Source organism: Megalobrama amblycephala, linkage group LG17 (genome assembly GCF_018812025.1).
Source record: "Megalobrama amblycephala isolate DHTTF-2021 linkage group LG17, ASM1881202v1, whole genome shotgun sequence".
Taxonomy (NCBI): domain Eukaryota; kingdom Metazoa; phylum Chordata; class Actinopteri; order Cypriniformes; family Xenocyprididae; genus Megalobrama; species Megalobrama amblycephala.
The window spans coordinates 10,430,461-10,566,881 of NC_063060.1; the positions used below are offsets into that span (position 1 = coordinate 10,430,461).

Genomic DNA, 136,421 nt, shown 5'->3' on the forward strand with positions numbered 1-136,421 from the left:
ATCAACATCTTCGACGCTACCATCTACACCATTCTCAGAACAATTTTCGACAGTCCCACTGTCATCATCATCATCACCATCTTTATCACCAAAATTAACATCACTGTTATCATCTTCACCATTCTCAGCACCATCTTCACCTGTCCCACTATCTTCCACATCATCGCCATCAATACTATCATCTCCACCACCTTCATCATCTTCATCATCCATAACACCATCTGCATTAGTGCCACTATCGTCATCATTATTATCATCAACCCAAGCACAGCCTTCAGTATCAGCAACTTCTATATCATCTTCCTCATCCTTACCATCATCAGCAAACTCACAGCCTCCATCATCATCCCCACCATCTTCAGCACCAACATCACCATCTTCTTTAATGCTACCATCTACACCATCCACATCATCTTCACCATCCTCAGAACCATTTTCAACAGTCCTACTATCGTCATCATCATCATCTTCAACACTATCATTCACACAATCTTCATCATCTTCACCATTTTCATCACCAAAATTAACATCATCGTTATCATCTTCACCATCTTCAACACCATCTTCACCAGTCCCACTATCTTCATCAACAACTTTACCATCATCAGCAGCACCATCTTCATCAGTCGCACTATTGTCATCATCGTCTTCTTCAACACTATCATCTACACCATCTTCATCATCTTTACCATCTTCATCACCAACATTAACATTGTTATCAACAACATCTTCTACACTATCATCTCCACCATCCTCATCATTCATAGCACCATATTCATCAGTCCCACTAACATCAACAGCAACCCCAGTAGCACAGTCCTCACTATCAGCAACCTCTTCATCATCTTCCTTATCCTTACCATCATTCAGCAAACTCACAGCCTCCATCATCATCCCCATCTTCATCACCAACATTAACATCGTTATCATCATCAACATCGTCTTCAATACAATCTTCCACACCCTCCTCATCATATTCACCATCCTCAGGACCATCTTCATCAGTCCCACTATTGTCATCATTATCTTCTTCTTCAACACCAACATCAACATTGTTATCATCAACAACATCTTCAATACTATCAACAACACCATCTTCATCATCTTCAACATCATCAGCAGCAGCACCATCTTCATCAGTCACACTATTGTCATCATCATCTTCTTCAACACTATCATCTACACCACCATCATTTTTACCATCTTCATCACCAACATTAACATCAATACCATCTTCACAATCCTCAGCATCATCTTCATCAGTCCCACTATCTTCGTCATCTTCTTCTTCTACAACATCATCTTCACCATCTTCATCACCAAAATTACTGTCATCATTATCATCAACACTATTTTCAGTACCATCATCTACACCATCTTCACCATCCTCAGCACCATCTTCATCGGTCCCAGCAACCTCATTATCATCAACCCCAGCAGCACAGCCCTCACTGTCAGCAACTTCTACATCATCTTCCTCATCCTTACCATCATCAACAAACTTGCAGCCTTCCTCATCATTCCTGCCATCTTCATCAGCAACATTAACATCATCTTTATCATCAACATCTTCAGAACTATCATATCTACTATCTCCATCTTCATCATCTCTATCATCATCACCATTCTCAATACCATCATTTACACTGTCCTACTCATCTCTATTATCATCAACACCAACTTCATCACCATCATTAACATCATTATCAACACCATCTTCAATAAGATCATCTACACCATCCTCATCATCATCATCATCACCTTTAATACTATCATCATCTTCACCATCCTCACTGCCATCTTTATCTGTCCCACAATCATCAACACCACCAGCACAGGCCTCAGTATCCTCAACCTCTACATCATCACCATCATTACCATCATCAGCAAACTCACAGCCTTTATCACCATTCCCACCTTCTTCTTCATCAATATTAAAATCATCATCATCATCTTCATATATCTAAACCATCTTCATCATCTTCACCATCCTCAGCACAATCCCCATCAGTCCCACTATTGTCTTCATTGTCTTCTTCAGTATTATCATCCACACTATCTTCATCATCTTCAGCACCATCTTCATCAGTCCCACTATTGTCATCACCATCATCATCACCATCTTCAATACTATTAACACCATCTTTATCATTTTCACAATTTACATCATCTCTATCATCAACCCCAGTAGCACAGCCCTCAGTATCAGCAACCTCTCCATCATCTTCCACATTCTTACCATCAACAGCAAACTCAAAATCTTCATCACCATCCCCACCATCTTCATCACCAACATTAACATTGCTATCATCAACAGCATTGTCAATACTATCAACAACACCATCTTCATCATCTTCACCATCATCAGCAGCACCATCTTCATCAGTCACAATACAGTCATCATCATCTTCTTCTTCAACACTATTATCTGCACCATCATCTTTACCATCTTCATCACCAACATTAACATCATCAACAACATCTTCAATACTATCATCTCCAGCATCTTCATCATCTTCAGCATTCATAGCACCATCTTCATCAGTCCCAATAACATCATCATCAATCCCACCAGCACAGCCCTCACTATCAGCAACCTTCACATCTTCTTCCTCATCCTTACCATCATCAGCAAACTCACAGCCTTCACCGCCATCCACACCATCTTCATCACGAACATCATTGTTATCATCATCAACAATGTCTTCGATACTATCTTCCACGCCATCCTCATCATATTCACCATCCTCAGGACCATCTTCATCAGTCCCACTATTGTCATCTTCATCAACTTCTTTTTTAACACCGTCATCTGCACCATCATCTTCATATTCATCACCAAAGTTAACGACATCATCATCAACATCTTCAATACTATCATCTCCACCATCTTCATCATCTTCATCATCCATAGCACCATCTTCATTAGTCCCACTATCGTCATCATCATCATCATCATCATCAACACTATCATTTTCATCATTCCCAGTATCATCAACCCCAGCAGCACAGCCCGTACTATCAGTAACCTCTACATCATCTTCCTTGTCCTTACCATCATCAACAAACTCACAGCCTTCTTCACCAACATCATCATTATCAACATCTTCAACGCTACCATCTACACCATTCTCAGAACAATTTTCGACAGTCCCACTGTCATCATCATCACCATCTTTATCACCAAAAATAACATCACTGTTATTATCTTCACCATTCTCAGCACCATCTTCACCTGTCAAACTATCTTCCACATCATCGCCATCAATATCGCCTCTATCATCAAAACCATCTACAATACCATCATTTACACTTCCCTCATCATCTCTATCAACACCATCTTCGTCACCATCATTAACAACATCATCATCAACACTATCTTCTATGCCATCATTTACACTGTCCTCATCATCTCTATCATCATCAACACCATCCTCATCTTCACCATCATCACCATCTTTAGCACTATCAACACTATCATCATCTTTACCATCCTCAGCAATATCTTCATCTGTCCCACAATCATTATTGTCAACCACAGCAACACAGCACTCAGTATCAGCAACCTCTACATCACCATCCTTACCATCATCAGCAAACTCTCAGTCTTTATCACCATTCCCACCTTCTTCATCACCAATATTAAAATCATCATCAACAACATCTTCAATAATATCATCTACACTATCCTCAGCATCTTCATCAGTCTCACTAACATCATCAACCCCAGCAGCACAGTCCTCAGTATCAGCAACCTCTACATCATCCTTACCATCATCATCATCAGTAATATCACCACCAATAACAACAACATCATTCCCTATTTCTCCACAACTCTCATTAACTTCACCAGCTACACCACCATCTATATCATCCTCACTTTTGGCAACACCAATAATACCATCATCATCATCATCACTAACCTCAGCATCAATTTCACCATCCCCACCCTTGTCTTCATCAGTAACTTTCCCATCATTATCACCAGCAGCAACACCATCATCCCATTTCTCTCCACAACCCTCATTGACTTCACTAACTACATCACTATCTTCACCATCCTCATCATCCACACTTTCAACAACACCAATAATGCCACCAACACTAACCTCAGCACCATCTTCATCACCTCATTCACCATCCCCACCATTGTCTTCATCAATAACCTCACCACCAGCAGCAACAACACCATCACCCCCTTTTTCACCACCATCCTTATTGACTTCACCATCTACTCCACCATCTTCATCATCACCAAACTCTCAATCATTCTCTACATCCTCATCATCACATTCATCAACACTAACCTCAGTATCATCATCCTCACCACCACCATCATCATCATTATCATTACAGCCATCATCACCGACCTCCCCCTCATTTAGATCATCCTCACCATCAACATCATTCTCATATAAGAAGCGAGTGACCACAGGCCTGCGTGTGTTTGTGCGTTCGAGGGCTAATAAGGAAGCAACGCTAAAGGCTGTACAGGGTGTAAGTCATTCCTAAAATAACTTTCAATAGTGCATCACAGCCTGCAGGAATATGCTTAATCACCAACTAAGAACTGCTCCTCAATGAGAATTTTACAGAACCAAAATGCAGGGGTTTCTTCAGTAATAAAACTCAAAAAAGAACTAGCATTAACAAATTTACATTAACAATGACTATCATTAAAAAAATAACAACATTGGCAACAGTACACTTAGATTAAAGAATACTGTAAGTAATATTCTTCTTCTCTGGGTTTAGTTTGTTCTTCACATGAAGGCCGTCATGAGGAGACAGCAGGCTGAAGACTGCAGGATACGAGTTTTGAATGGCACATCTATGAAAATATCAACGTGAATCAACACATCGCTGACCGTGACATCATCCACATCATATATCTGCTATGTTAAAGTATCAATACCTTTGTGAATATTCACTGTTCTCATTTCCTGAGCTACAGTTATGACTATTCTTATGTTACTGCAAGGTCAAGTGGTTTGTTACTAGGTGTCTCTAGAGCATAAAACACCAGTAAACAGAACATCACTGGAACAGATGTAGGCTTACTTCTACTGTATTTTTGGCATCAAATAGAGTTTGATGTTAGTATACATACTCTCATATATAGCCAACACAAATACTGAGTGAAGTAGTCTATTTTTAATTAGAAATAATTATATTAATTAAAATAATGTTTATAATGATGTAAAATTACGTAATTATGTTATATTAATTGAAATGTAATTATATTTAAAATCTACACTTCTCTTGCCTTCCATCTTAAATGGATTTCTTTCACTGAGCTCATTGCAGTGTATTCTGAAGTACAAAGTCCAGTGTTTTACTGTGTTGTTTACAAATGCTTTTGAATGTGGTGGGTCCCATGTTTTGTGCGAAGAAGAAAAAAAGATTGTTTTGCACATTTGTTTTAATTTAATTTTATAAAACTTTGTCACTCAGAATGTCATCTGAGTTTTATTTTTTCCTCTACTTTGTTCATAGAAAATATTTGGAATTATTCACATAACACAAAACATTTGTATGGGTGCATTCTTTGGAACAGAACTGATTCCAGCATTCCACTCTAATCATTTTCTGATGCCAAGTGTCATAGTGCCAAGTGACACATGCGTGTCAGGCTGTAGGTAAAAGGAAACTATCTAAAAAAAAAAAAAAAAAAAAAAAGAGAGAGAGAGTGTGGTGTGTGTGTGTGTGGGGAAAGATTACAAAATGCTTTGGGTGAGTATATAGAAATACACTTGTTATGTTCCATGTGTTCTCAAGTCATGCAATAGCTTTGAGTGAGGAACCTATGAAATTCATCATTTGGGTATCAAGTTTTCCTGCACTCTTTTCCTATTTGGAAGATTCGTATTCTGCTTCAGACACACAGGGAAAACCCTGTTAAATGTTAAATTCCCCATTAACCATAGCTGAACCTGAATGACAAGATAAATGTAAAACATGAGTACAAGGAAATTATGCTTCTGCTGGTGTCTGGGCGTGTATTTCACTAATACTTTACTTAAAAAAAAACACCCAAACCACCATGGACACACTCAGCTGGACTAAGATGAAGGTCTCGGGTGCTCAAGCCTGGCTTCTCTTATTGTTTCTGGTCCAAACTGACAGGGACCAGGTTTCAGGTAAGACAGATGGCATGCTTCAGATGAAGTTATATGAGAAACTACAGCAAACAAAAAACTTGCAGGAACTTAAAACAAGTGGTCCATCATTTTTTGTTATTCTTGTGACCAGTGTTGGGGAAAGTTACTTTTAAAAGTAATGCATTACAATATTGCGTTACTCCCTAAAAAAGTAACTAATTGCGTTACTTCGTTACTTTTTATGAAAAGTAATGCGTTACTTTACTTTTGCGTTACTTTTTCTCACCGGGGCTGGGCTTGCTTGTTTGTTTTTTTGTTTTTTAATAACAACAAAAAAGTTCTATTTTTGGCAAAAAAAGCCCTTTCACACCAAAAATGAAATCAATAAGCCTCAGGCTGAAGGAAAAGCATATTTACACCTGTACAGTAGAGGGCGCAGCTCAAACAAATCTTTCAGATGTGCTGCCGTTCTGGATTTAAGAAGAATAGGATACAGGAGAAGGAAGTTCTAGTTCTTATTTCTAAATCTAATCTAAAATATTTCTGATAATTAGTATGGCTGAATTAGATATATTGAAGGTCAGCAGCAAAGACATTGGTTAATAATTGAGATTAAATACATAAAGTATATTTGTGTAATTTAATATAGTGAATTATTACAGGTTTGCAAAAATTCTGAGATTGCATTTCACTGATTTTTTATTCATTTTGAGAAATACTGAATGATTTCGTGCAAGTGAGATGAGTAAATGCATGTTCACATTTAGTCTAGAACTACAATAACCATCATGCTTACACAGCGCACACAATATCTCTGCACTTTATTTCTCTAAACATGGGGACAACATGTCAGTCAATAAATGTGAAAAAGTAACTTGCGTTACTTATTTGAAAAAGTAACTTAGATATTTTGTTGTAAATTGGAAAAGTAATGCGTTACTTTACTAGTTACTTGAAAAAGTAATCTGATTACGTAACTCAAGTTACTTGTAATGTGTTACCCCCAACACTGCTTGTGACTATGGTTGTCTGTATAAGTATGTTTAGAAGGGTTTATAAATATCCTATTCAGAAAAACTCATAGAAAGAAGAAAGTTTTTTTTTTTTTTTTTTTTTAATTCTGACAAAACTATTATCTTCCCTGTTTAGATTATAAACTCAATTTTTGGATATAGTATAGTATATCCAATTGTCAATCGGCACAATACTACTGTACATATTTTTGGCTAACATTGGCATTGGCAAATGGCAACTATAAGAACCTTGTCGGCGTTTGATGCAAAGAGTAGGAGGAATATTGTGACATTGAGCAGTTTTTCAAGACAAACAGAACAGTTGATGAAGACAGAGAGAGCCATTCTGATTAGTATAGTTGGTCTGCCAACATACAGTTTGTTGCACAACCATTTAAGTCCTGAAAAAACATAAGACAAAACATATCAAGTTGCATTCATATTGAAGAATCACTTTAACCCACATCTAGCAAAACTGTGCAAAGGTAAAAAATTTATTTGCGCACTCGTAAGCAGAAAGACTCTGTAACAGAATATGTCACTGAGCTACAAAGATTGGCACAAAATTACAATTATGGAGCCACACTAGAGCAGATGTTGAGAGATCAGATTGTGTGCTTCAAACATGGGAAGAATCACAGAGCCTTGAATTGAAACCCATGAAGATTAAGCTGGAGACCTATACTAGTGAGACTTTTCATGTGATAAGTGGACGTCATGTACAACAAGCAGAAAAAGAGACCTCCTCTCATTGTTGTAGAAGGAGAGGGACGTTTGTTGGTCTGAGGCTGGTTGAAGCAGATAAAGCTGTGTTGCAGGGAAATCCAATATGTGAGAACAAAGGAAAAATGAGGAAACCCTTAAAGAAAAATTGTAGAATCTGTCAGGGCCGGACTGGGACTCATTTTCAGCCCTGGAGTTTCATGCCTTAGACCGGCCTACTTTAATTTACGACTGACAATATTAAAATAATGTAATTAAAACCTCAGTATATAAGTCTGCAATAGTGCACTGTTCTCTACAGCCTTGTAATTAATTGTATTTTTCAAAAATATTTAAAATTATAGTACAAAAAATACTAAAATTTGATCATTGATTTCAAAAGTCATTTTTATTGTTATAATAATGATTTTATAATGTGAACCATTGAATAATTCTCTAACCATCTAGTGGCTGTAGTTAAAAATACATGTTATTTTAATTTTAATTTAATTAAGTGTTTGCTTTCCATTAATGGCAGCAATCGTCCACTAAACCCAGGCACATTTTTCATGTCTATCACTATGAATGAAATTGAGAAATGTAGATCTTTATTAAAGTGGATTTAACATAAAATTTTGCTATTTTATATAAATTATATACTTAAATTATTACAAATTGAGGCAAATAAATAACACAAAATACCATAAATCCCCAACTTTACAGTAAGATAAAAGTTACAGTATGCTACTGTTACAGTTCATGCCCGTCCCGGACTCCGTTTCCCATGATCCTCCCTGTTCCACACCTGCACTCACTTCCTCATCTCTCCCGCTCTCCCTGGATTCCCTACACCTGGATTTCGTCGTTAGCACACCCTTTATATTGGACTCACTTCCCTGCACTCCTTGTCCGTTCTTGTTGTTTGTATGATTGTTTACCATACATGTGTTTGCTGTTCTGTTCCTTGATTAAATAAATCCCCACGTTTGTAGAAGTCTGTTTCTGCAGCCACACATTGTAACAGCTACAAAATCACATTTTACTGTCTGGTTATGTAAGCTAGTTGGACAGAAAAATGAATATCGTTGGCCAATGTGTAATAGCTAGCAACATAACATACATGATAGGCCCTATATTTTATTATTTGCCTACTATTATTACGATATGAGTGATAGCTGCTTTATCTTTTGCATGTTTCTCCTCTTCCTTTTTATTTATTTACGTTACTTAAATTGGCCTCTGGTGGCTTAGACCTTTTGCCTTACCATAATTTAGTGTTGATTTAGAACTTGTCCTGCTCCCCTACAGATGTCACCTCATCCCTTCTTCTTGTATACTTTTGAGTGAGTTGTCTTCTCCGAGTCCTTCCCGACCAGGTTAATTTATCCATAGAGTGACATGATATCATTGACGTTACGTACAAATGAGTGGTAAAAACCCGATCTCGCATTCGTTTGTTTGTTTTTTTCTTGCATGGGTGCCCCATGCCGCCCCCGGCAAGATGCCGCACTGGGCCGTTGCCCATGTCGTCCTGGCCTAAATCCGTCAATGACTGATTTTAAGGAAAAAGTTAGGCTACTCAGCTTAGTACATATGGCCGCGTCGACAGTTTCTAGAGCGTCCATATTTCAAACCAGTGCCATGACAACACATGGGTTTTCCACAGATGGGTTGGATAAATAAATATGTACTCCCATCTCAAGTACGCAATTATGTGTTAAGGCAGGACCACACCAAGTTTTTCTTCATCGGCTGACTAAGTTTTCTCAGTGTGTTCCACACCGTCGGCTGAAGTTGGTCCTCGTCGGCTTTTTTTCGGCCGATTCAAAATGTTGAATCGCCGTCGGGCCATCTGATCATTCTGATTGGCTGTTCAAATACTGCCACCTGCTGGTACGGAAAGGCATTTCATCTCACGCAAGCGCAGAACTGACGTGCTACTTGGCTGTTGGCTGTTTAGCGTTGGTTTGGTGTGTCAGGTCAACTTTGGACACAGACGCTGCCAACGTGAGCCAACCCCATAGTCTGCTTTCGTCGCCACTAGTTCGTCGCGTCGGCTTGGTGTTTTATGGCCTTTAAAGGGTTGGCCAGCAGAGGTGGGTCCCCTAACACAGGAGGAAACTGGAATTGAGTGTGCTTGATGGATGTGTTCTCTGGGGAGCCAGAGTAATAGTGATGAGTAGGTGTCAGGAAATGCTTCTGAAGTTTTTATCACACTCAGGGATGTCAAAAATGAAAGGATTGGCTAGATTTTTGGTGCCCCGGGATGGATAAGGAGGTTGAGATGGAGTCCCAACTCTGTTATGAATGTCTGAAGCACATCAAAATGCCTCTGGTAGCGCTACTACATCAGTGGGAATGGCCTGAGTATTTATGTGGTTTATGTGGGCCCTTTTTTGGGAAAGAGGTTTTTGATGATTGTACAGGTAGATGCACAATCTAAATGGATAAACATTTACTCCATGAACTCATCAACAGCTCAAGCTACCATTGAGAAACTATGCAAAAGTTTCAGCATTTTTAGATTACCTCAGTTCTTCTTAGCGGCCAAATCCTGAAGCGACACATTGATCAAAGCCAAGTTTGACATACTGACTCCACCCAGTTAACAGCGCCCTCTGACCACATGTTCCTGCTACCTGAAGTTCCCTGTCCCACAGAAACCTACCAGAAGTAGTCACTTCAAGTCAGGACACAAAAAAATGGAACAGGAGGAAGATCTGAACATACCTGGAAAGTTGAATACACCTGCTGCACTACTATACCATCGCTCTACAAGAAAGAGATGCTCCCCTGTTCACTCTCAGGATATGTTAAATAGCAGATTTTTTCTTTTCTTTTCTTTGGATTAATGCCAAGTTATCAGAATTACTCTGAAAATAATTTATTGCTAGCTTTAAATTGAATTGTATTACTAGCTTTACAGGTGAAGGGAGGGATGTGGTATCTTTACTGCTAAAGATACCATTGCTTTGAGAACTCAATTATTGGATATAGGTCTTGTTACATGTGCCCTGGGTCTGTGTTCATCAACTTGGTTATATGGACTCCATTTCCCACAATTCCCCATCTAGGAACTAATCACACACTCACACCTGTTTCCCATCAGTGACACTTTATAAGCCGCACTCTAACACACAGATTGCTGAGTATTGTCAAATAATACACACTAACAAGAAGCGACACTCAATAGAACGTTCCACTTCCGATGGTTATAGCGTGATCCATTAAAACGTACAATATAGCCTATTTCAATTCAGACCTAGATACTATTATTACTATTACTCCACTAGGTCTAAAATATAAAACATGATGATCTTAAATGTATTAATTATTAATTTACTATTAATAAATGTGTAAATTTGCATAAAATGGAAATACTCAATAAAGTAGGCTAACTACGTTAACTCAGATGGATGAATGGTTGGATTCCACAACTGGTAAAATAAAACATATATAAGACAATACAACATTTACTGTAGGAGCCATACAATTTACTGGTGACCTGTTCTATTGCGCTTCTGATTTGGCAGTGAAATTCGCCGATTTTGGGTGCGTAAGATGTGAAGGATTCTACGGTCCAGTTAGTATTTTCACCCCATAATGGCGGCCACGCTACTGGACCACGCTAGTGGCCATTACCCAAAAAGTATCAAAGTGTCGCCTCTTGGGTTCTATACTCTTTGGTATTGTTTAGCCCTTTCTTTGCATTCTGTCTGTTCCTTGTCCTGCCTAGCCTTGCCTGTGTTTTTGACCCTGGACTGATTCCTTGTTTATGATTGTTTGCTGCCTGCCTTGACTTTTACCTGTGTATTTGACTACTCTTTGCCTTGCCTTCCTGTTTCTGTTTGCTGGTGTTTGACCTACTGCCTGTATGACTATGCTCTCCTGTAAATAAAGCCTGCACGTGGATCTCCAACTCCATTGTCCTTTTCCCATCCATTACAGGTCTCCTGTAGTCAATTTGCACAATGCTACAATTATTTAATAATCTGATTTATCTAAATAATCTGATCTTTTTAATTAGTTTGATTGGTCAAATTTAATTAAATTTAATTAATACACTTTTGTCACACATATCAATAGGTCTACTTATTGTTTCCAGGTTATCAAACAATAAACATAGCCACGGGTATTTGCACTATAATTAGTTTTTCATGACATGTTTACCTCATTCTTAAGTCGCATCCATTTAACAATGTAATAAGCATTAGCTCTATTTCTTCAGCTGAGAAATACTGACTCTGAAAACTGATATTCTGATGTCATCGTAAAAAACGCAAATAAATTCCTTCTTAACACAATCAAACTGTCAGCTGCACATCTATCCAGGTGTGTTTAGAGCCATACAACACAGTACCGCATCTAAAGTAACATCAGACAAAGGAAAAACATGAATATTTGACACCCTGCACTGCATGACTAGATGGAGGAATGTAGCTTTATAGCGTCAGAAGTGTAATTTAAAAAAAAAAAAAAAACAGCCCCAGATTAGCCCAGGATGCATATCTCTGTTATATGAGCTTTCTGTGTTCATGTCTTGTATCTTCCAGCCCAATGTTCAGTACCCACAGTGCTCTGCTGTGCTGGACAGAATAACCAATGCAACCGTGGCTGTTATTGTGATGAGATCTGCGTCACAAACAGAGACTGCTGTGCTGACTACATTCAAACATGCAAGACTCGTAAGACTACTCTAAACATAAAATATGCATCCACTATAATCAGCTCAACAGTGCCTGAAATAACATTTCTATGTGAGACACATTTTCAAACAATTACATATCGTAAATATAAAACATATTGTAAAGAAATTCAACTTCAATGTAAGTTTCCTCAAGTGTTTGCAAGTTAGAGAGCATACTAGTATCTTAACATTAATCGGTAACAGGTTCCATTTGTTAGCATTAATTATCTACATAACAATGAACAGATGTATTATTATTAACTAACGTTGATTAATAAATGCTGCAAGAAAGATTATGCATATTGCTAGTTAATGTTAATGCATTATTATTGTAAAATTATATAGACCTTATTGTATAGTGTTACACATTAATCAGTAGTTAGATTGCATAATTAGAAGTGATAAAATGTATTAAGACTCTCAGTTTAGTATGAAACAGATGCTAGCTAAATAATTAGCTAAATGAACGAATGAATGATATACTACAACCATATTTGTTTGTTCTTTTATGATAAACCAGAATGATAGCATTCCTAAATAAAAATCTTTTTTTTTTTTCATATTTCATATTCTCCATCAACTTTCTTCATCTCCAACTTCTCTACCTTCTTCATCATCACCTTCATCAACCATATCATCTTCACCATCAACATTTTCATCACCATCATCAGAATCAACAACCTCACCACCTTTATCTTCCCTATCATCAACCACACAATCATCTTCATCCTCCCCACCACCATTTCCAACCTCAACGTCACCATCCTCAGCACCACCTTCAACCTCTGCATCCTCATCAACACCCCAGCAGAGAGGTACATTATACCATTGTTACGTTTATACCAACTGTTAAAAATGCTAAAATGCAAATATTATTTATGTTAGTATTTATTTATTTTATTTAGTAATTAGTATTTATTACGCAAATATAGATTACATAGATATTGCATACATTTTAATGCTTAGCTGTAATTTCAGGAGAATAGAATAGAATAGAATAGAATAGAATAGAATAGAATAGAATAGAATAGAATAGAATAGACAAAGTAATGCATAAATTACTTGAAATAAATATATTGGTTAATGTTCCATATTTTCAGAAAATATCAGATCAATTGTAGTCTTCCATATGCGCGTTCGCTCCACAGCCAGTGAGGAGGCAATGCTGAAATCTGTGCAGGCTGTAAGTAATTCTTAAAAATAATATTCATTAGAGCATCACTATTTGCATTCATCTGTGTAATTTGTCATTGGTGCTAGGTAAATTTCTTCTGAAAACTAAGCAGGTACAGATTATTAATATTTGTGATTCATTGCATGATAAAAATAGAATTTGTAACTCAGTTTGTTAGATTATATAGAATGACATCTGATCTAACTGATAGTCAAGACTTGTACTATTGTAGCCCTTTAAACCTCTATGTTCATTGTCTTATTGCTTTTTTGCAGTTGTGTACACTATTTTGTATGTATGTATGTATTTATTTTGACTGAGGGAAAATAATTAATTTGGCAAGTTACAATTTACTGTAGTAACTGTTTTGGCTGTTACCATTGTACATTTTGGTAATTGACTTAAAAAGGAGGGCTTATTTTGGGAAATGATTAATATTAATATAGCACACTTGTATTACATAATAACACTGTGAGTGTTATCTATTTTTTCCTTTCTGGCTTTAGTTCATTCTCCACCTCAAGGGTTTGATGAAGATACAGCAATGTGAAGACTGCAGCATACGAGTGAAATATCACTGACCATAACAGCAAATCATTTTTACTAAATAAGCAATAGCCAATAGCAAAACCTCTGTGATAATTTACTGTTTTTCAGTAGTTAATCATTACCTGACCTTCAGCATCTGATCTTAATTCTCCATGGTGTGTAAATGGTGTCACTAGATGGCACTAGAGTTCAAAACCTGTGTTGCATTGTCTAATCACAAATAATTTAGTCTTCAAATTTTTCTAGAGTATTTATAAATCTTTGCAACAAATATCAATCAATTTATTTTATTATTATATATATATTAGATTTATATTATATATATTTGAATGTGGCCAAATGAGGAATCTTAAGATATTGGTTTACAATTAGGTTAACATGAACTAACAATGAGCATTAAGCAATATATTTTTACAGCATTTATTAACCTTTGTTAATGTTAGTTGATGCAAATATTAATATTCATGTTAGTTCCCAGTGCATTAACTAATGTTAACAGATACAACTTTTGATCTTAATGTATTAGTAAATGTTGAAATTAACATGTTTTAGAAGTGTTGTTCATTGTTAATGTTATAAAATAATGCAGTTACTAATGTTAACAAATGAAACATTATTGTAAAGTGTTACCAGATAATTATATAATAAATGCTGTTTCAAAAGTAGCATAATGCAATTACCAGCAAATGCTATTACTGCCTGTTTCTTAGATATACTCATGGAAATGTTTATTAGGAATCTTTTTTTATTTCTATAGTTATTTCCATTTTTATTCCAACTACTGTCATAAAGCTTTTTTGAAATCAAAGTCGAGTGTTGTATACTTTGTTGTTGTCCAGTGGATCTCAAGTATAAAGAGGCAGAAATCTTCTATGTGAAGAAAAAAAACAACTTATGTTTAATAAACATTTGTTTAATAAAATTGTGAATGTCCTCTTATTTTTATCATGATAAGATGTTTATAATTATGATTCAAATGATTTTTATGGCAGTGTTCAGTTTTCCTGTGCTATACTCATATTTGGGAGATTAATAATCAGCTTCAGACAAACAGGAAGTAAATGTTACATGTTAAATGCCTCACTGTCCACAGATGGGGTATAGGGAATTTAAAATAAAAAAAAATGCTTCTGAAAAATGAGTGTGTGCTTAACTAATGATCTATTTGGAAAAAAAACACCCAAACCACACAGAAGCTCATACCTTTCTTCTCTAATTATTCCTGGTCGAAACTGACAGGAAAATGGTAAGACAGAAAGACAAACAAAAATATTATAAAAAAAAAAAAGAAAGAAAAAACTTATTTTGTACATTATTTTGTGTTATTTTTGTGACAGTGTGTATGAGAATGCTATTAATTTCATATTCAATTCATATATTTTATAGTTTACAACAAAATATGTAAAGTGCAGAAAGAACAAAGGAAAAGCAAAAAAAAAAAAAAAGCCATTTCCCTTTTTTAGAAAGAGATTTTATTTTAGTAACAAAACTTAAAGGAAATCAGAAAATTTTGCCAAAGCAGTGCAGCTGACTTGAAAGTTGTAAACTGATGTTTTCTGATTGTATATTAAATATATTTAGACCAAAAATTATTGGAAGCATCACATGACATCAGTCACATGATTAAATGTTAAATTATTTCTTTTCTTTTTTTTTTATCTATTATAATCTTTCAAAATAATACAGAAATACTGAAGAAATTCGTTTTGATTATATTTTGTGATTGATCAAAACTTACAAACCTGAGAACTTGAGAGATTGGGATGATGTCAATTCTACATGTTGTGCTCAAATGATATATTGTGTGTATAACAGGCATACAGAAATGTTTCAACTCCAATAAATAAACTCCCTCTTAAAGACAATCATCATGTGCGAATCTGTGTACAAGGTTGCTGTTATTACCACATCCAAAGTAACATCAGACAAAAAATTTGAACATTTGACACCCTGTGCTGCATGTCTAGACAGAGGAATGTAGCTGTAGTGTCAGATATGTATTTTACAAAAGGAAAGCCCCAGATACACATAATGTGAGCTTTCTGTGCATTCATGTACAAACCTGATTCCAAAAAAGTTGGGACACTGTACAAATTGTGAATAAAAACAGAATGCAATGATGTGGAATTTTTAAATTTCAATATTTTATTCAGAATACAACATAGATGACATATAAAATGTTTAAACTGAGAAAATGTATAATTTTAAGGGAAAATAAGTTGATTTTAAATTTCATGGCATCAACACATCTCATAAAAGTTGGGACAAGGCCATGTTTACCACTGTGTGGCATCCCCTCTTCTTTTTATAACAGTCTGCAAATGTCTGGGGACTGAGGAGACAAGTTGCTCAAGTTTCGGAATAGGAATGTTGTCCCATTCTTGTCTAATACAGGCTTCTAGTTGCTCAACTGTCTTAGGTCTTCTTTGTCACATCTTCCTTTTGCGCCAAATGTTTTCTATGGGTGAAAGATCTGGACTGCAGGCTGGCCATTTCAGTACCCGGATCCTTCTTCTACGCAGCCATGATGTTGTAATTGATGCAGTATGTGGTCTGGCATTGTCATGTTGGAAAATGCAAGGTCTTCCCTGAAAGAGACGACGTCTGGATGGGAGCATATGTTGTTCTAGAACTTGGATATACCTTTCAGCATTGACGGTGCCTTTCCAGATGTCTAAGCTGCCCATGCCACACGCACTCATGCAACCCCATACCATCAGAGATGCAGGCTTCTGAACTGAGCGCTGATAACAACTTGGGTTGTCCTTGTCCTCTTTAGTCCGGTTGTCATGGCGTCCCAGTTTTCCAAAAAAGAACTTCAAATTTTGATTCATCTGACCACAGAACAGTTTTCCACTTTGCCACAGTCCATTTTAAATGAGCCCTGGCCCAGAGAAAACACCTGCGCTTCTGGATCATGTTTAGATATGGCTTCTTTTTTGACCTATAGAGTTTTAGCCGGCAACGGTGAATGGCACGGTGGATTGTGTTCACCGACAATGTTTTCTGGAAGTATTCCTGAGCCCATGTTGTGATTTCCATTACATTAGCATTCCTGTATGTGATGCAGTGCCGTCTAAGGGCCCAAAGATCACAGGCATCCAGTATTGTTTTCCGGCCTTGACCCTTACGCACACAGATTATTCCTTATTCTCTGAATCTTTGGATGATATTATGCACTGTAGATGATGATAACTTCAAACTCTTTGCAATTTTTCTCTTAAAGGAAACTCCTTTCTGATATTGCTCCTCTATATTTCACTGCAGCATTGGAGGAATTGGTGATCCTTTGCCTATCTTGACTTCTGAGAGACACCGCCACTCTGAGAGGCTCTTTTTATACCCAATCATGTTGCCAATTTATCTAATAAGTTGCAAATTGGTCCTCCAGCTGTTCCTTATGTGTACATTTAACTTTTCCGGCCTCTTATTGCTACCTGCCCCAACTTTTTTGGAATGTGTAGCTCTCATGAAATCCAAAATGAGCCAATATTTGGCATGACATTTCAAAATGTCTCACTTTCAACATTTGATATGTTATCTCTATTCTATTGTGAATAAAATATAAGTTTATGAGATTTGTAAATTATTGCATTCCTTTTTTATTCACAATTTGTACAGTGTCCCAACTTTTTTGGAATCGGGTTTGTATCTGTTAACATTGTTTCCAGTAGAGTTTAAACATGTTTAAGAGTTTAAGACAATGTATACTCCCACTATAATCAACAGGCACATTCCATAAAAGACACTTTCCAGACAAAAATTGTAATTGTAAACTTACATTACTAACAATGACAAAATATAAGTCCTAAGCAACACATACCAATACATAATTATTTGAGTAGTTCAGTAGTTTATCAAAACCTGCATGGATTTGTTAGTTCTTTGATATAATGTGCAATTTCATATGTTAGTATTATGAATCAGAATTCAAAATTTTTAAATCTGAATAAATGCCTTATTCTTTTTTATATATATTTTTGCTGAATCTTCATCATCAACCACAGCACATTCTTCACTATCTTCATCTCCCAACTTTTCAGTTATCCTCATCTTCACCATCATCAACCACACCAACATTTTCCACATTATCACCATTCTCAGTATCATCAACCTCATCACTCTTATCTTCATCATCATCAACCTCACAGCCATCTTTATTATCCCCACCATCACTGTCAACCTCACAATCCTCAGCACTGTTTTCATCAACCTCACCTACAACCAACATCATCTTCACCATCCTTAACACCACCTTCCTCCTCATCACCATCACCAACCTCAGCATTTTCATCACCAGCAACTTCTTTTAGCACTGAATGATCTGATCTGATTTTGAATCTAGATTCATTACATGACTAAAAATATAATTTTTGAAAGGTGTACTGTTTTAAATAGGCCTACATTTGACTGACCTCTGATCTATCTGAAACACTGAACTCTTGAAATATTTATGCTCCATTTGCAATATAAGTTGTCTTTTTTACACCTTCAAGATGCTATTGACAGTGGTAGCAAATAATTAATTATTTGGAAAGTTACAATGATAAACTGTAGTAGGCCTAGTCTAGTTGTTTTGGGCTGTTACCATTGATATTTGAGGAAGAGCTTCTTTGGAGTGTCAATTAACATTAATATGTTCATAACACGCAGATTATATAATAATACTGTGGGAGATATTTATATTTCTTTCCTGGCTTTAGTTAATTCTCCACCTGGAGGGTTTTATGAGGAGACAGCGATGTGAAGACAGTAGCATATGAGTGCGAAACATTAGCAGGAAATAACACTGACCATAAGATCAGATCATTTTTAATATAGGCTGTTAGAGCAGCAAAACCTTTGTGATAATTCATTGTTTTTCAGTAGTTAATAATCATTGCATGACCTTCAGCATCTGGTCTTCCTCCACGTGTTTGGTTAATTCTCCGCAGTGTGTAAATGATGTCACTAGATGGCGCTAGAGTACGAAACATGTAATGGAACATCGCTTGATGTGCGTCACTAAGTAACTCATTTACTAAGTAAAGTTTGTGTTATACATAATTTGTATATATAACTACTAATATTATTTGTCTTATTATAATTACATAAAATCATGATAAAAAATGAATTTGTTGAAATAGGTGATATTGTCACACTGTTTAATAGACTGTATTGTTTTGTAGAGTTGATAAAAAATTAGTATCAAGTCCAAATGTGATATTTAAATTAACAAGAAAACTAAACCCTTATTGTCTATTTATAATTACACAAACTACAAATGCACAAAACAGGCACTAAATGCATGTTTCTGTGAAAAATAAAATGTGTTGCTACTTCAACATTATGCAACCATTATTTACAGAATATTCTTGGGAAAGTTGTAAACCAATTCAAAGTCAAATGCACTGGAAAATACAGTGAAATGTACATTTAAAACTTTTCCATTTTTCATAATGGGAAGAAAAAAAAACATGGTCACATTTATTCAATGTATTTATTGTGTTTTTAAAATTTGATATTTCTCTGTTTCTTTTTACACTTTAATAATTGTTTTTCTGTTTACATTTTGCTGTGAAGTCTGTATTATTAATTCATTTGTTAACATTAGTTAATGCATTAACTAACATGAACTAACTATGAGCAATATACAGTAGTCCACATTTGAAGTGGATCCTTTCATTAAAGTTGTCCTAAAACCTTCTTCTTAGGACAACTTAGTTCTTACACTCTTAGCCCGGATTTTATATTTACTTAAACATATAATTACAATATACTTAAAATATTTAAGTTTGATTGCATTACTTATAAAATATAAGTATGTTCTACTAATTTGTGGATGTAATTTGAATGTGTTAATAAATTTATGTTAAATGCACTTAAATTATGTTTCCTTGAATTTTTCAAGTAAATTCAACTTATCCGGGCTAACAGTGTATAGGATAACTTTGATTAACTTTTTTGTTGACTACTATATTTTGACAGCATTTAATAACCTTTGTTAATGTTTGTTAATAAAAATATTCATGTTAGTTCTAGTTTTTATTCTTAAAATGTATTGGTACGTGTAGAAATGAACATTAACTATAGCCTAAGATTAAGAAATGCTGTAGAAGTTCTTTTTTAGTTCATGTAATGTAGTTAACTAATGTCAACTAATGAAACCTTATTGTAAAGTGTTGAATGTATTATTATAATCAAGCAAACACACAATAACATGACCTTAAAAATGTCATTATTATTTTTAATCTTGAGGATGTTAAATAAAAATGGTCACTCTGTGTAAAATAATCAGTTTAGTCAAACAGTTTTTTGCCTACTGAAAACATTTCTTGTTTTGTTAACTTCTCTGAAGTTGGAGGTATGATGAGGTCACAGAAGTGAGATGGTCAGCTCAGCTCTGCCCCCAGGCTTCAACATGTCTTCAAAGAACAGCGGGCGGATAGATTAAATTAAGACAGGTCAGCCTTTCCTCGGGTCAGGATGCTCCTCTCTTGATCCAGGATATGCAGCTGCCCTCAGAGAAACAGTTTCTAGGTTCTATAGTCAAATATCCAGCCACTGATGTCCACTCAAGTCAGTGGATGTGTTTGCACACGTCATGCTTAGATGAAATTAGTGCTATAAAACAGTAAAATGGTGATTTTATTTGTTACATTTAATTTCTATAAAAATAAGGATCAATATGTGTGTATTTGTGTATGTGTGTGTGCATGTATTACATATATTGAAGAATAATTATATTTTATTTAATTTATTGCATGTTCAATGGGGATTTGTGAATTGTTAGGCAGAATTTTTTTGTAAAGCTACTTTGAAAAAATATGTCTATAATGTATTACAAAAAAATGAAACTTGCAATGTCTTCAATTATATTGTTGTTGCAGCCGTTTTACAATAACAAACTTAAAGTCACTCCTTGCAGTGATTTTACCATCTTCTTTGCTGGAAAAAAATCAGGTTAAAATATCAGAAAAATGCCCAAAACTCCTCTAAAACCAGCAAACAGACCAGCCTGACCAGGTTGAGAGATCAGCAAACCATCTTGAGCTGAAATTTTTCAGCAAGATTTTAGGCTATGTTTTTGTTATTATTTATTTCACAGATTGTTACATAATTTATTAATTTTCTCATTTTCATTTGGTAACTTTTTGCAGACAGTGTGTGATGTAATTCTAATCAGTGATGAGATAAACCCACTCAATAATTCATTTATTCTTAATTTTCTTGCAAATTAAACTCAAGTTTATTTTCTAAGCAAATTAGACCTGCTGGGAGTTAACATTCAAACACACTGGAGATGGGATAGTTAACACAAAAAATTCAAATTTTGTCATCATTTACTCATTTGCTCATTGTTAATTCATGTTAGTTTAAAAATGAATTAATGTTAACAAATGAATCTTATTGTAAAGTGTTACCTTTAAAAAACAAACAAAAAAAAATAAAAATAAAACTGCACTCTCCCTTCTGCCAACAAAGATTTTTGCATAGGAACTGCAGTAAGGGATAGTTCACCCAACAAATGAAAATTAACCAGATAGTTGACAGTAGCCACTGATTTCCATAGTATTTTTCCCCCCTTTTATAGAAGTAAATGGCTAACATTAACTGTCTGTTTACCAACATTCTTTAAAACATCTTCTTTTGTGTTTGGAACAACTTGAGGGTGTGTAAATGATGACAATATTTTCATTTTTGGGTGAACTATCCCTTTAATTGCTGCGGTTACAGTGCAAAAACCTTTGTTGGCAGAAGGGAGAGTGCAGTTTTCATGTGTTAACATTAGTTAATTTATTAACAAACATTAACTAACAATGGGCAATACATTTGTTACTGTATTTATTAATCTGTGTTAATGTTAGTTAATAAAAATACAGCATTAACTGTTAATAAATACAACATTTGATTTTAATAATGTATTAGTAAATGTTGAAATTAACATTAACTAAGATTAATAAATGCTATAGAAGTATTGTTCATTGTTAAGTAGTTAACTAATGTTAACTAATGAAACCTTTTTGTAAAGTGTTGCCAAAAAATGTTTTCATCATTAAATTAAACTTGTCACACTCTGAGTTTTCAGAGTTTCAATTTCATTTTCCTAATTGGAAAAGTCATGGCTGCAAAGAACTTATGAAAAGGGTTCAGAACCACTTTAAAATTTAAGGCCGCAATTAATCTAAACTTTTCAGTTTTAGTGGGTTAGATTTATAGTGTACAGAAACACATTAATATGATGATGCTGGATTATGATGGATTATAAACCAGGCCAAATGAGCCTTTGGCCTCAAACTGAGAGGCCCTGTGACCCAACAGCTGGAAACAAGCCACTGCAGATGTACAACTGATATAGACAGACAAACAGCACTTCTATTTACAGCTCAGATCGGCCCTCAGAGCATACGGTGTTCCTTGGCAACAACCTTTGCCTGCACACCCGATGTATGAATTAATTACTGTGCAAAGGAATAAAGAGGCTTGGTCCATATTATATCATTTTATTCTGGAGGCCTCCTATGATAAACTGCCATAGGCTGTGCAGATGTCATTACCCACATTTGGTAAAGGAGGACTCTCGTAATCCTGACCATCAACAAATACATTTTAATTTTGTACACAGAACATATTTAACCCCTCACAAGCTTTATTTGGTGTGCTTTGAAGGTTCCAGGTTCTACACATGATATTGGAGTGTCCACCTGTTGCTCAGGTTTGGACTCAGGAAGCCTCCAGATTGTCTGATTTGGTTTCTGCAACAGTGCCTGTAACTGTGCCCGTCTTGTTATTGAACAAGATAACAAGCTTGAATATTAATAATTTGCATAGGTGCATTGTACTAGCAGGTCTCACAGCTGCTAAAAAAACCTCTTGGATTTCATCAAAAATATCTTGATTTGTTCTGAAGTTGAATGAATGTCTTATGGGGTTTGGAATGACATGAAACTCAGTGCTTAATGACAGAAATTTTATTTTTGGGTGAACTAACCCTTTAAGATGAAAACCCGATCATTCACTTTTTGTTAAACGTTGGATCCTTACATTTCTGGATGTGATTCTTCTAGATCTATCTATTGCTTGTGTTAATGGTGCAAATGGGAAAACCCTTTGTTGTCACTGAAAGACTGGTTGAGGTGATCTGATTTAATTTGATTTGATTTAATTCTGTTCACTCATTAATTTGAGCTCTTGAACTTAATTTCCCCTTGTTTTTTGTTTGTTTGTTTTTTGTTTGTTTTTTTGTGTGTGTTTTTTTTTTTTTTTTTTTAAATATATATATTGTTGTTTGTATTTTTTTAATAAAATTTTGGGGAAAAAAAAGAAAAAAAAAGAAAAAGAAAAAAAGCACTTGAATGTGTGCCAGTGACATTAGCCACAATATTACTCCTCAAAACACCTTCTACAGGGCTTTTAAACGGGGTCCAGGTTCCAGGGACCCCCAGGGGGCCGCAAGGAAGTGACAGGGGGTCCATGGAAAAGATTGTTTAAAAAAAATAAAAATAATTAATAATTAATAATAAATAAATAATATTAAAATAAATAAACACATTATATTAAAATAAATAAATAAATAAATACAAATTATTAGTTAGTTATCAGTAGATTAAACAGATTAAACGAGATTAGAATAAATACATAAATAAATACACATTTTGATTAATATAAATAAATAAAAATTTGATTAAAATGAAATGAATATGCAAATAAATAAATAATTCATTAAACAGTAGCCTACATTGCTATAATGAGTAGAAAATATATAGTATAACTTAACAGAGACTCATTTTAGATTTATAATAGGCCTATTAATTTGTCTGTAATTGAAAAGATTGAAAACCCCCTAATCTGTCTTTGTACATTATCTCTTTTGCAATTTGTTCATTCCGTTATTTTCAACTTTATTTCTTGCTTTTTTATCTCACAATCGCGATCTTCTAATATTTGAGATGTAATTTCTCGTTATTTTTTAAATAGGCTACAACATCAGACCCCAGGGCCTCACAGACTCTAATCCATCCATGAACCCCTTCCAGGAGCAGTTTGACGCTCAGGTCCCTTCGACATCTCCAGCTCCATTCGCTTCTCTGGGCCACCATCATCCGATGCGCCCTTGTTTTGCTTTTGGAAACTCGAGGAAACTCAAAACTGCAAATAGCAAGTTGTTGGTGCGTTACTGAAGATTGCACCGCTTGCTCGCGCGAGCGCGCATGCACGCGCTCTCTCTCTCTCTCTCTCTCTCTCTCTCTCTCTCTCTCTCTCAATCTGGCTTTCATGATCTCGCCGGCAGAATGTCGTCAAAATGAAAAGCGTATGTTCTCATTAAAGGCATCCCCCGCCATCCTTGCAAGATGCAATTGACGTTAATTCACAGAACCGATAAAGTCTAAGGTTCCATGGCGTCCTCGCCGCTCTGGGTCGAAGATGTAAGATCACTCGAGGTCAGCGGGAGGTTGAAATTAGACGAGCGCTCTCCGCGCGCATTTTTTCGCCGCTTTCTGCACGGATCAAATCCCGTACACGGCCGTCCCCCGCTCCGCATCCCTGCCTTCTGCCTTCTGCTTGATTAAATCTAACCTCTCCACATCAAAAAACCTTCGAGCACACATCGTATAACCTTACTTCCTAATACTGATTTTGTCAAAACAAATGTAATTATAGGGCTGCGTTTGTTAATTTGTAAATTTACCTTGCAATTGCTGGTAACTTTGCGCACAGGGGTCACTGAGAGAGAAACTGCTGGTCTTGCTATTAAAAATGGTCGCCAACACAACATACTTGCAATGCAATGGGCTATTGTCATAATTGTGAGTTCAACTTAAAAAGTTTTAATATGCTTTTAAATAAACTTTTTTACACCGTTAAATAATGTGAGTTAGTTGCCAAATAACCACCAAAAAACATAAGCCTATACATTAGTTTTATTTGATTCAAATAGGGTAGATCACATAAAAATTGTCTTAGGGACTTGTATTATTTGACATATTAAAATGTCAATATCATCATATCACCTATTGAGTAAACAAGTGAACACAACCAGACTGGCACACATTCACACAAGAGGCATCTATACTATAAAACATTGACCACATTCAAAGTTCAGTTTTTAAACATCCTATTTTTTGCATTGACACATTTATGGTACAGTATGTTCATATTTGGATAAAGTAAAACATAATTTCATGAAATTAAAATATGCTTTACTTCATCTAAATATGAACATACTGTACCATAAATGTGTCAATGCAAAAATAGGATGTTTAAAAACTGGGTTCATTTTCCATGAATTTTACAGCCAGTAAAAGGTAATGTTGTTGTTGTCAAAACCTATTCAATTTTAACAGTGAAATCTTTGTTACAGTTCAGTTTATATAATATATATTAAGCTTATATATAATATGGTAAAATATTATTACAATTTAAAAGAAGTGTTTTCTATTTTGACATATTTTAAAATTGAATTTTCAGCATCATTACTCCAGTCTTCAGTGTCACATGATCCTTCAGAAATCATTCTAATATGCTGATTTGCTGCTCAAGAAACATTATTATCAATGTTGAAAATGGTTGTGCTGGTTAATATTTTTATGGAAACTGTGATCCTTTTTTTTTCAGGATCCCTTTATGTTTCAAGTTCAAACAGCGTGCATTTAGAATAAAACTTAATTTCTGTGGACAAAAAAAAATAAAAAATCTTTCTGACCCCAAACTTTTAAACGATAGCATTCTTGTTAGAATCTCATTGGATGCATGAGAAATCTCTGTTGAATACTCAGATGCTGATCTCCTCCTCAAAATCGATTTTGTCAGTGACTGGGCCTGTGTTGTATTTCTGCTTTGAGGAGTCAGTGGAGGTCATAAACTCTTCGTACGAACCTTTATCATACTGAACAAAACCTTTAAACAGAGTCAGAGCCAGGAAAGAGTAGAAGAACATCACAAACAGGATGTAGAAGTAGGCGTTGTCGTAGGAGCGTCTGCTCGTTGTGGATGTCGAGACTGTTGTGGTCGCATTATCTTGGGAAACCTGATGATTGGCCTCGATTTCCTTCAGAATGGCCTGTCGGCACCTGGCCAGCAGAGCGAGGAGCAATGTTTGGTTCGTTGTAGCGCCACCTAGAGGCATTTTGATACTAATAATGAGGTCAGATTCAAGGTTTCAATCTCTAAAGAAGAAACAGATGCCGTAACTTCACCGAATTTCAAGAAATCATCTGTTTGTAGTTCTCTACAAGGTCAAAAAGACGATTCATTCACCTTGAGCTGTGGTAAAAACAAGAGTTCAGAGCACACGCTTTTTGTCCATGAACATCGCTGATATGTTCACAAAGACTTGCTGATATTGATGTGAAGAGTAGACGTGGAACTGCTGGAGCAGTATGGGATTATCCGTGCCGTTCAGAAGTTGCGTTCTGATGGAGGCGTTTACTTCAGAATGTCAATGTGTGATTGAAGTTCTTTTCTTCAGTAAGATGTTTTAAAAAAGGCTTTTGTCACTCAAATAAATTCAGTCCTGGACATGCTGGAGTCACTCAATTATCGAATGCAGCTTGTTTTGCTCGTTAAACTTCATGCCAAAGAGACTTCAATAGGATTCTGCTGAAGTTCATCCACTGGACCTGCTCTGATGATTGTGAGGGTTTCTGTCTGTTACATGAACACCATGTAGCCTGTCCAAAGAAAGAGAGAGAGGGAGAAATGATAGCGAGACACTTTTGGAAAGGAATGCTGTCTGACATTCAATTGTTCTCTCACTGCCATGATAAACACTCTTTATCATTCATGTTGTGATAAAGGCCTCCACCACTACTACTGAACATACAGTACATGATCCTATATGCTCTTCTAAAGCTGACAACAGCAGTGCAGATGAAAATAAATTACTTTAATGTTTGAACATGTCACTATTTATTTAAATGATCTGACAAATACAGCTGAAAGCTTGTCTTTTGCCCATATCGTGGGCTTGTAGTCCTATACACTGAGCAGCATGATGCAATTCTAAATCAATCCTATTATAATCACCAAAGCTACACTGTAAAAAAATCCCAGTAAAATTTACGGTAAAAAACCGGCAGCTGTGGTTGCCAGAACTTTACCGTAAAAAATACAGTAGCAACGTAAAATAAATCTGTTAAATTTACGGTAAAATAACGTATTTCATTAACTGATATAATGTTAATTTACCAACCTAATGAAGTACTAATATCTGTTTTGTACCTTTATAATACACTGACAGTCACCAAACAGTGGTGATAAGAGACACATGATGAATCAAAGTTCATCACAAACAGCTTTTCCACAAGCTGAGGAGGACAATACTAATATATAGAAGGTGCACACAGTGTCATTCACACACACACTAAACACCATCATGGTAACATGCATGAAATTTTAAAAATGCAATAAACATTAATTTAACAACATTAGATGTAACATAAAACCCTAATGTACATAACTGATACGAAAAAAATGAGAAAAACTAAGAAGAAACTGAGTTATTTCAACGAAAATATATCAAATGTGAAGTGTCACGCAGGGAATTGTGGGAATGTCAATTTACGGTTTTTCACTGTAAATTTTACAATGAATTGTTATTTTTCACTTCCAAAAACTGTGAATTTAACGGTATTTTACCGTAAAATTACATTAAATGTACCGTTAGATCTATTACAGTTATTCACCGTATATAGCACGGAAACTTTCTGTAAACCAATTAATAGTTTTTCACCGCAGCATTTTTACAGTCTTTTACTGTTAAAATCACGGTCATTTTTTACAGTGTATGTATAAGCAACCTTACTGAAAAACCTGTTGAACACAATCTACAACATGCCTTATGTTGTCAGTTTATACTTTTTTAGCAAGTAAAAAGCCTTGTATAATTCGAAACATGTCCAACTTTAGGTCGTGGTGCATGTGTCTTTTGCTGTGAAATCTTATAAAATAAGCATTACAATAATTTTTATATTGTTAGTAATATTTCAAGATGAACACTTACTGGACTGAAGCAACTTTGCTTGATTATCCATACTTCAATTCATAGAAAATTCATGTTAAAGGATTGATTCACCCAAAAATTAAAATTCTGTCATTAATTACTCACCCTCATGTCGTTCCACACCCGTAAGACTTTCGTTCATCTTTGGAACACAAATGATCTTTTTTGATGAAATCTGAGAGCTTTCTGTCCCTCCATTGACAGCTACGCAACTACCAATTTTAAGACCTAGAAAGGTAGTAAAGACATCATGAAAGAACTCCATATGACTCCAGTAGTTTAACACCAGTTAGGTGGTTTGTTTGCACAAAAAAAATAATTTACCATTTTATTTTCAAAATATTAATCTCCAACAAGCATTCACGCAACAAAGTCCGCTCTCGTGTCAAAACAACATGCATGCGCCGTGGTGCTCTTGTGAACCAGTGCATGCATGTTGTGTTGATGTGCAAGTCTGCTCCAGAGATATTGGGGGATACAAGGGTCCATGACTCTACCTTTGGAGAAAGCATAACAGCTAACTTGCCTTGATAACCAATCACATAACAGCCTTGATATCATTGAATTTCATTCAGAGTTGTGCGACAGTCGATCACTCTTTGCGGATACCACAGAAATGATTGAGAAGTGGTAGTTGCATAGGCTGTCAATGGAGGGACTGAAAGCAAAAGCTTTTCAACAAAAAGTTCTTCATTTATGTTGTGAAGATGGATGAAAATCTTACAGGTTTGGATCAACACGAGGGTTAGTATTTAATGACAGAATTTTCATTTTTGGGTGAACTTTAAAATGTGTATATCAATTATGATACATCAGGCATTCAAGGAATGTTTATTTGTACATTTCTCAATCATTTGTATTGTGTATTGCATTATATGTTTTAACCCCCAATATATAAACCACAGAGCTTCATCAGCTTATAAAAATAAGCATTTAAATATCATATACTAAGACATATTTTGGGGAGATATAGAGTGACAACTGATATGCATTAAGTGTAAGTAATCTGCAATACAGTAGTAAAGCTCTCATTGATTTACATTAAAAGCTCAGAATCTTACTTTTTGGCCATACAAATAACAACATCTGCACCAAATTGCACGATTTTGCAGTTTTGGCCTCTGAATAAAACTGAGGTGTTTTCTTATCCATATTCTTACTATATGAGCCACAAAAGCCTGATGTATCAAACTCAAAAAAAAAAAAAAAAAACCACACATGCAAACCTTTTTTTTTTTTTTTATTATTCGTTTTAAAGATAGATTTTTCTGACTATTATTTCATACACAGCAAAATCACTTAAATCAACTCTGCTCTGAGTACATATGGTCCCTCTCTAAATAGTGTTAAAGTAACACTGAAGCAGAGTTAAAGTTAATGAGATAGTTAAGCGATTAATTAAGTGATGATTGAGTGTTAATGATGAACACCTGCTGTTAACAAGCAGAATCACTGAAGAAAAGTGAAATGCATGAACTACAACTGATTTCAGATGAAATTGAGTCTTAGATGAAATGAACTGAAGATAAAAGACATTATATCTCTCAAGATCTCAGCAGAGGAGGATTGTCTTTTCTTCAGTGATTCTGCTTGTTAACATCACTTAATTAATCACTTAATTTCAGTGTTACTTTAACACTATTTAGAGAGGGACCATATGTACTCCGAGCAGAGTTGATTTAACTCTGGTGATTTTGCTATGTATGTAAGAATTTAAGGCCCGGTTTCACAGACAGGACTTAGTCTAAACCAGGATTATGCCTTTGTTCAATTAGGACATTTAAGTAGCTTTTATAAACATACACTAGAAAAAATAATATTACTGTGTGCATTTTGAAACAAAACAATGGCACTGACATATTTTACGATATGTCAGTCCAAGTTCCTTTCAGTTCAAACAGATCAAACATGCATTTTAGTCTGGGACTAGCTTATGCCTGGTCTGTGAAAAGGGGGGTTAAGGGTTCAAATTAAATATTGACATTTGTTAATATTACCATGAACAATAATTTCAAAACAGTAGTCGGTCGTTTTTTTGTGTGTGTGTTTTTTTTTTTGTAGTTTATGATTTTTGAGCATGAGAACATGTGACACAACTCATCTACACTGGCATCTGTCTAAATTGTCCGTAGTCTCTTTCAAGTGACAGATATATTTGCGCCATAACACATTAGAGTTTGACTGAACGTGTTTTCTTCTCTCTTTAGTTACTGTGCCTATTTATTTGCCAGTGTAACTATATACAATTATATTTAACTGCAGTTTATCACTTAGCATTTAGCATTATCTTTTTCCGCACTGTCCATGACCAATCAAAACAGACATGCAACCCATGTTGGTTCAATTCAGAATGACTGCTGCAGATATTTCAGTGATGATTAGTTCTGCAGAACTGATGTAGCTGTTCAGGACATTGAAAAACATTTAAAAAGTTGCTGAACTCCTGAATTATTTGCTCTCACATTCTGTCCTGCATGTTTGTGTATGAGCCGTAAGGTTCAACTAACCAAATTCCACATCATTCGTTACTGCGAGAAACAGTCTCATGTCTTTCATGTTTTTCTCCCTGTTGTTTTTTTTTTCACTGTTTCTCTCCTCTTTCAGCCGTCTGTCTCGGAATGACATGGGGGAGTGGGGAGTAACTCTTGCCCTGTCAGCTATGCTGTGATTGTCTACTGATTTCAAAGAGTGCGAGGGGTCAAAGGTTAAGTTGTCTCCAGTATATGTTATTGTGTCTGACACCAGGCTCCATGCTGGAAAAGGGAGCAAAAGAGAGGGACACTTGCAAAGCCATCCAGATTTTGTGGATGTGAAAAACAAATGTAAAAAGACATAAAGGTGTGCTACATTAAATTTAATGTCAGGAGATCCTTAAACAGACTCCAGGGGGTACTTGGAAAGATTTTAACTGCTTTCACAAAGCCTATAAAACAAAAAATATGACATTTAAATACAAATATGAAGGCAAAATAGAAATTAAAAATAAATTTGATAAATTCAATAAATAATCTCATGATTAAAAAATGATTAGCTTAAAACAGAGTTACCTTTTAAGGAAAGAAAACGAAATGTGTACATTTTGTCAATTTATGTGGATGGGAACACACAAGGAAAAACAGGTTGGGAAACACTGTGCACTATATTTTACAGTTTTTTCTTAACACATTTCTCAATACTCACTTTTTCAAAACTTCACACAGTTCTCCTCACCAACTTTCAATTCAGTTAATTTCTCATTCAAATTGAGCTAAAACTACTAAAACACTTTTTTTTTAACTTAAGTTTAACAGTTCTGAAAAGAGTATACAAACATGTGCAAACTGGCCTTTAGGTTTTGGTGTTTATGTATGGAGAAAACAATTCATGTAAATTGAAAAATGTAGTCATTGAATGCATTTTGTGTCAAAGCACTTACACAATCCACAGTTTAGCCTACATAGACTGCTGTTCTGCTCAATGTGTGAAAAAAAGTGACCTAAGTATTGAGAAATGTGTCCTAGTGATTGTAAAAAAAAAACTAACTATACTAAACATGTAACTATATTTGATAAAAGCTGACATATACACTCAATCAAACACATTAAAGGTGCTACAGAGGATGTTTTGTTTTATACATTTTTGCAATATTACTTGAAACTGTCTTTACTAACTGATAAAAGACTAATTATTAGGTGCACTGAAAGTAATAATATTAATATACATCATCTGTGCATGAGGTAGGGCCTTAAAAACATCAGCCAATCATCGCGTAAACGATTGGCCCTCTGGCTTGTCAATCACTGCCATTACGTTCCTTGTGAAAGACGTGCGCGGCTGCGCGCTCCATTAACTTTCCACACTCTACAGGCGCCGCATGCAATGTTTTTGTCAGGAGACAGGAGTAACAACTGCAGATTATGAGTTACCTGCGGTGAGTCCGACATAATGAATCCACTAACACAGCGAATGCCGGTGGCAAACACTCGTGTTCCAATACTCGTGCACGAGTTTTGGGAGGCGTTCCCTCGAAATGAGCTGTGAAGGAGGGGGGTTGTTCTTACGCATGCGCTCATTTAAAAAACTCACTAACAGTCTTTGGTTTCTCAGTCGACGAAAAGATCCTCTTTAGCACCTTTAATACACAAGAAAGAAAGAAAGAAAGAAAGAAAGAAAGAAAGAAAGAAAGAAAGAAAAGAGTTATAGAAAAAGTCAAAGAATGAAAGAAAGCAAAAGACAAAGTGAAAGAAAGAGCGACAATGAAAGAAAGGGTGAAAGAGCAAACTTAAAAGAAAGAGTGAAAGTGAAAGAAATTTCAAAAGAAAGAAAAAGTGAAAGAAAGAGTGTAAGAAAGAATGAAAGAAGGAAAGAGCAAAAGAAAGAGAAAAAGAAAAACAGCGAGAGCAAAAGAAAGTGAAAGAAAGCGCAAAAGAAAGCAAAAGAGCAAAAGAAAGTGAAAGAAAAAGTGAAAGAAAGATAGAAAGGAGTGAAAAGGAGTGAAAGAGCAAACTTTCAAAAGAGAATGAAAGCAAAAGAAAGAAAGAAAGAAAGAAAGAAAGAAAGAAAGAAAGAAAGAAAGAAAGAAAGAAAGAAAGAAAGAAAGAAAGAAAGAAAGAAAGAGAAAAGGAAAGAAACAGGAAAAAAGAGCAAAAGAAAGCGCAAAAGAAAGAGTGAAAGTAAGAGCAAAAGAAAGCAAAAGAGCACAGGACAGGGTGAACGAAAAAGTAAAAGCTAGACAGGAGTGAACAAAAGCGAAAGAAAGTGAAAGAGCAAACTTTCAAAAGAAAGAAAGAGTGAAAGTAAAAGAAAGAGCAAAAGAGTGAAAGAAAAAGCGAAAGGAGCGAAAGAAAGAGCAAAAGAGTGAAAAAAGAAAGAAAGAAAGAAAGAAAGAAAGAAAGAAAGAAAGAAAGAAAGAAAGAAAGAAAGAAAGAAAGAAAGAAAGAAAGAAAGAAAGAAAGAAAAGTGTCTGATGGTTTCCAGCTCTCTGTTAAGAGCCCCTGGAGAGAAGAGTGTTTATGAAACTGAATATACTTCTGAATGAATCAAACTGCTCTATGAAGCTAAAGCTGAACAAATCTGATCATGTACTGACCCGTCCGTCACGCTCATTTCCATAAAACAGCATTTCATACACAGGTGCAGAATCATTTAAAACATGTTAAACATGATCCAGAAAAATGCAATTTTTTGTTGTAGAAGGTCTATAAAAAATGAAAGGGGAAAAAAGAGAGAGCCAAAAATAAAAAAAAGATGGGAAAGATAATGACAAACAAGAAAATGTAAATAATTTCAAAACAACAAGTTTGAATGCAATTTGTTTATTTTTTCTTATAAATAGTAAATAGTGCTGCATTTTACACATTCTCCATCAACAATTATATGCAGTCGAGAACCAAGAAACATTAAAGTATAAAAAACAAACAAGGTAAAAAATAATTGTTCCAATTCTTAAGATGTGAAGGCAGATGAACAGTATGTTACAGAGACAGAACAAAGAACTCAGTTCTGGCTCGTCTGAAAACTGCAGTGTAAAAATGAAAGCGTTATGAAACGCTGCATAATCTGGAACACAGAGTTTAAGAACAGATGATCTTCTTGAGCGAGTGAGAACAGACGAGTGTTTATGAGGTATTGAGTGTGTATTGCACTTTCATTGGGTTCGTTTTCTCTCTCTGAATGTTCAGAATAGTGTACTACCATACTACTCATTCTACTTCTGCAGTATGCATATTGTGTGCATATCTGCAAGCAAAACTAACTAGATGACCTTCTACATTTGCCATTGCACTGTGAAATACGCAATACCACAATGCAATGTGTTCAACTTGACCTTCCTATTCCATTGTGACCAATGAACTCTTGAATTTTCTTGATTCATTTAAAGATGTTTTACACTAAATGACATTAAACTGCAACAGCATTCACAAGGTTGCATACTACAATTTAAAATATTTAGCATTGCATAACGTTCTGTTTCTCAAACAATTTTAGTATATGCTGTAGTATACAGTATGCAATAAGCGATACGATAGTATTCCATTCTGAACATCACTTCTGTCTCATTCTAAGATATTTTGTGTGTGCTCAGATGAACTGTAATAAAGGGGGTCACGCTTCTTCGTTTAGTCCGTTTATCTCTCTGACACGACTGAAATGCCATCGGACACTTGAGTGCATTCCTTCTAGGTCACCCTCTTTCTCTCTCTGAAGAGGACCTGAGAGCGTTGACTTGTGCAGAATGTGAACATGTTCTTGTGTATTTATGAATGAGAAACAAGGAAAGTTGGCAGACGTTTCCGAGCCCTTATTTCCTAAATATATCAAACAAAAATGTGTCTCAACCGTCGAGCTGTGTCACAAACCAGCCACTAAAGTGCGTCCGTCAGTGGACAGCTGATATCAGAGTATGGCGCCACACTCTTCCCTGCCATTCGATGCCGTTTATAAGCACAGTCTCAGTCTTTGAGTTTGTCCTTTTTTGTCCTTTCCCTTTGTCCGTGTGTCCCATGACTTGTCGCTCTTCAGGAAGGAGGCAGTAAGTGTCGTCAGAATGTGTGATGCAGTCGCCTGCTCCAAAACGGGATGGATGTACGGATTGGTTTTTACCCGTCCACCACACACCTCAATCCTGGTCCTAAACCCAACCCAAACCTACCCCACAATACCCCCCTCGTAAAAACAACTCAGTCGCACTTTGGACCCACATGTGTTAGGGAGGACCGCCGTCACTCCTGGCTTCTCTACAACGCTCCTCGCTCAGACCCAGTGAGGAGCGGGAGTATGAGGATGGATGGTCGTTTTGGTCAAACATTCAAGAGGTGAAGGAGAGCTCAAGTGCAAGAGTTTACGGTCAGACCATCCATAGATCTCTTCATCTCCTTCCTGTCTGTCTTCATTCGATGCTGGGTTTCAGATAATGAAAGGCACCTGAAAGAGACAGAGAAATAAATTAAGCTCAGGGTTAGTATCGTTAACTTAAACCATAAAAAACATTTTCATTACTTGAAATAAAATAAACATTAACCGGAAGGGGGAAAAAATTACATCCATCCATCCATCCATCCATCCATCCATCTATCTATATATATATTATAAAAAATATATAAAACATATTTTATTTCAGCTATTTTAATTCTCTTTTTCATTTAGTTCAAGCTGAAATACTATAACTAAAATAAAAAAAACTATATAGACATATTACAAAATACTAATAAAAATGACAAAAAACTAAATGATTAAACAGAAAATATCACATAAAATTCTTAATATTACCAAAAAATGATAGTATATCAGTGATACTAAAATAATACTAAATAAATTTTCAAAAAATGTATGATTAAAAAACGTGTATTGAATATATACAATTTTAAACATGTAAAAACATGTTTTAAAAATAAATGAAATCCAAAAAACAAAAAAAATTACTAAACAGAAAATATAAAATAAAATTCTAATTACCCCCCCCCCCCCAAAAAAAATAAGACAAAACAATAGTATATCAATGATAATAAAATAATACTGAATAAATTTAATAAAATGTATGATTAAAAAAAATGTGTATTGAACATGTACAATTTTAAACATAAATCATGTTTTAAAAATAAATGAAATACATATTAAAACATATATAATTAAATATAAATTAACATAAATTATCAATTTCAGACTTCATTTATACAACCTGCTTCTACACTATTTTACATTACTTTGTTACAGTGGACAAATTTAACATCAGTAAAAATCTCTAAAGAGTAAAAAAAAAAGTGTGACTAAAATATTTGTACTCCACAGACTAAAGAAAGTCATAAATAAAATAAAATAAAATAAAATAAAATAAAATAAAATAAAATAAAATAAAATAAAATAAAATAAAATAAAATAAAATAAAATAAAATAAAATAAAATAAAATAAAATAAAATAAAATAAAATATGATAAAATAAAAAATTAAGTAAATATATATATACATTTTTTCTGCTAAAAATAGTTTTTGAGCAGCAATGCTTTGGAAATTATGTAGTTAGCAAAATAAAATAAAATAAAATCATTTGCTAATTGTTTAGGGGACTAATTAAAATGTTAAAAACTAATTAAAACCGTTTTGTTTATATGTTGCAAAATTATATATTTTAATAGCCTTTAGCATTTTATTTTTAATTATTTAATATAATAATATTAGTTTTATAATACACACAAAATGCCAAAAACAAGGCAATGATATGAGTTTATTTATTATTTACATTCATTATTTTACATTATGTTCTTGGAAGTTTAATGATGCCTCCTAGTGGGCTCCGGGACAATGGCTGAGAAACACCGACATCACTATATGATTATATCAATATAGTCTTTGCCAATAGAAAGAAAAATAAATTGAAAAATGCAAAAGCAAAATACAGCACATGACTGAGAGAGCCAGTGCGTGCCAATTCCACTAAGAATACAGACAGACAGAGTGAAAAAGAGAGATTGAGGGGGGAAAATGAAAAGAGAGCTGTCCTATATTCAGTTCTGTATGGATCAGAGTCAATGATCAACAGCAACTACAGATCTGACCCGTCTGCAACACATGGTTCTAATATCTGCCTGCCACGGGCCATTCTACTCCTAAACGAGACCCCCGCTAACTCCTCCACGGACCCCCAGCTCTGTGCTTACGGGGTGCGGACCCCAGCAAATTAATGATATCAAGATGCAGTCCTGGATTGGGCACTCGACATGCAGTCCGGGTGCGTAAGCCCCCCCTCCGCCTCTGTCAAACATGTTCTGAGATGGCTGCTCCTCTCATTTCAGTGAGTTTGAGTGGATCATGAACGATATCTTTGTTACTCAGAGCTCATTACATGGCTGGCTGACGGATGCCTGGAGCTGATGAGATATAGCTCATCTCACAGGGTCGTGAAAGGTTGCGGGTTAAGCATCATAAACCATGACAGCGCCAACCTGTGCGGCGGCCCAGCGGATTACAACTAACTAATGTAAACTGATGATTACGTCTCAGATTAAAAGACCAATACTCCACTGAAAATAATCTCAGTTGACGTTCAGATGATCGTGTTTCTCTATAGAATCAATGACTTTTTTTCAATAAAGTTCTCTTAAGAACCGTAGCTTAGCACGTTTAGCCAAAAAAAGTCTAGTTGCGGTGATGCAATTTATCAAAATCACGTGGCTTGTACACTATAAAAAGAATTATTGGTTTAACTTAAAGTAAGTTACCTGGTAGATTTAAATTTTGAGTTCATTGAAATTAAAAATTTGAGTTGATACAATGAAGGTGATTGGTTTAATCAACAGAAACTCAAAATATTATGTTATCTGAACCACATTAATTACTGAAGTTGATTTGACAAAAGAAAAAATGTGATAAATAAAAAAATGTATCAATAAGTGTCAAAAAGTGTACAAAGTAAAAATATATGATTCAATAAAATTATAATTGAATGAATTGTTCATTTAAACCTTGCCCTTTCTTACAACTGACTGCAAGCTCACATTTAAATTTGCCTCCATCTAATTAACAATTGAAATGATACATAGAAGTAAGTCCCAGCCCTACATTTTTTTTCTTTTTGATAATCGTTTCACTCAGATGTACATCACAATATGGAAGAAGATATCTGCCGCTACTTCCGTTACATCGCAACTTTAAAAAAGCTAAAGGGAGACCAAGAAAAATATCTTTCCAGAATGTCATATACTATGCAGAAGGAAAAACAGGTTGGCTAAAAGTATTTTGTTTCTTTGGTTAATGTTATGTAAATATTGTATAAATATTAGTAAGAGTCTTAAAGTCACCATGAATTCAAAATGGACGATTCTTTTTTTGAATTCATGGTGAAAAATCACAGCGACATCTTGTTCTCTTTTGCGAGAGCGAGACAACCTGTCACTCACATGAGATCGACCAATAGCAAACCACAAACCATCCAACAATCCAATCAATTCCCCACGGACAAAATCAAGTCCCGCCCTACATTTTGTCTTGTTTGAGAAGCTGTTTCACTCGTATATACGTCACAATGGGGACATAAATACTCGCGATTAATCGTATCTAACAAAAGTTTGTGTTTATATATATATATGTGTGTGTGTGTATATATATATATATATATATATATATATATATATATATATATATATATATATATATATATATATATATATATATCTGTGTGTGTGTGTGTGTGTGTGTGTATACATATGTACACACATACATTATATACATTATACAAACTTTTATGTTAGATGTGATTAATCGCGATTAATCGATTTGACAGCACCAGCTAAAACTTTTCGCAATGTTAAAAGAACATTTCTTCTAACAAGACCTAAACCTTCAAATAATGTTATCTCACATACTATAAAGCAAATCCAAAATGGAACATTTTATGTTTTGAAATATGTTTAGAACATAAATATGTGGGTCACTCTCGCTACACTGCAAACAGTGCTGGTATTCACCTTACTCTGCCCATATTGGCTGTACTGGTAAGATGCCACATGGTCCACGCTGTACCCAGGTGAACTGTAGCTGGAGGGGCAGTAGGACTGGGAGCTAGGCAGGGTTGGCATGCTGGCCAGGCCTGGCAGACCCTCCAGTCTCTGAGAGGAGTGGCAGCTGGCAGCCATGCCCGTGCTGGGCTCCAAACCGCCAGTCAACGGAGAGAGGGCAAAATCACTCTGCGGCTGGTGGGGAACTCCACCCGGATTCAACAGCCCCATCACCTGAGAAAAAAGAAGAAGAGAACACTATGTTGAGTGCCTTTTTTAACAAGCATATTGCTGAAAAGATTAGCCTGGACCAGTATAGATTTCTGTGCTGTTCAGGCTGGTTTATGCTGGTTAGCTAATACATGACCAAATTTTGACCAAGTGAGTTCAGAAAACCACATCTAATCATCTATATGCTTACAAACCAGTTTTATAAAGACAAACCATGCTGTTTTAGTCATTTTTTGTTAATACTACCAGCACAACTATTACTATTGTTCATAACCATACTTATTAAACTTAAAGGGATAGTTCACCCAAAAACTGTGTCATCATTTACCCTCAAGTTGTTCCAAACCTGTATGAGATTCTTTCTTCTGTTGAACACAAAAGAAGATATTTTGAAGGATGTCGGCAACCACACAGTTGACGGTAAATACTGTGGCAGTCAATGGCTAGTCAATGGCAACACCCTGGCAACCACTCACAGCACAGTCCATTAGTTTTCAGAACTTCTCAAATTTACTTCAGAATCATTTTTAACACCTTTTTTCCATTTTTAAGACACCTGGAATAACTTAAGTTCCCAGATCTATGAGAATTCTGCATCTTCACCAAATAAAACAATGAAAATTTGCTTTTAATTTGAGTTCTGTGATGTGGAATGAATTCAGCATACCAAACTAAACATGATGAAAACACTAAAGTTTTTAATCCAGTCTGTTAAGGAAAAAAACCCTCCTTAAGTGTAACACGCATCTTAAAAATGATTCGGTGACAGCGAGTGAAGATCTCTCCAGCTCTCACACAGCGTCTCTGGCCACCCGTATCTAATTCACAAAGTGACAGACAGATGGAAGCGGGACGTGAGTGTGCCATCAGTGTCTGCGAGCTTTCGTACGCTCCTTGATGGGCCAAGTACATATCAGTTCCCTTCTTCTGCTAATCATTAATCAAAACCAGTCCGGCCCAAAAAAAAAAAAAAAATCTCCTGCACACCGACTGAACAACCGGCCCACTGACTCCGTCCAGAGTCCATGAGAGTCAAATTATTCCCCATCCTGCTGGACACATGGTTCCTTTTAAACAGTTACCCTGTGCAACCAAAGAGGGGGCGGAGTCAGACAAGAGGGGCTGTATTTCTTTGCCCGGTTAACATGTTCCTGAAAAAGTGCAGAGTTGTGTGTTTGGGTAAAGAGCATAACCAGATGAAAAAACGAAAAGAGTAAGACAACTAAAAACTTTTTTCTATCAAGATTTAATGTTTAAAATCCAAAAGAAGAAGAGAAGCGCAGGGAATACTTGTTCCACATGCTGTGGATAGATGAATAACAGTTGCAGAGAAAGTATTGCACATTAAATATGTGGGTGGGTTTTCTTAGATATACTTTAGGGACAAATTTGTCCTCAGACGTGAGCTAAATCTTACAAAAACCTCCCTTTGGGGACATCTGGAAATGTCCTCAATTGAAAAAACAATTCATAAATCATGTTTTATTTATTTAATCCTGAAAATCTTGGTTACACTGATGCACTTATCAAGGTTATTTTAGTCAACTAAAAATTACTGAAATTAAAACCATAAAAAGCATTTTGAAATGAAATAAATGTTAACAAATAAAATATAGAAAATTATTTCAGCTAGTTGCCAAGGCAATATTTCTCATTTTTATTTAGCTTAACTTGATGTAATAAATAACTAAAACTAAACTAAAATAAAAAACACATAAAATGTATAAAATAAAAATTATTTTAAAAATTATTTAAATAATTATTATTTAAAATTATTATAAAAATTATATAAAATAAAATTAATAAAAACCAGACATATTTTTTTTTTTAAATATTAAAAATGACTAAAACTTTATCTAAAATGAAAATGAAGACAATTTAAAAATAAAACTAATTAAAAATATTAATATAAATATGGATATTTAATCTAAATTAGATTATATATAAACATTGATTATAAATAAATAAATAAATAAATAAATAAATAAATATTATTATTATTAACATGATTTTAGCAAGAAATAATGCTTAACCTTTTCAGAGTAAATTTATATTCAGTTTTACAATTTTTCTATGGCAATGAATGCCTAAAATGACTATAAAAATTAATATAAATAAAATAATAAACAATTTCTAACAGAAGAGTTAAATGTAAGTGCATTTATAAAATTATAAGCTTCACATTTTTCTTTTAAATCCTTCAAAAATTGGCCCCATTAACTAAGTACCACAGTGTAACCTAGTTTTTGCTTATATAAATAAAAACTTGTTTTGAACCCGGTATATTAATTCAAAACAATAGGCGTCTATGGTATTTCCTCATTTCGCTAGGAAACCATGTGTGTTTGTGCGGTTAACACTTTTACAAGCTGTGTGAAGGGTCATGAAATTCCTTTTGGGGTTCATCTTCAACAGCTGTTCAGGAGAGAAATGAACTGAAAGCTCTAAGCGCTCACAGATTTTCAGGTGCTTTCCCCACCTTGCAGATAACTCAAGGATCACACGAGCTGACAGCGTATATCATGTACAGCAGAGCATGTGTGAGTCACACGGTGATGTGTGATGCTTAACAAATGAAAAGCACATGGAGGTTAAACTCTCTCATTCACCTCCCCATGGGGGGCCCGGGCCCCGGCTACATGTGAGGTGAAAGCGAAAATGTTCCTTCCATGTCGAGACCAGACAGGAGTTGTTGACAAAAAGCTTCCTCATAAAACATTTTCCCAGCAAGTGTGATGCATGTACGCAGCTGTCCGGAGGTACTTGGGGGATAAAGAACCCTACAATCGGCAGAGCTCAAAGAGCAAAAACACATTTCCAAACCGATATAAAATGTCATTTTGATGGAATATTGTAGATTAAAATACAAGTTAAGCGATTTTTGTAATTACCATTTCTTTGTTGTTGTCGTTGTTTTTACAAACTGATGCATGAGTTGAAATTATTTCTTATATTTAAAGGGATAGTTCACCCAAAAATGAAAATTCTGTCATTAATTACTCACTCTCATGTCGTTCCAAACCAGTAAGACTTTCGTTCATCTCCGAAACACAAAAGAAGATATTTTTTATGAAATCTGAGAGCTCTCTGTCCCTATATAGACAGCTACGCAACTACCACTTTGACGCTTCAAAAAGTTCATAAAGAGATCGTAAAACTAACCCATATGATTTGAGCCATTTAGTCCATTTTCTGAAGAGACTCGATCGATTTATATGAACAGATTGAATTTAGGCTTTTATTCACATATAAACATTGATCCACGAACATAAACAGAAGCTCAACCCAACCTGCTCGAGAACAAACCTCTTGTGGAAGCTCAAATGTGCTGCCTAACACACGAGAAAGAACCTCATTGGTTCACGCACACATCAAGCAAACATGTTTGAGCTTCCGTTTACCACAAACTGATGTGTGAGTTTATATGTGAATAAAAACCTAAATTCAATCTGTTCATTATATAAGTCTCTTCAGAACAATTGGACTAAACTGCTCAATTCATATGGATTAGTTTTACGATTTCTTTATTAACTTTTTGAAGCATCAAAGTAGCAGTTGTGTAGCTGTCAATGGACGGACAGAAAGCTTTCAGATTTCATAAAAAAGATCTTCATTTGTGTTTCGGAGATGAACAAAAGTCTTACGGGTTTGGAGGGTGAGTAATTAATGACAGAATTTTCATTTTTGCTATATTTAAGTGAAGTGTTATCACAATGTTTTACTTTTGATTTTGATTTAAAAAAGATATAAAAAAGAGTGAACTGGATCAGAAAATCAAGTGAGACAGACTTGAGCTGATATATAGGTCAATTATTGTTCATGTACAAGTAATGTTTTACAACAACAACAAAAATGACCAATGTAATACCATGTTTTTTTTTTTTTTTTTTTTTTACATGTACCACTGCAATCATTCAGTACCATTGTATTTATCAGAGTATCTCCATCTAATACCAATGCTTCACCATCAATTATTTATTTTTATTTTTTTTTGTAATCACAGTTTCAATTGCTAATAAATTACAAACCAATCTGCAGGGACAACCCTCCTCAACACACTCTGAATCCCAAGCTTATTTCAGCATACATTAAACCACAGATAAATACATAATTCAAACAATTAGCCAACAAAGTGGCTCATTTGCATAAATTACACAGCGCATTATGGAGGGTAAATTCTCCCATTCCAATCAATTAAGAGTCTGGAGGACCTCATAATTAGAATCCCAGACGTCAAGAGTTCCAACATCGTCATGACGACGAGAATCCCTGCCCTTCAACAACAACACAACAGCACTGGCCGACCCTGTGCCAGGTTACACACACACACACACACACACACACACACACACACACACACACACACACACACACACACACACACACACACACACTAATGGCAATAACAGACTGGGTGTGAGTGTGAGAGTTACCTGACCTCTAAGTCATTCCTGACGGAGGAATGCTGCCTTAATGACTAAGGAATTGGTTCTGATTACAAACCCTGCTGCTGGGGGCACTGCAATTAGACACACTTCAATTAATACGTCATGTTAAATAACTTTGTGCAGTTCAATTACTGTACACGAGGCGATAGTCCAAATCTACGGAGAGGAGTCTTTATTTCATAAGGTTTATGCTTTTTAAAATCATGAACTGAACTTTAGCATAATTAGAAAAATAAAGACGGTTTGGTAACACTTTAAAATAAGGTCCCATTCCTTAATGTTAGTAAACCAACATTAACCAACAATGAGGAATACATTTGTTACAGTATTTATTTATTATATAAAAATACAACTGTCCATGGTTAGGTTAGGTCCATTAAATAATATTACGAGATACAGATACACTTTTGATTTTAATAATGTAATAGTAAAGATCAGTGTTGGGGGTAACGCATTACAAGTAACTTGAGTTATGTAATCAGATTACTTTTTTCAAGTAACTAGTAAAGTAACGCATTACTTTTAAATTTACAACAAAATATCTGAGTTATTTTTTTCAAATTAGTAATGCAAGTTACTTTGACATGTTTTGTGCTGTACATGATGGTTATTCCAACCCGATCTCACAGCAATTCATACGTATTTTTTATGAGGTGGCTAATTCATACGAATTCATGTTTTTTGCTAAATCATACGTATTTTACAAGTTGCCAAATTTGTATGAATTCGTACAAATGACCTACCCCTAATCAGTGTTGCCAATTGCTTTCAGTTGAAAGTAGCTAAAACTGGTCGCTAAATATCGCTAGATGATGTCATACTAGCCTATATTAATATAAATATAGATCAGTGAGCGAGTCATGGAATCTAGATAAGGTTTGTCCAAGAAATTGCTAGATTTGTCGCTACAGTAGGCTTTTGAAAAAAGTCTCAAAAGGGGCGGGGAAGTCACTACATCTAGCGACAAAATCGCTAAATTGGCAGCACTGTTTGTTAAATGACCTTTACATTTGCCAAAAATAGAACTTTTTTGTTTTTATAAAAACAAACAAACAAACAGCCAATCCCAGATAAAAAAAAAGTAACGCAAAAGTAACGTGACGCATTATTTTACAAAAAAAGTAACTAAGTAATGCAATTAGTTACTTTTTTTAGGAAGTAACGCAATATTGTAATGCATAACTTTTAAAAGTATCTTTCCCCAACACTGGTAAAGATTAAAAATTAACAGGAACTTATGTTTTAGAAGTATTATTCACTGTTAGTTCATGTTAACAAAAACAGACCCTTATTGTTTGGAACCTTATTAAGTGTTACCAAACTTTTCATATGAAATGTTAACTGTCATTATTTTCTCCCCCCCATGTCATTCCAAAACTATATGCTGTTATGTTTTCCATGAAACAAAATTAGGCAGTTTTTAAAGAATTGCATTACAGCTTTTTCCGTGCAATAACAGTTCATTGTGAACAAGGGCTGTCAAGACTCAAAAAGGAGAAAAAAAAGTAGCATAAAAGTGGTTTTCTGAAGCCATGCATATATAGTATGAGGAACAGACCCAAACTTAAGTTGTATGGACTTATGATTTATGGTGCTTTTTTGTGTTTTATTTTTTGGACACAGACAACCATGGAAACAGTGAGCTGTTGTTTTATTACAAGAGCTTTAGCAATTCCTCAAATTTTTTTCTGGAATTTTTTCATTCAAGCTTCAGTCAACATGAGAGTGAGTAATTAATGACAGAATTTTTATTTTTGGGCGAACTATCCCTTTAACAAAAACGTTATTGTACCATATCATATCTGATCAATGACGATGTGTTTAGACTGCAGTGTTGCTTGTTTTCCATAAATCTTACTGCCATTTTCAGGCTTTTGTCTCTTTTATGTGTGTGTGTGTGTGTGTGTGTGTGTGTGTGTGTGTGTGTGTGTGTGTGTGTGTGTGTGTGTGTGTGTGTGTGTGTGTGTTATGAGAAAGAACCTCATTCTCAACACCATCTTCTGTTTCATAGCCTCGGGGCCGCTCTCTATCTCAATCACTCTAATTTTTCCTCTGCGTCCATTTCTTTCTCTCTCTGTCCATCTCTTTCATTCCATTTATCTGTATCACACAGCACTCAGAGGGGTTCGAGTTTGAGGACAGTACCCAGAATGCCACTCCTGTGTAACTACCGGATGCTTTGAGGCAGTTAGGAGCTCATTTTCTGGTTGTTAGCACATTCTGCGCAGCAGGCGAGCCGACAGATAACAGCTGATGAGTGTGTAATCACAAATAATTGTCTTTCACTTCTCGTTTCCATCATCATCACCATCCTTACGGTCATGTCCTACCCCTCCTCACACCTTCATTCTCACATTCACTCACACTGCCAATCCGCTGGGCGGTGTAAAAACAGAGACCTTCAGAATGCAACACCACAATAAACAATGATTTGAGCTTGTATTGACTACTCAAAAGTATGGGGTCAGTAAGATTTTTTTTTTTTTTTTTTTTTTTAAATAAATAAATCAATACTTTTATTCCGCAAGAATGCATAATGTTTGTTGAACACCAAATCAGCATATTAGAATGATTTCTGAAGGATCATGTGACTCTGACGACTGGAGTAATGATGCTGAAAATTCAGCTTTGCATCACAAGAATAAATTACATTTTAAAACATATTAAAATAGAAAACAATTATTTTAAATCGTAATAATATTTCACAATATTGCTGTTTTTACTGTATTTTTAAGTAAATAAATGCAGCCTTGTTGAGTGTAAGAGACTTCTTACAAAAACAAGAAAAAAATTGTTGATCCCACATTGTATATGCACTAATCTTGATAATGAATACAGTTCTGCGGTCAACCTTTTCTAGTAAGACTCACTGAATTAAACAGCCATATTTTGTGACTGTACCTTTAAGATTTCCTTGTATGACCCTGTATGATTGCCTAACCTCTCAGCATGAGAATTGAGTAACAGCGTCTCAACCATAACACAGATAACACCTCTGGCAACTGGTCAATATATACAGCCATATGTACAAAAAACATATATGTCACATGAGATGATACTGACCTGTGATGGGAGGCTGTTGCTGATGGTGGGGTTCACTGGGTTTGCATGGCCTGGCGCGGCCACATAGCCATCTGAGTAACCAGAGAAGCCGTGACGTCCAGAGGAGAGGCAGTAGGCCGAACTCCCCTCCTGGGCCCCCGGTCCGCTGCCAAGCCCAGTCTGGTGCACTGAGGTGGGGGGAAGAGGCTGAGGCCTGTGCACAGTGCTGGGCTGATCCGACACTGATGGGAGAGAAAGAGAAAGAGAAAGAGAAAGAGAAAGAGAAAGAGAAAGAGAAAGAGAAAGAGAAAGAGAAAGAGGGGAGAAGATACAGATGAAAAATCAAAAGGAATATCTTTGTTAAAGTTACATACCATTTTTTTATTAGTTGATTTTTAAAGTTGATCTTTATAAAAACTAGGCCTTTTTTGATGATAATTGTTCTACATAAAGACGTTTTCGACATCATTTCACTTTTTACAGGTGCTAGTTGGCAATTTTATTGCCATTCGAATAGATTTTTTTTCCCTGTAATAATATAAATCCCAACCAAATTCATATCTTTGAGCTTCCAAGGAATAAATGAACCAAATATTGTTTCAGAAACTGTTTTGAAAGTGCCACAGGGCTACTATTTGACACTTTGCATGACTGTTTTAAATACAGTTCAACAGTTTGGTGTCTGTAAGATGCATCTTTGCTGATTAAAAGTATTAATTCTATTTTTAAAAAACATTCTGGCCCCAAACTTTTAAATGGTAGTGTATTATATGCTTTATAGTTCTCACCTTGTGAGATAGATGAGGGAGGGTAAGGGCTGTCCGCCAGCTGATAGGGCTGAAGACTTGACATCGCGGAGGGTGGGAAACCACCAGGTATCAGGTGATTAAACGCCATTAGCTGATTGGCTCCTGCCTGCTTCCTCCAGCGAGCTCTGCGATTACTGAACCAAACCTGCAAAACAACAAACAACATACTTATATTGAACAGTAATACACTCGTAAGACTGTTTTTATACACAAACTGGTGCCAAATTTATGACACATTTCAGCATGGACTTCCTACAACACCCCCCTTTATTCAGGAATACGATATTCGACCATGTTATTCCTATAAGAATGTGTTTGTGTGTTTGTTGTATCTGAGTTTACACAGGCACTCTTTGTGTGTTCAGTAGCTCGAAGCGTGTTTGGTCTGATTGTGATCGAAACATCTGTGCTCATTAAAAAGCGATGACATCATGTCACGGGTTCTAGTTTAATTGGGTTAGAAGGACTTAATAATAGAGTTTATTAAAAGATTGTGTTTTGGGGGTTTTCTGTGACAGAATACTAGGGTAAAAACAAGAGGTCAGACGCACAAAGAAGCCTGTGTTTATGCGAGTGTGTCATGTGACTTCGGGGCAGGGGTGCAGGGCTAAATGCTGGTAAATTTAGTCTCCAAGTGTAAACCACATTAACGTTTTTTTTTAGGGCGGCAACGCAACTTACGAGAAAGTGTGTATAGAGTGATTACAGGCAAAAAAATTTGACATGGTCACATCAATAACAAAATTTCTACAGGAAGTAAAAGAGTTGTATATTAAAAGTTTGTGGATAAATATACCTGTACTCGTGCCTCTGTGAGTTTAGCTCTCTGAGCGAGCTCTTCTCTGGTGTATATATCAGGGTAATGGGTGCGTTCAAAAGCTCTCTCCAGCTCCTCCAGCTGCTCGGCCGTAAACGTGGTCCGACTGCGCCGCTGTTTCCTCTTTAGGGGCAAACCTGGTTCTGAGTCCACATCTGAGCCCTCATCCGAGTGGCTTGCTACAAAGTAAACATTAAAATGAGATCATTATTAAATAAAGATTAAAGCCAGCACTCTGTTATAAGCTGTGAGAGATTTTCAATTGTTAAGCAGAGCACAAAATTTTAAATTAGAAGTTCATGACTTGAATTTGGATCTGTTCCTTGCACAAAGCTATTGCATGGCTTCAAAAGAGTTGGAATATAGAGCAAAAGTCTCTTTTCTGATACATTTATGGTGCTTTTCACAGCCCCAGTCCTCAGTTTCATGATATAGAAAAGAGTGACTAAAATATTTGTACTTCGCAGACTAAAGAACGTCACAAGTTAAAGCAAAATAAAAAATAAAATAAAATAAAATAAAATAAAATGAAATAAAATAAAAAATAAAATATATATATTTTTTTTAAAAGTAAGTAAATATATAATTTTATTCCTGCTAGAAATAGTTTTTGAGCAGCAATGCTTTGGAAATTATGTCATAAGCAAAATAAAATAAAATAAATATATATATTTTTTCCACACTAGAAATAGTTTTTTTTAGCAACAATGCTTTGAAAATTATGTTGTAGTGCATGTCTTGATGCAAGGGATAACTAAAATATTTTAATTAAACAAATTCTTCATATTGAATATACAAATATGCACATTTAAAGTACAAATTTACAAAATACTATAAGAAAAAAGTTAAATAGAATTAATAGATTCACAACATGGCAATTCTTCACTGTTAAAAATATTTTCATGATTTGTTATCACAACATTTTTTCTTTTATCAAATCAACTTAGATAATTAATGTGGTTCAGATAACATAATATTTTGAGTTTCTGTTGATTAAACCAAATCGCCTTCTTTGTATTAACTCAAATTTTTGTTTTCAATGAACTCAAAATTTTAAGGCAACCAGGTAACTTACTTTTTTCACGTAAATCAATAATTCTTTTTTACAGTGTATAAATCACCTGCAAAACAATTTCAGAAATGTAATATTTAAAAACTTTAAATGCATTTATCACTTCAATCTTTTTATATTCAGCTAGATAAATTGACCGCAATATTGTTGTAAGTTATTTTGTGCTTAAAATCGAAGGCCAGTATCTCCAACATTTACTCTCACTCATGCACACGTCACACATCACTCGCTCATATGCAGGTATTATTTGGGGTGAAGTTGGACCGGGTGATAGGTTCTTTCGTAGCTAATTCAGCAGAAGAGAATGTTAGTGTGAGTGGACTAAAGCTCAGGGAATCTGTACCCAGAGGAGGGGGGCCCTATCAAATGATTAGGCTCCTCAAACTAGCGTGACAGCCAGCTATTGTCCAGTAATACGCCTCGAAAGCCCCCGTCCAGAACTCGCCAACGCCACATCTGCTTCGTCTGACACTAGCCATCTCCTTTCTCTTGTTCGCTCTCTCTTCGATTTTCACCCCCATATGGTTGAAAACACAAAGCGTAAAAAGACGCCCAGACTTCGCCAAGCGAAACCGCATCCGCAGACCCCAAAATTACATCTGCAATTAAAAATGTCTATTAAACTTACTTTTCATTAAGTTTCAGTTTATGAAGTATAATAATCAAAAAAGTAAGGGATATGCAAAAAGTAGGATCCGCAATGTGCTTCTTCCTTTAAGAAACTATGTGAACTAATCTAATACGATTTTACAGTTGAGATGTAAAAGCTTGTTTACATTTTAGTTGGAAAAAGTAATGCAGATGCCATAAATAAACCAGGTAATGGTTCTATTTCACAAACAAAAACTCATCTGGACTTCCCAACAAATATGCAGGTGTATTTCTCCTGCAGAGAAAGAGTGAAAAAGAAAGAGAGAATTCGAGGTTTAATTGAAAGTGAAGAGTCACGCAAAGCAAACCCTTCTGTCTCCACCCTGGAGCCACACAGGAAATGCTGCTGCCCACTGCCAGCGTGAATCTCTCTGGCATCTCACAGGAATTGGAATGGAAAGAGAGACAGGGATGCCTGTCCTTTACCACTTTTCCATTTTCTAACACTAGAGAAAAATCTATTTTTTTCCATGCCATTTACCCCAAAAGTCTAGACTATTTTCAGTAGACAGCAGTGAACAGTGAACAGACAGTTTTTGAGGAAATGATATCCATCATGTCCTTCACACAGAAAGTCCTCAGAGAACTGACCCGCAAATTAGAAAAGCACATAAAAACATGTTATTCTCCCAAAACTAACATCCAGAAATCAAACCATCAAATCAAGTTTGCAGGGGAATGAGAAAAAAAGGGCAAGACAGCTTCCAAATCACTTTATGATCTGGGTACAAGCAAAACATCTCAGTTTTCGGTTTCTTTTTCTTGGTCTTCCCATTATTTACTTGGAGTTTCTATTATTGCTGCTGCAAAAACAAACAAAAAGTGCTGCAATTAAATTATATCATTATATCATTGCCACTGCAATAAAATAAAAAAGTAAAGTAAAATAAAATAAATGTAAATAAATAAAATGAAATAAGTAAATAAGTCAGTCAGTCTTCCCATAATTCCATTGAGTTTCTAATAGGACTGCTGCAAAAAGGCAAATGCTAAATAAAGTAAAAATAAAAAATTGAAAACACAAAATAATTAAGTAATTCTATCTTGACATAATTCCCTTGAGTTTCTATCATTACTGCTGCAAAAAAGTCAAACGCTACAGACTGTAATCTGTAAATTACACTGTTGCATTTGGCTCTTTCTCTCTCGAGCGCTCTCCCTCTCTCTCTCTCTCTCTCTCTCTCTCTCTCACTCTCTCTCTCACTCTCACTCCATCTCTTTTGGGGAGTTATTTGGCAGTCTTTTGTTGGCCTGTTTAGTGAGAATGGTGACTGAGCTCTTTGGAGTCTGATTTCCACGCTCCATCTGTAGGTTCCATGAGCTCGGTCCAGGCAGCATTGAGGCCCCTGTCACCTGCCTGGCAGGGGGCGGGGGGGGAGGTGGGCACAATGAGGGCTGGACGCAGGGCAATGGGGGCTCCGCAGGGGAACAGCGGGGGGCCGCCCCCGAACCCTTCCTCCTCCGTGGCCAGGGGGTTACAGAGGTGGAGGTGGTGGGGGGGGGGGGGGTGATGGGGAAAGAGCGATATGGAGAGAGTTAGGGGAAAAAAAGAAGAAGAAGAGGGGGCTGATCGCTCAATGGCACCTGGGGGACTAGTTTAGCGACTAGAGAGGGGTGTGTGGGAATAGCGATTCTAGTTTAAGATGATTGTCAGTCCCGGTCTCGTCCATCATGTCCATTTACAGCATTGACGTACGCTAAACAGGCACTTCTCTCAATTCATCATTCCATGATTTTCCATGGATTTTTAACTTCACTGACAAGGCATTTTAACAAACAGCCATAGATCGGATTAGAGAATCATTCAACGTCATGAACCAGATCTCAGATCAATACAGACAGAAATTGCTCCCATAATTTCCCTTAAAAAGAAACAAAATTTTAGCAATAATAAAATATCAACTCTTTTTAAAAAGAATTGCATAGAATTTTCCCTGAATAACCAAAAGCTTCCCATAGGGAGAGCAGTATGTGTCAAAAAATAATTTTAGGGCTCGTTTACACAACACCGTTTTCAACTAAAAACACTTTTTTATGCGTTTTGGCCATTTTATGCATTTTGGCCATAGGGGCCTGAAAACTTTTTTAAAACGGGATTCGAAGTGCAAGTTTTTGAAAACGTTGGCGTTATTGTCTCCACATATAAACAACACTGCGAATTTGTGAAGACGGTGACGTTATGTGCATGTGTATTACGAGTTCAGTCTACAGGCACATAGTGTTTCTTTACAAAGTGACGTCGCCAACTACTGGCCTGGCAGAACAATGCAGCGTTTTTTGTCGTTTTCAAGGATCAGTGTGAACGGGGATCATTTTGACAACATTGTCTTCTGTACATAAAAAAACACAAAGGAAAAACTTTTCTCGTTGACAACATTGTTGTCGAGTTAAAGTTCTATTAGTCTGGAATTGTATGAAAACACATGTTAAGCCACTGAAAACGCTACTAAAAAAGTTTTGAATTCTAAATGAATCAGGGGTCTTATGACTTGAAAACATCTTGTGCTGCTAAATGGCAACACTGATTCAGTCACTGTCCATCAGAATTTCAGCAGGACAGGAAACTCATACCGTGTCCACTTCCCACAGCTTACCTGTCCCAATACACCACCGACAGCTCATCCCATCTATCTTCTCTTCCTCAGGCTCATCTACTCTGCATCTCTTTGACTTCCGACAGAGGCTTTGTCTTTCATTGGCAAAATTTTCATTAAAACAGACAACTGAAAGTCTAGCTACAATGAGTGATATTATGTACCAAGAAAAAAAGAGAAAAAGAAAGAGGAAGCAAGACAGGTAACTTGTGGACCACTTCACTGGCATTACGCTATAAAAGTAAAGACATTATTCAGCCAAATTAAATTATTAAACAACAAACATAAGCACTATGATTTGCTTTGACAAACTAAATCATGCATCATAAAATCTGACAATTTTGTCATGATTTGGTTTGAATTCTTCTGGTATGATTCATAATTATTTTCGAAAATAAAGTGTAACTGGAGGGACAATATACACCTAGAAGTTGACAGGATCTGCACTGTAAACCCTAACGCTCAAAATAATTAATTGGTTTAATTACAAATTAAAAGGGAAAACTCAAATTAAACAAATTAGTACAATCAAATTATGAGTATTTAGAACGTTCTTTTTCTTTTGAGTTCACGAAACTGACACATTTTAAGTAATCTGAACTGTTTCATTGTTTTGAGTTTTATGAACTTGTTTCTTTTAATTTAGACAAACATAAATTCACCTGAAACTGCGCTGGGATTTCTATTTCCCAACATGCTTTGCCATGACACTCGAAAGGGAGAATAAATGCTAGTGTTATATAATGATTTTTTTGTGCAAGATTAATGTGAAGCATGGGCTTAGTTCGAGAACAGGTATTTCATAAATGTTCTACATTGCCATACTCTTTCAGCAATTGCTATGCTAATGTTATCAAAGCATTGTGTTACCAGTTAGAGTTTGCTGAATTAGCTAGTTATAGCTAGATAAATTTCAAATGCTAAAAATATAATTTAAGATGTTGGCGCTGATATCCCTGTGGGCAGCGTGCCGTTGCGCTTCGGGCGACCCGAGTTTGAGTCCCGGAATGCGGACCTTTCCAAGTTCACCCTGATGTAACGGATTACCTCAAATTTGAGTTTTGCAAACTTATTCGGGTTTTATAGTGTGGACATAGAGGAATTTTACTGAAAATAGGTCTACAAATATATTTTTTATAGGAAATGAACACATTGGGATTTATTGTATTAACTAAAATGAATGATTTTTGTTACCAATTAAAATCAAAATAAAATTCTTTAATAAATGCATAACTTTCATTGTCAGATTTTTACACCTCTAGGCAGAAACTTTAATGTCTTCAATTATAAACACATAGTAAAATGACCTGCTTTAACTTCACAATATATATAATAGTCAAACTTCATTTATTCTGTAATCATGGCTTAAATATCCCTTTAGCTGGAGGACATGTTGTAGTTTTTGAGCTTCAACCACAGGAAGAGTCACCAGTAGGTCTATTGTTATTTAGTAAGCGTTAATTCATGATACCAGAGCATGGTGCCTCTCGCTCACACATTAGATTTATATTCCTCTCACACACAGGACAAACCCCACAAACCTGCAGCCTGCCAGCTACACACAGCATTTATCAGTGCGCTCGAGAAAAGAGAGAGAGAGATGAGTGCTCTACTGAATGAACTCCGTAGCATTTGGATGGACGTTAAAGTGGATGTGGTGAATTCCAGGCATAATCACAGAGAAATAAGAGAAGGCTGAAAAACAGAAGCCAAAATGACGCAAAGCAAATGCAGCTTTGTGCGAAACTCGAAGAGAGTTTGTTGACTTTAAAATGATGGACTTGGAAACCCAGAGGAAAACTATTGCTCAAAGGTTGCTAATTTCATAGCTCAACAGACTTGAGTTCTCAGTTTCATTTAACGGGATACTCCACCTAAAAATGAAAATTCCGTCACCCTCAAACTTACTTTCTTCTGTGGAACACGGGAGATATTTTGAAGAATCTTGGGAACCAAACAACATTGGAGCCCATTGACTTCCATTGCATGGACCCCAAAAAAAAAAAAAAAATCTTCAAATATCTTCTTTTATGTTCCACAGAAGAAAGAAAGTCAGGTTTAAAACAACCTGAGGATGAGTAAATGATAACAATTTCTATTTTTGGGTGAACTATCGCTTTAAGGATCAACTTTGTCTCAGATGCTTCTCCCGATGTTTCTAAAAACACAAAAAATTTGTTAATTATTGACATACACGAAAAACATGGAATGATAAAATGAATCAGATCAGAGTTCAATCTGAGCATAGACATTTTTGGGGTCTTAACATGTGAGTTACTGGAGTGTTTTTCATCAGAAGAAACAGACTCCATTTGCTGAAGAAATTGAAATTTAACAGAGATCTCCACTGTGATTTTTCTACAGAAAAGTCAGGTTGGTAACTCTAATGCAACACACACTTTGACATGCAAACAAAGCCGCAAAAACAAAGAGAGATAAAGTGAAAGTAAACAGGGATGTTGGATCGAAAGCACCAGAGTCCACAGACGACCATCTGGGCAGTTTATAGCTCCTAGTAGGGGAGAGTCTTCTCCTCCTCAGGGGCTGTTAAATGGTTGGGTAATTGAGCTCGTGACATGTGTTCCCCAAACAAAACAAAAGAGAGAAGAGACAAATGAAGCATTTATTTGCAGCGTGGAGGAGTGCTGGCCCTTTCAGCCCGCGCCCCAGCCAGCCACTGGTGAGTGAATTAAGGAGTATATAGAATCCCAGCAGATGTAGGGAGAAGAATGGTTAACGGAACGATCACGACTCCATCTGGGGTTGGCATTTTGTTAAGAGGGAGGAGCAGGGAGTCACTCAACTCGCTAAAGAGCCACGACCCCAGCAGCTGCCCCGAGAGAAACCGAGCGAGAGAGAAAGAGAGGTAGACGGAGAAAGAGAGACAAAGAGGAGAAGAGCACACTTGAAAGATCATTTTTAACCTTGCAGGTGGATAAAACATGACCGGACACACTTTTGGACAGTATCATTATCCTTGAAATACCTTCTGGATGACTAACTGCTCTTACCATGGTACTGAAAAATAGTATGGTATCGGGGGCAGATCTTGCCTGTTTCTGTATATGGGTGTAAATGGGTTAGATGCATGATCCAAAAGCCATGAAACCTGCATTAAAATGGCCTGGAATTGCTCATATCATATTTGTTTATTATCTATCATTACATAGTAAGTCAATATATCGATATACACTACTGTTCAAAAGTTTGGGGTTTGTAAGATTTTTTTTTTTTTAAATGTTGAATTGAGTTCTTATGCTCACCATGGCTGCATTTATTTGATCAAAAATACAGTAAAAACATAAATATTATTACCATTTAAAATAACTGTTTTCTATCTGAATATATTTTAAAATGTAATTTATTTCTTGGATGCAAAGCTGAATTTTCAGCATTACATTACTCCAGTCAGTCACATGATCCTTCAGAAATCATTCTAATATGCTGACTTGCTGCTCAAGAAACATTATTATCAAGATTGAAAACAGTTGTGCTGCTTAATTTTTTGTGAAAATTGTGATAAATTGTCTTGTTTTTTTTTTCTTTCGGGATTCTTTGATGAATAGAAATGTAAAAAGAACAGCATTTATTTGAAATAGAAATAAATGTTCAATCTTGCTGTTCAATTTTATGCATCCTTGCTGAATAAAAGTCCTTATTAAAAGTCCATAAATATCCATCCTTGATTTTTATGAATGTAAAAAAAAAAAAGTCTTACTGACCCAAACCTTTTGAAAGCTAATGTAATACATAAATACATAAAATATATAAATCAAACAAACTGAATGATGGTTTAAAAAATAAAATAACAAAAAAAATCAGGAAAAAGAGCCAGTGAGTTTTTAACCTGTTGTTCTGTGTCTTAAAAAGAAATACGTTAAGATCCATTTTTGGACACGGACACAAGGAACATAAAAGAGGGATGCTGAGGCATTATGGGTTCCCAGCATGCTTTGCTCATTATGATGTCAGAACAGGACAGAGGTGCCTGTTGCAGCATGGAATCGCTCCCAACAACGGGACAAAGCCAAAACGCAGCACCCACGCAGCGATCGCACCGCAGGAACACACACCACATGCTCCTAAATATACGACCGCTCATTACATTGACATCACATTATATTTATGCATGCTTTTGTACCAAACATACACATATTGAGTAAGCCATTAATGGGACAGGTGGGTCACATGCTAAGCTGACAAAATCAATCCCATGATAACTGCAGATACAATCCACACATTGGACAAAACCTCTCATCATACAAAACACATTATCTTTGCTATTCACTTCTACCCCTGAAGAACTTATTACACCACACAAAATGCCCATTAAAAAAATTTAAAATAAACTGTAGAATTAATTGAATGGCTTATGCTTAAAATAATCATATTCTTTGTATATGCTTAATATAATGTTTAAAAATGATTTACAAAAGTATTATTATAATATTAAAAAATAATTTTAAAAAAAGACAAAATTCAGTACGAATGCTCTGAAAATCTGATATATTGTGCCATTTTTCTTCTCTTGTTTTAGGGATATTTAAATATTTTTTAACTAAAAAAAAAAAAATACACTGATTAAAAATTGGATTGTTTACATTGTTTCTGAATTATCTATTCTAATGATGCTAAATAGCACATCCAAAACACAGTATAATGCAACCATTTAATGCAATTCACTTCTCCTTTGTGTTCTTTAGTTTCAAAGCGTTTATTGGCCATCATAGAGAGTCTGTTACCTGTCACACTGAACAAACACATTATCTTAACCCGCACTTCCAACAGAGAGGGAGTTTGCACAGCCACTGACCCAGGACTCCCCCTTGACCCTGCCCAGCCACATCTCACCCTCTCTGGGGTACGAATAAGGGACTGACAGTCCTATGCAATGCCCTGCGGCCCTGATTCAAATACACACAAACATTTGATTCAGCAGAAACTTGGTAACCACACTAAGTAGGTAAAAGTTCTTGTGTTTCTTAAAACAATAGCTAATGTGCACCACATTCTTAAAAAAAAAAATGTTTTTTAAAGCCTAATGCCAAAAGGAACCTATTTTAAATATTAAATCTATTTAACTAGGTCTATGCCACATCAAGTTTTTTTAACCAACAAAATACCACTAAATGAACTTTAACTTATCATTTACTCAACCCTTAAACCTGTATGAATTTGAATGAAAAAAATAATACTATGGAAGTCAATGGGGTCCATAAACTGTTTGGTTAACGACATTCTTCAAAATATCTTCTTTTGTGTTCAGCAGAAGAAAGAAATTCATATAGGTTTGGAACAATCTGAGGGCGAGTAAATAATGACAGAACCTAAAGCACTTTGAAGAAACATTAAAGAACCTTAATTTTCAAAATTCAAAGGCTATGATGCAACATAAATGGTGAATTATGAAACATAAGGTTAAAGAACCCACACAACTAAGCGTGTAATGCATAAGAAACACTTAGTAAAGCATATTTCAGACATAGTATTATAAAATGACAGTGTTTCATTGCAATTTTTACTCATTAAACCTGCTTTTTAAAATGATGTAAACAGGCGAAGACAACAGTTGGAACACGCTTGAAGTTTCAATTGAAGCCAACAGAAAGTCTTCTGTAAATTCTCCAAAAGCAAATGAATTCTGTCTGAAACAAATCAGAAATTGCACGTTTGAGTTGGATATGATGATTTCTGCTCGTCTAAGTTACATGAAGTAGAGAAAGTGAGCTAACAATGGTGTACTGTACAAGCTGAAAGTCATAAGGCTGGAGCTCCAGCCACTAAAACCTCCAGAACAACGAGAGACAGAGTGAAAGTCTACAGCTCATTTAAGCTTTTAGTCATCTCAATATGTTTCTGCCATAATTTCTTACAGATTCCCTTTCTCTCTGTTTTTATCTCCCTCTCCCTCTCTCTCTCACCAGCATCATTTGGCAGTTAAGAAGTGAATTTCCTCAAGTTAAGTGATTGACAACGGCGTCTAGCTCTTCTCAATTAACTGCCTCATTGTGAGCCTTTATGGCAAGGCCCCTGAAACCCTCGACCTTTCCTTTCCCCTCCTTTTCATCGCTCCTTTGCCAGAGCTTCACTCGCTCAAACACTTGCAAGAAAACAGAGCGCTCTATTCGGTGAGGAGCCCCTATTCTCATTGACCTTCTATTGCTCACTTTTTCTTTTGGACACTTCAAACCGTCTTTGAGAAGAGAGGAGTGGAAGAGGAGTCCATCAGTCGCTAGGGGCTGGTCCGGGTTTGACCCCGCACCCCCACTTCAAAGATGGCTCGCATTCATTAATTGTTCTTTGAATTAATATTTGAGGATCACAATGCTGGTGCCAGCGTATAAAGCGGACCTAATGAAGCATACAGGCAGCATTCACTTGGAGATAAGCTCGGTGCGACCGCGTGCATGTGTGTTTTCTTCCTTTGCGTGCCACTTTGAAATCAAATGGAATGACATCATGTGGTCTAGGCGGTTTCTGAGAACGCCACGCAAACGTGCATATGTGATAACGACTCTACACAATGTCTCTTGGTCAAAAGACGTTTAATCTTTATTGCCGCCTAAAAAGCTTGATTGATGTTCAGATAACTTTGTGCGATCTGCAACCTCGATAAACTTAGAGAGACAGAGTTAAAAGGCCGAAGATTGTTAGGTTTCAAGGAACTGCTGAATAAAAGGCAGATGATTGCTCATCTCCATTCCCGCAGGGCCCCGGAATCATGACTGAGGAACATTCCAGCAGAGAGAGAAGAAGAACCCTTGTTTATTGATCGAAGAGGCAGATCTCAAAAGAATGTATAAAATTAGACCCCCACCAGCCAGATATGGCTATAGTTGCCCATCTGTGGTCCAATTTTGGAAAAATACATCTGGCTTTATAGCTCCGAGTACAATTGTGGTTGCGAAAAAAATAAATTGTCCCAAAAATATCTGTTTATTATTGTGTGACACAGCTGTGCATCTCTATGCATCTCCCTCTTTTTCTATTGACTAAGTATCCAGTCAGCAAAGCAGGCAAAAGCCCTATTTTATTTACACAAACAAAGTCCTCCTTGCTTTCTCAGACAAAGGCAGCTGAATCTTTCATGTGTTGTCATTGCTTGATTCTCTCTGTCCTCCTGGCTATTGGCCTGCTGGGAGACAATGAGCCCAGGAGAAAAGCAGCAGATTGTTGGAATGCAGCTCAATGAAACTAATTATTACATGTTGACTGCGTTCACCATGGCACGTCTGAAAGCACTAAGCTCATTCAATTGGCCTCCACGGGACTCCCTTTCAAAAAAACTTGATCCCTTTGACTGTTTGTATTTCTGAGTTTTCTTTTTCGCCTGCCGTGAATGAGAATCTGTGAGAGAGGGGCCGTGGCTCTTTGATGACTTTAGTTACTTTTAATTAGCTAAATGAGGCTCGAGGATTGTCAGTTTTCCCAAAGTTAATGGTATAGGAAAAAGGAGGGGATGTGCTCAGGCAAACACAGCATTGTGGGAGAAGTTTTATCGATTCACTTATGACGCCAGGCACTAGAACGATCCCTTGACGTTCTCGAAAACTTTCTTTGGAAAGTTTTAGCTTTTGTTTCATTAACTCATTATAATATTTTCAACCTAAACAAGAGAGGAGCCAAGATTGATCCAATAATTTTAGGGGGGAAAAGCCAACTGTAAACCCTAACGCTCAAAATAATTAATTGATTTGAGTAGGACAAACTTAAATTAAACAAATTAACTTTAATGAGTATTTAGCGCTTTCTTTTGCTTTCGAGTTCACAGAACTGATATATTTCAAGTTTCATTGCTTTGAGTTTTATGAACTCATTTCTGTTCATTTAGATGAACTTAAGTTTAGCTGAAACTGGGAGTTTAAGGGAGTAAAAAAATGATTTAAAAATCACAAATTATTACAAAAAATAAAAATGTTTGCTCTGAGCCTCCTAATCAAACAACTTTCGAGAAACGTCTTTTGAGGTGTATATGCTCAATCCAGTATTAGTAAGCAATGGTCTTCTACTCTGCCTTTTCCCAGACAAATAAATCTGAAGGGGTCTTTGCTTTGATCTCAAGCCTTTAAGGGGCCCAACAATAGGTTTTGAAGAAGCAGGGGCCCAGAGCCAACACACCCCTCTTACCCGACAACTATAGACTCAGCAAACACGTACTTAATCAATATTTGGCTAGAGAACACCCTCTTGATTCTGAAAACACCCTTTTGAGATTTTAACTGAGTACCGAATAGGAAAAAACAACAACTCCCACAAGCAGGGAGGAGAGAGTGAAATACAGCCGGCGCAGAATCAGCCCACTGCAAACAAACGGACGAGAGTGAATGGAGAGAGGAGAAGTTTACAGTGTGTCAATGGAGATCAGGACTCATTGAGTTTTATGATGTAGACACATCTACATGTGAATAAAAGCCAGAGGTGATTGATCCTTCTAGGAAAACAAAAACATTAACGGGGCTTTGAAAAGGCTGTTTTCCTTTCTCCTTTTCTCCTTGCGCTTCCTTTCTTTCATTCACTGTTTTGTTCTTTCTTTCTTTTCTTTTTTCAATGCAGATATAGACATCTAACTAACTTTGTTGCAAGTCCAGGTTTAAATGCATGCAAATACAACACAAAAAACTTCTAATGCTTTAGCCCTAAAAAGCTTTAGAGAAACAGTTCTGCTATGTTGTTAAAAAATTCTAACAAGATGTTTATTTGAGTCATTTGACTTATCACAATAATTTCTGGAAAGTAAATCACAAATAAATTCAGACACCAACACCAACACAATCATGCAGAAAACCATGTTGGGAGCTCGCAAAAAAACCCTTAACAAATAAGCAACATTGCTCAATATGATTCAAAAACACCCGATATGCCTGATAACACTTTGTTATGGAGAAGTTCAGAATAAGTCTGGAATAAGTCAATTGAACAACAAAGAAGGACATGCTTGTTGTTTAAAATACACATTTCTATGTTTAAAAAGCAAGTAAGATGTAGTTATATCAATGTCTGAGCAATGAAGTCAATCTATACATTATGGAGCTGAACTAATGACTAAACATCTTGGAGTTTACTTCACTAGTTTTTTCTTAATGCAGCAAGGTTTTTACAGTGCATTTGCAATGTTGTGCGTTTCAAAAGTTCATATCAATCATCCATCTCCAAACAACAACAACATATCGACAGTCGTTTGTTAAACTAATTACCAACTGATCTGTATTCGTGATGGCGGTGCTGGAAAAGAGAGAAGGAAAAGGCCAGTGAGGAATGAATGCGCGCCCCGGGCGGAGAGGAAGGGGGCGGGTTTTTGTCCTGAGATGAAAGTGGGGAGGAATAAAGGGCTCGATTTAATCTACTAGAAAAGGTTTTCATTGCAATGACTGAGTATAATGTGCGCCAATTGTAGCGCGGCCCATGACGCGGGGTGATCCGGCTAGCGCGCACAGAGCTCAGAGTTTCTCTCTCCACTTGACATCTAGAACAAACTCCACTGCGCAAGAATTTCAGGCCTGTGGGGGTTAGAAAAACGCGCTGCCTGTATCAATTTCCAAGTTAATATATACAATTTCTTCTTCAACTGGGGAAATGGGTTTTGCCTCGAGGCTATCGCCTGTGAGAATGTGAAAGATTTTCATGATATTTTTACACGTTGTTTTGACATTTGAGTGTCACTAATTACATTTCCCTGAAAAAAAATGCTGTTTTATTCACTAATTAGGCCTAACTAACGAATTATTATCTGTGCGAATTTTTCAGCGATTTTCGCGGCGTATCCGTGTCTCGCGAGTCGCAACACTAATGTTAGCAATGTTAGCCGTGTTAACCATCAACTAGCATATCTGTAAAGCATTTTAAACATGCAAAATTTTAAGCACAAAAACGTTTTATGAAATACCTGTGATGTGTACATTTGTAACAAAGTAATCTGAGAGTATTCTGTCGATACAGTCAGATACAGATCCTAGAAAAGAGCGGCAAACTGTTGCTATGTGAACTCGACTCTAGTTAACCAGCGTGATAGTAATCTAGCTTTTATGGTTACTGAAACGTTTAAACAGCATATGCAAAAAGAATAGATCACTTTCAGACATCAACCTATATTTATTTTGGCATTATTTGGGAGATTCCTTATTATAGGGGTTAGATCAAACTCCCATTAGCCTACTTATTAACTAAATTAGGCTATGTTAAAAAAAAAATTCAAGTAGCCTAGGCTATTATTTGTTTTTACTTGAAACAATCGAACAAGGAATAAAGGCTAAATCCAAATATTTAAAAGTGAAACATTATTTTAATGGCCTCAATCTGATCAACAAGTGTTAATTTTGTGCTTATGATATGCTATTAAAACATCCTAAAATTAAACATGTTTTCGAATGTTGTTGACGTCGTTTTTGGGGTGAAAGGGAAAATTCCAAGACATGATCTAGCTAAAAATGGACACATTATTCAAGCCTCGAAGTCTATAAAACACTTCTGAGTCGGGACTATGGTCATTCGTGAATAATTCATCTCTCATTGCCCGTCCATAATGTCCTCTCTGCACCTTTTGTTGGACCGTTTTTTCTTCCTTTCTTTCCAAATTTTGAAAAGCTTGGAGTCTTTTGTCACGACCAAGCTACTGCTAGGCCGAGCTTTGTCCTGGGGAAACTGAAGCGTGAGTCTCATGGACTCTTTCGCTTTTGTTTCCCAAGTTCATCCTCAAGTGTCCGATTGTGCACCCCAGGAGCGTCTTTTAGTGAACGCTATTCTTGGACAAATGTTTGATTTACTGATACGGCCAGTTTCACTCAAGGAACGTCTCGTTTTAGGAGGTTAATCTCCGATGCTCCTCAATTCAGTTTCAATGAGTTTAAGGAAAGACAAAAAAAAAAAAAAAAAAAAAAAAAAAAAAACGCTAAAAATATGCTGAAGTCAAGGGCCAATTTTCCCATCAATCTATTAAGCATTTGGTGCCAAAAATATTAAAATTGAAGCACTAAAAGCGATATTCACTCGGGGGAAAAAAATAAAAATAAAACTTATGACATTCACGCACTTCCAAACCTACAGGCCAACGCTTTTTCAAAACTGTTAAAATATTGTCTTAACAGAATATATATTAGCATCTGATAATAATAATAATAATAATAATAAAAATCCTAACGATTACAATAGGGTTGCAGCACTTCGTGCTTGAACCCCTAATAACAACAGCAATAAAAATATAGATGGTTCTATTATTATTGTTGTTGTTATTATTAAGAAGAAGAAGTACATACACATAAATGTTTTCTATCTGTAATAAAACTAAACCCATTGTGCTCATCTCAGTTCCGCAGGAAAAAAATAAGAAGAAGAAATCTCGTCAGAACTTACATCTGTCGCCGAGAATCCCGTCGATACTGTGTTTGGCTCTTCTTTCGTTTTCCTCGATCTCTCTTTTTTCAACTTCATCATCATCCTCATCTTCATCTCCGTTTCCACCAAATTTACAGCGCAGCATGCGGCTGATGGAACTCACTGCAGAGAAACATGAAAATCTTCATGAAATGGCTTCACAGAATTGCACTTGTTGAACGTTTAAACGCTTGAAAATGTGCTGGTATACAATTTAAATCCTTAACACGAGGCATGTAAATATATCTCAATATATAAAGTTATAGGGCTGTTTTAAATTCACAATCCATCTTTTTTATTTTATTTCAAGCAACAGGTGTGGTAAGCAATATCTTAAAAACATGAACTAAACTGCACTGATTGACAGATAAAGTACAGTACCTGAGGGCACGTTATTTCGGTCGCAGATTCCATCTTTCAGTAGTTTATCCCGAATCTCCCAGCTGAACATCCCTGGATTTTCTCTCTTGTATTCTTCGATTTTCTTTTCCACATCGGGAGTTGCGCTCTGCTTTTATTACAATGGTAACACGATAATTTATTAAATTTTGGTTATTCTAATAGCCTATAATTTTCTAAAACATTTTTTAAATATCTAGCAACAATTAGAACAAGAATGTATGTATGGATACAATAATCAGTGTGTATCTTAGTTTATAACATATGATGTTATTATGAAGGGAGGAAGAGAAAAATATATCGTGTTTTGTACAACAACAGTAAATTCGCATGCACTTAAAATACGCGTTTTACAGATTCATGCCGGAAGAACTTTTTATTCTCTAATTCTTTAAGAAATCATCTATGCATTGGTGCTTCAAAAGTCCCAAAGACAAATGATCTGATCTGAAGACCATTTTTGGCTAATTAGAACCATAGATAAAATTGTTTAATTTTTTTGCTGAACCTATAGGTGAGAATCATTAAATATCATAGCTTTTATTGTGCACACTCTTAAAAAAATCAATGGGCACAACGGGGAAAAAAAACAAACATATGTTAGTTCTGAAGACAAACAAAATTCTTTATTTGTAGTTAAATGTAACACTTATGTAAACTGTCTAATAAAGTCAACACTTCAGCCCTAGCAAAACATGAAATGGCCTCTGTGATGTCCTACCTTGGGTTTACTGCCACCAATAGCGCCGGGCCGAATGGATCCGGTCTCCTGGTACCTGCATAAAATTTTAGACACGCATCCGTGCGAGACGCGCAGCTGTCGGGAGATGACGCACGGTCGTATCCCGTGATGGGCCATCTCTACTATCTTGTGGCGGATGTGATTGGGCAGAGGGCGTCCGTTTATGAAGACTCCACCGAGCTGGTTCACGCGGCCCTGACCTAACGGCGTGGAGACTGCAGTAAGAGGAGGAAAAGTCAGTGACTCTCGAGTTCCTTGTGCTAAAAGTTAAAATATAATCAGCATGACAGCGGTATGTTCTTTCCTGTGATGAACATTTAAATAACTACAACACAACATTAATAAAACTACAATGGCCTAATACTATAACAATTGATAATTATTTATAAATCCTAATAAAAAAGTGATGGCTATTTGGCAAAAAAAAGCCAAATTAATGATAATAATTCGCAAATATGTTACTTGTTGCCAGAACACCATGTATTTAAAAAGTAGGCTACATAAAAGCTGTCGTTTATATATATAGCTAACATTTTATATAGGCTAAAACAAAGTTTTTACAGAACATGTTAGCTTAGTATTAAATACATTTCTAAATGTATTTCACTGTGCAAAATGTTCATCATTATGTTGTTTGTTTTCATTTTGAACGTGGATGAAAAACTATTATTTTGTAGGCATGACACCAGAAAATAATTAATCTTTTCAATGTTATTTTACATTTTTACAATGTAATTTCAGATTTTATAATGTCACTTTCTCCAAACAGAATACTGAAGTGCATCAGATCAAATCTGTCTAATGAGGAATCAACTTTTTGAAGGCATCTAAGCTCGGGCTGTGTAGTAACCACACAAGCTAACACCTTACCCTCCAAGGAGTAGCCTCCTCTCGGGTAGTTTTGGGGTGGCGTGGGGCGCATCATCCTGGAAATGCCCCCCGCTAATGCGGTCATATCTCCTCTGCAAGAAGAAAACGGGTGCACGGAGCACTTGATGGAAGAAGTGGAGATATCCAAAGAAGAAGCGCTAATCGTCAAGTGTCAGTGGACCGTTGAAATAACAAGTCTTCAGCTGAAAACAAAAAGTCAACTTCAAAAGTCAAAACGTCGCAGCCAATCCTCTGTAGTTAATCACGGATATCCAGGTTTTCAGTCGTGGTGTATCTCAAATCGGTTTGGAAGATAAAACTCTAAGAGCTTCAGTTCCGTTGTTGTTGACACACTTGTTGTTGTGGATTGAAACGGTGATCAGTGGCGAAACATTTTATCAGTTGTTGAGTTGTTGGCTCCTTCTACCCATCGAGGACTGTGATTGGTCAAGGAGGGAGGGTCCAAAGACCTGGGAAAGCTTTCTGATTGGTCCAGATCTCAAAACTTTCTTGTGCCATGACCTCCGGAGTTCAAGGGGATGTGTCACTGATAACACCCTCAGACATAAACTGTGATGCTGAGAGCAATCTGGAAGATAATACTGGCGTTTTCTTAACTGAAATAATTTCGTTTCACTTTCTTTAAAACAGTGGTTTGGAGCAGGGGTTCTCGACCGTTCACGGAAGCCCTCCTAACTTAGACAAATTGGATGTCTTCCTTATCATCTTAGATTCGTTAATAGAGGCTCCAAGACCTGAAATGGAAGTGTCAGATAAGGGAGACATCCAAAATGTACTGGGACGAGTTGGGAAGCTTTCAGAAACAAAGTTGGGAAACATTGGGTTGCTTCATTTTGCGTTGTTCTGCCACAAACTTTATCTATTGGTATTGAATATGAATTCTCTGCAAACCCTAACTTTTAAGTAAAAACCCAAAAGCTGCACAGCACAGAGGTATTTATTGTATGCATGTGGACAGTAGAGTCTCTACAGAATGAAAGGAGCAGCTTGCGGGGGTCTCAGCAGGGTATGACGCCGAGAGTGCCGTAAAAGCTGTCTGTGGAGTCGAATACAATTGTGAAGAAGCGTTATTTATAACGCAGAGACATTCAATATAGCCATCCATCCCACTCATTCTCTTGCATTACTCCGCATTTCTCTCTCACACGCACTCACTCTCTCCATCTCACATTCAGATGCTCCTCCTCTGTTCCCCGCAGTCACTGAAGTTCCTTTTCTTTGCAGGAGCTCATTGAGAACCTCACGTCAGTCAAACGGCCCCGTTCATTCAGAGAGAACCCTGATCAATCAAACAGAAAAATCTTTCAACTGTTCAAACAGAAGAACACACTTTGAGTTAAAATAATTTTAAAAAGATACTTAAGTTCTGTTGCTAAAAAAAAAAAAACTGAAAGAGGAGAACCTAAATAAAACGACGAGAAAGTCCTATGAATCTCCGATTTCCTTCAGACTAATGTGACAAATACGCTGGCTGTCATGTCAGAGTTATCAACTCAGAGACGCCGACAGTTCAATCAGAGGGTAAAGTGCCCCTCTGGTCCTCTGGGATGTGGGCATTATCGCATTGCTTTGCTCAGATGAGCATGTTTCGCGGCGGCGACGGATAAGCGCATGTTATTGCCGTCCACGGTCCCAGGTGCTCCATAAACGGATTAGCGCAGCGGCGTGGAGAGCGGAGCCCGCGCGCCACAGGCCAGGCTGCCCTCAGAACAAGAGCCGCGCCACAGCCGCCCATCCTGACTTTAATTGACATCTGACCGTTTCTGCCGGATTGGCCTGAGGGAAAGAACATCAAAAGTGAAGTGAAATTATTGTATTTAATATCGGACATTTCCCACACGAGATTCATATCTATCTATCTATCTATCTATCTATCTATCTATCTATCTATCTATCTATCTATCTATCTATACTGTAAAAAAGAATTGTTGGTTTAACTTGAAAAAGTAAGTTACCTGGTTGCCTAAAAAATTTTGAGTTCATTGAAATTAAAAATTCGAGTTAATACAATGAAGTCAATTGGTTTAATCAACAGAAACTCAACATATGTTATCTATCTATCTATCTATCTATCTATCTATCTATCTATCTATCTATCTATCTATCTATCTATCGAAAACTCCATACAATCCATTAAACAATTATAATAATTATTACACTGCATATTAATATTATTTATAGGCTATTTAATAGTATTAATGTTATATTTTTAACAAGAAGTGGAGGAAGAAGAAAAAGGTTGTCTTTTTGTTTGTTTGTTTGTTTGTTTTTGTTGTCGTTGATTTAGCACTAATGTAGACAGTATGCGTTCATTTGGCTAAACAAAAAAACTGAAAAGGACACGCGTCGTTATTTTTCTTAATTTAAAAAAATTAGCCTGAGCAATAATAATAATAATAATAATAATAGATAAAAGAACACTTTAAACTTCGACAGAAGATCATGGAGATCAGGACGTTCATTCACGCATATGTACTAATAACATTTCTCCTATTTTTAAAACTAAGTTGTAAGGAAAATTGATGTTGCGTTAGCTGAGCATATAGTGGTCTGGAATTTGTATCAGAGAAAGACAACTATCGAAAAAGTCGCAGTAGTTTTTAATATTTAATTTAAGGCTCAAGTAAATAATGCACAATAAGAGAAAATGTAAAGGTGGTAGGCTATCTGAAGAAAATACTAAAATAGAAAATACCCCTAAAATAACTCGTTGGTGTAGCCTAATGTAGTCAGGTCTATTAAAAGTTTTTAAATCATATTCATGACTTGCTTTCATGACATAAAAGCTGTTAATTTCAGAGTACCACATCAAGCACATTTTCGTTTTCAGTAATTTAATAAATATTTTGCATATTTGTAATACAACCTGCTTTGCGTATATGTTGCGATGGTATCAGATGTTTTTGTATGGCTGTTCTTCCGATTTAAGTCATTCTGTTTATTTTTATGAATGTTCCTTAAGTTTTCGTGTGCGTGTCGGTAGGCCACTTTTGGCTCAACTAACTGTTTACTAATTGCTTCTTTGTACTTTGGCCTGGTTGCTAGTGCATTTCAGGCTGTGTGTGTGTGTGTGTGTGTGTGTGTGTGTGTGTGTGTGTGTGTGTGTGTGTGTGTGTGTGGTGGTGGTGGTGGGGGGGGGGTCTTATAGCATTGCCACAACAAAATTTATTTTAATTAATTCTTTGCATTGCATATCTCAGAAAAGCCTGCTATGAACAAATGTTTAGGGCGAACACGAGCTATTTTCCCCGCTTACAGTGCAATAAACACTATAATAATGTTTTCAGATTAAAGAATGTCTATTGCACACAACAGGCTGGCCGTAACTCGATATGGTCATAAAGTGAGTGGGGATATATGCGGAATGAGGAGAGACTCAGTTTGATTATCTTTAAAGGGATACTGGATATCCGTGTCAAATCAATTTTGGAGTGAAAAATCCAAGTCAGAAATTTTCTACATCGGTGGAAGAAAAGACATCATAAATAAAGAGGCAAACGCCACACTGGAGAAATGTAAGCGCCCCTGGTTTAGTTTAGACTCGAAAACCAAATAACCCCGGGATGTGTTTCATAGAACTGTGGGGAAAAAAAATGCCATCATGATTAAACTCAAGAACAATGTTTCAGCTCTGAGGAGAGACTGCAAGACGAAGTGATAGACTGAAACAGAAGCGAAGTGACTGAAGATATGGTTTGATGTACACTCTCAGCAGTAGGTCATTTTTGTTCGTAATTTATAACTTTCAGAATTTATAACTCTCTTTCTCATTTTCAGGCTTCAGATGTAATAGGGCCCCTTTGCTCCAAACTTACAGGTTTTCAAAGTAAACTCGAATGTATGTGTAAATATAACTTTGCTGCATTATAAAAAAAATTCAACCAACTAAAACTGAAGTTTAATTATTGACTTTTTTAGTGGTGCAAATTAAAGCTGCAAAGTACAGTTCACTGCACTTTTCTCATGGTCGCTTTGAAAATCGAGTAGAAATGAAAAACAATATTATATTATATATATATATAATTTATATTAAATGATAAAAGAAAAGAGGTGTTATCGCATAAAGATAAAACATTTTTACATGATACAATAGGCTACATAAATATACATAAAAATATAGGCTATGGATACATACAATCCACAGCTACAGTTCTAGTATGCTATATATATATTGTATGACCTCAAAACAATTGAAAGGCAACTTGTACTTTTGATTTCATTTGTCACCCACAAGACTATTTATGTTCAATGCAAAAAAAAAAAAAAAACGTGATAGTGCAACTAATAGGTCTACCTAAAATATAGTCTTTTACATAAACCATGTTTATTTAATTCGTCAACTACGCGGTCTTCAAAAGTCATAATAGGCTTGGCAGTCTTCAAAACAAGTTTTGTGTGTGTGTGTGTGTGTGTGTGTGTGTGTAACAAATGTAGGCCTATCATACATTTTATATATATATATATATATATATATATATATATATATATATATATATATATATATATATATATATATATATATATGAAATAACAAACACAGCCTATGTAACTTTTCTAGTACATCCCACTGTCTAATGCTTAAGTAAATATTTACCGCACGAGCTGCCGCGGGAAACACATCGCTCTTACAGTAAAGTGACAAACTACTCAATAATACTTCTCCGCACAATGGCGTCTTGCTGTTGTGATGACTTTATTTACTACCGTGCTCATTAGAATAACTATAAAGGGATGGTTGTTAGCAGTTTCCTTCTAATGTTAAATGCGTTTGCTCTGGCAGGGTTCAGCTCAGCAACACTAACAAAAATCGCCAAACAATTGTGACATGAGATAGGCCTACCTGTTTATTTATTCACTCACTTAGCCTATTATTATTTTAGAGAGGTCGAATGATCACCGAGGCCTTTATCACTAAATTATGAGGATCAATTGTTTTCAAAGCAGGCCTACCGACACATTCATTAAAATAATAATAATATGAATGAAAAACGCCATCATGAAAATGAAAAACGTTTGCTACGCCCATACGTGACTGTTTGGCCTATCGATTCCTCACAGTTAAAAATGCCAACCATCTCACCTTTACCCCTTATCAGAGTTTGCTAATGAGTTTAACAGTCTCGACTAATGTTACATTGAGCCACTGTAAACCGTGAAGTGTTTGATGGTACTAATTAAATGGTGGTAATGAATGTAAGTAACTCAAGGCAATACAGTAGCACTGGGATTCAAAGGAAATTAAGAATTTTGCATTACACAGGGTAAATAAAGTGACCCAGTAAGAGCCAGAGAGCCTTTGGAAATGAAGCGTTTGTTGTGAGGGCCTCGGGGCACAGTAATGTCTTTACATGATGGCAGGGGGACAGGGAGTTTATTGCCCCCGCGGTGAACCTTGGCCCCGGGGCCAGTGCTTCAGCATTATCGCTCTCAGGTGATCACGGCAACCAGTAGCGCTCCTCTCAACAGGTGGTAAGCCTGAGAGATATGAAGATTCGAGCGCTCTGAAAGCCTCTTTGCATGTGATATACTTGTGTCCACTGGAGGGCGCATGAAACTAATAAGAAACGCTCTACAGTGGCAAAGTTTTCGGACCTCTGTATATAAATGTATTGGCAATAAGCAAGCAAAATAAATAAATAAATCTACTGGCATTATGCGCTCACCAAGGCTGACTTTGTTCGTCATTTAAAATATTTTTTTTTCCATTTTAACTTTCTTTTAAAATGTAATTTATTCATGTGATAGCATTTTGAGCATCATTACTCCAATCAGTGTCTTTCCTTAAGAAATCTTTCTAATATGCCGATATGCTGCTCAAGAAACATTTCTTATTATCAATTATAAAAACGATCGCTCTGCTTAACTTTTCAAATGAACAGTGATAGAAATACTTTTTTTTTTTTTTTTTTTTACAATGTAAAAGTCTTCATACTGTTGCTTGTTTAATAAAACTGATCATTTCTGGACTGACTTGTCTGATCTAAAAGTAAATGGACACCATTTGGTTTAAACTAATTGCAAATCATGTTGGTTTTAACACTAATAATAAATATCCTTTGGTGAAGTAAACTCTAAAAAAAAAAGCTGCAAACAACCCAAGTTGGGTTGCAGCGATTGGGTTAAATCCTTACCCGTGCTGGGCAGTTTTATTTAACACAACTATTGTTTAAAAATTACTATATATGGCTGGCTTAAAATGAACCCATAATTACTAGAGGCACCAACAATAATCAAAAGGTGAATATTTATTAATAAGATATAATGTGCATTTATTAAACATGTTAATAAATGTTAATTTCCAGCATACTTTGGGTTCATTTTAAGCAAGCAATACATTAATTTTTAAACAATAGTTGAGTTAAATAAAACTACCCAGGTTGGGCGAACCCAGTTTTTAAATGTTTTTAACACAGCATTTTTTACAGTGTACAGAAAAAAACAAAGTTAGTAAGTTAGTTCAGGCAAGAATTAAAAAAAAACAAAGCAAATTCTTTATTAGTACCCAATTTAAGCTTGTAAAAATTAAGGCGTAAATAGGCCTATCAATAAATATTAAGTAAAACCTCAACTTTCTGAAGGTGTTCCCATCATGCATTGGGGAATAAATAATTATTTAAGGTTGCATTTTCACTGTTTTATCATTGCTTTTGTTGTTAGGTTTAGTAACATGCTGTTTTGTGACATCTGGAGTTCATCTTCTACTCAAAATGTACTCGAAAATTTAACCAACCAACTCTTACTGAGAACCTGTCAGTCCTGTCACTTTCGTGCATATGTCATTTTTTACTCAAAAGTTTTTCTAAATAACTGCACCGAAACTGTAGTTGGCAAAAGTACTGTTCTCTATGTATTTATGTATGTATTATTGGAATTACAATATTTAGCCTACTGTGTAGCTATGTTATCTTTAGGTCTCAGACTGTGAGTGGACATAATTAGCGACCTGTGTGTGATTTCAGCACCTCTGCTGCCGGACAGCTCCAGCGCTCTGAACACGGGAGATTCACACCTCCTGAGTCCTGACTGCCACCCTGCCCTCACGTGACCGATGAGATCACTCATACCGTATTTCTCTGTCGTCCGTCCGTTCATTTAATCAGAATATAGCCTGAGACCAAGCGATGTATTCCATTCAGTACGGACTGTGCTGTATTTAAAGCTAAAAAAAAAAAAAAAAAAAAAAAAAAAACAGACTAGGACTTCTTAAAAGAAATTATAATATGTATTCATTTAACACACTAATATCTAACGCTGTAAACACAAGAAAGCAGTTTACTAAACTATTTTCGTTAACATTACAGACAAAGTCAACATCGCCACCTTGAGGTATAATAAAAGTAATGTCAAGTAGGCTATGTTACCGCTTCTCAAATGTGTGTGGGTCATAGATCTTAATACTAATAAAATAAAATCTTAGCTTTCCCTACTTGTATAACCCCTCTCTTACCCTCTCCCTCTCCGTGTTCACAATTAGATACAGGGTAAGGGGCCAGTAAAGACTCATGCTAAATCTTTACTTAATGTCCAAATGACACTAAAGAACTCATCTGTCTAAATACATTTGTCTTTTCCAGACCAAAACATTCCAGTCAACATTCCCCTCAATAAGCACAAAAACATCAGTTTTGTGTTTTAATGTCTGGATCATATTAGATTCTCAATCTCTGTGTCCTGTGTTTTACCCCTGCGGCGCTCCTTCACAGGGGTAGAGAAAGGCGTTGTTTGGGACGATCTGTGTTTTAAAGAGGGCCTCAGGCTGCAGGATGATCTCACACATCTCACACACCATCAGCTAAACAATGCTTGTCTTTAAACATCTATATCACAGTTAATTGTAAACTTACTGAAGCTGCTGGGCCAAACAGCTTCATATGCCAGAGGTCAACATCTTCAGCTTCAACAGATACAGAACAAAATATGCACGTCCCGTTTTTGCTGTTCTACCAGTAATCATCAAATTAGACATGCAAAAACAGAAGAGTTGATCTCTGCAATGTGTCAGCCAGTTTTCCACACACACACACACACACACACACACACACAGTCCATTTAGCTCTGAGGTCCTCGCAAGGTCAGTGAGAGGGGGCTGTTACTGTCAACATCACAAGTTGTTGTGTGCTTTTCAAATGTCTAATGGATTTTATTGATTTAAGCTCAAATTTTGCATGGGGATATACAGCACTTTGACGTGAAATTCGTTTTCAGAAATGATGCATGCAAGTCATTTCCCCATCAGCCATTAGCATGATAGGGAAAATACACAAAATGACAAAAAAAAGAGGTTGTCTTTGTATTGTACACCTCAAAATGTACAGAAATATTTAAGCAAGTAGCCACTGTTCTTCCAAGCAGAACAGTACTATATAGACACAATCCCTATGGAGCAACCTGGGGTTAAGTGTCTTGCTCAAGGGCACAGTGCTGATTGGCCGTGACCAGCAATCATCCCGCTAGAGTGTTGGCTGAACGCCACAACTGTTTCCTAATGGTGTATCCTAACTCACAGGAAAATGTAACTTTCACAAGGTGGCGATTTCACATAAATTTGAATGATGTAAATCATATGAAAATGTAAGATTTTTAGTAAAAAGTAAGCATGAAGGTCCCCCCCTAACCCTAACCACTGCTGAAGCGTAATCATACGAAAACGTACAAATAGGGTTGTACCAATTCGTTTCAAATAGTTAATAAAAGTTATGAATTTCCATGAGATTGCGTCGTGAATCCTGATAATGCATACTTTTATTGCATGGCAAACAAAACTGATGACAGTATGTTTCTACCATGTAAAGCAGGATATGATGTATATGATGCATATTTAGGACAAATATTCAGCTGAGTGCAATACAATCATTTTAAAGGCCAAGAACTGCAGTGTGACCCTCCACACCAGCTTTAAAGTCACCATGAAATCAAAATGGACTTTTCTTATTTTTTTATGGAATATTGCAGTATTTATTATGTTTTATTGCAGTATTTAAGTGATTTATCCATGCACATCATTATATTTTTAACTCTTGTATATTATGTTCGAATTCTGGAAATGATTTTTATGTTGTGGGTCAAATTGACCCTAATTGTATTCAATAAAATTAATGAAAAATCACACTATGAAAAAAAAAAAAATCTGGTAAAAACAGTAAACCTTTGATATTAATATTTCATATTACAACAAAATAAACATGAGAACAAATTATTTTTAAAACTGTATTTAACCATTTAGAAATATTATAAACAGTATTTTAATTTTAAATGTTTTTGTTTTATTTTTGTGTGCTTTCCTGAAGCTCAAACAGTAGAGCATGGTGCTAGCAACGCCAAAATGATGTGCTCGATTCCCAGCAAAATTAACATTCTTAAACTGATAAAAATGTACGCCTTCAACGCAGTGTATATTTCTTTGGATAAAAAGTGTCTGCCAAATGCATAAATGTACATTTAAATACCCTCAGAGGGTTTTTGAGAAACGGACATAAAAAATACATCAATTTTTATTTATTTAATTTGGGCTGTACAGCTGCAGCTAACCATGAAATTGCGAACATCAAAATCGTCAGAAATTTTGTACACACATTCCACAACACCTCAGGGTGTCAAAACTTTGCAGGACCCTAAATGAGAAATTGTCACAAACTTAAAAAAAAAATGACTGTTTTGCATTTGGCTAGCATCAGTGTCGATACCTGGACCCTACAGAGGATGCACAGGCAGTCCAACTCCTCCAGGATGGCACATCAATACGTGCCATTGCAAGAAGGATTGCTGTGTCTCCCATCATAGCCTCAAGAGCATGGAGGAGATTCCATGGAGACAGGCAGTTATTCTAGGAGAGCTGGACAGGGTCATAGAAGGTCCTTAACCCATCAGCAGGACCGGTATCTGCTCCTTTGTGCAAGGAGGAACAGGATGAGTACTGCCAAAGCCCTACAAAATGACCTCCATCAGGCCACTGGTGTAAATGTCTTTGACAAAACAATCAGAAACAGACTTCATGAGGGTGGCCTGAGGCTCTAGTGGGCCCTGTGCTCACTGCCCGGCACCGTGGTGCTCGATTGGCATTTTCCATTAAATACCAGAATTGGGAGGTCTGCCACTGGCGCCCTGTGCTTTTCACAGATGAGAGCAGGTTCACCCTGAGCACATGTGAAAGACGTGAAAGGGTCTGGAGAAGCCGGGGAGAACATTATGCTGCCTGTAACATCGTTCAGCATTACCGGTTTGGTGGTGGGTCAGTGATGGTCTTGGAGAGGCATATCCATGGAGGGACGCACAGATCTCTACAGGCTAGACAATGGCACACTGACTGCCATTAGGTGTCGGGGTGAAATCCTTGAACCCACTGTCAGACCCTACACTGGTGCAGTGGGTCTGGGTTTCCTCCTGGTGCATGACAATTCCCGGCCTCATGTGGCGAGAGTATGCAGGCAGTTCCTAGAGGATGAAGGAATTGATACCATTGAATGGCCCCCACGCTTGCCTGATCCAATAGAACACCTCTGGGACATTATGTTTCGGTCCATCCGACGCCGCCAGGTTGCACCTCAGACTCTCCAGGAGCTCAGTGACGCCCTGGTCCAGATCTGGGAGGAAATACCCCAGGACACCATTCGTCGTCTCATTAGGAGCATGCCCCGACATCGTCAGGCATGCATACAAGAACGTGGGGACTATACAAACTACTGAGTAACATTTTGAGGAGCTGCAATGAAATTTCAGCAAAATGGACTAGCCTGCTGCATCATTTTTTCACTTGAGGCACATACTGATATAACTATCCATTTTATCAGTCAAACCCATGACCTTGCCATTGACACCAGTTGAACAAATACTGTAAATGCAAACATTTCACTATGTCTGTACTGCATAAATAAATGTCCTGTCTATACATGCATATACAAACAGAGACAAAAAGATCATAAAAGAAAAGCTGTTTAAAGGCCAGCAGAGATCACTGAATCAAGCAGCCTATTCTTCATGCATGTGCTAAACTAAACTAAACCATAAAACCCTTGGTAATGCCTCTGAATCTTTTACAAAAGATAACGATCAACAATCCAGGCTTCAAAAGACATTGTCCCGTGTCGTCCGAGGGGAGTTTAATCAAACAAAGTGTGCTCCTCACGCGTGGACTTTCAGAGAAGGTCATCTACATACGCCAACACAAGCCATATCTGTTTTGGGATCATGTCGGTTGACCACAGCGGCCGTTCTCTCCTGGACTGCCCCTCTTTTTGTGTTAATAGCCTGCCCGCCACAGCCCTGAAAGAGCCGCCAGAACAAAGCAGGTATTTGTTTCAAGGGAGTGTTGTTTTAGGAAGAGACTTAGCGGTCTCGAGTTAAAGTCGCCCCCTTTCGAGGTCATGCAAAATCCTCCTCTCTCCTCAGCTCGGCCCGGCCATGAATACAGCCACTTCAGTGCCCTCTGAACAAAAGGGCAGGAAGAATGCAGGCGACTAGGGGAGCGGCGAACCCAATGGGAGGGATGGACAACATGCTGGCTCAGACTGGGAGGAGGGAGTCTGTTTCAGCCAGTCTGCCAGGCTTAGAGTTAAAGATTACCTTTGAAATGTGCACCCCTCCTCTCTCTCTTACTCTCCTTCTCTCTCGCCATCGCTCAGACCTGCGGGCAGGCATGGAGAGCAGTTAGATGAGTCCCGGAGAAGATCCTCTTTGATGACAGAGAAGGATCTTTTTGTTCTCTAATCCTTCTCTGGTCTTAAACATTTTAAGCCCAACTGGACCTCAAAGAGAGACTGTGCTGAAGCTCGGGGTCTCAATGGAGGCATTCTTCCCCACCCGCGCTCGTCCCGAACGCTGAGGAATCTGCCCTTGCGTGTTTCAAACCGCTTGTTCAGTTACAAAGTTCAGAGTTCCTCACAAGCTGGACGTCAATACGCTTGACTTTCACTGCAGGTTACCTCGAACAATAAGAAACTAGTTATAAGGCAAGATACCACAGGTGAAGAGTGTCACATTTTTAACTAATAGATATCACCATACTTTCTCTGTTGATTAAACACTGTACATTAAGAATTGTTTTGTTTTACAAGTTTTCTGTATGTATGTTTAAATATGCAAACAAGGCATTATCTAATGAAATATCTGCATATTTTAGTTTGCATATATTAGTTTTACAGAGGGGATTTTGGATATCTCTTTTTATCACAAGTCAGAAAATACAGAATTTTCACCATGTATTTAGGAGATTTTTCTTTTTTTAAATCAGGCAAATTATAAATGAACAAACTGGAACATTTGGTGTACGAAAGTGCTACGGAAGTGGAGATTTCTGACTCAGATGCAAATAGTGTAATAAAATAAACACTTGTCTTAAATGTTTATTTTGGAGGTTTTCTTTCTGAAAAAAAAAACATGTTATGGAAGGCCAAAATAGCCCAAAATCTGAACATTGACCATGAAAAAACTAATGGATTTGCCTTAATTAGTGAGTGGAGTAACAAGATTTGTGCTTAGGAATGACTCTTTAATGTGGTTTACCTCATCATAACTGTATGACCCTACTAATATGTCAAGTGGTGATTGAAGTTTGGCTATTATTTTAGGGGTTGGTGGACAATAAAACAGACAAAATACCACATTGTAGCAGAGAACATAGTCATATCTAGAGACCATAGAGAATATAGACTTGTCTTGGACCAATAAACAACATCCTAACAACCTCTCAGAACACCCTAGCAATGCCTTAGCAACCACAAACAATCTCCTAGCAACATGTTTTGCATATACAGCCTCAAAATGTACTAATCTACCCATTTGCATAATCTGATCAACACAAATAGGCCTAAATCATTATTAGGTAGTGCTGTCAAATCACACGTGTGTGTGTGTGTGTGTGTAGTGACCGGTCAAAAGTTAGGAAACATTACTATTTTTAATGTTTTTGAAAGAAGTCTCTTATGCTCATGAGGCCTGCATTTGTTTGGGCAAAAATACAGAAAAAAAAAAAAAATAAGATAAAAATTGTACAATTTAAAATAACTGTTTTCTATTTTAATATACTTTAAAATGTAATTTATTCCTGTGATGAAATGCTGAATTTTCAGCATCATTACTCACATGATCCTTCAGAAATCATTCTAATATGCTGATTTGATACTATTATCCATGTTGGAATCTGCTTAATATTTTTTTGGAACCTGTGATACTTTTTTCAGGATTCACTGATGAATAAAAAGTTAAAAAAGAACAGCATTTCAAAATAGAAATATTTTTTAACAATATAAATCTTTACTACTCAATTTAACACATCCTTGCTGAATAAAAGTATTAATTACTTTAAAAAAAATATTTGCTGACCCCAGACTTTTGAACTGTAGTGTATATAGTTACAAAAGATTTCTATTTTAAATAAATGCTGATCTTTTTTTTTTTTCTTTTCTTTTCTTTTTTTTTTTTTTTTTCTTTTTATTCATCAAAGAATCCTGAAAAAATGTGCAGGCTATAAAAAAAATATTAACCAGCACAATTGTTTCCAACACTGATAATAAACCATTATTTTAAATAGGAATAAACTTTCACAATATTACTGTTTTCTTCGTATTTTTGATCAAATAAATTCAGGTTTGATAAGCATAAGGGACATTAAAAAAAGGAAACTTTTGACTGGTAGTGCACATATCTGACCAATATAAAAACCCACACGTACAAACAACTTTGCAAATTGCAAAAAGGATGTCAAATTATGGGACCAGAATGTGATTTCACCTAATAGCTACAACATGTTCCTGGATCAACATCTTTGTTGATCCTGGAACAACATTCCAATCAACCAATCAGATTTGAGAGGCAAGTTTACAGTTTGTGTCAAGTTTATGCTTACAAACAGGGTTAGGTGCTTCCACATCAGTGTTATTCACCATCATTTTCCTTCTGATTTTAGGGATATGTTACGGGTAGGGTTAGGTTTTGGGGTAGAGATAGGACAAAATTTTAGGACAAGAATGTCACACAACAAAACAAATACAGCTTCAGGCCACTGATGGAGAACAGAAGGTTTGTTCCTGTGTGTCGTCCAGCCAGTAATCAGCACATTTGACACACACATGACATGACAAGATGAAAAGAAAAGATGAAAGAGTTTTTAAAAAGATTTAATCTGCCCTCTAGCATCACACACACTGACCGTCTCACACTGATGATCTCAAAGAGACTGGTAAGAACAATTATGCACAATACATGTTGTACAATACATCTTTTTCAGGATTATTTGATGAATAGAAAGTTCAAAAGAAAATCGTTTATTTGAAATAAAAATCCAATATTATAAATGACTTTACTGTCCCTTTTGATCAATTTAATGTGCCTTTGCTGAATAAAAATATTAATTTCTTTAAAAATATTACTGACCCCAAACTTTTGAAAGGTATATAAAAATAATATTTAGCATTTTAATTGTAAAATAATTGAAATGTAATGTAACTGTAAAAGTAACTTCATTTTAAACATTTTTGCAGCCTCTTACTGCAGCACCCTATTAGACTTGGACACCACTGCCAATCATGTTGAGTGGACAATCATATGGAGGCTCAGGCACAGGAAGACACAATAAATGGCACGACAGGCACATGCAAAGCGGAAAGGTCCACTTACATGTGTTCAGGCTTGAGTGCGTGTAATCAGACACCGCTGAACATACGGTGAGAGCGCTCAAGGTTAAGTGGCCATGAGAGGTGAAGAGGATCAGAATACAAACACAAACATGTACACACTAGTGAGTCAGTCCTCCCATGGACTTCAGTTGTTCTTAAATTGAACAAATTACTACACACCTACCCCCACTGTTCTATTTATACAATTAATATTTCTGCCATTACGTAAGTATTACATATATATATATATATATATATATATATATATATACACACATATACACAGTGGTGTGAAAAAGTGTTTGCCCTCTTCCAGATTTTTTTTTTTTTTTGCATGTTTGTTACACTTTAATGTTTCAGATCATCAAACAAATTTAAATACTAATCAAATATAACACAAGTAAACACAACATGCAGTTTTTAAATGAAGGTTTTTATTATGAAGGGAAAACAAAATCCAAACCCACATGGCCCTGTGTGAAAAAGTGCTTGCTGAGATGAAAACTGCTGCTAAGCAAAAAGAACATAAAGGCTCATCTCAGTTTTGCCAGAAAACATCTTGATGATCCCCAAGACTTTTGGGAAAATACTCTGTGGACTGACGAGACAAAAGAATCTGAACCAAAAAAATCTGAAGCGAACTTGGGTTCTGCAGCAGGACAATGATCCAAACACCAGCAAGTCCACCTCTGAATGGCTGAAGAAAAACAAAATGAAGACTTTGGAGTGGCCTAGTCAAAGTCCTGACCTCAATCCTATTGAGATGATGTGGCATGACCTGAAAAGGTGGTTCATGCTCAAAAACCCTCCAATGTGGCTGAATTACAGTTATGCAAAGATGAGTGGGCCAAAATTCCTCCACAGTGCTGTAACAGACTCATTGCAAGTTATCGCAAACGCTTGATTGCAGTCGTTACTGCTAAGGGTGGCCCAACCAGTTATTAGGTTTAGGGGGCAAGCACTTTTTCCACACAGGGCCATGTAGGTTTGGATTTTGTTTTCCCTTCATAATAAAAACCTTCATTTTAAAACTGCATGTTGTGTTTACTTGTGTTACCTTTGATTAATATTTAAATTTGTTTGATGATCTGAAACATTAAAGTGTGACAAACATGCAAAAAAATAAAAAATCAGGAAGGGGGCAAACAGTTTTTCACACCACTTATATATTATGTATATGCATACACCGATCAGACAAAACATTATGAGCACTGACCGATGAAGTGAATAACACTGATTATCTCTTCATCATATATTAGGCAGCAAGTGAACATTTTGTCCTCAAAGTTAATGTGTTAGAAGCGGGAAAAATGGGCATGCGTAAGTATTTGACTGAGTTTGACCAGGGGAAAATTGTGATGGCTAGACGATTGGGTCAGAGCATCTCCAAAACTGCAGCTCTTGTGGGGTGTTCCCGGTCAGCAGTGGTCAGTATCAATTTAAAGTGGTCCAAGGAAGGAACAGTGGGGAACCGGTGACAGGGTCATGGGCGGCCAAGGCTCACTGATGCATAGGGAGCGAAGGCTGGCCTGTGTGTTCTGATCCAACAGACAAACTACTGTAGCTCAAATTGCTAAAGAAGTTAATGCTGGTTCTGATAGAAAGGTTCAATACACAGTGCATCGCAGTTTGTTGCGTATGGGGCTGCATAACCACAGACCAGTCAGGGTGCCCATGCTGACCCCTGTCCAAACCTGAAAGCGCCAACAGTGGGCACGTAAGCATCAGAACTGGACCGTGGAGCAATGGAAGAAGGTGGCCTGGTCTCATGAATCACATTTTCTTTCACATCACGTGGATGGCCAGGTGCGTGTGCGTCGCTTACCTGGGAAACACATGGCTCCAGGATGCACTGTGGGAAGAAGTCAAGCCGTGCAAAGCAGTGCAATGCTTTGGCCAATGTTCTGCTGGGAAACCTTGGGTCCTGCCATACATGTGGATGTTACTTGAACACATACCACCTACCTAAGAACTGTTGCAGACCACGTACACCATTTCATGGAAATGGTATTCCCTGGTGGCTGTGGCCTCTTTCAGCAGGATAAAGCGCCCTGCCACAAAGCAAAAATGGTTCAGGAATGGTTTGAGGAGCACAACAACAAGTTTGAGGTGTTGACTTGGCCTCCAATATCCCCAGATCTCAATCCAATCGAGCATCTGTGGGATGTGCTGAACAAAAAAAGTCCGATCCATGGAGGCTCCACCTCGCAACGTACAGGACTTAAAGGATCTAACATCTTGGTGCCAGATACCACAGCACACCTTCAGGGGTTTAATGCCTTGACAGGTCAGGGCTGTTTTGGCAGCAAAAGGGGGACCAACACAATATTAGGAAGGTGGTCATAATGTTATGCCTGATTAGTGTGTATATATGCGTTAATAGTGGGTTTCTCTAAGTTGTCAAATTATGTGCCTGCGAGATCCAACGTGTCACAAAAGATCTGAGTTCGCGCTCCCACTACTCATATTGTTGCTATATTGATTAAAGTCACAGTTTTAATTGGGTTACACCTGCTTTAGCATTCATCTTAATATAAATATAATTTCTTTTTAATAAAAAAACGTTTGAAGAACAGACAAACCAAACACCAAATGTATTATTTGTATATATTTCTGGTTCTTCCCTGCTCATCTGTAATGAATAAACAACCCGCTTTCCATATGGCACTTTGAGGACAAGTAACTGTTATGTCCTCATATATCATCATATTGGCTATCTCTTCTTCGCTGGTCAAAACAGCTCTAAGTGTTTACATATCATTACAATTCTGTGCGACTACACTTTGTCAAGAACATTAACCTTAAGTAGGCTACACAAAATTACTTCAATGATAACTCAAGTCCAGTCCAGTGAGTCGGTTGTTGATTGACTTAGTAATGGAGTTCATTTTACTCAGACCTATTTCAAATGGTAACTAGATTGTTCAATCGACTTTCTGAACGATTAATTTAAATTACTTGCTCATAAGAGTCATGAACCTGTCATAAGAATAAGAATAACTCAATAGAAAGACGTTTCTTGCCGTTATACTATTTATATCTCATCATCTTTATCAAATCAGACTGCAAACTCACTTTCACAACGAGGGAAATAGGCTATTCTTTGGCCTTTCCCCATAAGTGGAGTAGAGTCGTCGTTGAAATAAACACGATGTTATGCATTCTAAATGATATATATTCACAATTATTTTACAATATGCAGTAGGCTAAATGTAAACACACCTGAAGTTTGTGGATCATTCGCGCCAACAGGTGCTTTTCCAAACTATGGCCAGAAAATGAGCGACCTCTGCTGGCCTCAAATAAATCCACATCCTACAGCAGGAAGGCCTACAGCCTAAAGACTTGTCCAAATGATGGCGCTGTGTGCCACCTGGAGGATCTAATAAGGAGACAATGCTTTACTACTGTTCCTTTTCATTCTAGATTATGGCTTCACAAAGTGGAGAGGAAAAAAAGACAGCACAGCTTAGGACATTACTCACATTTTTGGCTCTGTTCGTTTTGAATATGGGTGGGCCATCAGTCTGAACAAGCTTTGTCTACATATCGTTGTGATTTGTGATCCCGTTCATATCCAAAACTATTTCACAGACATTTTACATTCAATGGTGATCTTTAGCTAAACCATAAGAGTTTGGGAGACTGCTACTTTTGTGATTTCTCACATGAGGAAAGTTTAAGATTTTGTAATGATATTTGATGGAGAAATGACAGAGGCATCAACTTCTTTTTGCACACTATAGGATTAGACCTGAATCTGCACAACCTGTTCTATTGCAAGTAAACAAGGGGAGAAATAAAGGAAAACATGTTTAATTTTAAGATGTGAACTTTTAAAAATAAAATTTACAACTAAAAATGTTATGATGTAAAATGAATAATATTATAAATGCAATATAGAAACATTTTCACTGGTGTTATTAGAGCTTTGGATAACATGTTTACAACAATTTAAAATATACCTGCTAAAAAAAAAAAATATATATATATATATATATATATATATATATTAGGGGTGTAACAGTACACAAAACTCACGGTTCGGTACGGGTTCTGTACAGCAGGTGGGGAGAAAACTAAACATTAAATTGCTTTTTTTATTATTAAACTGTGGTTTACTGAACAAATTGTGTTTTTGTCTTTAAATATATTAAATTAAATTATATAACTAAAAGTTTCTTTAGGATAAAAAAATTATTTTTGCTGATGCTATAAACTATGTAAGGAGCTCTTACTTGAACATTATGCTACTATAATATTAAAGATTAACAACTGAGCCCAAACTATTAGCCTAAATTCAACTGCTATTTATTTTTAGATATAATAATCAACACTTAAATAACAAATTGTATGCAAACATGTAAGCTGCACATAAAGCAGTTTTTGCATTAACTTCTAAATTTAATAATAAAATTAAGTTTTACTCCAATTTGTTGTTGAAATGTAATCATTTATCTGGCTGTCATTTTCACAACAGATTTATTTAAACATACATTAAATAAACAAAACATCACTGACAACCTGTAAAATATAATGAATATATGGGATAATACAGTGCATATATTAAGCAAAAGAGTTTTGTGGACACTAAATGGCATTTCTGAGGTAAATGTTACATGACATATTGTTTACAAGCTGTTTTATTGGCGTCTTTCCGCCAGTGAAACGCGTTTCAGTAAGTTATACTGTATCTTTCAACATACCTTCAGATGTTCATTTAAGTTTATTCTGTAACTAGTATTAAAGAGGAAGAGATGATCGCATTCACTCGCTATAATATAACTATACTATACTGAGATCTGTCACGCCACAAAGCGTCAAAACGGCATTTTCTGTTCGAATTTCATGATTTCGTGGACAGAATTTGAAAGACGACACTTTGTTTCTTATCGAAAGTAACAAAATGCAAAGCTTATTGCGATTATTGATGATTAATGGAGGTTAGGCTACAATGTTGCAATGTAATGCATTCGTACCGAAAGCCGTAGGCCTATATCTATCTATATATATATATATATATATATATATATATATATATATATATATATATATATATATGCATATTTGATTGTCATCATTATTGCTGTTTGCTCTGTTTTTTTTTTTTTTTTTTACTTGATGTCTGATTGTGCAAGGAAATATGGTAGTTTAGATTATATCATTTTTCTTGACATGTCTTGTCTTGTGATATACCATACTCTTCTATATACACATCTAAAATCCATTTAAACATTTTACTTGTTCATTAGCATGCATTTTATGGCCTCAAGTTAATCAAGAGACTACATGCATATTTCTACTTCTATAAGTTCATTTTTCACTCAGCAATGACAATTTGAGTTAATGAAGACACGAGGTAATGTGTGAATTTTTATTTATTTATTTTTTTATTTTTTTACGATACGCGTCTAATGCCTACTTTAAAAATCTGTGCGCCGCCCGGGAATCGAACCCGGGTCGCAAGAATGGGAATCTTGCATGATACCACTACACCAGCGGCGCCTATGTAAGATAGGGAAAATCCCACCTATCCCAATTTCCCAATGTGTACCTGAATGGTGTGAATATTATGTTACAAAACCTTCCACCTTTGCAACACAGGATATCTTTTTACATGAGGGAATATTTGAAACTTATATTCCAAGAAACGACAAAAGGGAATCTGCTGTAGCGATATCACTTTTGTGAATGACTCGTTCTTTTGAGTCAGGTCTTTTCAATGATGGGTCGCAAAACCAGTCTGAACAACTCGTTCACGAGTCAGACTGAATCGGTTCTCGAGTGAACAACTCACTGATCCATTAAACCGAGAACTGTTTCAAGCATGTCAGAGGAGAAGAAAGCGAAACAAGAGTCTATTTTAATAAACGGCGTTTATTAAAACATACAAAATCTTTTTCAGCAATGATTTTAGTATGACGTTTATTAATATAACTTTTTGAGCATGCCACGCTGGGATGTCAGGTGACGTAGTGACGTAATGAATAACTGAATCGCTTTTTGAACCAGTTCTTTGAAGTGTTCGAAAGAATCGATTCGCAGAAAGGAGTCGAATTTCTCTAGCTGCCTGCCAGCTGTTCGGGGCGCTGCAGCACAGCTCTCATCGAGCTGACAAAAGAATCAACGACATATCCACTGTGACGCATCAACATTTTCATCTACCGCTAAAAGTCACTTAAAAAGAAAAGACTGGCCGCAAAATGCATACATATAAAAAAATAACAATTCAAATTGACAAATAAATCAATCAAATCGATAATGACCGCTGGTAACCCGAGCGTGATGTCACGTCAGCCTTCAACACGCGCCACCCGGCGTCAGCCAATGGGAGCGACGAGTAGCCGGCCCCTGCCATGACAACGCTTCCATCACTTCCGGGCTGAGTGCTACGGCGGCGCGAGTCAGCGACCGCAATATACAACGACCCAGAAGAAAGCACAACCATCGCTCTATATTTGCCGCGTCTTGCTCTTCTACAACATTTTTTCGCCATTTTAAATGGGACGCTGTGAGTCTGACTGAAGCAACTGCGTCAGCGTGGAAGAATAAGGTGAGTGCTTATTGTCTCTGGTACGTATGGTGCAGATGCGCGCGGAGAAGGTTGATTTACATATTAAAGACTCACCAGCATAATATTAAAGCATCAGCTGCACGTTATTACGTTGGTATGAACAGTGTTTGCATGCTCTGACAGCTCTCCGCCGGAGGAATGTGGGATATGGATGGTATCGCATTCCACTCTTGATAATGATGATCATCTCTCAGGCCTCTTCGGTTCCCAGGCTGCAATGACACACATACATCCATAAACATGCATGGAACATGTCGGTGCTCTATAGCTCATTCTCCATAGACTTGCATACACACTAAACACATTAGTACTCAGGTGATGACCACACACTAATCTCTCTCGCACACAAACACCATCTAACATCAACGAACATGACATTTAATTTACACACTTCACACGCCATCAGATTAGAGGTGTGATAGAAAGGCAGACGAGCATATTTTGTCTTGAATAAGATGTTTTGCCTTAATTGGGGCACAGATCAGTGTGCTGGTGGCATGATGGGACTGCAGTTTGTTATGGGTGATTGGGAAGATAGTGGGTTGACATGCTTTGAGATAATCCTGTGGATTATGTGCTATCAGTTGAAGGCCAGCACTAAGAATAAGCAATGCGTTTGAATGGTGACCATGCAGGTTAGTTTACTAGATGACTGGACTTCTACTTGGTTGTAGAAATTGTTTGATAGTTTATATAGTTTTAGGGCACTGTATACTTTGTGTTTGTGGTTCAGGTAATGTTATTGCCTATGTTATGGAGACAAAATGTTCTCACAAATATGGAAATATCCAAAATCCTTGTCGTTGTGGAGACACTTTTGGTTCCCATGAGGAAAACGGCTTATAAATCATACTAAGTGGTGTTTTTTGAAAATGTAAAAATGCAGTTTTCTGTGAGGATTGTGTTTAGGGTTAGGGGATAGAATATAAAGTTTGTATAGTATAAAAATCATTACGTCTATGGAAAGTCCCCATAAAACATGAAAACCCGACATGTGTGCTTGCATTTTTCTCTGATATACAGTATGTAAGATGATACTGAAAAGAAAATGGTAGCTTATGTCACCACATGACATTTTTTACATTGTTGAAAAGGTGATATATTGAATCATTTATCTGGACTCTTGAACTGCAGATGTCAGTGTATCTATCTAAGGATTTGCACATTTAATAGGAGCACCGGATTTTGAAACATTTATTGACTTTTTTTATTCATATGCACACAGCATATTTTTGTAATACACACATTTTCATTCCATGTTTTCTTGGAGGTAGAAATGCAAACATGCTTTTGACTGTTTTTCTGCATCTTTACATTCTAATCAAGTCTGAAACACACTTGTAGGGTCACACAGCTCACAATCCAGGATATTTAAATGAATACTTCACCCAAAAGTGTAAATTCTAGTACTTAAGATTATTTTTGTCATGTCATTCTAAACACATTAGACTTTGGTTAATGTTTGGAACTCAAAGATTAATGAAACCTGAGAAGTTTCTGTTTCTCCATTGAAAATCCATAAAACTCAAAAGATCCAAAAAGGAGCTGTAAAATGAATCCATATCAGCAGATTTAATTTAGGCTCTTTCAGGTGTGACATGAGGTGAGTAAATGATGACAGAATTGTCATTTTTGCCTGAACTATCCCTTTAACGCTATAAATAGTCCTAAGAAGATGCTGTATCTTTTACGGAGAGATCAGTGCTGTAGGGCTTATTCAATGACATTTATTTAGAGGAAGAGAAAGATGCACCAAGCCTAATCACAACAGCAATAAAATGTGATCTTTAGATTTTATTCTGGTTTCTAGAGCTATGTTTCCATCTAAAGTTGCAAATTTCACTTATGCGCAAAATATTGCATAAAAAAATTTGCGAATAAAGCAGCGTTTCATGTTTCATGTACATAAGAATAGTAGGAGAAGCCATTGTATATGATAGTTTTTATATATAATAAACTTAAATATAATAAACTTGCTTCTCAGACCGCGCAGACGAACCGCAACAAACGTCTTACTGTATCTTTCTTTCGAAAGGCAGATGCTGCTCTTTGGGAACGCAGTCTTCGTGTAAGACAGTTCTGGAAGGTAATTATACGAAACCACTTTGATGACAGACTTTGCTCAGGCATTTCAGAACTACCAAAACAGCATTTCAGATGCTGTGCAATGAGATCGGTCCGCTGGTTAGTCCAGTTATGCCGTCACATCGCAAAGTCACATGATTTTTTTTTTTTGATGCGCATTGAGGAATTTATTCGGAAAATGTGTTTCAATCATAGTTTATGTGCATGTTTTGTTATCGGATAAAAAATGTATCCAACTCAAACGAGCGCATGCATTTTTAGAATTTCTGCGCATCTTGGCTTTTCCATCCAGTTTTTGATGCAATATCCCAAATTACGCATAAAAATAGGTGTATGGTGGTTTATACTGTACCGTTACTGGAAACATGGTTTACACACATAAAATGCACCATAGATTGTGACAAAATATCATGGTATTGAATGTTCAGCAGTTCAGTCAGAGTGTTAGAGTGTGAATTGATTTCCAACTTCCCTATGGGCTGGATTTTTCATGATTGTTGCACTACAGGAGTGTGTAACTAATGTCTTTATTCTCACACTCTGAGCACGAGGTGATGGACCAGCTGAACAAGTCTGATCACACCCAAGCTCTTCTAGTGGTGTATAATGGGGATTATGTGTAGTGAATGATGGAGCTCCGATCAGTAATCTTAGTAGGTGTGTCTGTTCCTCCAATTATGCAACTGCCGTCTGCATTTTTGTGTGGGGGAGTTTGATCACAAGAGGAAAAGGGAAGAGATCACTTTCCAAACTCGTTTTTGTTTTTAGTGTAAATCTCTCATGTTAGTAGTTACTCAACCCAAACTTTACTGGTTCCTCCTCTTCGTGTTAAAGATTTGTCACTTGCCTTTAGTGTTATCAGATTTTCACACACAAACCCTGTTGATGCTTGCCTTTGCAAATCTCACTGTCTCAGTGCTAGTGTGTTGTGAGTGGTCACCAGAGTGTTGCTATTTGGTTGCTATGTGTTCTAGCACATTCCTACTTGGCATGCTCCTCCGGCTGGTTGATATTTCTCGGGAGTCGGGTCCGTCCTTCAGTGTAAGTCAATGGGATTTTTTCCACTTGTTCAATCATGTATATCAATCCTATATAAAGCAAGCATCATTAATTAGAGCTAATAAAGTGTAAATGTGAAAGTAACAGGTAAGGCTGCACAATTAATAAAATTTCTAATCGATTACAGTTCTACGATTTCTAATTACGAATACGGATGCCATGATTTCATAACGTTCAGTGGCGTGATTACAAAAAAAATATCCAGTTACATTATTCTGCATGCTTAAAGGGTTAGTTCACCCAAAAATGAAAATAATGTCATTAATTACTCACCCTCATGTCGTTCTACACCCGTAAGACCTTCGTTCATCTTCGGAACACAAATTAAGATATTGTTGATGAAATCCAATGGCTCAGTGAGGCCTGCATTGAGAGGAAAGCCATTCAAACTCTCAAGGTCCATAAAGGTACTAAAAACATATTTAAAACAGTTCATGTGAGTTCAGTGGTTGTATCTTCATATTATAAAGTGACAAGAATACTTTTTGTGTGCCAAAAAATAACGACTTTTCAACTAAATCTATGTGGGCCGATTTCAAAACAATGCTTCATGAAGCTTCTGAGCTTTATGAATCTTTTGTTTTGAATCAGTGATTCGGATCTCTTATCAAATGGCTAAACTGCTGAAATCACGTGACTTTGGCGCTCCGATTCACTGATTCGATTCGTAAAGCTCTGAAGCAGTGTTTTGAAATCAGCCCATATAGATATTGTTGAAAAGTCTTTATTTTGTTTTTTTGGCACACAAAAAGTATTCTTGTCACTTTATAATATAAAGATAGGACCACTGAACTCACATTAACTGTTTCAAATATGTTTTTAGTACCTTTATGGACCTTGAGAGTTTGAATGGCTTTGCTCTCAATGGAGGCCTCACTGAGCCATCGGATTTCATCAACAATTTTCTTAATTTGTGTTCGGAAGATGAACGAAGGTCTAACGGCTGTAGAACGACATGAGGGTGAGTAATAAATGACATTATTTTTGGGTGATCCAACCCTTTAAGAGGTGTGTTTAAAGCATGTTACATATAGGAATAGGAAAGAACTACCAGTGACGTAAGTGTACACTGATTGGTCAAACGAACGTGAAACACCAGTACCTGCCATTTTTAAAAAGCCGTGTACACAGCCTATATATTTACTCCACAAACTAACTCTACAAACATGGAAAACAGTGATAGATGGACCTCCTAACCTTACGCTGAGGAGAAAATCCAGCGCGACTTTGAGCAGACCAAGCGAAACATGATTATGTATTTCTGCTCAGCTAGCAACACTGGGCATTAACCACACGGCAAACGCTAATACTTTTCATATACTGTCTACTTTCTTCGTATAACAGTTCTATCTAATAACGTATGAGACAGGACTGTTAAACAGATCGCAAACTAATGAAGACGGAGAATGCGAGCACTGTGTGCTCAGGCTCTGGCTGAGCTGTTCTCAGCACTGTCAAAATAAAAGTCCGCCATGCTGTCAAAATAAAAGTGCAGCAAATTAAAACAAGTGCAGTTTACATCACTTCAGAGTTCTTACTGGCGGTGCGAATGCAACCAGGAAAATGGCCCTAGGGGAACATTAGTTCCACCCTTGTGGCTAGTGCCTATAACAAAGTTTCTAGAACAATATGGTGCGAAAGCCCCTGTTATAATTACATGCATATGTTTACTTTTTTATTTAAGGGAGAAACCAAACCAATGTATAGTTGGCATTTGAGGCTTAATGCTATAGAAAACCAATACAAAAAATTCAGGAAGTGTTTACAGCTTGTTTTTTGTTTTTACATAAAAAATATGGCATGCATTTGCTTCAAACAATGGTATTAAGCTATTAAAAACATCATTCAATGTAATTGTGATAATTGTAATTAATAATCGCAATTACAATTTCAAGGAAATAATGATTTTTGTCATAATCATGCAGCCCTAGTAAGAGGTCTTTCAACTCTGTGTTGTGCAGGTGAGTTTGGATCCGGTTGCCAAGGGGAGATGATATTTGACACCTGAGTTTTGCAGAAGATATTCACTACACTGACCACTTCTCAGATGACCATCTAGTAACTAACTACTGTGCCTCAGATCAGATGCACTAGTCTATCACAGATAGATGCACTTGTTACTAGTACTGGACTTGGTTATGAAATAGTATTGAAATAGACCCTTTTCACATTTCCGAATTTCTCAGAAGCAGAAGTCGTCATAGTTGGGTAAAATTCTATAGCGGTGAATGAGAGAATACATTAAATATATTTTTGTGTTTCCAGTTGCTCAAATAGCAAAAGAAACTCCACAATATTGTTTTCACAACTTTCAAAAAGAGGAAAAAAATAGAGAGCGATTGATAATGGCAGTCAGAAGAGAGAAAGATGTCCCATAGCCACTGTATTAGAAACACCCTCACAGCAGCATTAACTATTTTTTTTTTTTTTTTTTTTTTTGTAATTTGATGCAAAGGTAATATAATACTAAGTATAGTGTTATAAATGATGAAATAGTGTTAAAAATGAAAATATAAAAAACTTTGCAGGATTTACAATATCGATGACCGTTAAAACGCATCATCACAGTCTGTGAAAAAGGTCTATGTATTGTGATTGAAACTGTGTAGAATGAAGTACAAGGGACATGGGATGATCACACATTTGTTAATCATATTTCAGTGGTAGAAGTGGTTTAGCATCACATGGTTATGCCCATCCAGCATTTTTGAATTGTAAATGTGGAGTTAACCTAAATGCTTGACAAAAAAAACATTTAGGAAGGTTTAGTGTCCACTGTCCAAATGATTTTTGGGACCTCTGTATCTTTTAAAAAAAGCCATATTCTGCATGTTTTTTCTCTTAATTGGCCATTTTCCACTCTTTGTTTGATCCTTATTCTGTCTACACCAGACGTGTCTGGCAGGGCAGGTCACAACCTGCCAAAATTAAATCCCTCTCATTATAATAAGCAATTATAATAATAAATAACTAGACAGCTAGAGGCTTTAAGTTAATAGACACATATTTTAATGTTCAGAACACCTTCTTCAGCAACGTCCTTCCTTTTCCCCATCCACTTGGAAAGGATTTTATTAAAGGGGTCATGAACTGCATTTTTCATTTTATAATGTTCTCCGATGTCCACGAATAATGTTATCAAGATTTTTACATCAAAAAAACATCCTAATTTAGAAGTAACAAGCTATTTTTTTATCCTGTTTTTTTACCTTATTGTTGAACATTCCATTTTGATGGCTGTTCTGCATTCAACACTTGGAAGTAAATGCCCACTACTATGATTGGGCAACAGTTTTGCTTATTAAAATAATTTTCAACATCCCCGCCATTACAAAGGCTGTTTTTCCGCAACTTGGCACTTCAAAACATCTTGTAATCCATCTCTCTGGTTTTGTTGTTGGAGTAATCCTGTGTTTGCGTCTCTCTCATATTTACTACAACATGACATGTGCGGATCTGTGGGCGGGGCTAAAGAGACAATGATGTAGAAGTAGGCATTGATCTTCTGCAGAGGCGGTCTTTTTCTCTAGGTCATTTTCTGAGCTTGGTTTCAATAAAAGCTGTTTTTGGACTAACAAGAAAGGAAGTTTTGAGTTCTGAAACTTACAGGATATTTTTATAGTACAATGACCTCTTATGTCAGAAGATCATGACCCCTTTAAGAAATATTGTTTTTGTGATTTAATAGCTTTTTTTTTTTGAGAATTTATATTCTGGCCTACCAATTGAAATCATGATTTCATAAAACTACTGTTGAAAAAAAATTTGCGGTCACTAAGATTTTTTTTTTTTTTTTTTTTTAAAGAAATTAATACTTTTAATTATTAAAAGTGACAGTAAAGACATTTATAATGTTACAAAAGAAATGTTTCTTGAGCAGCAAATCAGAGTATTAGACTGAAGACTGGAATAATGATGCTGAAAATTCATCTTTGCCATCACAGGAATAAATTACATTTTAAAATATATAAAAATGGGAAGCAGTTATTTTAATTTGATAATATTTTGCAATACAATTTTCAAATAAATCAAAAATGCATCCTTGGTGAGCATCTTCTTTCAAAAAATAAAATCATATTGATCCTGGATAAAGCATCTGCTCAATGAATAAATGTAATGTGAATGTAATTTTTTAAAATGTTTAAACAAGCATATTTTTTGTTGAAAATTAAGTTGGAATCAAACATATTTATTTCTGTTGAAAATCTATTTATAAGATCCATACGTATTCACTCTTTTTTTTTTTTTTTTTGCACTGATTTTTTCCTTCTTCCTTTAATAGCATTAGTTTGAAACTGCCTGATTTTGCTGTTCTTTGGGTATGTAAATGACCTTTTTTATGAATGGCTAAGCTCATTCTTCATATTCCACACTGTTGTCCATCAGAATATCAGTTCGCTGAATAGTGAATATGCCTTAATATAGTGGTCAAACTTGTCATAGTGCTCATGGATATGACATCACTGATTTCTGGACGACCTAGTTTTTGCAGCTTAGTTTCTATAAATGGTCTGTGTGGACTAGAGAGGGAGTTGTGAACATTAGAATTAGAGTATGTCTATATAGTACACGTCTCCCTAGTCTGTGACATTCCTCTCTGGAAGGAAAGGTTTTCACGTCCATGTGCTGCCGGTCTTTAGGCGAATATGTCTGGGACTTCACAGGAGTCAGGGAATGTGCTGTCTGTTATTGCTGCACCATACTCAACCCTCTCACTCTCACAGTGCTTGAGGACAACAGCTTTACCATATGTTTGTTATGTTAAGATATTTTGAGAATTTGTCTTCCAATGATTGTTTTGATTCCCAATGTTCTTTGAAATGTCTACTTTTGTGCAAAAAAAAAAGTTACAGGTAAAGAACCAAGTAGTTCCAAACCTGTATGAGCTTCTTTGTTCTGCTGAACACAAATGAAGATATTTAGAAGAATGTCAGTAACTAAACTGATCTCGCCCCCATTGATTACCATAGTATTTATTTTTCCTACTATGGTAGTCAGTGGGGCTGAGATCTGTTTGGTTACTGACATTCTTCTAAATATCTTCCTTTTTGTTCAGCAGAACAAAGAAATTTATACAGGTTAATGATATTAAAGGTGCCCTAGATCCAAAAATTGAATTTACCTCGGCATAGTTAAATAACAAGAGTTCAGTACATGGAAAAGACATACAGTGAGTCTCAAACTCCATTGTTTCCTCCTCCTTATATAAATCTCATTTGTTTAAAAGACCTCCGAAGAACAGGCGAATCTCAACATAACACCGACTGTTACGTAACAGTCGGGGTGTACGCCCCAATATTTGCATATGCCAGCCCATGATTGAGGCATTACACAAGGGCAGCCAGTATAAATATCTGGATGAAGGGCATTAGACAAGGGTAGAACGCCTGGATCTGTGCACAGCTGAATCAACAGACTAGGTAAGCAAGCAAGGACAATAGCAAAAAATGGCAGATGGAGCAATAATAACTGACATGATCCATGATAACATGATATTTTTAGTGATATTTGTAAATTGTCTTTCTAAATGTTTTGTTAGCATGTTGTTAATGTACTGTTAAATGTGGTTAAAGTTACCATCGTTTCTTACTGTATTCACGGAGACAAGAGCCGTCGCTATTTCCATTTTGCAGTCTGTATAATTCATAAACACAACTTCATTCTTTATAAATCTCTCCAACAGTGTAGCATTAGCCATTAGCCACGGAGCATAGCCTCAAACTCATTCAGAATCAATGTAAACATAAACACTGTACTTACGCGATTAGACATGCTGCATGATGAACACTTTGTAAAGATCCATTTTGAGGGTTATATTAGCTGTTTGAACTTTTTTTTATGTTGTTTAAGGCAAGCGCGAGCTCCGTGGACGTGGAGCACGAGATTTAAAGGGCCACACACCCTGAATCGGCTCATTTCTAATTATGCCCCAAAATAGGCAGTTAAAAAAATGAATTAAAAAAAATCTATGGGGTATTTTGACCTGAAACTTCACAGACACATTCAGGGGACACCTTAGACTTATATTAAAAAAGTTCTAGGGTACCTTTAAAAGTAAATGACAGAATTTTCATTTTTGGGTGAACTATCCATTTAAATGTTCTGTAAATCTGTAAAATGTGCATTTAATAATTTCAGAGTCTCGTTTACTATCATTAAATTGTATTACACATCATATATTGGCATTTTATAATGCCATCTGAGAACTGGATGCAGTGACATCGCCCAACCACAAATCTTGACCACCTCCAAACCTCTCTGGTGAGTCCATGACTGAAGCTCCCAAGGAGAGAACGCATTTCTGCTGTATAGCTGATATTTGAGAGCGTCTCTATCCTGGATTGTCTTTTTGACCTTCCTCCAAAGTATCAAAACCAAAGAAAGAAGTCTGCAGTTTGTTTTTCCCAGAAAGAAAATGAGAAAGAGGCTGTTTCCTTCTTTGTTTTATGTTGTTGTGGTTGTAAAACATGCATCTTCCCAGAGGTTTTAGGGTTTTTTTGCACTTAAAAATCATTGACCTATTTCAAACCTAATTTTTAAGTTCAGCACTGCTCATATCATATGGGCTGCTGGATTATCGGGTCAATCTTTATTTGGGATTTCAGAATTTGGCCAAATATCCTGGTTTGTATTTCATGTTTTGGATATGCTCGTCCACCCCCCATCTCTTTCCCTCAACACACACATGCATTCATGAACACATCCTCCTCTCCAACAGAACACTGTTTTAGTGTGAGCTTCATCTCTCCAAAGCGACAAAGCCTGTCTTGTTTGACCTCTGAGCTCAGAGCGTACACAGTCTAACAGCCGTCCCCAGTTAAATCACAATGATTCTGTCAGAGACTTCTTGACATAATGGTTAACACATGCTCATATGGGTAGAGTTAGGCTGCATCTGAAATCGTCCCCTATACCCTCATTCACTATTCCCTACATTATTCCAATAATATAGTTCACTTGAGGGAGTGAAATGAAAACGGAGTGAATTCAGACACTGAGTCCGCCGGAAGGGCTGCCGCTTTTTCATAGTTTGTGCTTGCTCTTTAATAATCATATGAAACTTAGCAAACTGGCAGCTCCAGTAGTAAAAAGAATTTCTGTCATAGAAACTATGTAATTAAACAATTTAATAATCATTTAAAAAACATTTTTTTTACCTGAATGTTACACATTTTACCAGTGTTTTGGAAAATGGATGATTCAACTGCGGGCGCCATCTTCTGGTCAGACGCGGGAATTAATTCGGTGCATCATGGTGCATTAATATTCTCTAGCCGTTGAGCATACAACGGTTGTACACTCATTATTGCGGTGCATTGTGGGAATGAATAAGTGCACTCGATAACGTCCACTATGGTTTTGGACACTACTACACTACTACAAAATAGTGCTTATTTAAGGGTATAGGGGCGATTTTGGACACAGCCTAAGTTTGAGTCCAGCTAGCATAATTTCCTGGTCCTTTTCATGCTTTTTTTGAAGCCATCAGCCCATATTATTTCAACAATGGTGTTTAACAGTGAAATTACTGGTGAAAAACTACATTACCAATGATTCTGCAAAATATCTTCATCAATCTAATCGAAACAAACAAATTGCACCAAAACATGAAGCACTGCAAATGACGTAATATAGTCAGTCTACGCTCTCAAACTACTTAAATATGCATATTTTGCAATAAACATAAAATATATTGTTTTATATATGTAAACAACATTATATTTCACCATTGTTTTTATTTCTGTTAATTGTAGTTCTTCATCTCATTAAAGCCATTAAGTATGCATTCTTGTACCTTTTATCTTTTTGGCTGATTTTCACTTGCTTTAAATCAAAGTTTGTAATGTTGTGATTCACCTTGTCTTAATTCTATGATTGAACAAATTCTGAATTGTGATTTCTAAAAAGCATATTGACAAAACAAACTTTGCTTGTTGTGTTGCCCCATAGGGAGAGCACATCCTTATACCCAGGAGGCATTGTACCCCGTCAGAGCAGAAAGCTGGAGTGGGAAAAGGAAATGGAACAGGAAATTGCCCTCTCAGCCAGCAGGTTTGACAAAAGGCAGTAGAAAGGTCAAGAAGTACCATCTATACCATAGAGCACTTCAAGAACCAGAAGAAGCCAGCAAGACCTTCAGAAAAAGAGGAATACTATCAAGTGCTTGGAGGAAAGTAAAGAACAACACAAAGTGAGTGGAGGACAAAAATCAAAGGTAAAGCTAGTGTGGTTTGTAGACCGTAATGACTAACTTCTTTCTGTCTTCTTGTCCACTGATTTCTTGTTCCTCAGGATGAAGTTGAAGGAGGACATGTCTCCTCTCCTGCTGCAGGTCTTTCGATCGGTCGTCTGGGTTTATTCCGTCATCACGTTCCTGCCCTGGTACCTGCTCTCCGGAGCAAGCGGGAACCTGGCCCGTGCTAAAAGGGTCAAAGCGCGCCCAGTAAGTAGAGCTTAGGAAGAATAGGCCCAAAACATGAGCACAGATTCATTCAAACTCTGGGCATGATGTACACTACTGTTCAAAAGTTTGGTGTTAGTAAGATTTTTTTAATGTTTGTGATGTCTCTTCTGCTCACCAAGGCTGCGTTTATTTGATCCAAAATACAGTAAATCAGAAAATTGTAAAATATTATTTTAAACTATAAAATAACTTTTCTATTTTAATATATTTTAAAATATAATTCCTGTGATGCAGAGCTGAATTTTCAGCATCATTACTCCAGTCTTCAGTGTCACATGATCCTTCAGAAATCATTCTAATATGCTGATTTGCTTCTAAAGAAACATTTCTTCTTATTATAAATGATTGACTTTTGTGAGAACAGATACACTTTTTTCAGGATTCTTAGAATAGAAAGTTCAAAAGAACAGCATTTATTTGAAATTAAAACATCGTAAATGTCTTTACTGTCCCTTTTGATCAATTTAATGCATCCTTGCTGAGTATTAGTTATTAATTTCATTAAAATTAAACTTACTGTGGCCAAACTTTTAAACGGTAGTGTACCTATTATAAATAGAGATTTTTGCATTTTATCTTAGATTAACGGAGGGATTTGAGTCACTTTCATTACTGAATAACGTCACTTAATTAAATTGCTGGTTTAAAAAAAATATTTTAGATATTTTTTAGAGAAACTAAAATATGATTTTCCAGCTTACAATAATGTTCCCTGACACATTTGAATCCCTGTGCTTGTTGATCATTTCCCCCATGACCTCAATCTAATTTCCTGTCCCATCAGGTAAGCGGGAATCCGGCAGGGCCATACCGGGCCGTGAACAGCCAGCAGAGGTTGGCGTCCTTGCTGCACGAGGGTGTGGATACTTTAGATAAAGTGTTTGAATATGCTGTAGTACACTTTCCTGAAAGAGACTGCCTAGGCACAAGAGAGGTTCTGAGCGAGGAGGATGAGATACAGCCTAACGGCAAGGTCTTTAAGAAGGTAAGACGCACACACACACACAGAAGTGATTGTTCACACAGAATAGTCAAATTGCAGTAAATCCACTTTGGTTACTATGATAATGATGTAAGCAGAAGCACAATGGCAAGAGACTTTCTTCTGTGTAAAGTGGCAAGCAATTAATTTTTAAAGGATGGAAAACTAAAGATTTGGCATGTGCTCATGTATGTTATGACATCTCATTTTGATCCTGAACTAAGACACATTAGAGAAAATAAATTTTTGTATTTTAAAAATATCTAGACTACTAAACACCCTAAACACATTATAAAAGGGCTTTTCACACTGCACTTAACACCGGGTTATCATTGTTCTAAAAACTGCTTTTAACCCCGGGTAAAGGAATTTTTCACACTTGTAATTTAGAAGCAGGGTTAGCACCGCTTTTTACCCGGGGTTATGAAACCCTGCTCAGGTTAGCACCTCTTTTGCAGTGTTAACCCCGCATTGAGGTGCCAAACTTGTACAGTGTGAAACGATGCGGCGTTAGAATGTTACAGCTAGATGCTTGGCAACTGACAACCAATCGCGTGCTCATATTTGCCTGCTTTGGATGGTCACGGAAACACTGCGTATTGTATATAAACATTAAATTCAATGTTTGATAAGAAAAAAATCAGATACTGACAGAAATTACAATTTGAGTGAAGAAGAGACTGTTTCATTTACCTTACCTTACCTTATTTATAGTCTGAAATGTCCATTCAGTATAAACTCGATAGTACTGCATGCTGCGTTTATCCAATCAATGACACTGACAACTGCGAATATGCAAATAAGTACATTAACCCAGGGTTTAGGAATGAAATGTCAGTTTATGAATATCCAGGATTACTTGTTAACACCGGGTAAATTATGAGCAGTTTGAAACGTGAAGCAAGTTAACGCAGGATTCCGTTTACCCAGAGTTTAGAATGACCCACACAGCAAAATCACCAGAGTTAAATCAACTCTGCTCGGAGTACATATGGTCCCTCTCTAAATAGTGTTAAAGTAACACTGAAGCAGAGTTAAAGTTAATGAGATAATTAAGTGATGTTAACAAGCAGAATCACTGAAGTAAAGACAATCCTCCTCTGCTGAGATCTTGAGAGATATAATGTCTTTTATCTTCAGTTGATTTCATCTAAGACTGACTGAAATCAGTTGTAGTTCTTGTGTTTCTCTTTTCTTCAGTGATTCTGCTTGTTAACAGCAGGTGTTCATCACTAATGCTCAATCATCAATTAATCGCTTAACTATCTCATTAACTTTAACTCTGCTTCAGTGTTACTTTAACACTATTTAGAGAGGGACCATATGTACTCCGAGCAGAGTTGATTTAACTCTAGTGATTTTGCTGTGCAGGGTTAACTATTTCAAGTGTGAAAAGCTCTATATGTGTGGTGCTGAACTTGTTGAGTCTGCAATAAAACAACTTCAGTTTTGATCACACGATTTAGACTGAAAGAGATTTTTCTGCTTTTTTCAGCTTTTTGTGAATTTTTGGATTTCATTTGCTGTTCAGACTGCAAAAAGATCATTTTTTTAAATTTTCTTTTTTTAATGTTTTTGAAAAGTTTCTGCTGACCAAGGCTAGATTTATTGAATCAAAAATACAGTAAAACAGTAATATTGTTAAATTACTGTTACAATTTAAAATAACATTTAATTTAATTGTAAGTGTAATTTATTCCTGTGATGGCAAAGCTAAATTTTCAGCAGCCATTTCTCCAGTCTTCAGAGTCACATGATCCTCCTGAAATCATTCTGATTTGGTGCTCAAGAATCATTTGTTATAGACCTTAGTCAGATTAGATCTCATATTGAACTTAAAACGGATGAAAACGAGGCTGTAAGGGATAGACTTGCAGTCTTTACAATGGCACATAATTTTCACATCGTTTAAAACTGTTTTGTGAAGTTTTTGTCTACTGAATTATTTTTTGGAAAGTTTCATAAGCTGAATAATATGTATGTTGTTAAACAGTAAAAACCATGGAACACACTGCACTTCTATCCCTTACAGCCTAGTTTTCATTCCAAAAATTGAATATGGCTCTACCTCGACTAAGGTCTATTATTATCAATGTTGAAAAGTTGTACTGCTTAATATGTTTGTGGAATCCATGATATATTAGTTTTTTCAGGATTCTATAAAAAAAATAGAACATTAAAAAATTCTAAATTTCTTTAAAATATAAAACAAAATTATAAATGTTTTTACTCTCACTTTTGATTAATTTAATCAGGCCATACTCAATAAAAGTAGTAAAAAGTGTGACTAAAATCAGATTTTGGCGGTCAGTGTGAGCATAGCCCTTTCCATGAGTAATGGTTTAAACACTCTTCTAAACATATACTTGCACAATATTCAAGTATATATAGAGTGTGTCTAAGGTTAAGGGGAAAAATCCCAAGAGAACTCGCTCACAAACTCTCTTGAGCTCTGCAGTAAGAAATTCAGTGGCCGTCTCTCTCTGTAAACAGAGTTTATCTCTGGCCTGTTGTTGTCCAGAACTGTTTACATGAAATTGAAAAGAAGTCACATGCTACTGTGTAAGCCACTGAGAATTTCAATACAATGCAACTCTGCCTCTCTCTCACTCTCTAGGTGATATTGGGTGATTATAACTGGTTGTCGTATGAAGAAACTTTCCATCTGTCTCAGAGGTTTGGTAGCGGGCTGGCCGCTCTGGGTCAGAAGCCTCTTTGTAACATCGCCATTTTCTGCGAGACTCGAGCTGAGTGGATCATAGCAGCTCAGGCATGCTTCATGTACAACTTCCCCTGTGAGCATTCAAATCACGCACACACAGTGTTGTTTCCAATATCCGCTGTATTGTGCTGACTAGGATAAAAATATCAGGTCAAAAAATAGCAGCACTGCTGTAGTAAAAGACCAATATCACACTGAAAACAAAACTCTTATTCACTATTCAAGCACACACACACACACACACACACACACACACACACACACACACACACATGAATTCTGCAGCAAATCTGATTCTCATTCTAATTCACATGCTAAACAATACCATACATATTAAAAGTATGCAAGATGTGAATCTCAAATTATTGATGCACTATGATGTTGAAGATGGTATGCCAAAGGTATCCGGATGAATTTTCAAGATGTCCATTTGTGCATTTTTCTTTAAGATTAATATTACCCACAACCCTTGTCTTGGACGTTACAGAAGAGGAATTTGTGAGTTTCAGGTTTCATTCAAAACATTGCAGAAATAGAGAAGCTTAAAAGAGTTGTGCAGGGAAAACATCAAAACCCAGAAGACTAATTCGCCACTGGTTCTTTCGAGATTTTCATATGGGGTTTTTCAATTTATGAGTAAAATTAAGCCTGTGGTAAATATAACTTTACGATATCGCCAAGTGCCAAATGTAAAAATTGTTGTTGGCGGGTATACTTTATGAAATGCTGTTACTCTCCAGCCAATAACTTAAAGTAAATAAGGTTCATTAGTTAAACATTAGTTAATGTATTAAAGGGATAGTTCACCCAAAAATGAAAATTTGATATTTATTTGCTTACCCTCAGGGCATCCAAGATGTAGGTGACTTTGTTTCTTCAGTAGAACACAAATGATGATTTTTAACTCCAACCGTTCCGGTCTGTCAGTCGTATAATGCAAGGCAATGGGAACTCCATCTATAAGAGTAAAAAAAAAACATGCACAGACAAATCCAAATTAAACCCTGCGGCTTGTGACAACACATTGATGTCCTTAGACACGAAAAGATTGGTTTGTGTGAGAAACCGAACAGTATTTATATAATTTTTTTTTACCTCTAATGTCCAACTGCCTTGAGCATCCGGTGTGTGAGGTCTGAAAACGCGCTTTGATGCCGGAAGTGATCTCTCGCGCGTATATGTCAATGAATCACTTCGGGCGTCAGAGTGCATTCAGACCTCACACACCGGATTCTCAAAGCAGTTGGACATAGTGGTGTATTTGAGGTAAAAAATGATATAAATACTGTTCGGTTTCTTGCACAAACCAATGGTTTTGTTTCTTAGGACATCAGTGTGTTGTCACAAGCTGCAGGGTTTAATTTGGATTTGTCTGTGCATATCCCTTTAACTAACATGAACTAACCATGAGCAATACATTTGTTACTGTATTTACTAATCTTCGTTAACGTTAGTTAATGAAAATACAGTAGTTCGTTGTTTGTTCATGTTAGTTCACTGTGCATTAACTAATGTTAACAAGATTTTAATAATGTATTAGTAAATGTTGAAATTAACTTGACAGACATTAATTGACAGACCTTCATTAATTGACACACAGTGACTGCTGTCACTTTTAAGACTTGACGCACATGACTCAGATCTGACACGCATCCTATTTTTTTTTTTTTTTCACAATTCTATATATACCTGCCATGCTAAAATGCACAAAGTTATTGTTTTTCCTTTTGTAAACCTTGTAAACAGTGCTTTAAGATTTTCAGGTAGGTCTAACAGATAATATAAAGAGACTGAATAGTATCTGTACAGTTAATAAACACTGCAGTGTTCACTGCAAAAATCATAAATTGAATATAAATTAATTCTTATTAAAGCTACAGAAGTTATTCAGCCAAGAGCAGTGAGTGATTTTTCTCTTTGTCTTTTGTTCTTTGATTAACATTAATGACAGCAGCAGGTTTATTAGGCTGCTGTCACTTTAAGATCTGACACACACGACGCGGATCTGACACGCAACCTATTTTCTCTTTATGTTCATGTAACACTTTTTAACTCGTAAGAATCTGCTTAAAAGGATACTCGCCAATAAAGGGTATTTCAACATAATTTTGTGTGGGGTTTTTTGTCCGTTTAAGCATGAAAGGCAACTAAACTGCGGTGCTGACGTGCTGTCTGAAGTGGCATTCTTGTGCGCATTTTTTCGGTGTTTGTTCACAGAGAGCCACTTCACAGAAAGCGTGCGAGTGCAGATTTGACAGATTTTGTTTTCCCCCTTTTTTTGCATCTTATTGCACTTGAATGGTTTAATAGCACTTAAAAAATTATAGCTTCATCCTATAATGTAATGCTAGGAAAAATCGGAAGCTGTGTTAAATTAACTGAAAATCAACTGAAAAAATTAATCGCATGTGTTGACACGTTAACACCCCTACTATTTTTTTTTTATTAAATACTTTTTAAAATGCTTTTTATTTTATGGTGCAATTTTATTGCAATTGTGATACATTTCTTTATTTTAATTTTAAAAAATTTTAGTAAATAAAATAAAAAGATTTAATAATAACAATACTGATTATAATTATTAAATGATAAATAATAAATAAAAATTATTACTAAATGATATTAATAATCTCTCACTATTTAAAGGCACAGTAACTCATTATCTACACAATTTTCCTTTTCTCCATTTAAGTGGTGACTCTGTACTCTACATTGGGCGGCGCAGCTATAGCACATGGTCTAAATGAGACTGAGGTCACGCACATCATCACAAGCAAAGATCTGCTGCAGAGCCGCCTCAAGGTGAGAACACGACAAGACGACACAACAGTGGGATCATGAAATATCAAAGCTGCTGTCACTTATTGCTCTGAATGATTCTCTCTCTCTCAGGCCATTCTCATGGATGTGCCCAGACTGAAGCACATAATTTTGGTTGATATAAAGACCACCAGTTGGCCTGATCTCCCTAGAGGCATCCTGGTCCACAACATGGGTGCAGTGCAAGAACTGGGGGCCAAAACTGAAAATGGTAAGTGCTTAAACTCTCAAGTGTTTTGTTTGAAATGTTTATATTAGTGGTCGACCACCAAGGCTGATATTATCGGCCAATATTTGGGAAATTTTTAATGCTGTCACTGGGCTCGCACAAGCGAGCAAGATTTAAAACTTAATTTCAAACTATGCTGAACTATATCCAGTTTACCACTATTTCAGTCATATTCGTGTCAAATTTACTTTTTTTTTTTTTTTTTACAGATTGATTTATATTTTATTTAGTTTAAATAATTTTTTTCAATTTGATTCATTTTCAGATAATTATTTTAGTAAATATCATTTAAAATATATATAAATTTAATTGCAGAAATTGTTATGCAGGTGTTATTTACCATCTTTATTATTATTTAGGCCTATATTGGCCACCCTGCTCAAGATATCACCATTTGCCTACACAAAATCCATATTGGTCGAACACTAGTTTATATGTGTATTGTATACTGTTATATTTACATACTACTTTTAGTATATAGTATATACTAAACAGTCTAAATATGGCCTACATACAGAATAAGCATGAGAGAAATTCACAGTAGCCTTTGCTTGCGGACAATAAAAATGTCATGTCTTTCTGTCATGTTTTGAAGTGTACTGACATAATAAGGACCAAAAGAGGTGTAAACATAGATTTTGTTGAGGAAGAAAGACAGCAGGATCTTCCTGTCAGATGAAAAGAAGACTTGAGGGCACGCCGACCGGTGTTGAGAGCTCACACGCTCAGCCTTTGTGTCAGATAAGAGTAACTGTTTAGAAAACCCCTCTGGAGATATGAGAGGGAGATGTTATCATTATTAGAGCAGATTTTCTCTGTTCAGAAAGACTGAGATAAAAGGTTTAGACATTTCACTGGAGCATTAGACCTTTGTTTTTTATGAGAGCCTGTCAGTGTCTAGCTAGTCTTAACAGGTACCACAGTTATTGCTGCTGATGCCAATGAACATCAGTTGTACCGAATTACAACAATGTATATATACATTTTATTTTTTTTACATTTTTTAATGACTGCAAAGTCATTTAAAATTTTACAAAAGATTTCTATTTCAAATAAATGCTGTTCTTTTGAAATTTCTATTCATCAGCGAATCCTGAAAAAAATGAATCATTGTTTTCACCATTAATTAAAAAAAGGAATGTTTCTTGAGAAGCAAATCAGCATTTTTAGAATAATTTCTGAAGGATCATGTGACACTGAAGACTCGAGTAATGATGCTGAAAACTTAGCTTTGCATCACAGAAATAAATTACATTTTAAAATATATTAAATGGAAAACAGAATATTTCACAATATTGCTTTTTCTGCTGTATTTTTGATCAGATAAATGCAGCCTTGGTCAGCATATTCTTACATGTAAATAAATAAAAATTGATATTTGACTATCAAATATTAATTTAATGTTAATATTAATAATATGTTAAATATTAATTTCTGTTTATTTCAATATACAAAACACATACAAATTGTGGTTTTAAATAAAAAGGTTTTCAGTAACTTGACAGAGATGAAGGGTTTTACAGCTTTTTGTTTATTAAACTAGTGCATTACTGGTGCCAGTGGTTTGATTTACATTACCTTGGGTAGATTTATTTTAGATTCTGATGATGTGCAAAAAATCTTGGCAGCAAAGTGTTTCCCATTAAAAGTTTGTTTTTCCTCCAAAGTAGTTCTGTCTGAAATGGCACTACAACATGGCTGCCACTAATGAAGGGATGTGAATCTGTCTTTCTCTGTGTACAGTAATGGTGTCCCGCAGACAGCCTGTCCCGTCTGATATCGCAGTGATCATGTACACCAGCGGCTCTACAGGCATTCCTAAAGGAGTCATGATCTCCCATAGCAACATCATCGCTGGCATCACCGGCATGGCTGAACGCATTCCTAACCTGAAGTACGTCGCTCTGATGCTTCTATCTAGCGTTATTCTATCTCTCCATTGATTTTTAGCTGTTAAAAAATCTAATCTCCATTGCTGTATTCATTGGCAGTGCTTCATTTTATCTCTGGATAATAAACGTACTAATTAAGGTGTTAAAGAAAAAATCCAATCGCAGCAATATGATTAAAGACACTAATGACCAAAATGGTTGCCTGGGAAGCAAATCCGTGACGTTGGCGGTACTAGCACTGCTTTATAAAGCGTCTGTTTTATAAAGTTAATTTACCCATGGTCCTGACCTTATGGTTCACGTTCACTAAATGTTCACTATCATTTGGGTTCAGTAAGGATGCATTCAATTGATCAGAAATGACAGTAAAGACATTTATAGTGTTACAAAATATTTCTCTTTCAAATAAAGGTTGTTTTTTCTTTCTATTCTTCAAAGAATCCACAAAAATATTAAGCATCACAAATGTTTTGAACGTTGATGATAATAATAATAAAATCAGCATTTCTGATTTCTGAAGGATCATGTGACACTGAAGACTGGAGTAATGATGCTGAAAATTCAGCTTTGCCATCACAGGAATAAATTATATTTCAAAATATATTAAAGGTGTCCTAGATTCAAAATTTGAATTTACCTCGGCATAGTTGAATAACAAGAGTTCAGTACATGGAAAAGACATACATTGAGTTTCAAACTCCATTGCTTTCTTTTTCTTATGTAAATCTCATTTGTTTAAAAGACTTCCGGAAAACACGCGGATCTCAACATAACACCGACTGTTACGTAACAGTCGGGGTGTACGCCCCAATATTTGCATATGCCAGCCCATGTTCCCAACATTATGAAAGGCATTAGACAAGGGCAGCCAGTAACGTCTGGATCTGCACAGGTGAATCAACAGACTAGGTAAGCAAGAACAACAGCGAAAATGGCAGATGGAGCAATAATAACTGACATGATCTATGATATCATGATATTTTTAGTGATATTTGTAAATTGTCTTTCTAAATGTTTCGTTAGCATGTTGCTAATGTACTGTTAAATGTGGTTAAAGTTACCATCGTTTCTTACTGAATTCACGGAGACGAGAGACGTCGCTATTTTCATTTTTAAACACTTGCAGTCTGTATAATTCATAAACACAACTTCATTCTTTATAAATCTCTCCAACAGTGTAGCATTAGCCGTTAGCCACGGAGCACAGCCTCAAACTCATACAGAATCAAATATAAACATCAAAATAAATATTTTACTCACATAATTCGAAGCATGCATACAGCATGCATGACGAACATCTTGTAAAGATCCATTTGAGGGTTATATTAGCTGTGTGAACTTTGTAAATGTGCTGTAATATAATCGAGAGCTCGTGTGGCAGGGAGCACACGAATTAAAGGGGCGGCGCGCTGAAAAAATCAGTGCATAGTTAATGATGCCCCAAAATAGGCAGTTAAAAAAATTAATTTAAAAAAATCTATGGGGTATTTTGAGCTTAAACTTCACAGACACATTCAGGGGACACCTTAGACTTATATTACATCTTGTGAAAAAGCATTCTTGGGCACCTTTAAAAATAAAAATAATATATTTTATTTATATAAAAAATTGTTTTTACAATGTTATTGTTTTTACTGTATTTTTGATCAAATAAATGCAGCTTTGGTGAGCACAAGAGACTTCTTCCAAAAACATTTAACAAATCTTACCAACCCCAAACTTTTGAGTGATTTTGTATATTTAAATCCATAAAATCTCATGAAAGTTTGATTCCTGTTTATTCATACTTTAATGTATTACTGGACAGTTAATGTGGCTTTATTGTTCCAAAATGTAATGCTTGACATTGTGAATATTGTCTGAATAAGTTGTTTTTGCATTAGAAACACTTTCTTGCACTTTCTTTCATGCTTTCTTTGTCTGCATGACTGAACACTGGCCTGCCAAATTGTCCAAAATGTAGTAGATTGTTTAGATAATGGTAAAGGATTTTCTGTTAACAATGTTTTTTTTTTTTTTGTGACAGTGAGAATGACACCTATATTGGCTACCTGCCACTTGCTCATGTCCTGGAACTCAGCGCTGAGCTGGTGTGTGTGTCACATGGCTGCCGGATTGGATATTCGTCACCCCAGACTCTTGCTGACCAGGTACAAACACACACACAAACACTTTAGTCATGCTATGTGACATCATCACCAAGTCAAGCTCTTATACAATCTCAGAATGCCAAAGCATTTGCATCATAACTGCAAACAATGCTAATAAAAATGCTAATAATAAGAAAATCTTAAATTGCTATAGTAGCATCTAGTGTGCAATATCTTCTCTTCTTTTGTCCTTTCTCCCACAGTCATCTAAAATAAAAAAAGGCAGTAAAGGGGACACCAGCATGCTCAGACCAACACTGATGGCAGCGGTACCTGTAAGAACTCACATTCACATAAACAGACACAGTGGTCATAAGTAGGGCTGGGTTGAAAATGTTGATTTCTCAATTTTAATCGATTCTCATTTTGATGGACCTATATTTTTATTCTTAAATCCCAGAAATCAATCTTTTAGTCTCTGCTGTTTTCAGTTGATGTGTGAACAAAACCTCACCAAACATTATTTGTAGCACGCCTCCTGTCTCATAAATGCTTTGTTACTTTGTATATTAAACAAAGTCTCTCGGCTTTCATATTCTGTCAGTTTTTATTATGAAATTGAAACAATAAATGCCATTTTGGCGCTCTTTAATGTGGCGGGCCAGATATTGCTGTAACACCTCAGTTCAACTGAAGCAGCAGAGCATACGAGAACAGTTCATCTCTTCATCATTACAACTATTTATAGCATGAAATAAACATGAATGAACGGTGTTTCAACCGCGGAAAAACGTCAATAAAATAGCTTGTAAACAGTCACGGAACATCACATTTACCTCAGAAAAGCCGTTCAATGACCATAGCTCGATAGTTATCTAGAAAAATAAACTCCAAATAAACACTATAAAAACCACTCCATTTTGCTAAACATATACACTAGATTACATATTCAATATATTTTTAGTTAACCTGTTCTTCAATATTTAATGTTTAATGTATGTTTGAATAAATCCATCATGAAATCAAGTTATGACAGCCACAGTTTAAATGTTGATATTTCAAAACAAGTAGAAACCCAATTATGTTATTAAAAAGATATTATATTATATGATATTATAACTTTATTATTATAAAAAAAAACTGGCTTATGTGCAATATAAATGTTTGTATACAAATCAGTTGTTAATTTTAACACTTAATATTATAGTAATGTACCAACTGACAGAGTGCCCTATGGAAGCTTGTTTCCATCACACAAAAAAAACCTTAAAAGATAATTGCGACGTTTTATCTCTACAAATATGACACTTTTTTTTTCCCAGAATTGCAGGATATAAATTGCGAGAAATAAAGTCAGAATTGCTTGATTAAAAACTTATAATTGCGAGTTACAAAGTCCAATTCTGAGAAGTTTATATCTCCCCAATTATGACTTTATAACTCGCAACTGCGACTTCATATCTCGCGATTCTGGCTTTATATCACGCAGTTCTGAGAAAAAAGTCAGAATTGTGAGATAAAAAGTCACAATTAACTTCCTTTTTATTCCATAGCGGAAACAAGCTTCCACGGTTCCCTGTGTAGTTTGCAGCTTGAAGGCCCGGGTATACTTAATTTTTCGCGTTCTGCTCCGTCTCGCGCACAGTTGAGCGTGCAAGCCTTTCAAAGTATACTCCTTTGGCCATGAACGCAGAAAGATGTATTTGGTGCATGCGCACTATCTAGTGGATTTTGTTTTCAAGCGCTGAAGTCATTTGCACATGCAGACGGGGTGTGCAGACGTCCGCGGACTCTCCTGATAATGACAATTACGTCATGCAAATGGCCAAAGTATACTTTGGGCTTTAGTTAAGAGACATTTTTTCCTTGACAAAAAATTGACGTGCTGTAACAAATCAAATTGAATCGAATCGCAAGCTTGTAAATCGAAATTTGTCAATACCCAGCCCTGGTCATAATAGCTATTGAGTTTGATATAATAGATGTGAAGTGTTTCTCTCTCATCATGTCTGTAGGAGATTATGGACCGTATCTATAAGAATGTAATGACTAAAGTTGAAGAGATGAGCAGTGTGCAGAAAACTCTCTTTGTTCTGGCGTACAACTACAAGATGGAGCAGATCTCTAAAGGATACGGCACGCCTCTCTGTGACAGGTATGATACAATAATATTAACGTAATGATTTCCTCCAAACCTCACTGGGTTGTTCAGATGCAGTTATGTTTTTCACTGCAATATTTTTAAATGTCCAATTGCATCTTGTTTTTGTGTTCTGCAGGCTTGTGTTCAAGAAGGTTCGCTCGTTGCTTGGCGGTAACACGCGTGTGCTGTTGTCTGGCGGAGCTCCTTTATCCGCAGCTACTCAGCGTTTCATGAACATCTGTTTCTGCTGTCCTGTGGGACAGGGCTATGGCCTCACCGAGACCTGCGGAGCCGGGACCATCAGCGAGTGTAAGCATGGGATTCACTAAGTGAAGCTAGGGCTCCGGACAGGAGTATTGGGACTAAACGCAGACCTCACAGAACGCGTAGTGTGGCAATACAATCAGATTGGTCCTTTAAGGTGCAGTGAAACCAAGAGTGTGAGCTCTAGAATTAAAAGGTGTGTCAGTACTTCAAATCAAGGGTGTAGGTTCTAGTATTAAAATAATTATATAGAATTAAAAGCTTGGGCGGATTCACAAAAGATTCCTGCCGATATCTTATTTTCTAACTTAAAGTCAAAAATAAGAATAAGTAGCTTAAAGTCTGGAATTTGCGATAGTCCCCGATTGTGACGTATATCTGAGAGAAACGGCTTCTCGAACAAGAAAAATGTAGGGTCGGGACTTGATATTGTCCTTCTGGAATTGATTGGAATGTTGGATTGTTGTGGTTTGCTATTGGTCGATCTCATGTGAGTGACAGGTTGTTCCGTCCTTGTGGCAACAAACACATCAAACATTTAAGAATGTTATGTTATGTCTTATCCTAAGATTGTTTTAAAGGAAAAAAACTTCAGAAGAATTCAAATTCCTGTAAAGAATGTTCCTTAAGGGTTAGTTCACCCAAAAATGAAAATTATGGAATTTATTACTCACCCTCATGTGGTCTGTAGCGCCAAAATCACATGATTTCAGTAAACGAGGCTTTGTTACGTCTTAAGCCGAGTTCAGACTGCACGATTTTAGCCCCGATTTTGGCTCGCCGACAGGTTTTGAGAAATCGCCGACAAATGCCCGAAATCACAGGCAAATCGGTGCTCGTTCACGTGAGTGACAATCACGCAGTGTGAATGAGCAAAGACGCGATCTGAGAGAATCGCCGACGAGTCGCCGACACCCGTGAGATATTTGGCATGCTAAATATCTGGACCTGTCGGCGATTCAAAATCCTGCTGTGTGAAAAGTGTTCTGACTGGAAACTACATCGGCGATGACCGACAGCCAATGAGAGAGTAAGATGCAGAGCAGCGGAGAGTTCGGGGAGGAGTTATAGACCACAACATCATCAAGCATGGCTTTGTACACATAAACATTACAATTATATCAAACAGAACCAAAGCACAAACATTTGCTTGACCATCCAACAGCAGCACATTGAAAAGTTATTTATTTACCTCCTACTCTCATTGCAGAACACACAATCCACAGTCTCCTCAACCATTTCCTCCTCCATATTCTTCTTTTCTTTTTCTTGTTTTCGCTGCAAATCAGCGCACAGGCAATTCGTATTGCAAGCTTCTTGCGGGTTACCGTTTTTAATAATAATAATAATAATAACTCCGGTCTTGCACGCGTGATATCTCGTTGTTTCCTTGTCACATCTCGCGTGTTTTTGGTTGTGAAACGTAGTTTGCGTGACAGACAGAGTTGTCGGCGATTCTTCCTATCATGCAGTGTGAAACCTTCTGTCGCCGATCCATCGTGCAGTTTGAACACAGCAGCGACTGAATGCTGGCCAAGATAGTCATGCAGTGTGAAAAGAACAGTGACCCGACTGCTTTGAAAATCGTGCAGTCTGAACTCGGCTTTAAGTGTTTTGAAACTTCAGTAGTTCACGTGACTTTGGCAGTTTGATACACGTTTCGAACCACTGATTCGAAACAAAAGATTGGTGAAGCTTCGAAGCTTCATGAAGCAGTGTTTTGAAATTGCCAATCAATAGATATTGTTGAATAAAGTCGTTATTTTGTTATTTTTGACGCACAAAATGTATTCTCGTCGCTTTATAATATTAAGCTTGAACCACTGTAGTCACATGAACTTCATATGTCTTTAGTAGCTTTCTGGGCATTGAAAAAGGAAACGATCTTGCTGGCAATGCATTCCTCACTGAGCCATTGGATTTTATCAAAAATATCTTAATTTGTGTTCCGAAGATGAACGAAGGTCTTACAGGTGTAGAACGACCTGAGGGCAAGTAATTAATGACATAATTTTCATTTTTGGGTGAACTAACCCTTTAAAAATCATTGTAAATACCTCTTAAAGGGTTAGTTTACCCGAAAAATGAAAATTCTGTCATTTAATTATTCATTATTATTTTTGTTCATCTTTGGAACACAAATTAAGATATTTTTAATGAAATCTGTCCCTCCATTGACAGTTTATGCAACTATCTCTTTGACGCATCAGAAAGTTCATAAAACTAATCCATATGAATGGAGCAATTTAGTCAAAATTTTCTGAAGAGACACGATCACTTTATTTGATGAACAGACTGAATTTAGGCCTTTATTCTTAGCCTTAATGTTTATGTGATTAAAAGCCTAATTTCAATCTGTTCATCATATAAAGTGATCGAGTCTCTTCAGAAAATTTGGATCAAACTGTTCAATTCATATGTATTAGTTTTACAATCCCTTTATGACTTTTTTGAAGCATCAAAGTGGTTGAGAGCTTTTGTAAAATGAATTAAAAAGTGTTGCTAATACAACTCGTGCCGTGTTTCTCCCAAGAGGTTTACATTTGGATAACATATTGGCATGAGGAATAAAGAAAAAACCCTGTTTTTGTGTCATGTTCAACTCTGAAATATTTAATTGGCTAGATATTATAAATCATTATCTACCTAGCAATCACAAATGACTAAGAAAAAGGTAATAGAAATTCATAAGTCAAAAAGTATGTGAACCTTGGGATTAATACATTTAAATCAATGCCATGGGGTCTTGAATAAAAACCTGGGTTAATCCACCCGGTTAATGGAACTATTCATTAGATTACAGGAATATTAATTGGCAGTATTAATAGTAAAGAGAGGGGAAATTATATCTCATATAAAAATATGATAGAAGCAACACCTTCAATCCAGTTTACATTCAATTAATGCTTAGTCAAATTTATGAATAAGTGTGTTAATACTGTGTGTGTTTGTTTAGTTTCTGATTACAGCACCGGTCGTGTTGGAGCTCCTCTGGTGTGTTCAGAGATCATGCTGAAGGACTGGGAGGAAGGCCAGTTCTGCTTTATATCTGTAAAGATACTGAGATTTGAAATATCATTAAATGTTGCACATTTTAATGTCTTTTTCTTTTTTGTCCATAGGTGGTTATTTCAGCACAGATAAACCAAACCCACGAGGAGAGATTCTGATTGGCGGTCCCAACGTCACCATGGGTTACTATAAAAATGAGCAGAAGAACCGAGAAGACTTCTTTGTGGATGCGAACGGCCAGCGTTGGTTCTGTACCGGAGACATTGGAGAGTTTCACCCTGACGGCTGCCTCAAGATTATCGGTGTGGAGAGACGCACTTGCGCGCAAACGTTCTTTCAAGACATAGGCCTGGTTTCACAGACGGGGTTTAGAGTAAGCCAGGATTAGGCCTTAGTTCAGTTGGTACATTTAAGTAGCTTTTGTATATGTGCCTTAGAAACAAACCATGTGAAGATCAAACCAGTTGACCAAGTGGATCTCTGAGCTAATAGGCGGGGCTAATTAGCATATTCATAGATCTCCATATATTAAATGCGGCAAGGGTGTAGAGTTAAATTCAAGGTATTTGAAGGCATGAAGAATTTTTTCACAGGAAAAAATTTCATTCTGGTGATCAAAGATGAGTTTTAAGGGATAAAATCATTGACTATAGGGAGACTTTAAGATATGTCTGTGCAAGTTGCTTTCAGTTAAAACCGCTAAAACATGCATTTTAGTCTGGGACTAGATTTAAGCCTTGTCTGTGAAACCAGGCAATAAAATCTCAGAACTATTTAAGTGTTATCACAGTATTTTCTATGTAAATTTCTCTAAATGGTTTTGGCCTGTGTGTGTAGATCGTAAGAAGGACCTGGTGAAGTTGCAAGCTGGTGAATATGTGTCTTTGGGCAAAGTGGAGGCTGTGCTCAAAAACTGTGCGTTCATCGACAACATCTGTGCTTATGCCAACAGGTGAGTGCAAACATGCACATATATACTGTGACAATTCAGCACTCACACATGCTTCATAAATATTGTGTAGTGTTTTAGATGAGATGTATAAATCTTTCCCTCTCTTTACACAGTGATGAGTCTTATGTGATTGGGTTTGTGGTGCCCAATCAGAAGCAGTTAACCACCCTTGCTGCGCAGAGGGGCATCAGAGGATCATGGGAAGAGATCTGCAACCACCCAGAGATGGAGAAAGAGGTTCTACGTATCATCACCGATGCGGCTATAACAGGTCTGTCAACAACAGGGCGAAATAACAATTGTGTGGATAGGATATATTGATTTAACTTGAAAGAAATTAATACTTTTATTCAGCAAGGGTGCATTAAATTGATCTAAAGTGACAGTAAAGGAATTTATAATGCCAAAAAACTTATATTTCAAATAAATTCTGTTCATTTGAACTTTGTATTCATCAAAGAATCCTAAAAAAAAAAAGTTTCACTCTTTTTCTGCAAAATAAGCAGATCAGCAGTTTTCAACATTGATAATAAGAAATGTTTCTGAGCAGCAAATCAGCATATTAGAATGATTTTTGAAGGATCATGTGACACTGAAGACTGGAGTAATTTTCACTGTTTCCCCAAAAATGTCACTCAAAACTTTTGCCAAAAAGTGTCATCTTTTTAAGCTTCTTGCTGTTTATTACATTTTTTACATTTATTACATGTTTTACATTTTTGGTTTAAGTAGTTTATCAAGCTATCAATTTTTTTCTGATTCACAGGTAAGCTGGAGCGCTTTGAGATCCCAAAGAAAATCCGTCTGAGCGCCGAACCCTGGACGCCCGAGACGGGCCTGGTTACCGACGCCTTCAAACTCAAACGCAAGGAACTAAAAACGCATTATCAGGACGATATTGAGAGGATGTACGGCGGCAAGTGAATAAAACCAGGCGTCAGCCGGCGGTGTGATGTGGGGGGGGAAGGGGTTTAGGACACACCATGCCACAATGCCTATATACGAAAAAAAAAAAAACAACCCACAATCCTCTGCCTTCCTGCTTCCTGTGATGTTCTGCGATCAAAACGGGGACACACTTGAATTTTGGTTATGGTTTGATGAGAGGGAACGGAGCGAAAGCGAACGCCACCTGCTGAAGCAGGTACTAAATGTACTTTTCTCAGATGATTCACAAGAGTGACTCCTGGAAAAGACACAATACAACCTACAGACTGTGAGACTTTTGGACCCCACCCACTTCTCTTCCTTTTCTCTCATTGGCTCTCTTTGGTAGACCCACCCCCTTACATTATCCTGTAGGCAGATGCACTTGATGATTCCACCCTACTGCGAAGCGGTCACACTGAATTCTCATCTTGAGTCTATGCAGGGAAACGTTTTACAATTTGGCGGTATTTTTTGTTGCTTATTTCTTTGTTAGCTTTGACCCATTTGTTCAGACTTCATTTTTTTGGGGGGATGTTTGAGGACTGATTTGTGAGCCGTGCGAGATTTGGATGTGTGTGGAATGTTTCTCTAAATGTATCTGTTACAATGTTACTTTTTCTCAAAATGGAATCTTGGCATGTGTACTTGACATTTTGTTACTTTGAACCTCGGCTTCTGTTGTTTACTTGTATCCAAAGGCTGTTATTGTTGCCCTGTATGAAATTAATGATGCTAGCGCACATTGAGAACTGTGTACCTAGAAAGAGCTGAAGAAAATCCTAACAATCCAGACCAGGAGAGACCTTTATTACACCAGATAGCTGTTCTAATGCGACAAAAGCAGTTTTAATGCTGCAAAGAGAGCAGTCTTAAGCCAGAGATGTGCTCTAATACCACAGAAAGCTATGCGAGTCAGGAAAACTTTAACATTAATCCAATTTCACTCGCATACATCATCCAAATTTTGTGTTTCTATGTCAGTGAGTTGGCGTCCACCCAAGTGTATGCTCCGCATTCAATATCTGGTCTGCATCCGAACAATTCACTCCTCGTACCGCTCTGCTCTCCCACGTTCCTTTACTCATCTCTACAGGGTTTGCCTAAGGATCACACAAAATGTATGACTCCATACTTGCAGCGTATATTCCTTTGAACTCATTTTTTTGTCTGAATTTGTAAAGCCTTTAACCTTATTCCTTTTATACAGTGTGATGTCAGCCATTGTGTTGCATGGATGTTTTGCAAGGGAGCCAAGTGTTGAAGTGGAGTAGTTTGGGTAACATTTGTTTTCTTAAATGGCCATTTTTTATTATATTGTGATATTGTCATCCTATGAAATGATTAGTGACTTCAACAAAGTGGAGGCGTATGAATTTGAATGTGCAATAGACTTGTGTATTTGGAGTATACATCGTATGATACGCACAGTTTGGGCGCAAGAGCATGAATGTCTCCAGCCTCTTCGATGTAACGGAAGAGACGCGTATATTCTGCTTCAGACTGTAACACGATTCCAGAACTGATGCATTATGATTCGCATTTGCATGATTCAGGAGATGTAAACCAAACAAGCTTCGAATAAGAACATATTGTATCTCGGACATTGACAAATGTGGCATTTGCAAATACGGGGCAAATGTTTCTAAATCTGTACATTTATTCATTATTTATGTGAAAATGTACTATATTTGTTGATTTTCAGCACTTAACATTTCTTTTTTTTTTCTTTTATGGTTTTTATATGAGATGTTTTCTGGATTCACTTAATCTTTAGTTGTAGAAACACTCCAGCTTTACCGTCACAACATGATGCTCTTTACTGAAAGTACTTTTCTTTTATTATTGTTATTATTTTTGTTTGTCCTAAAAGGAACTGAAAGCAAATGGTGTTCCTAAACTAGACAAGTCTGCCTTTCCTGAGCTCGATGGAGGATGTTGATTGCCTTTTTTTACACAGTGGAAATTAAAAGTGGTTTATAGGAATTTATACTTTTGATTAATTTATTTTTGTCTTCAAATTCAGGGAGTGACTCATCTCCTCTTAGAGCTGCTGTACTGCTCACCTTGATTGTGCTTCATTTACATCCTGCAATGTCATTGGTTCCAGCCACAAGCAGCTGGCCAATCAGCAGTTAGTCCAGAGAGAACTCCACCTTATTTCCATAATCTGATTGGTGTATTCATCTGTCAGTCATGCCCTTGGCAACAACTAACCCAAATGAATCACAGCCCGTTATACGCTGATGCCATCAACATTACCCACATCCTAATTGACATTCTTGAAGTCCTTGATTCAGAATGACGTTTAATGTCTGCACACAGATTTATTGAGCATTTTAGACACACAAGGAGGATGTTAGGTGGATTCATTCTCTCTCCTTCTGTTGTACGCTCTGTAAATATGACTTTTAAGTCAGAAATTCAATTGCATTTAGCAGATGTACAGATGTAATACCTCCTTTAAATATGTTTAGTCACTTACTGACCGGGTTTGGGGTCTTTTCTCCTCTGTGTTGGTGGTTACTGTCTTACAACAAGCAGGTCATAGCAAACAACTCCAATATTTATTTGTAATTTGGCCATGAAACTATGTTATACGGAATAAAGTTTCGTGAATTACGAGGGGATCTTTGAGTATTATTCATGTGCCATTATTTTTAGGAAATGATCATCAGAGCGGTTCATATTCATGATTTTGTATTATTTTAAATAGATTTGTCTATACATTTATATATATAATTTTATAGGAGAACAAGTCATTTAATTTAGGTGGATCTCTTGTTATTCACCAGTAGATGTCAGTATCAGATAATTTACACTAAAGAGAATCACTCTGAAATCCATATCTACTGTACCTCTTGCCTAATGTCAAATAATAATAATGATGATAATATGCTTGAATATTACTTATTATAGCTCAGAATAGAGACTAGCCCTTGATGACTTGAGTTTTTCAAGTAACAATCGTTCATTTAAACATTTTTATTAAAAAAATGCATTTTCTAAGCAAGATATGCCTTATTCCAAATTACAGTATTTCACAATTGCTAAAACACTAAACCCCATTCTCTGAACCCAATGCTCAGTGGCCTAAACCCATTTGTCGAATCAGTCACTTTGTAGGCAAAACCTTAAACAAGTTCAGGTAGTTAAGACACTGTTTGCAAATCTCATCCACTCTTTTTGCAAAACTCTAAACATATTCTTACTCACTAAAACACATTTTGCACTGTGTTGCACTGTTGCAAAATGGTAAATACATGTGGCAAAAGTTAAACACAACTACAACACAGTTGTCATCCTTTAAACACAATGACTCAAAATTATTCACACTTATTTCTAATGATGTGATCAAATCAACTGTATAAAATATAGGTCAGTTCAGAGTGCACAGGTGACGCAGGTGCTGAATGATGATACCAACAATAGATGGAGACAATCTGAAAAGTAGAGGAGGAAGAGTATGTGTAAGAGGAGGATGAGGAGAAAGAGCAAGGGGTGTGGAGACAAGGCTGTCAAGGCTGGATCCGGCACAGGTTTTTCCCTTTGCCTGGCAAGAGACGACATTGCCTGTGATGTGGAAAATGTCCTCAACAATATTCAATAATATTCAACAATATTATTGATCTGACAGTACTGCCATTATAGGATGAGAACTGAACTAAGCTAGCCTAGATGATGACATCACTGTTTTCTGCAGAACTGCTTTATAGAGGAAAATAATTACAGTAATTTACATAATAATTGATGGTCTTTACAATGTAAGTGAATCAACACTGAACTGACTTCAGCTGAACAATGACACTATTTTCTTTTCGAGCTGTACAGCCAAAATGAACCCTCTTTGCATCACTGTTATCACTGTAAAGCTGCTTTGACTATACTATACTATACTATACTATACTAGACTAGTATCTGTGTAGTATAAATTGCAATTGAAATAAAGGTGACTTGGCTTGATTTAGGCCGGAGCCAACATGAAGACGTGATGCTGAAGCAGAATGAATCTCTCACTGACTCTGAACTTTTTTTCTTTTTTTTTTTTTTTTTTGTGTACTGTATCATGCTTTTCATTTAGAGTTTTCTTTGACCTTTTAGTCATTTGCATTTAGACTGCTGTATGTTTGCAGTATGTAAGTACTGTATATACAGACATTCAATACTATATAATATTGAATATAATACTGTACTTGCAGTACATACAGTATACTTTAAATTCACATTACTTGTGATTTCTATACATTTTATGTAATGGCAAAATGTGTTTAATGTGTTACAATATTTTTTTTTTTTTCTGTAACCATGTTCTGGATGTTGTGTTTTCCATTTTTTAATGTAGTGTCTAATGAATGATCTGTATGTGTTTATATATTGTTTAATGTGTGTATGATCTGAAAGCTTTGTTTGATTTTTTTTGTGAAATTAGTTTGAAGATTGGATTTGTGTTTAATGTTTTGAGAAAATGAGTGATGGTTTCAAGAAATGTGTTTTAGCAATTGTGAAATACTGTAAAGAGTTAGTTCACCCAAAAATGAAAATTCTGTCATTTATTACTTACCCTCATGCGGTTCCACACCCGTAAGACCTTCGTTAATCTTCGGAACACAAATTAAGATATTTAGTTGAAATCCGATGGCTCCGTGAGGCCTGCATAGGGAGCAATGGACACTTCCTCTCTCAAGATCCATAAAGGTATTAAAAACATATTTAAATCGGTTCATGTGAGTACAGTGGTTCAATATTAATATTATAAAGCGACGAGAATATTTTTGGAGCGCCAAAAAAACTAAATAACGACTTATTTAGTGATGGCCGATTTCAAAACAATGCTTCAGGAAGCATCTGAGCACAGATGAATCAGTAGTTTATCGAATCTGCTGTTCGGAGCGCCAAAGTCAAGTCACGTGATTTCAGCCGTTGGCAGTTTGACACGCGATCTGAATCATGATTCGACACACTGATTCATTTATGCTCCGAATCTTCCTGAAGCAGCGTTTTGAAATCGGCCATCACTAAATAAGTCGTTATTTTGTTTTGTTTTCTGGCGTTCCAAAAATATTCTCGTCGCTTTATAATATTAATATTGAACCATTGTACTCACATGAACCGATTTAAATATGTTTTTAGTACCTTTATGGATCTTGAGAGAGGAAGTGTCTATTGCTCCCTATGAAGGCCTCACTGAACCATCGGATTTCAACTAAAATATCTTAATTTGTGTTCTGAAGATTAACGAAGGTCTTACGGGTGTGGAACGGCATGAGGGTAAGTAATAAATGACAGAATTCTCATTTTTGGGTGAACTAACCCTTTAAGTTAACTTTAAATAAAAATTCACGCTAATTACTTCACAGAACCAGATTCCCAGATGCACAATGCAAATACTGTTCCATTACAGAAGGAAAATGGTTTGCAAAAAGCAATTTATGTTTACTTTAATGCAAGTTTAAAAATGTTAAAGAAAAAAATGTAAAGTTCCTTTTTTAAAAAGAAATCTAAATTTTCTATTAGAAGTGTGTCAGAATTGTGCAAGCTCAAGAGTGGGACGACATATTTTGAATAAGTTTGCATATATAAAGTACATCTGTGACCTCTGTGAACTCTATTGACTTCAGACATTTTAATTATTACTCTTAAAACATCCGGGTCTTGAATCATCAGATGATGGGTGACAGTGGCACTCAATGCTCGGCAGATTTCTGCTTCAAAGCGAGCCTATACAAGACTAGAGTCAACTAAACAAGTCAGTCCTTAGAACAAGTATCGGTGTCCATGGAAACCAAGGCCACAAGCCGACAGCGACTGTCTTTTGAGATCATCAGGAGGTGGAGATGGAAGGAAACAAAGAAATTCTTAAACTTGGTGACAAGTCAGCAGAGCTTTGTGTAAGAGAAAATAAAGTCAGTGAATGGCATTATAAAAGATGTGTTGAAAACATCATATCAAGCATAGTTCTTTTAATTAAACAGAGTGAGTCAAGCGCTGCACACAGCTGTGGATCAGGAACAGATAAATGACTCAGCCGCGCATCAATCATGCTACATTAAACCCAATACAATCTCATGGTAACTGTTGGCTAATTCATGTGAATCTGTACGATCTCATTTGTATGTTTTAGTATGATCTGCCTATGCTCCAGTGGCAGGTTAGTTTAGGGGAGGACCTAAATACATATGAATATATACAAAATCCACACCTCATAAAATAGCTTTGTTTTCCTTGAGAGGTTGTCAAAATTCACATTTCATACTGCTATCGCCTATAAACACTGCAAAAAAAAATGTTAGATAGATAGATAGATAGATAGATAGATAGATAGATAGATAGATAGATAGATAGATAGATGACAATCCTCCATTATTATAGTGCAAAATATGAAAATCATACTCTTGCATGGATATATTTAGGCCGACAAGCAAAAGAAGGAATTTCTATCAGAGGATCCACTGGGAGCTTGCGGTAAACATGGATCACTGCCAAACACATCATGATTCTCCCAATTTCAATTTATGACTAATCCTCAGAATCCTCTCTCCCTCACCCTCTCTAATAGCATGTGTGATTTTGTATTTATGACGTGCACTTATTGTTCCAATCAGACCTTAATGAATCTTGCGGTGTCCACAAATCATTTACTGTTCAAAAAAACCCCATTATTAAAAAATCATGTGCATCAAACTCAGCAAGTCAGTGGTATGGATCACTGTCATGTCTCAGTCCTCCTTTACACAAATACACATACTGTATATACAGTCGGGTCCAAAAGTCTGAGGATATGTATGAACATACGTTAAATGTTATTTAATAACTGGTATTTCAAAATTGTGTTTAAGTTGATTTACAGTAGAATGAATATGAGAATGTCTTAATATTTGGTTTGTTCTCTTATTTTAATGACAGAATAAAAAAAAGGAATAAGCAAAATAATCATCAGGGGAAAATGAGGGAAACCTTAGATTGACTCCCACACAGACAAACAAATGCATCCATATATATATACAACCCACTATGAAAGATGGACAAAGAAAAATGAGAAATAGAAAATGAAATTATTCATTAAAATAAAAGAGGACAAACCAAATACTAAGACATTCTCAAATTCATTCTACTGTAAATCAACTTGTCACTCAAATTATGTTGATCATACAAAAAGAAATAATTTAATTATAACATATAACATATAATGCCCCTTTTACAAGATGTAATAAAAGTCTCTGGTGTCCCCAGAATGTGTCTGTGAAGTTTCAGCTCAAAATACTTCACAGATCATTTATTATAGCTTGTCAAATTTGCCCCTATTTGGGTGTGAGCAGTTTTTGTGTCACTTAAAATATGCTGTTTTTGTGTGTGTCCGTTTAAATGCAGATTTAACTGCATTTAAATGTGTCCCTTTAAATGCAGAAGAGGGTGAACCTTTAACAGCTCGCGCTTCGGTTGCTCAACAACAACAAAGCTGGAGAATCTCACGCAGTCGAAATGAGGATTGACAGTAATGGTGTTCAGCCTTACATTGTTCAAACCGGAGTCGGACACTGATGGAGAGACTCAGGAAGAAGTTACAACTTTTAGAATGCATCTGGACATTTCTGAACGGTTAGTGTATAAACTTATGTAGTTGCTGTGGAGTTGATTCAACTCATCGACTAGCATGTGCCGTCATGTTCATCTTTAAGGACTACAACAAACGGCTGGTAGGGACTACAACAAGCTTCTTCCTGGGTTAGTGACATCACAAACTCCAAAATTTACATAAAAACAGCCCATGGGAGCACGCAACTAAGGGGGTGAGGTCACGTTGGGCTGCTTTAGAGAAGAGGAAGAGTTGTTGTAGTAGTGTTTTGTTGCCACAAGGTCATGTTATGTCGGACTGCTTCACAAACGAGGGTCAATACAATGCTGGATTTGCACAACAGATTAACATGAAGATTTTCATTATTGGCTAGTCATTTCAGTAGGTTAGAGACTGGTTAATTGGATGTACTGTATATTTGTTGTATTGAGTTTTTTGTAAATCTCTGGCTACGACACTCCCTCTAGCCCACGCGTAACCAGCATGAACACACTGTTGTTATTGTGGCAGATTGTGCAAATTAGATTCCTCATACAGAACATCGCAGATATGGTTATAATTATAAACAGTCAAAAAATGAGCCAAGCAACTGCATTATTTTGTGTTTGTTTGTGTATGTATGTGTGGGGTTTCATGAAAAAGAGTCCAGAACGTAGGACTCTACTACAACAACTCTTCCTCTTCTCTAAAGCAGCCAAACATGGCCTCAGCCCCTTAGTTGCGTGCTCCCAGGGGCACTTCCTGGGTGATGTCACTAACCCAGGAAGAAGCTTGTTGTAGTCCCTACCAGCCATTTGTTGTAGTCCTTAAAAAGTGATTTCTGTAAAAGAAAATGTCTCCCTTTGCATTGAACTTTGAGCATCGTCACTTTGCAGATGTTTGTGCTCAAACAGCAACATTACATACTAACTAAAGTTAAAAAAGTGAAATGATCAAGGAACCCTTTAAATACCTTTAAAAAATGTTCATACATGTCCTGAGACTTTTGGACCCCACTGTATGTGTGTGTCATATATAAGACCTATATATGACAAAGAATATAAATAGTATTTTTAATATTTCACAACTTTAAACTACAGCAGCAGTTGGTGTAAGACTGTGTGTTCTGTTGGAGTGAATAAGTGTGTGTGTGGTTCACGTAAACCCTACATTATGGGGAAAAAATGTCCCCACAAAGATGGCAATATCCAAAATCCTTGTCCTTGTGGGGACATTTTTTGTCCCCATGAGGAAAACAGCTAATAATTCATACTAAATTATATTTTTTTGAAAATGTAAAAATGCAGAACGTTTTCTGTGGTGGGTAGGTTTATGGGACAGAATATACAGTTTGTACAGTTTAAAAATCATTATGTCTATGGAAAGTCCCCATAAAACATTGAAACCCAATGTGTGTGTGTGTGCGTAGTTGGAGATATTGATATGTCTGGTATATGAGTCATCACTGGGATATATTTATAGCCCCTCCACCAAGATAGATAGAGAAAGAGAGAGAGAGCGGTAGAGAGAGGAAGGGAGGTGTCAGCGGGCAGCTCTGTGTACATGTGGGAAGGGAAGATCTAATGAGAAACTCGCTGTGTGGTCAAACTCTGGCACTTTTAGCACTGTGACAGGGCTGTCACCTCTTTCCCCTATGTACAGGCCTCCTCTGGCTCTCTCAGATGTAGAGCTGGATGATTTTAATGAACAGAGAGACTCCAACTGCGCTCGGCTATGCAAGCAAAGGTCATTTTCCTGTGTTTTCCCCTCAGTGCTCAGTGTTTTTCTCAGAACTGTGATTCATTAAAGGTGTGAAAACGTTCTGGACTCTTTTTCATGAAACCCCGCACATACATACACAAACACAAAATTATGCAGTTGCTTGGCTCATTTCTTGACTGTTTATAATTATAACCATATCTGCGATGTTCTGTATGAGGAATCTAATTCGCACAATCTGCCACAATAACAACAGTGTGTTCATGCTGGTTACGTGTGGGCTAGAGGGAGTGTCGTAGCCAGAGATTTACAAAAAACTCAATACAACAAATATACAGTACATCCAATTAACCAGTCTCTAACCTACTGAAATGACTAGCCAATAATGAAAATCCATGCTGGTTTAATTTAAAAAAAAGTCAACACTGTCTCATTGGAAAAAAACATGCTTCTACCTCAATTTTTGCTAAACTCCAAAAACATGCCAATTCTTACAATTCACTTCAGTTTCCAACTGGAACAAACAGTAATGGCAGTAAAACACCAACAACATTTATTCCTTTTCACACAAATTATAATTATGTGGCAGATTATCGATATATATTTCCACTTGATTCCTTGCACCATACTATGTTGTGACTTCAAAACACTTTTACCATTGTGCATGATTTGAAATCTAATACATTTTGATGTTTGCATCATACAACCAGCTTCACGTGGCTCTTTTGCAAGATGCAATGCAATATAATGCAGAAATGATGCTACAGGCACGTTTTTCCAATAATCCTGGGTTATAAAAGTAGTATGGTACTAGTGTATGTTTTGGACTTGGTTCCACAGTTTTTGGACACAACCAAGATGGTATTATCATAGTATTCCTACCTTACAGTACCATATAAATGCTATGGTATATGAATACGTTAACCATATGTAACCCCTCAGGTCCTACTCACCCCACTCTGTGGGTTTCGAACCCGGGTCTCCGGGTCTTCCTCTAACAGGGAGGCTAAAGACTGTAGCCTCTAACGTCAGTCAGTCGCTAGTGCGCCCCTTGAGGCAAGGGGAGTGAGGTTTATCTTCACAGCTCTTACTAGCTGGCCTCCGTGACACTCACCCCCCCTAAACATCGCTCCCATCTGGGTCACGGCAGCTGAGCTTTATGTCCCAATATGGCGCTGACATCTTGGAAACCAAGTGCGCAGTAGTGCTCATTAAGTGGAGCCACGGTATAAAGGCCCTGCCCACACTCCCGCAGAATCAGTTAGTACAGTTTACTGCAGAATAACTCATTATGTTTGTGTGAAATAAACAGAAATGTAGAAATCTCCAATCTCCTCCTAAAAGTCCCGAAAAAAGCCTGTTGGTGCCTCGGTGACTACTTCGTTCAGAGAATCTGTCAATCTCAGCTGTCAATCATGACATCACACCCCCATTTTTATAGCATCAAATAACTAACTAAAACCAAACTTATTTTAACACTTGAACTTACATCAGCGTGATAAAATCTACCCAAAATGACAGAAACCATCTTTTGGGGGGAAAAATTGTATTTGAAGTTTAAAGGTGCCCTAGAATTAAAAATTGAATGTATCTTGGCATAGTTAAATAACAATAGTTCAGTACATAGAAATGACATACAGTGAGTCTCAAACACCATTGTTTCCTCCTTCTTATATAAATCTCATTTGTTTAAAAGACCTCCGACGAACAGGTGAATCTCAACATAACACCGATTGTTAAGTAACAGTCAGGATCATTAATATGTACGCCCCCAATATTTGCATATGCCAGCTCATGTTCAAGACATTAGACAAGGGCAGCCAGTATTAACGTCTGGATCTGTGCACAGCTGAATCATCAGACTAGGTAAGCAAGCAAGAACAATAGCAAAAAAATGGCAGATGGAGCAATAATAACTGACATGATCCATGATAACATGATATTTTTAGTGATATTTGTGAATTGTCTTTCTAAATGTTTCGTTAGCATGTTGCTAATGTACTGTTAAATGTGGTTAAAGTTACCATCGTTTCTTACTGTATTCACCGAGACTAGAGCCGTCGTTATTTTCATTTTTAAACACTTGCAGTCTGTATAATTCATAAACACAACTTCATTCTTTATAAATCTCTCCAACAGTGTGTAATGTTAGCTTTAGCCACGGAGCACTGTCAAACTCATTCAGAATCAAATGTAAACATCCAAATAAATACCATACTTACGCGATTAGACATGCTGCATGACGAATACTTTGTAAAGATCCATTCTGAGGGTTATATTAGCTGTGTGAACTTTGTTTATGCTGTTTAAGGCGAGCGCGAGCTCCGTGGGCGGGGAGCACGAGATTTAAAGGGGCCGCAGCCTAAATCGGCTCATATTTAATGATGCCCCAAAATAGGCAGTTAAAAAAAAATTAATTAAAAAAAATCTATGGGTTATTTTGAGCTGAAACTTCACAGACACATTCAGGGGACACCTTAGACTTATATTACTTTTAAAAAGACGTACTACGGCAACTTAATAATTTGATTGCTTAGTTTGTCTCACGTCCTATTAGATTACATGGAGAGGGCAGGGTTTATGACCTAAACATAGTCGGTTATTGTAAGTGCTTGTAAACAGTCAAGAATGAAAACGGAACAGTACAGTATCAGTATATTGGATCCATGCATTATGTCTTAAAGCAACAGCAGCCTAATATTCCTGCTAATGTCTGTGTTTTTAATGTTAATCAAACAAACAACAAAAGACTCGCTGCAAAAAATCACTCACTGAACTTGACCAAATAACTTTTGTAACTTTAATAATGATTCATCTATATTGAATTTACACAGTGAAGACGATGCTGCAGTGTTAATGTACATATGATTACTTATTCAATTTTTGTACTCTACCTAATCTGTATCTAACTACTATTAGATCTACCTGAAAAGGTTTTTACAATATATTTTATATATTTATATTTTCATATTTTATTTATATAGAATTTTTTTATTTGCATTGTTCTTGCATTCCATGTAAAAAGTCTGGTGAGTAAAATAAAAAATGTACTAGCCAATGGCGACCCAAGCTTAGGTGTGTCCATAGAGGGTTGATAGGACAGTTTTGAGTGTCATTATTTGTCTGGAGCTGGTGTGCTGCTGGCGACTAACAACCAACTCTTTTTATTTGTTCTTCCTTATTGTTAATTCATTATCTTCACTTTATTTTGCCTCACTTCAGCTATGATAAAGAGACATCCACTCTTGCATTGTGTGTTTGTGAATTTTGGGATGGAGCAATGAAGGGAGGAGTGTGTAATTTGGGTTGATTTCAAATATCAGCAGTGTTTCTCAGAAATTGCTCACTGCACCTTTAACTGGTCTCAAAAGTGAATTAAAATGCTTGGGGGGAACATCAGCTTCTAAAACACAATACTACTTATTCTCAATATCAGTGCGGCTGTACCATCTGAAAATATCTCAAATACTGTACCATCTGCTGGAATACTTTCCTAAATGCTTTAATATTTTCCCGAATGCTGCTCAAAAAGGGTGACAAACTGTGCCAGGACGAAGCAGATGGTGTTGGGCTTATCACAGCTGGTGAATGTGGCAGCTAACCTAACACATCTGACCACCGAATATGCTGGTAATTCGAAAAAAGCACAAGGTCACCATCACATGTGGTCGTTTGGACATTTCAATGCTCCAAAGAGTTCTGAAAGGGACAGAACAGAATAGAGAACGTAGGAGACTGCAAGAGAGGCGGAAAGACTAGGAGAAACCGGCTGACGTCAATGTCCATTTCTCCTCATTAGGGATACTGATGTATTGTTAAAAGATAGAAAAATGAAAAGAGCCTCCGCTCCACACGTAAGAGGATACGTCATTCAGACCCATGAGTCAGAGAAAGGTGAAGGAGTTTGGAAGGAGGAGAGAGAGAGACTGACTGAATGAATGAATGAATGAATGAAGGAGAAATGGCTAATAATAAAGAAGACTAATGTCATAGCAAAATAAGCAAGAAAACACAAAGGTGGGTTTGGATCTTCACAGATGTGCATATTAAAACGGTGCGTATGAATTGGTGGGTCACAACACCAAAAATGGGAATAGCAAGACAAAAACAGCAAATTATAAAATGATAAATAAATGTAAAAAAAAAATAAAACAAACAGTAAAAAATTAATATGTTTTCATAAGTTTGTATAAATGCAAATAATACTTATAAATAAAATAATCTATGGAATTATAATTATTATTAATTAAAAAAACAATTTTGCATAAGTGCACATAATAAAACTATAAATAAAATACAAAATAATAAATTATAATTATTATTATTAATGATTTTTAATTTTTTATTTAAATGAAATTATAAAAAATATTTATAATCATAATAAAATTAATATAATACAAAAATAATGCAATTATAATAAAAATAGACAATCATAAAGTTTGTTACTTTTATATAATTATAATTTTTATAATTTTATAACTAATATTTTTATTGCACAATTTAATTTATTTAAATTAAATTATATAAAATTTAAATAAAAAATAAAATTATTATTATTATATTTTTATTTATAATTATAATATAATTAATACAATACAAAAATAATATAATTGTATTTTTAAAAAGTTCAAATAATGCAATTATAAATAAAATGTATATTACTTTTTTATATAATTAGAATTTTTATACTAACTAATATTATTGCGCAATTTAATTTTTTATTTAAATCAAATTATAAAAACTAAAAAAATTAAATTATTATTGCTTTAAAATTCTATTTTTATTTATAATTATAATAATATAATAGACAAATAATATACAAATTGAGTGCAAATATTATAAATTATAAATAAAATAGACAATCAAATATTGTTTTATTGTATTATATTTTTATAATATTAGATTTTTTAAAAATAATTTTATGACTAATTCTGTTATTGCGCCTTTGTGGTGATTAAAAGCACCTAGTCATTATATTCTGTTGTGGTGTGACAAAAACAACAAAATATAATCAGTGTAAGAAATGGGTTTGGAACATGAGGGTGACTACATTACATCATTTACTTTTTTGGTGAACTATTTCCTGTAGTTCAAGCATTTCAAGCATTAACACTAACAACACCAAGGTCATGGATTCGACCCTTCTCGCCCCCTCCTGTTCTCCTCAGGAGCTTGTTTTAGAACAGAATTGTTATAAACGAACCCGTTTGTTTTATCGCACAAAATCTGCCTCATTAGGTGAGCGAGAGAGAGCAAGAGACAGATAGAAAGGAAGAGAAACAAATGACGGATAAACGATAGTCTTCCCATCATTATTACAACCCACCTGCCACACACGTAGCCTCTCGCTTCAACACTTACAGAACAAGTGAACAAGAGAGATGAGTGAAAGACGTAAAGCAGAAGATCACCATGGAGACAAGGAGTCAAGCAAGATGGAAAAAATAGGGAGGGGGAGAGAGATTAAGGGGCAGAACTGGCCTTTAGACAACCATAGAGACATTATAGTGCCTCCCATTGACAAATCACAAATGAGATCTCCTCAAAGAAAGTCAACATGAAACCTATAAACCCTATTTACTTCAACAAGTCATCATGTTCATAGCACAGACAATGCAGGTTATTTGTTACTTATCGCTTGTTATCGCTTATCTATACTAAAACAATTCATTCTATTAATGTAGCTGAACTGAAGCAGCCCAGAGCTTTGAGAATACAACAGTTTCGTAAACTGACAGTTTGAGTTGAGATTATATGCTTGGCCTGTTCTGAAGGCTGTTGATTTGATTCGGCTCAATGAAAGCATCAGTTACCCAGAGCTGTGTTCAGTATTCTGGGATGGGCTGACAGCACAGAGGAGGGAGGGAGGGAGGGAGGCAGAAGAGGATGAATGTCAATGAGAATAGAAAGGGAGGGCTGCATCGTCTCACTGCTGTCATTCTCATAAATACAAGCAATGAAATCTATCAGTCAATTAATTCTTTTACATTCTGTGTCCCCTATGCCGTTCCTCGCTTCCATCTCTCTGTCTCTTTCTGGTTTTCCTCTGTCTTTTTTTCCATTTCTCCTTATCTCTGGTTGCTGGGGAGATTGACAGCGGCGTTGTGTGGTTCCTGGAATCTCAATCAAGGGTTGTAATTCCAGAGTCAACAGAAACCAACAGACACTTCAGTGGCCCTCGATACCCAGCAGTCTCTGTGTGTCATGGAGTGATTATAACAGCTACTAAAGTGAATGGAAATGACTCATAGATCGTATGTTTGTTTTTGTGCATTAGTATACCCACACTTTGCAGCAGGATGGCCGTTTTATATTGATAAGAGATGTTGGTGGAAATCATTTCAGAGGTAGAGCAAAGTATTACGCAAGACCTGGAGAATACAGGCTTTTAAAGGGATAGTTCACCCAAAAATGAAAAATTTGCTGTTAATTTACTCACCCTCAGTCCATCCAAGATGTATGTGACTTTTTTCTTCAATATAAATGAAAAATCAATTATATGAATCACAGTTTCAGCTAAAAATCATCTTCTTTACGTTTGCCAAGGCTGTGGATTAGAAGTAAAAATGCTGTAACTAATGTTCAGTTTCTTGCATAGACCGATCGTTTCGCTTCTTAAGACCTCGATGTATCGTCAGGAGCCGCGGGTATTAATTTTGTTTTGTTTGCATATGTTTTTTTTTTAATCTCAAAATGACGGCACCCATTGACTTCCATTATATGAATCACAGAGGACCACGGTTTCAGCTAAAAATCTTTGATACATTTGCCAAGGCTTTGGATTAGAAGTAAAAATGTTGTAACTAATGTTCAGTTTCTTGCATAGACCAATCGTTTCACTTCTTAAGACCTCGATGTATCGTCAGGAGCCGCGGGTATTAATTTTGTTTTGTCTGCGAATGTTTTTTTGAATCTCAAAGTGACGACACCCATTGACTTCCGTTATATGAATCACAGAGGACCACGGTTTCAGCTAAAAATCATCTTCTTTACGTTTGCCAAGGCTGTGGATTAGAAGTAAAAATGTTGTAACTAATGTTCAGTTTCTTGTATAGACTGATTGTTTTGCTTCTTAAAGGATTAGTTCACTTTCAAATGAAAATGTCCTGATAATTTACTCACCCCCATGTCATCCAAGATGTTCATGTCTTTCTTTCTTCAGTCGAAAAGAAATGAAGGTTTTTGATGAAAACATTCCAAGATTTTTCTCCATATAGTGGACTTCAATGGAGCCCAAACGGTTGAAGGTCAAAATTACAGTTTACAGCGATCCCAGACAAGAAATAAGGGTCTTATCTAGAGAAACCATCGCTCATTTTCTAAAATTCTTTTTTAAAAATTATACGTTTTAACCATAAATGCTCATCTTGAATTAGCTCTCTTCTTCTTCTCTATTTGAATTCCGGCAGTGTAGACACTGCTAAGTGTATTACTGCTCTCGTCAGGTCAAAGTTTGAACTAAATTGTCATATACAATATGCTAGTGCAAGTATATAACAATTAGTTCAAACTTTAACCTGTGGAGGGCAGTAATACACTTAGCAGTGTCTACACTGCCAGAATTCAAATAGAGAAGAAGAAGAGAGCTAGTTCAAGATGAGCATTTATAGTTAAAACGTATACATTTTTTAAAAAAATGTTTAGAAAATGAGTGATGGTTTCTCTAGATAAGACCCTTATTCCTCGTCTGGGATCGTGTAGAACGTTTTGAAGCTGCAATGAAACGGAGAATAATCCTGGAATGTTTTCATCAAAAACCTTAATTTCTTTTCGACTGAAGAAAGAAAGACATGAACTTCTTGGATGACATGGGGGTGAGTAAATTATCAGGAAATTTTCATTTGAAAGTGAACTAATCCTTTAAGACCTCAGTGTATCGTCAGGAGCCGCGGGTATTAATTTTGTTTTGTCTGCATATGTTTTTTTTTAATCTCAAAGTGACGGCACCCATTGACTTCCATTATATGAATCACAGAGGACCACGGTTTCAGCTAAAAATCTTTGATACATTTGCCAAGGCTGTGGACTAGAGGTAAAATGTTGTAACTAATGTTCAGTTTCTTGCATAGACCAATCGTTTCACTTCTAAAGACCTCGATGTATTGTCAGGAGCTGCAGATATTAATTTTGTTTTGTCTGCGTATGTTATTTTGAATCTCAAAGTGACGCCACCCATTGACTTCCATTATATGAATCACAGAGGACCACGGTTTCAGCTAAAAATCTTAGAATCTGTTCCACTGAAGAAAAAGAGTCAACTACATCTTGGATACCCTGAGGGTGATTAAATTAACAGCAAATTTTCATTTTTGGGTGAACTCTCCTTTTAAAGTTAAATAGGGTCCATTTTCATGTTAACTTTAAAAAGATCTCATTTGTGATTTCTCTGTCTCTATTGTTATCTAAAGGTCAGTTCTGCCCCTGTTTAACAGATCTTATTTTAGCCACCCAGCTGGTAACAGGTAAAGAACTAGACTAAAAAAGCAGTTTCATCTGAAAACATTAAAGCATTCATTCTTGCATCTCATTAGATGCAATTAATGTGCAGAATCCTGCTTATACCAAGAGAATCCCTCGTCATCCCGCCTACACATCTTTCAGCCTATCGGATCATCCGTCACAGTCCACGCACACATGACTGTAACCTCCTGCTCACACCTCCACAACGCCTATTTATAGCCATTTCCAGCGAGACGTGTTTCAGAGTCATCTCTTCAGCATTATTTTCCCAATCCACTCTCTAAGTTCTGTTAGAATGATCATCACTGCAACAGAAAGAATCACTAATATTGTTAAGGGAAGAAAATTGAGCAATTCAATGAATTGTGGATTGATTTCCTTGTAATCTTATTGAGAAAGCAGGGAGGAGTTTTTAGACAGCTTTTCAGGAGAACAGCTGTGCTGAAACCCAGCACTCCTCCTAATTGCTAATGGAAGTCAGTAGATATGTATTTTTTATGAATCAAGAAGCAAAAATAGAAAGGATTATTTTGTTTTACAGCCATGGAAACATCCCCAAATGCACACACACACAAGCTTATGACTCATCTGATCATGTGACTCCTCCACTAACGTCAGGAGGGCCTGTCTCACCCCTCTTTCCCCAGAGAGCAGTCAGCTGACTGTGGGTTGAGTACAGAATCAGTATGCACTAAAAACAATACGTCAACAAACTGCGGAGCGCTTTTAATGAAGAAATATGTGCACCGATCTGATTATGTGCAATCGGGGACTAATATTACTTTTTGCCGTCTATGGTTATCTGGAGATTAATAAAGTTCTTGATGTTAAATTATAGGTTCTTCAGGTCAGCACACTCTTAAAAATAAAGGTTTCAAAAGGGGGGTTTGAAGTGACATTGACAAACCTTATTTGGTTCTCCAAAGAACCTTTCAGTGAACAGTTAATCTAAAGAGCCATTTTCCACTAAAAAGAACCTTTTGAGCAATGGAAAGTTTACATTAACGTTACGTTTTCATCAACTTACAAGTTATTAAGTTTATCGTAGCTATGTGGACGCTCGGTTTTTCTGTCTTTTGGCCGAAATCTCATTCTCAGACGAAATCTCAAATCTCAGACACTCTTCTCCGCTCCTCAAACAGATAAAACATTAGCCTTTATATAAAGTGTGTCTTGTGTAAAGAAAACGCTGTACTTATTCAAACAACCAGTTCTTTCTTTACCTGCATTGCAAACAAGCAGAGACGGTCCAAACTTCGGAACACAAATTAAGATATTTTAGTTGAAATCCAATGGCTCTGTGAGGCCTTCATAGGGAGCAATGACATTTCCTCTCTCAAGATCCATAAAGGTACTAAAAACATATTTAAATCAGTTCATGTGAGTACAGTGGTTCAATATTAATATTATAAAGCGACAAGAATATTTTTGGTGCGCCAAAAAACCCGACTTATTTAGTGATTTCAAAACACTGCTTCAGGAATATTCTGAGCGCAAATGAATCAGTGTATCGAATCTGCTGTTTGGAGCGCCAAAGTCACGTGATTTCAGCCGTTGGCAGTTTGACACGCGATCTGAATCATGATTCGACACACTGATTCATTGTGCTCCGATGCTTCATGAAGCAGTGTTTTGAAATCGCCCATCACTTTATAAGTTGTTATTTTGTTTTGTTTTTTGGCACACCAAAAATATTCTTGTCGCTTTATAATATTAATATTGAGCCACTGTACTCACATGAGCCGATTTAAATATGTTTTTAGTACCTTTATGGATCTTGAGAGAGGAAATGTCATTGCTCCCTATGAAGGCCTCACGGAGCCATCGGATTTCAACTAAAATATCTTAATTTGTGTTCCGAAGATGAATGAAGGTCTTACGGGTGTGGAACGGCATGAGGGTGAGTAATAAATGACAGAATTTTCATTTTTGGGTGAACTAACCCTTTAAGTACTTTTCATTGGTTAAATATTTGCAAAACCCACAGACAGACGTAAATGTTGACCAATAGTAATGATTCATGATAAAAAAGACGAAATAGTGAGAATGAGATATGAGGATATATTTTAAATTGTATTAATTTATAAGGCAATAGTCTTACAGAGTTCAGCATTAGAGTGAAATAAT

General features: G+C 36.3%; 3 protein-coding genes and 1 non-coding gene across 13 annotated transcripts in view; 1 reads left to right on the forward strand and 3 right to left on the reverse strand.

The window, feature by feature from the left end:
• LOC125250935 (uncharacterized protein DDB_G0290685-like) overlaps positions 1-765 on the reverse strand; it is a 4,404-nt gene extending 3,639 nt beyond the window's left edge. Inside the window, exons 1-2 of the mRNA XM_048163772.1 lie at positions 519-765; positions 1-467 (exon numbers count right to left, since the gene is read on the reverse strand). The exon at positions 1-467 is cut by the window's left edge and continues 1,135 nt beyond it. Of these exons, the coding sequence (XP_048019729.1) occupies positions 1-467; positions 519-765 (714 nt within the window). The remainder of the gene's footprint in view (positions 468-518) is intronic.
• Positions 766-33,485: 32,720 nt separating this feature from the next.
• On the reverse strand, positions 33,486-83,702 carry pax3a (paired box 3a). 10 transcript variants are annotated; one of them, XM_048163931.1, is made up of 12 exons: positions 83,571-83,686; positions 67,142-67,515; positions 66,909-67,018; positions 65,719-66,775; positions 64,828-65,063; positions 64,089-64,218; positions 63,687-63,830; positions 48,003-48,202; positions 47,186-47,351; positions 46,419-46,639; positions 38,647-38,910; positions 33,486-35,110 (listed from the first exon to the last, which is right to left on the reverse strand). In XM_048163931.1, the coding sequence occupies exons 4-12, from the start codon at positions 65,801-65,803 to the stop codon at positions 35,093-35,095; spliced, it is 1,464 nt and encodes a 487-aa protein (XP_048019888.1). In that variant the 5' UTR covers positions 65,804-66,775; positions 66,909-67,018; positions 67,142-67,515; positions 83,571-83,686; the 3' UTR covers positions 33,486-35,092. The 10 variants fall into 10 exon arrangements, with proteins under 10 accessions (XP_048019888.1, XP_048019886.1, XP_048019887.1 ...); XM_048163929.1 differs by having other exon boundaries at positions 66,895-67,018; XM_048163930.1 differs by lacking the exon at positions 67,142-67,515 and having other exon boundaries at positions 83,571-83,702.
• A 2,080-nt stretch (positions 83,703-85,782) lies between these two features.
• Positions 85,783-85,853, reverse strand: trnag-ccc. Its single transcript has one exon. It is a non-coding gene; the product is annotated as a tRNA-Gly (tRNA).
• Positions 85,854-86,664: 811 nt separating this feature from the next.
• Positions 86,665-119,188, forward strand: acsl3b (acyl-CoA synthetase long chain family member 3b). Its single transcript, XM_048162495.1, has 17 exons — positions 86,665-86,901; positions 98,017-98,257; positions 98,359-98,509; positions 99,315-99,515; positions 102,130-102,307; positions 104,927-105,036; positions 105,127-105,265; positions 107,027-107,177; positions 109,202-109,325; positions 109,529-109,600; positions 111,281-111,420; positions 111,545-111,717; positions 114,629-114,703; positions 114,795-114,986; positions 115,522-115,636; positions 115,750-115,907; positions 116,403-119,188. The coding sequence occupies exons 3-17, from the start codon at positions 98,360-98,362 to the stop codon at positions 116,558-116,560; spliced, it is 2,136 nt and encodes a 711-aa protein (XP_048018452.1). The 5' UTR covers positions 86,665-86,901; positions 98,017-98,257; position 98,359; the 3' UTR covers positions 116,561-119,188.
• Positions 119,189-136,421: the final 17,233 nt, after the last annotated feature.

Coding starts and splice junctions, on each gene's coding strand:
- pax3a (XM_048163930.1), bottom strand. CDS start 65,803: ATGACCGCATTAGCGGGGGGCATTTCCAGGATGATGCGCCCCACGCCA. Junction 63,831..64,088: donor CCGAAATAACGTGCCCTCAG/GTACTGTACTTT, acceptor GTTTCTCTGCAG/TGAGTTCCATCAGCCGCATG. Junction 46,640..47,185: donor TCCCTCATCTATCTCACAAG/GTGAGAACTATA, acceptor CTCTCCCATCAG/TGTCGGATCAGCCCAGCACT.
- acsl3b (XM_048162495.1), top strand. CDS start 98,360: ATGAAGTTGAAGGAGGACATGTCTCCTCTCCTGCTGCAGGTCTTTCGA. Junction 111,718..114,628: donor AGCCGGGACCATCAGCGAGT/GTAAGCATGGGA, acceptor GTGTTTGTTTAG/TTTCTGATTACAGCACCGGT. Junction 114,987..115,521: donor CGGCTGCCTCAAGATTATCG/GTGTGGAGAGAC, acceptor CTGTGTGTGTAG/ATCGTAAGAAGGACCTGGTG.